Below are 121,621 nucleotides of genomic sequence, written 5' to 3'. Positions count from 1 at the left end.
TTGAAAACCATTACCGTACCGAAAAAGTATGGTACGGTACCGTATCATTACCAATGGTATAAATTTTTTTGCACAACTTTGATATAGTACGGTTGGTATGATAATTTGACAAAAAATTCCACCCTTAGTGGCGATGGTGCTTGTCGCCGAAGTTCGCCGCGAACTCACTTGAGAAGCTCGCCCAGGAAGTGGGTTGTGCCAATCCAGTCCCCCACGTGGATTCCTTAAATGAAAAATAGGTGGGTGGGATGGTGGTGGTGAGTCTAGTCTTGGACGTGGGAGGCGGTGGGGTAGTAGGTTGTGATGGTGAAGGAGTGAGGGTTGGGGGGAGACCGATGAATTCGGGAAGAAGGGTGAGGGTAATAGGTTTGTGGAGATGGGTCCTAATTTTTTTTTATAAAACATATTTAAAAAAATTAATCTTCAATTTTTAATATTTAAATATTTTTATTCAATTGGTTTAAGGGGTGAGCCACACTTCAAACCACGTCAACATTTAATAGATAAATTAACAGATGTCTAACATTACAACAAATTCGTAAGATGATGTATGTTATTGTAATTTTAAAAATATAAGATATGAGATTATGATTCGATCTATATTAAAGTATTTTAGTATAATTATCCAAAAAAAATATTATCAATCACTGGACTATGCGCAGTATACTCTGCATTTCTGAAAAGGTATATGAATTGTGAATCATGATTGATGCACTCATCGCACCACTCATTCCTTAGAGACTATGATATGAATTGTGGCTCGCGGATATTGCAATGCCCATCATTTTGTCCTGGGAAAAGATAATAAGCAAAAAATACGACATTCTTGACCAATGAGAAATGGATCGGCCTTTCTTTCGTGTGAATGCACAATAATCATGCAATGGCGGTCCCGTATTATTTTATGATATCTAAACCGACACGTAATCGATCAACCACATTGTCTGTGGTTGTGGGGAGCAAAGATCTTGACTATGGCCAGAAAGAAATGAAAGAATTATATCTGATTACTGTTGTGGAGACTTCTAGCAATGGGTGACTAGAGAGTCTGTCCAAAAGAGTCGTGTCCTTTTTTTGGTCGATCCAAGGAATTGTCTCTGTTGTGGGAAATTACAGTGGCGGAGACGAGGGAGTGTGTCCAAAAAAATCGTGTCTGGTATGGACCGTGGAGGTGTTGCGTACTGCGTTTTGACAAGAAGGTGGAACCGTGGAACATGGGAGCTAAGTGTTTCTCGTACACGTCAAAACTTTTACCAAAAAATATGAACAAGTTCGGGTATAATTATTAGGTTTGGAGTTGGAAAAGTCTCTGTCTAATCACACTCCCTATCATGCACCTTATCATGCACTTAGATTCTTACAAAAAAAAAAAAAAAAAAAACAAACCGACTTCACTTTATATTTATGATTCTTCTTGGTGAATTTTTATATTTTAATAAGTGTAAAAAAAAAATTTGTAAAAGATACTAGGTAGATCAATTTTTAAACAAAATTAACAAATCATGTGATGTGTTACCAATAAAAAATAAGCACATTAATCAGTACTTAAGTATAATCTAATCATCAATAACCAATTCATATGGTTTACAAAATATGGTTTAAATAAATGGTCTCACCACTTTTCCCCACTCTCTTAGTGTAGATAATATCGTTTGTTAAAAAATAAAAAAAATAAAAATAAAAACGGTCTCGCCACTTAGTACTACGGTCTAGTGATATTCCTCTTCACTTGTAAAAGAGAGGTTATATATTTGATTCTTGTCAAATGCGAATTTGAAACATGTTATTATGGTTAGTCCATTGTGAGGCTTAACCCACTTCCCCATCTCTAGCATTTCATTTTGATAAATATTAATCTGAAAAGTGTTCTAGTATGTATAATGACATAAATGGACATGGTATTAGGGGTTTGATGATAGCGTTGGTGGTAGAAGTGGTGGTCATAGCAACAAAAATAATGGAGGTATGGTGATGGTGCCAATACTAAGGCATGGTGGCTACAAATTTACAGTCATAGGTTGTTGTAGAGCATAACGGTGATGTTGACGGTAGTGACAATAGTGAGGGTATGGTGTGGTGCCAACGTGGCTTATGGTGGTTGGAGGTGTAGAGGTAGCATTGATGTGGGGCAGAGACAACAAAGTTGTGGTGGTAAGGGTGGTGGTTGTAGTGGTAGGTGATTATGCTCACTTTGTTTTCTAAGGGAGAAAATGCGTGCAAAAGGATAACAACGTCCGGTTCTTCAAAAAAAAAAAAGGATAACAACGTCATTTTAAAAAACATTAGGGTATGTACATGATTTGAAAATATTTATTAAAGGTTTTAAGCTCTACTTTTTATGAAAGAAACATAGTTGTTGTTTGGAGGCTATCATTTTAAAATAAGTTTGCTATTTTATTTTTCCGTATGCTTTTATCAGTTTATGTCTTAACTTTAAAGCAATTTTTTGGTTTAAAAAAAAAATACCAAACAAGACCTAAGAGTGTTTTATTTTTTATTTATTTTTTATTATTATCAACAAGACCTAAGAGTGTTGATTGTACTAATTATTGAAGAAAAGCACTGTTGTATGGCTGAAGTAGAGACAGAACTCTCCCATTATTGAATACGCGCAGTTAACACCGAGTGGGAATTTACTGGAGCATTACGTGGCATATTGTTCTGTCTGTTTTACCAAGTCTTTCATTGCTCATTTGCTACCTATATATACATCAGAAGTTTACTCACACTAAGTACACAGAGTGGTCGAGTTTACTCAAGCTAAGCTCATAGGCTCATAGCTGCATCTTAATTATTTTTTGAAGATTGCCACTACTCGATCGAGCAGTGAGTTTAGTTATATTGATTTGTTTCATTATTTCTTAATAATCGACGTAATATCACATTGGATAATTGATTACATTTGCAGATTGAACATGGCAGCTGCGATTGTTCCTAGTGTAATTGCTAATCTTAAAGTTCTTAGTCACGATAATTATGAAGATTGGAGTTTCCGGTTTAAAACCTACTTGTTGGCTGAAGATCTTTGGGAGGTTGTGGAAGGGACCTCTGAACCTCCTAGACGAGAAGATGGAGAAGCTGAATTCATGGTCTGGAGGAAGAATAATGCCAAGGTTTTACATGCAATCCAGAGTTGTTGCGGGGATGATACTTATTTTTTTATCCGGGGCATTAGCAGGGCCAAAGACGCCTGGGATGCTTTGGCTGAAAAGTTGAAGCCGGCCGATCAAGCCTTGGAAAACACAGGTACGTGTAGAACATACTACATGTCTCCTTTCTATGTTCATTCCAATATAAATATCAAGATCGAGTTTACTTCTTCTAATTAAGTCACCGTGTGTGATCGATACAGAGGGTGTGCCTTTGATACCACATGAAGAATTGAATACCGGTCTGACGCGGAATGAGGGTACGTAAGCAGTATTATCTGATCTCTACTGCAGCATGCATGAACCTTTATTGTTTTGTTTCTCTATTATTTTCAACATTACATATAATTCATCCTCAAATTATTGGCGTTTAGTTAACAATCCATAAAATATTACTTGACAGATCATTATAACACTAACGGCGACTTCAATGAGTTCCCCCACCATCAACCCTTCATTGATGCTGTTGCAAAAGGTGATTGTGATTCTGCAAAGAAGTATCTTACTCTGCATCGTGAGGCAATCAGAGAAAGAGGTTCATTGTCAGGCTCAACGGCTCTTCACATGGCAGTTTCAATGGAAAACGAATATATGGCGAAAGAATTAGTGGAGTGGATGACGGAGGAAGACTTGGAAATAGAAGATGCTAATGGTGTCACAGCTTTAGCTTTGGCTACGCTAATAGCACCCGAAGTGGCTAGATGCATAATCGAAAAGAACAAGAGATTACTTTGCATACCATGCAATCCCCTTAAAATGATCCCACTGATCAAGGCTTGTCACGGCGGCCATTGGGAATTGGCTCGCTATCTCTATTCAGTTACTCCATTGGAAGCTTTGACGTCGACCCAAGACAACTGTCGGACTAGCGCTGACCTTATTTCCCACTGTTTTAGCTCCAAAGAACTCGGTACTTAAATGTTTCAAATACAATATTCGTACACACACATTTTCTGACACACACTCATATTAACGTTGACTGCATCAGTACACGTTAGACCCACCTGTACTTCAGATTGTATTATTTTTAGGGATGTGTTATCCATGCATCTTATTTTACTTCTCACATACCTTTTGATAATTTTTGTCCGTTGATTTTCTTTAATTCATCCGACCTGATGACCGAAAATTAAAAAGGTGTGTGAGAAATAAAATAGGGTGTGTGGATATCAAACCCCTATTTTTATGTATTTAAATAGCATTTTCCCTCAGAAATATTGATTACTTACTTTTTGCCATGTATGTAATTCTTCTTATTTTTCTTTTTACCTATTGTAGATATTGCATTGGATTTAATTCAGCGTTGCCCAAACTTGGCATTTGCTACAAACTCTACTGGGAAATCACCTTTGCAGGAATTGGCTTGTATGCCATCTCTCTTTTCAAGTGGAACGCATCTCGGGTTCTGGCAACAATGGATCTATAACAGTTAGTAATTACACTTTATTCTATATAAATTTTATACTTTATTAATATCCATGTCCCTCTAGTCAAGTGGGCACCTGCCAGGTTTTCAATAAGATATTTCCTAAATAGTAATGCTAGGTAGACTAAATTTATAGACTACATTTGCAAACCAATGATATGTCATCAATAGGAAGTAAACATGTTAATTAACAAATGATTACTTACATTTGCAAACCAAATGATGTGTCACAAAAAAAAAAAAAAAAAGTAAACATGTTAATTAACACTTAAATAAGAGTAATGTTAGAGAGACTAAATTTGTAAGCATAATTTGCAAACTAAATGATGTCACACCGATAAAATTGAGCATGTTTATCAACCTTAAGTAATAATCTAAGCATCAACTTTTATGTCATTTAGTTTACAAAATTTTGTTTACAAATTTCGAACAAAATTTAGTCTACAAATTTGATCTCCCTAGTATTACACTTTCCTAAATGTTATACATGCAAGGATACCTGCACACAATTCACGCGATTTGATTTTTCTGAAACCTCATTTTTTTTATATATATTTTTTATACTTAATATGAAAAAAAAATAAAACATAAGAAAATTCATTTTATGTCTAATGGAAATTTCTATCTCCGATACCCAAGTTAGAAGACTTTGAGAGCAACTAACATTCAGAAGAGAATTCTGAATAAAGTTTGTGATCAATGAGTTTCCTTGTATGACTTGGCTATTTATAGGGGAAGAGGTCCATCAATTGTCTACTAGTATGCCATAGCGGGCTAGGCAAGTCAACGAGTCTCCCTTTACCTGCCGGCTGAGACACCTATAGGTTGTAAATCCCAAGGGCCACAAGTGCTCAACATCACCCCATTTGTGTTGGCCATGTGTTTAGTTTAAAAATTTGTCATAAGTAAAGGGGCACGTAATGATGTGAAGTAAAAAGTTTACATTAGTGAAATGAGAATCTTGTAAGGACTTATAAAGGACTGAACTACTCTCCATATTGACAATTTAATTTATAATAGAACCTTTAACTTCCTTAAGGAAAAGGATCCTCACCGGATCCTTTTCATGGGGATCCTAGGAATCTCGTGATAGTGATTATTCATTGTACATCGTGCGGTTAGGAATCATTTCAAAATTTAAAATTTAAAATTAAATATAAATAGTACCTAACGAAAACTGACCGCACAATGTACGATGAATGATTACGATCACGAAATTCTTAAGATTCCAAAAAAAAAAAAAAAATATCCGGCAAGGTCCTTTTTCCTTCCGTAAGGGGTGAGGTGCGAGGGTTTTGCAACCATGTCCCTCGAAGAAAAACAAAAATGTCGACAAGATTTGGGCCTGGGCCTGGGAAAATTTTTAGGTGTGACGGGAACACCATGACACGTGGTGTTCCCTCACACATTAGGATTTGACATCTTGAATATCTTTCAATTTTATATTTCAATAAATATAAAAAACTAAATCCTAATGTGTGAGGGAACACCACGTGTCATGGTGTTCCCGTCACTTGGAAAAATCTCTCCTGGGCCTGATAGTTGTGGGTTTTTGCTGTCTTTAGAAGGTTGACTTGTTTAACCCATTAGTGTCGAGATGGTGGATTCTCACGATGGCGAAGATGTCCCCGTTAAATTGAGCTTATAGTCCACCTGGCACTCTATGGTTCGGGCGTAACTAATTTATGTTTCCACACTATGCATTCTTTCACTAGTTTAAATTAAGAAATATTAAAACATCGTGCCAAACCTAAACGGCTCTTATGTTTGTCTTCACCAATAAGTCCACTCTTTGCTATGTTAATCATTTATTTTGTGTATGCACCTAAACTTCTCTTTTCGCAGACAAAAATATTTATTGGGTTTTTGAACTTTAATCCTTAAAGAAGATTAAAATTTAATAAAAATTCAGTGTTGGATTATATATTCATTTTAGTCCTTTAATGTATACTTAATTCGAGTTCATGTTATATTTTTGTTTTAATATTTAATAGATATCTTATTTAATGTCTCCACATTAAATTTTAAATTTATTATTATACACATTTTAAATTTATCATTATACACATTTTAATTCTTTAATTTTGTTTAACTTCCTCTAATTAGTGTACCTAAACGTCTGTATCATAATTTATTTTACTGAACTATTTTAATTTATTTTACTGAACTAATGTATGAAAATGTATGTACCTGAATATATTGTAATGAATTAGTGGCATATAAGAAAATATGCAAAAACATAAGTGTCCCGAAAAGTCCATACCTAAACATATTATACTAGTGTACCGAAATGTCTGTACCTAAACATATTATACCAAACTAGTGTACCTAAATGTTCATACCTAAACATGTTATACTATACTAGTGTACCGAAATATCTGTACCTAAATATTTTGTAATGAATTAGTGGCCCATAAGAAAATATGCAAAAACATAAGTGTATTGAAAAGTCTACCAAAATATTTTCTTTATTATATGATACTTACCATAAATTGGTTATGAAAATGTCACAAACAAAGCTAATTGATTTGATTTCAAATGATATTAAAATTTACAATATTTTACATGAAATGTAATTCTGGACACCATAAAATTATAAAATAAAATAAATAAAAAAAGACATTGAATGCATTTGGTGGCATTAAATAGAATCTAAGGACTAAAATCAATTTTTAATATTGGACAAGACATTTTTCTAAACTTCTTCTTATTTAAGGATTAAAATATAATTTTTAAATATTTATACAGAAAAAGAAAAGGTTCATGCTTCCAGACTCTCGACCAAAACAAAAAGTTCTATGCATTGATTGGAGTCGTGTTTATTTCCTTGATAGGTATAAACATACCACATGCTTGTGGGATCCGTGATGTTCGCATGGATGTTCAAAAACAAGCCAATGATCCGGTTAATGATCAAAGGGGTCGCATAATTCTCTCAGGTATGTAATATCCTCAGGTGCATCTTTTACTTTGTTATGGATCATACCTAATTAACAAATGCTTTGAATATCTAATGCAACATTTTTGTATTCGCAATGTAGTAATGCCTTTTCTGCGAGGGCTTGTCTCAACTCTCCGTAAACTTTTCGGTAATGCTTCATGTCATCTTTTCTTTCAATTTTTAGTCCAACATTTATCCACTGACCGGTTAGAACTTCTTCCAGTCATTCTTCTTGATACTTAATGATTAATTATTTTTCTATGTCCACCTAGGAATCGATCACATATACAAATTGAAACAGATCCATGTCCAATCCCTTGAAGTTTTACAAGGCATATGCAAAATGACAGAAGGTTTAAGCCTGAAACAAATGCAAGGAAGTTCCGTACACACAGCACTCTTCAAAGCTGTTGAACATGGGAATGATGAGTTTCTTCGTCAGCTGTTTACTGCAAATACCCTAGCTTTAGGGATATATGACGAAAATGCAAAGAGCATGTTTCAGTTTTCCATTGAATGCCGCCAAGAAAAAGTCTATAACTTTTTCCATGAATTTACCCGAATCATGAATGTTCGTACTGAATCCAGAGTAGATAAGTTCAACAATACTTTACTACATTCAGCAGCGAGGTTATCCCCACCCGCACAGCTTAAACAAATCCCATGTGCAGCAATGCAAATGCAGAGAGAACTACAATGGTTCAAGGTTAGAATTTCTTCTTATATATTTTATGTTTCTAATCAAGAAATCAAATTTCACTATACTGTTAAACAATTTTCAAGTTCGACTCTCATAAATAGCGAGTTTCATGTGTAATTATGACTGACTCAATATGTGAACCCACCACCAATACCTTTATAAAAATAAAAAAGGATTACAAGATTAAGTGACTACTAAAATGTGGCCTCAAAGCACCACCTCTCTTCTTAGGATGTGACCTAAAAGAAATAACTAAAATTTTACAAGCAATATCACCATTCTAAGTTAGACTGAATAGATAAGGGTTTGAATTTAAGACGTAATGGGTTTAAAAAAGAGACGTTAGTACCAAAGCAATCCACAAGGTCCACTATAAATAGGTTTTACTGTATAAAATGCTAGTCACATGGTAAATTGGTAAATTACTTGATTATTTGGAGGACATACCAAATAAAACCTGATTATTTGTGACAGCAATTTGCACTCTCAAACAGGAAACAACCAAAATAAAAATGAAATTTTGATTACTGTTTAAGAACTCAGAATGTTAGGTTATTTGAAATTAGATTTGAGCATATATATTCATGGTCAAGGAGCGGATATTCAAGGGTTTGTACAAAAAATATTAATTACTTGGGATTAGATTTGAGCGTCTTTGAAGAAAATAAATTATTTGAGTTTCTTCTATTCGCTGAAATGCAGGACGTGGAGAAAATTGTACCTGCCAAGTTTCTTGAAGTTGTAAACTATACAGATGGCATGACCGCCCGTGATCTATTTACTAAGAACCACAAGGAATTGGCAACCGAATGTGAAAGGTCAATGAAAGCAACAGCAACTTCTTGTACGGTTGTAGGTGCTCTTATTGTTACAATCATGTTTATCGCAGTATTCTCAGTTCCTGGTGGAATCAAGGCAGGCTATCCCGTGTTCTTAAATAAAAGGATCTTTATGGTCTTCATAGTTGCTGATGTCTTTTCACTCTTTTCTTCCACAACTTCAGTGGTGACATTCTTAGGAATCCTCAACTCGCGTTATGCTGAAGAGGATTTCCTTAAATCATTGCCAACGAAGATGGTTATAGGCCTTTTCACCCTCTTCTCCTCTATCGTTACTATGATGATCGCGTTTTCTTCTACCCTTTTCCTTATGCTGGATTCAAAAAAGTGGATAGTGGTTCCAATCATTTTACTTGCTAGTGTTCCGGTTGTCTCCTTCGTATGGATGCAATTTTTCCTCCTTGTTGAGATCTTCATTTCTACTTACGGAGGTGGAATATTTGCGGTCAACAAAAAAGGCAAACCTTGGTCATTCGGTTCTCTTAAACTGTTCTAGTTATTTTGTGTTGATATTTGTTTTGGTCACTTTTGAGGAAGTTTTTAGGAGTTGCTTAAAGAATAATGATAAATAAGTTATGTACACTCTTTCTGTTTTTGAGCCTAAAGAATGTATAATTAACGTACGTGTTCCAGATTTATTAACAATCTCCAACTTCAATATCTGTATTGGCACGAACTTCAATTTTTGTTAATGGGCGAAATCCTGCCCATATCTTATGAAATTAAATACGATAAGGACATTGTTGACAAAATCCTTTGCAGAATACTAGGGATGAATTGAATGACTGAATGGTGCAATGGGAATCCCTATTTATAAACTGTTTGCGTCAAAGCGTTTGTTTGTAGATAAATTTTTCTACGTGACTGGAACAAACATCTTAACATAACAGGTTGTGTTCTTCACTAATAATTTGCCTACACCTGCATTCTTATTGCATATCAATTTAACACAATCAACTTTTATAAAAGTAAAATTAAAATAAACAAGTTCTCAATTCCAAGTCGCCACCACAACCCTTCTCCCCCATTTTTCGACTCCCCTCTCGGAGACCTGAACCGTTCACCCCACCCACCCCTCATTTCCTCCACCCCACCCCACCCCTCCCTCATTTCCTCTCACGTCTCTCTCTCTCCATTTCTCCTTTGTTCTCACTGTTTCTTCCTCTTATTTGTGACCCTCCTCTCTTATGGATAAGGCACAAGGAATGCCGACAAACCCAGAGGATCTTAAATCGGAGGTCATCAACGGAAAATCTGAGGTGTCACCAGTTCCTTGGAGATGAGAGGAGAAAAAAATAGAGGAAGACAGAGAAGAGATGGAGTGTCGTTGGTGAAATCACAGGACGGCGATGAAGATATGTGGTTTCTGGTATGATGGGTGGTCGGCGTGAAAAGGTGGTCAACCACGTCAGCTAGTGTTCCAGTTACCTGGAAAAATTTCTCCCGTTTGTAAAGGTCGTGATTGATAAACACTCGAACATTGCATTGTTTCATGTTGCAACGATGAAAAATACCAATCTAGTTCACTGCTAAATGCTTTTGGGGCTTCTTGAGTGAGAAGAAATCTAGCTTTGGTGTTGTCTGATAAACCATATCAACCGTACAAGTCGAAAACTGTGCCAAGTCAGCAAATCCCAGCTCCCGCCATTCAAACAGATTGCCACAGTTCAAATATCAGTCAAAGGATATCTGAACAATCCTAGCTTATCTACATCTCTTTGTAATCTGTTCAGTTCTAGCTTATCTATATCTCTTTGTAATATATTCAATTGTTTTGGTAAATCTGAAATACTTGTAATCTGTAACAAACAGTTTCATGTAATCTCTATAAATATGAAGTCATTGACTCACTCAAAAATAACTGAGTTGAGCTTATGCAATTCAGATTTTCATACCCTAGTTTAGTTTCTTTCATGGTATCTCAGAGCTAAAGTCATACGACAATCTTTGATCCAATTTTATTTTTTTTTTCTCTCCTCACTCACATGGCAACCCAATCTCCTCTCCCTGTTCTACCCAATGCCTCCCATTTTCTTACGATCAAATTAGATCGTACAAAATATCCCCTTTGGCATGCCCATATGTTACCCTTACTTCGAAGCCGAAATCTTGTTTCCTTTGTAGATGGAACAAGCAAATGCTCGTCTGCATTCCTGAAAGATGATGCTGGCAACGTCACCGACTTGGTGAATCCTGAATTTGACACCTGGTTATAACAGGATGCCATGGTAATGTCATGGATCAACTCGTCCGTTCATCCTACTGTACTAGCAGCCTTGATTGGGAAGACTAGTTCCCATTCTTCTTGGACCACTCTTCGTGAGAGATATGCCTCTCAATCCACCGGTCGTCTTCTCCAGCTTCGTAGTGAGTTAATGAATACTCACAGAGGTGATTCTTCCATTTCTGATTTTTTGGATAAAATAAATTATCCTGCCGATACATTGTCACTCTTTGGTGCTCCTATATCCGATTCGGATTTAGTTGCTGTTATCCTTAACAATGTTGGCCCAGCATATGAAAGTATAGTTTCCTCCGCTCAAGCTCGTGAGGAAGCCATCAGCTATGGTGCACTTGAAGCCCTTCTCCTAGATGTTGAACGCCGGCAGAAGATGCACTGCTCTATTGTTGTAGAAACTGGACCCACAGCTCTTGCTGCCACTCGAGGTGGTCATGGTGGTAGCCACGGCAATCGTGGTCGTGGAACGTTCTCTTCCTCTTCTCGTGGAGGATGTGGCTCCTCATCAACTATGAGAAATCAGTACAGGCCTGCCAATCCCAATCATCATCCTGGAGCTCAGTTCCGTGCTGTCCATGATGGTGTTCTTAGTGCTCTTCCTTCTTCTGGACGCATACACTGCCAAATTTGTCGCCGTCCGGGTCATTCTGCGATTGACTGCTACAATCGCTTAAACATGGCGTATGAATGCCATGTTTTCGCACCCAAACTCCAAGCCTTTGCTGCTGCTGCACCATTGTCTTCTGCCTCATCTCCTGCAGTTCAAAATTGGCTACTTGACTCCGGCGCCAATGCGCACATCACGAATGACCCTGGACAAGTTAGTAATCCATGGCCTTACAATGGCACAGATCATGTCAACGGAGTCGTGGGTGGAACAGGTTTGGATATCACTCATATTGGTTCCTCTTGCATTCACACACCACACCATACATTTAACCTTCCCAATACCTTACTTTGCCCAAATGCTTCTACTAATGTCATTTCAATCCATCAGTTTACCAATGATAACAACTGCTCCCTAACACTTTACCCTACCTCTTATCATGTCTAGGATCTTCACACGGGGAAGACCCTTTTCCACGACCGGAGTAGGAATGGTTTCTACCCTTTTTCAAATGTCTCATCAAATAACAGTGGCGTCCATGCATTTGTAGGAAGTAGAGTGTCAAATACTATGTGGCACTCTCGATTAGGGTATCCATCATCCAATGTTTTAAAGTTTTTAATTAATCGAAATAAATTACCACTTAGTGGTAATGTAACTCCTGACTTTTGCCACTCCTGTCCCCTAGGTAAAAGCCATAAGTTACCATTTAGTTTGTCTACTTCTGTTTCCTCTTTTCCATTAGAAATTATTCACTCTGATGTATGGACTTCTCCCACTTATTCAATGAATGGTTTTAAGTATTACGTTGTATTCATTGATGATTTTTCTCGTTACTCTTGGCTATTTTCTTTAAAATTAAAATCGGATGTGTTTGCTACATTTGTGTCATTTAAAAAGCTTGTTGAAAATATGTTTAACAAAACCATCAAATCGTTTCAATCTGATGGAGGCGGAGAATTTGTAAACATTCATTTCAAACAATTTTTTGCTAATCATGGGATTAATCATCGTCTTACATGTCCTCATCACCCTGAGCAAAATGGCATTTCCGAAAGAAAACATCGTCATTTAGTTGAAACTGGGTTAACATTACTTGTTCATGCCTGTCCTCACCTTCTTTTGGGATGAGGCGTTTCACATTGCCACTTATCTAATTAATTGGCTACCAACCAAAGTTTTAGGTGATGAGAGTCATTTTCAAAAATTGTTTTCAAAGCCTCCTCAATATGATTTTTTTAAAGTTTTTGGTTGTGCTTGTTTTCCATATCTTCGACCCTATAACACAACCAAACTTGAATTTCGATCCAAAAAATGTGTTTTCTTAGGTTATTCCTTAAACCAACAAGGATATCGGTGTTTAGATTTGTCTACAGGTCGCATTTTTCTTTCTCGCCATGTTATTTTTGATGAGAAGTGTTTTCCATTTAAAGAAACCACTCCTACTACGGCTACAACTTCCTCATCCGTTTCCCATATCCTACATTTTGATTCATACCCTTCATCCATTCACCCTTATCCTCCACCGACTCCACCGCCTCACTCCAATCCTACTCATATTAACACTCCTTAAACCACCCCACCTGTCCCATCTCAACAAACCCCACCTCAGCCATCATCTAGCCCCTATCTTAGAACTCTTACATGTGAATGCAAGTTTACCAACTACTTCTATTGGTCATCAAATGATCACTCGAGCAAATGATGGCATAAGGAAACCCAATCCTAAATATAGTTTTCACACTGTTTTAGCTAACGATATTATTGAGCCGACTTGTTTTTCCTAGGCCAATAAGTCTCCTGAATGGAGAATAACTATGGCGGACGAGTTCAATGCCTTGCAACGTACCAGAACATGGACTCTCGTTCCCGTTCAACCATCAATGAATGTACTGCCGAATAAATGGGTCTATCGCATTAAAAGAAAATCTGATGGTTCCATTGAGCGATATAAAGCTCGTCTTGTTGCCAATGGATTTCATCAACAAGAAGGTATTGATTACAGTGAAACATTTAGTCCTGTTGTGACTCATGCCACCATTCGTATGATATTGTCCATTGCTTTACACTATCAATGGCCCATTCGACAACTTGATGTCCACAATGCATTCCTTTATGGCATACTAGCTGAGGAAGTTTATATGCGTCAACCTTCAGGTTTTGTTGATCCTCAATTTCCTTCTCATGTTTGCCATTTACGCAAGTCATTATATGGCTTGAAACAAGCACCTTGTGCCTGGTTTCAGTGTTTTTCCCATCATCTTGAAGACTTGGGATTCATTGCTTATGTTGCCGACTCTTCCTTTTTCACATTCTTCAACGGGAAAACTGTGGTCTACTTATTAATTTACATGGATGATATTCTTATTACAGGAAATGATACTTCACAAATTTCCACTCTGATTGCACAACTCGGCAATATGTTCTCTATGAAGGTTCTCAGTCCTCTAAGTTATTTTCTGGGGATGGAAATAAAGCGTACCTATTAGGCCATGTACTTATCTCAGTCCAAATATATTCTTAATCTTCTCACGAGGACAAATATGGCTGATGCAAAGCCACTGACTACTCCCGCTGCTCCTGGACGTAAACTCAGCTTATATGAGGGTGAACCTCTTTCTGATGGCATTACATTCAGAAGTGTGGTAGGTGTTTTACAGTACTTGCTTTTCACACGTCCCGACATCGCCTTTGCCGTAAATCAGGTATGCCAAGACATGCATTCTCCCACTACCAGTCACTGGGCAGCAGTGAAGCGAATTCTTCGCTATTTAAAAGGCACTCATGATCATGCTCTAGTCTACACACCCAGTTCCTTGGTGCTCACGACTTTTGCCGATGCTGACTATGCGGGTGATCCTGATGATCGCCGATCCATAGGTGGTTATTGTATTTTTTTTGGGGGATAATCTTATTTCATAGAGCTCCAAGAAGCAACGAGGTGTATCTAGGTCTAGCACAGAGGCCGAATATCGTCAGTTAGCATACACAGCAGCCACTTTATCATGGTTTCGACAACTTTTTCGCGACCTTCACTTATCTGTTGCACCTCCACGTCTATGGTGTGATAACATAAGTGCCCTATCAGTTGTTTCCAATCCAGTCTATCAAGCACGCATGAGACATATTCAAGTAGATTATCATTATGTTCGTGAAAAGGTTGTTCGGAAGGAAGTTGATGTCGGATATGTGGCTACTACAAATCAACTTGCTGACTTGTTAACCAAAGGCCTTTCATCGTCTCGTTTCTCATATCTTCTCTCCAAGTTTCCCGTTCGTCAGTGCCCGTTAAGCTTGCGGGGGAGTGATAAACCATATCAATCGTACAAGTCGAAAATTGTGCCAAGTCAGCAAATCCCAGCTCCCACCATTCAAACAGATTGCCACAGTTCAAATATCAGTCAAAGGATATATGAACAATCCTAGCTTATCTACATCTCTTTGTAATCTGTTCAGTTCTAGCTTATCTATATCTCTTTGTAATATATTCAGTTGTTTTGGTAAATCTGAAATACTTGTAATCTGTTACAAACAGTTTCATGTAATCTCTATAAATATGAAGTCATTGACTCACTCAAAAATAACTGAGTTGAGCTTATGCAATTCAGATTTTCATACCCTAGTTTAGTTTCTTTCATTGTCTTTGTGAGAATAATCTAACTTGTAGAAGCCGATGAAGAAACCATATACGATCTTCAAAGTTGTCCTCCTTTATGTCAGATTCTCAACGTCAGCTGATAATAAATTATAGTCAAACCATGAGCGTTATTTTTCTGTGAAAGCAAAGGTCTGTCACTTTATACGGACAACTAATACATATGATTCTTCTATTAGAATCTTTTTATAGATTCTATAATGGTCTCATTGTCAAATTCTATGTGATAGAAACCAATTCATACATTAAGAGCGTGTTTACTTAACAGGAATGAAAATTGAATTTGAACAACTACACCCCTTTCTCGATCTGATTTCTTGTTTAAACTAAAATATGCACTTTTCTGATTTATCACGTAAAAGTAAATGACACCGCTGAAATTATAAGATAAAGAGATCACGAATGATCACTCTTGAAGAATTCTAGGACTCTAGAGATTTGATAGAAACTCTTGATTTTCAATTGAATAATATGATAAGATTACCCAAAGGGCAAGATGACCTATTTATAATTTGGGGTAATTTCTATTTTACTATCCTCAAGTTTTTCAAAAATCTCACTTTACTACGCTTGCTTCTCACTTTCATACCTAAAGTTTAATTTTCGTACCAGTTTCATGCTTAAGTTAGGATTCTGTCAAATGACTTTGTTAAGTGATGATGTTGTATACCTTTGACCCATTAAATTTGCCCCGTTGATGACTTAGGTTGAATCTTCCAATCAAAAATCGACACATGGCACTTAATAAAATTGTTTGTTGACTAGATATTTAATCCAAAATAAAATGTATTTTCATAAACAGACAAATAAAAAAGCAAACCCACCCCCAAAAAAAAAAACGTGACAACCTACACTCTCCCATCCAGACCGATTACCACCCCCTCTTCTCTCCCTTTCTCTTCCTCTTCTGCCTTCCTCCTCTCGATGAAGCACCGATCGTGGCAACTGATCCAGACGGGAACTAAGTTCTCTGACTTCGGCCCATTCACAACTAGACCTGAGATCACAAACTTTGACCCGGACCCGGTTGCTAGTACATTGCTGGCTTTGGATCGACGCCATACTGAGAGAATGAAGGGGACGAGAGAGAAAAGTGAGAGCTAAAATAAAGGAAAACTATTTATGTCCACGTTTAAAAATTTTAAATGCCTCTCAAGTTGAAGAAAGGAGTAATAGTTGAGGAAGTAAAACAACAGTTTATTCTTATTGGAATGGATCGTTTACTAAATCTTATCATTTATCTTAAAGTTTCAAACAATGAAAGTTTTAGGTATCCCTCAAGGGATCAACTCCATCGAATGTTTGAATTAACTCTCATAAAAGGTATCTATGTATCTGAAATACAAATTCGTGTCACAATATAAGTGGATATTTTTTTTTTAATTTTTTTTTTCTTCAATTTATGATGACACATAATGTATCAACTCTGTTTCGCTCAAAAATCTAAAACCCGCCAAGAGTCTTCAAATGTTTGGGACCTTCTTCAAATTGGGCATGCACAGGGCCTCTTGTAATTCACAAAGAATAAATAGAGATAAGTTAGGCCTTTCCTACGAATTCGAAATGGGTCGAAGCCCACCTTCATTTCCACCAAAAAAACAAAAAATACAGGCAAAACTCTGCAAGTCCAGGACTCCAAGCTCCGTTACCTCGATTCATCTCTCTCCTTCTCTCCAAAGACGGGGACCGCCAGTGCCCCGGCAAGCTGTGGCCGCACTGCTTCCACCTCTGATTCTCTCCCTCTCTCTCTATGGTACGTAAAAAGGTACAAACTTTTCGTTAACTTCCCCACAATCCACAATTTTACGGTTTTACTAACTGATCTGTGCTATCTTCTTCTCATTTCTCCGATCATCCTCCATCTAAATCATTGTTTTCTGCTCTTAATTGACTAAAGATTCCAACTTTTCTGTCGCAGTATTTGTTTTGGTTAGTTTCCAGAAAGAAAATGCTTGAATTTGATATTGTATGAGCTTGGTTATCCCAAAGGGTGTGTCCTTTTTGCTTCCATTTTTGTATATGAGCTGAATATTTTGGTTTTTGGAATCCTAGGGCAACGGCTCAGAGCCGAACACGAATTGCGGCTTCTAGCCCGTTGGAAATACATTACTAGGATCAAGGTACGTATTTTAATTGCAATCTTCAACAACGTATAAATTATATTTGAACTTTTGTATTGCAATCCTTGAATTCAATAGCTTTTTTAATGTAGTGTTCCGTTCGAAATTAGAAATGAGGAGTTCAGTTTCATTGCTGCGAAAATTAGTATGTCATTTGGCTCTTTCTCAGTAATGGCGACGTTTGTTTTTCTTTCGTTTAATCCAGGTATTTAGGTTTGCTTAAAAATTAGTCTGCTTAGTTATTAGTTATTAGTTTTCCGGCTATGATGGATGGGAACAAGCGAAACTTTTTCAAGAAACGCCCTAACATCCAGTTTAAAAGAAAAGGGGGTAACAACAACTATAAGAAGGGAAAGTGGAATGATTCTGGCCGTGAGCAACCTCCAGAGGATTACCAATCGCTCGACACTGTGTATCGTATTCTCTGCCCTTCTAAAAAGATCGGTGGTGTTATTGGGAAGGGTGGCAACATAGTCAAAGCCCTTAGAGAAGAGACCCGGGCAAAGATTTCGGTTTCTGATTCTGTTCTTGGCTCAGATGAGAGAGTAATTATTATCTATAGCTCTCCAACAAAAATTTCAAGCAAACAAAATAACAATGAAGATTCAGATCAGGGAAATGAAATGGAGCCGCATTGTGCTGCCCAGAATGCTCTGTTGAAAGTTCATGCCAGGATTGTAGAGGAAGATCTCTTTGGTGGAGTTACATTTGATGATGACAACGAGAACAGTGTTGTCACGACAAGACTTCTAGTTCCAAACAATACGGTAGGGTGTGTTCTTGGAAAGCGTGGAGATGTTATTCAAAGATTGCGAAGTGAGACGGGTGCAAGTATCCGTGTCCTTCCTGCAGATCAGCTTCCAACGTGTGCTATGGAAACTGATGAATTGGTGCAGGTACTCTTTCTATTCTTGCGCTCCTTGCATATTCTCTATCATTGGAAATAATGTTCCAAAAGAAAATTTTGTATGGTGTAGAGGGCATTAGAACAGAGCAAAGCTTATAACGCCGTTTGAGCTCATCTGTTGATTAAAGTTATTTTTTTTCAAACTTATTTTTGTGTTAGAAATGATTTTTTGTTGCGTTTATCTTAACATGTGTTCCTAGCTGCCTATGTTATTATTGGGAAATTTCTTGGTGCTCAAATATGTACCCTAAATAAGTCAAATGTATACAATTGGTGGTCCAGTTGTCCACATGTGCAGTCACTTTGTGTCAGTGAAGTCTGCTGCTGGAAACTTGTGGGTGTATTGAGATTTTTCATGTCTTCTTTTTACATTTGTAAAAATATATGATTTTGTAGGTTGGTCACTTTCAATCTCCAAACACGCTTATATGAAACGTACATGAAAAGTTCTTTGTTACTTTTTTTTTTGGTGCCTGTATTAACTTTCAACAAAAGTGACAGATATCTGGAAAACCAAATGTGACAAAGAGGGCACTTTACGAAGTGTCTACTCTACTTCATCAGAATCCTAGGAAGGATAAGCCTCCTTCAGGCTTTCCTATGCCTATTGGTGGTCAGGGCTTTCATCCCCCTGGAGCCCCAACGAGTAATGCCCTTTCACCCAGAAATCCAATGTTGTCTAATCGAGCTCCTTCCCACACTATGCCGCCAATGCCATGGACAGGAGGATATGAAAACCGTTCTTCTGGATTTGCCCGAGGTGGTTTTAATGGGGTTTCTCCTGAACATGGGGGTGAAGCTCTAGCTCTAGCTGAGTTTTCTATGAAAATTTTGTGTTCAACTGGGAAAATTGGTGGGGTTATTGGCAAGGGCGGTTTTAATGTAAAACAGTTACAACTGGAAACAGGAGCCACTATTCATGTTCAGGATGCATCAATGGATTCAGAAGAATGTGTAATTCACGTCTCTGCTTTTGAGGTATGCCATTTTGTGATACACGACCATTTTCCTGTCTTTAACTTCTTTTCATATTGGCTTAGAAGTGTTATTTGCATGGACAACGTACTGTGCACCAACTGTTTGCTGGTGCCTGTGGATCAACAATATGCTAGCAGTCGATCACCTTGCTCATACTTTTTCAGGCTTTGTGGAATCCCAGATCACAGACCATTGAGGCAATTCTTGAGCTTCAGAATGTAACAAGTGAATTCTCTGATAAAGGCATAATCGCTACCAGGCTTCTTGTACCATCAAGTAAAGTTGGCTGCCTCCTTGGACAAGGAGGTCAAGTTATAAATGAGATGAGAAGGAGAACCCAGGCTGATATCCGTGTTTACTCGAAGGATGATAGGCCTGCATGTGCAACTGAAGATGAAGAGCTTGTGCAGGTAATGCAGTGGCATCACATTTTCTTCTTCTTATGTACTTCCACTTTTACTTTGCAATTATTTACTAATCCCTATTCCTTTGGTCATTAAGATTTCTGGGAACTTGGGTACCGCTAAAGATGCTTTGGCTGAGATTACATCAAGGCTGAGAGTGAGAACTCTGCGAGATACAAATGCTGGAGCAGAACCTGCTCCTGTTGGCCCTACGCACAGATTTGGTCTTGCAGGCCACTTACCTGGTGGGGGACCACTGCCAACACCTAGTGCAGTTGGAGCTGGAAGCTCTGGTGGATATGATCCTCTGAAGGTACCACCCTCAGTTTTTGAATTTTCTATAACTTAATGAGCTTTAATTGGACAAGGACATAAATTGACTTTTTACCATTTATGCTCAAGTTTGCGGTTAGCTGTGTAGTTATTGGGAGTCTTAAACATTTCAGTGTTATCAAAACATTGTTAAAACATTTTAGGGGAGTTACTTTTAGTTTGGTAACTTTGGTTTATCTTGGTTGGGAGGAGTATTGATTTGATTGCCTTCGTTTTGCAGTTAGTTTTTAGTTGGATCATTTTCATTAGATTGACAACTTTTTGTCTTCTGTACCTATTTTTGTGTCGAGTTTATTATTAACTGAAGGGTCACAAATTACACAAGAGTTTCAATAATTTAGAACTGCAATTGAAATTACACTATGAGCATCAGAGTCGATATCTTGATTATTATTGCAATTCCCATCATATGATAATCATGTTAAAAGTAATGCATGCTCAAAGCACTGGTTGTGGCAGAACTGGTGAAAGGAGGTATTTTGTTGATGACAAGAAATGGTTCTCATAAAGTGAAGCTTGCAGCAATGAGTAATTGAGTATCTCCAAATGAGATTAACTGATATTTACCATTTTGCCCTCAAATTTATTACAGAAAACGTTTTTCTTCCTCGTATGAGTATTAGATACATTACAAAATGTTCTAGATGCATCTGGTTGCTTTTTAGATAGAATTCTAGCAAATTAAGAGGATATATGATCTGCTTAGACATAACAGTACATGCGATCCATAGCTTACATATGAAAATGCCCATTTATTGCACCAGAATTCTTATCAAGACTGTAATACAATAGTAAAGTAAATCTAGATAAGCGGAAAAGACATGTCTGAATGATTACTAAAAATTCCTTGTTCTACTCTTGAAGGTTAGTAGCCATCAATATCAACCACAGAGTCATCGAATTCCTCCAACTGCTTCTGGGTATGGAAGTATTCATACTTATGCACAAAGTAATGCTCATATTTTATCACCCTGATTTTTGTGCTTGTTTTATGTTGTTCCAGTTATCCAAGGGTCAACTATGCTATGGAGGGTAAGATCCCAACGAATGCAGTCGATTTTCCTGGAACAGTAGGGCGCAGCTTTTCCACTATTAGGGAGGTATATTTTCAGAACCTTTGGGAGTGAAGGATAAGAGAAATGGCAGTATACCAACATGTTTGACAAAGAAAATTATACATCTAGCCTTTTGAAATTTTGTCCTTTGGCGTGTTCTTGACAGGACCTTTAGAAGTAGAAGTACAATGGTCTAGTGCGCATTTTGGCATGCCTTGCAATAAAACCTTTGAAACCGTTTTTAGTTATGCATATGGACTATGTTGTGATTGTTTCACCAAGAACTGGTGTCTTATATGTTTGATTTATATTATTTCAATTGTCAACTTCCGCTGAAACATGCCAAGGCACTTTAAAACTTTGGTGCTCAGTGAGCCTCAAAAATAGCGCCTTAGTGTGCCTTAGGCAAATCAGCTACATGGCAGTTAGCTTTAGTATCGTAGCATTAATAAAATTGGGAAGCATTTTGGTTTGAGCAATTCTTTTAATTTTCTTGTGTTCGATATATTTCTTCCTTTTTTTCCCCACAACTTAAGATGACAGTTGAGGAGAAGGGAAGTTTCTAATGTGGAATAGTGGAAGAAAGGGATTTATCCCTTGACGGCATATTTTGAATTCTTATATTAATAAGCATAATTTGAATTTTGAATGCTCATCGTATCGAGCAGACTTTGATCTTTTGTTGTAAACCGTTCTTAAGGCAATATGATTGCTAATTTCTTTAATTGCTATTCAGGTTGGCATATCAAGAGCGCAGCTCAAAGACTCCCAAGGTGGTGGCTTTGAACGTTCTGTTGAGATTGGCGGTTCTGATCACTTGAATGCAGCACAGAATATCCTTCGCCCATTCTTGGCTTCTGTTGATCAAAATGTGAGTTCTCAATCTGGTTCCTACCGCAGTGTAAATGCTCCACAAGGCTCCTACCACAAGATGATTCCTCAGCAAAGCCCCTACCAAATCAATTCTCAACAAAGCCCCTACCAACTCAATCCTCATCACAGCTCATACCGAATCAATCCTCAGCATAGCCCCTATCAAGTCAATGCTCCGCACAGCCCCTTCCGAACAAATGCTCAGGAAAGCCCCTATCAATTGAGCTCTCAACAAGGATCATACCCCAACACGAATGCTCCTCAAGGCGCCTACCACAACTATAATTCGCAACAAGGTGCCTACCAATACCATTACCGGCTCTAGTTTGGGAATTTTTGTATCATAATTTATATTATGCTTCTAGATAATTGTTGGCGTTACAAACCGATGGTAATTAGCAAACACATCAATTGTCGAATTCCATTACTCTCTGTGACTCAAAAAACAAGTTCTGTTATGTGCACCAGGGAATTGTAAACGTAAACATCTTTACTAACAGGAATGTAATAGAGTTTCTAATGGACGTGATTGATTATTCGTGAATTTTCCCTTCTTCGTTTCTTTACTTTCTTTTACCATTTCTTCTCCGTCCTGAAGAGATATCTTTTAAACCAACAAGAAAAAAAATTACTGTGGTAATTGCAAAGCAACTACATTGGTTGGGGAGGATTTAGTCAGTGAAAAACCCGCTAACGATAACAAAATGTAATGATATGATGCTTTTTCTTGGCACACTGATGGGCCTTAACATCCATTTGAAAAGAAAAACCACTTCCTTAACCATTGATCATCATCCCAAAAATTGTGTCATTTTTTTCCCATTAACAATCATAGCCTTTTTCTAGATTTCAGATCCAAGGCTAAACTGAATTAGCAAACATATACCATTTTTACGACGAAATGTACTTCTCCTGACATTTGGATCGGGCCAAGTGAATGAACAAGAAGCATGGCTCATGTTGCTCTCTTATGAGACGATGATGGTGATGGTGATCGTGAAGGAAATCAAAAGTTGAAAAATACTTAACGAAATGTTTAACAGAATTGTGATTGAAGGATCACATTGATTTGCAACACCTATTTTCAGGGACTATATTGATTGATTTTCAATTTCAGGGACCATCTTAACGGTGTGGGTTTAGGGTCGAGTTTTTTTATAATCTGATTCACAAATCACAAGAAAAACTTGAGTAGAGGTGTTTGATAATTAACGTCATCTATCTCTCACAAAAACATCAAATTCCATATTTTGATCTCATTTGACTGTATGCTTTTTTTTTTTCCTTAAAAAATAGAACAATTGGTGGCAAGCCACAGTTATCCGACGGTATGCTTATTTCACTCAGTACAAAAGTTGTCATAATCCAACAGTCTTCCCAAAAATTAGGCACTTGCATATCCAAATGCCACCAGCAGTGAATAACTACATGCCAAATTGTCAAAGTTTATCGACAAGTTCCATCAAATGAGGCAACTTTCAACTTCCATTACTACTGCATTACAAGCATGGGTGTGTAGCACTTGTTCCAATCTAGGGTTGACCTTTTGATAATTAGTGATCTTCTATCTGGTACAAAAAGGTACAAACTTCCCATTACGTGTTGCAACTTGATGAGAGTTTTCATTCCACACGTGCGTAAGTAATCAAGTGCCCAACTAGATAACCCTAGTACCTCAAGAGCCCCACGACAAGAAGTAGCTAAGAGAGTTTGCACAAGATGGTGTAATTTCTCAGCCTCAAAAGTGCTCTTTCAACTTGGCCACTTAGTAGAGGAATTTGTGCATTGTGGTGAGTCCTATTGACTAGTTTTTGGTGTTTGTCTTGTCACCTTCATCCATTCACATGAAATCCCAAACGCTTTTCTTCATGTTATCCCTATATGGTTAATTGGCTTCGTTGAGTCATTGATATCTATGAACACTAACATCACCGCATCACCATCATATGTTGATTGAACGAACACACGAGCAAGTTTGTGTTCTTGCGTCATGAGATCTAAATTGTCTTTTCTCAAATCCGTGGGCAAAGTTTCTCCTTCTCCGGCGGGGTTTAAGGTGCTGTCTGGTAGGTAGGACTAGACAGAACATGGACATATAAAATGAACTACTTATCATGTTTTATGTTTGATAAACAAAACAATGGTGGTTAATTAAACTTGACAATTGTCCAACATATTGCATCTCCAAAAAAAAAAAAGGTATTCTATAAGATGAAACAAAGACGATCAGTCCTAAGTTATGGCTGATTTTCGCATGGATCAGATTGAAAACAAAATTTCCAATTTCCATTCCCAATACTTTCGAATAGCATTTTCCAAATTCAAAATTTTGAAATGATAGTTTTCTCATAATTTTGAAACATATTTCAGCATTCCTAAATTTTACAAGTTTTCGATATTCTCGAACATTTTTGTATATACAATTTAATGTTCTTTCTTAGTACTTGGTATATATTAGGGTATCTAAATAAAAAAATTTAGTATAATAGTATGTTTATATTGTTTATAGCATAGATACATATAAGACAAAATAAAATAAGGAGCTTTATATATAGAGATAAAAACTTTCACTATATTTCAAGGAACTCCACTAGTTTTTAAACATGTCAAGGAAAAACAAAAACATAAAAACAACTAAAGCCCATCTTAAAAACATGGAACTAATATTTTAAAATACCAACCATACCCCTAAGGCTTTAGGAACCCAACCCTCACAGCTCCAAACAAAATTAATATGTACCATAAACTCTACTCATCCTAGAATCAGCTCAACCCGTCATCGACCATTTTTGCATAATTAGTTCAATCTGTCTTCGACAATTTAGGCAGATAAATTCAACCCATCTTCGATTTTTTTTTTTTTGCAGAATCAGTTCAATCAATCATCGACCATTTTTGCAAAATCAGTTCAACCCGTTCTCAACCACTTTTGCAGAATCAGTTCAACCTGTTCTCGACCATTTTTGCAAAATCAATTCGTCTCGTCGTCGACCATTTTTGCAAAATCAGTTCATCCCGTCATTGATCATTTTTGCAAAATCAGTTCATCCCCTCCTTAACCATTTTGATAATACACAAGAAAATAATAACAAAAAACAAATATTATCTTGAAAAGTTTTTAAAAAAAAAATTCAACCATTTTGATCACAATTGTCAACCACGGAGGAATCAAATTATCAGAAAAGGTTCTTTTAAATTGTGACTATAAAACCATACCATTTATTGGATCTCTCAACAATGTATATTGGCTGAATAGTGACCCAAACGAAGAGAAATTATTCTAGATTCCGAGGTCATTAGGTGACCTGGAGTCCACCAACATAACTTAACACCTATTCATTTTTAACACCAACCGACCGCTTAAAGGGAGAAAAAAAAAAAAAAAAAACATTTTGGGGTTTGTGTTCCACTAGTCTCTCCTTCTCCGAGAAACTGAAAGAACAAAAAAGATTTTTGCATTTGCATTATTCAAATCTATTTGATTTCAGAATTATGTCGTCTCTTTCAAGTCATATTTCTGTTGGGCATGACTAAAGAAAAGAAGCACAAGGTACCAAATTCATATTTCAATATGAAGACTAGAGTTTCGGATGGGTGTTCATGGTGGGGGGGCATGATGCGGTTGTTGGGTGGAGGGCATCAATATCAAATGGGTGATCTTGGGAGTAGCAGTGGAGGACGTTTTGATGCAGGTGGTGGTGATTTTTACCTTTTTATTTTCCTGGATAAGGGAGAGAGGAAGGAGAGATAGTGGGATAAACCCCAATATGTTTTATTTTACAATTCTTTAAACGGTAGGTTGTGTGAAAAATGAACATTGTCATGTTATAGGGGTGAAATTCCAGGTCAGCTAATGAGCCGGGTGAATTTGAACCAATATTTCTTTAAAGAAGAGAGAGAATGGAGCAATAAAAGAAGATATAAAAGTGTGGAAAAAAAACTTTTTTACTATAAAAAATAATTTTGTAACATACACTCTAGATAAAAAAAACAGACAATGATGTCATATTTCACATGTATTAAATTTTGTCTATCCTTGTAATGTTTAAAAAGGGTTGTCTCAATATATAATTAAGTATTAAAATATACTCTATGTGTAATTTTTCTAATAAAATAATATAGGTGTATGATTAAATATAAAAACTATGAGAACATGTCCAAAACTAACAATAAACGTGATAAAATCTAAATATTCCTTAAAATATACATAATTTTAGTAAACAACCATAAAATGTTGGAACATTTAATTATCAGGATAAGTCAGGCAAATTCCAAAAAGATTTGGTTCAACCGGAATTCTCAAAATCTCTATATGTATTTAATTTTCATCAAATTTTTTTTTTTTTAAAGTATTTAGATTCGGAGTAGAACTTTGGTCTAATGGTATTCCTCTTCACTTAAAAGTGAGAAGTCTTAGGTTCGAATCTCGTGGATGGCAAATTCGATACCAAATTAGATTACCTATTGTGTAACTTAGCCGAACTCTCCTCTCCTTACTGTAGAAATATTGATGTACCAAAAAAAAATAATAATAAAATGATAATTTTCAATTCAATTTGCACCTCTTCTGGTAATTACAAGTTCCTGCTTTTCTTTGAATTACCATCATTTATAATTTTATCTGAACAATATGGTCTCATCAGTTCATGGCATAAGACTAAAGACTTGACCAAGCTGAGAATCCAACTATATATGCCGTAAGTCGACCGAACTTTTGTTTTAGTATGAATCATGACCAGCTAGGAAACCTACAAGCCTAGGAATACAAAGGTAATAGCATGCACACAGTATTTCATTTAGGCAAGTGGTCCGGCAAACTTTTTGCACACTGCATTTTTTTAGTATGTGTACGTTGCGAGACAATGCTCCATCACGAACATTCATTTTATAAGATAGGGTTCTCGTGTTAATTTTCATGCACTATGTCTCTGTCCCATATAAGAGTGCTTGGGTTCGCTCTTGCTGGCACATGAATAGTTAGGGTTTTGACTTTACATTGACATCGGTCACTTGAAAATTATTACATACCACAAATATATAAAACTTCACTTCACTTGTAACAATTTTGTTTTGTTATATGATCAATTTGTATTGTAAGAGATTTATTTCTCTGTTATAAGTTATTGTTATGTGCATAAAATTGGCATTGTATGCAAGAATCTCTCTTGCCCGGTTACATATAACTATTTTTCTTAGTGCTATGCTTGGTGATCACAATTGACACGTGTTTCCTTATTAATGTGAGTGTCTTAAAATGAAGTAGAATTCTCTCCCATGTTAATCTCCTCCCCTTCCCTTTCATCTTCTCTCACTTTCATTTTTGTGTCTCTCTCTATATAAAAAGTTCAACAAAAGATGTTGACGTGGTTTAGTTGTGACTGTTCAAATAGGAGATGAAGAATGTTGAGGTTCCACCATAAAACTAATTGGCAATATTGGGGATAGCCCAACCTCTTATAAGCCCTTGCAAGGTTCCTCATTTTACCAATGTGACACTCTTTTACCTCACATTCTCACACGCCCCTTCACGTGTAGTGAATTTTCAAGCCTAACACGTAGACAACACGAACGAGATAACATGGAGCACGTGTGGCCATTGGAATTCACATGTGGGCTAACTTACTCTGATACCATGAAGAAAGTTGAGGTTCCATCATAAGACCAATTGACAATATGGGAGCAGCCCAACCTCTTATAAGCCCTTGCAAGATTTCTCCTTTTATAAATATGAGACTCTTTTACCTTACATCCTCACAGAGGAAAGAGGAGGGAAATTAGAAGAGGAGAGTTTCGTACTCCCAATAGAATACTGTTAGCCTATCCAAAAATTAAAGAAAAAACAAGTGTTTAGAACATTCACTTGCACATGAGTGTGCTGGGCGGCGGCAAATTTTCACGTAGTTTCCACAGAAATTCAAATGGTGAGCTGAATTTTTCAGCTAGTTTTCAAAAATTCCCTATATGTATGTGCAATTTTTTCATTACCCTTAAGTAGTGATATTGATTAGCGTTGGAAGAGTGTGATTCAATTTATGGACCATATAAATTTTAAAATTTAAACTTATTTAACAAGAATTAGTATAGTGAGTATTACCACCTTTAACTACCAATTAAGAATGGTGAGAAAAAATATTCTCATATTTTTATTCCTAAAAATTGATGAGTCATATGCCTCGCACTTAGATAATTAGAGGAATTGGATCCTCTCCTAAGCAGGAGATCAGGATCCTCCTGATCTACTAACACGGACAGTTGAATTTTGATCCAACAGCTACAATTATTATAACTTTTAGAAAGACTTCCTGTTTGTAACCGTTAGATCAAAATCCAACGATCAATTTTAATGGGTCAGAATGATCCTAATCGCCTGCTCAGGAGAGGATCCAATTCCATAATTAGATATGGCTTGCTTGTGTATTATAAAATAAGGCAGCCATTGCAAAGATCAACCCAAAACATTCCCAAATCCAAAGATGATCTTGACTTCTTCAAAAACAAAATCTTGCTAATGCAGCAGATTGGTCGGTGAGATTTGGGTTGGATCTTCTCTTGCATCCCAGTCAAACAAGATAATTAGTAAGGATTTAGGTTTTGCTTTGTATAAAATTATTGAATCTGTTTGGCATCATTATCTTTTGATTTAGGTTTACATCGATATTTCAAAGTTGGTCAATGGTATATAATTGAAAAATTGAAAGGTGAACAGTTAAGGTTGATCTCCAGAAGCTGACTAATGTCATGACTTGTGAGGTGGCTTCCCTTCCAAGAATAGTAACATATACCTACTACCTAGAAGGATTTGCAGTAAAACATCCCATCATTCTTTTTAGGTAGTTAAAGGCATCTCTAGCCTCCTTTTTTTTTTTTTTTTTTTTTTTTTTTTTTGTGTGTGTGTGTGTGTGTGTGAAAACAGGGTCCTCTAGGTGGATTTCAAATGAGGATTGAGAGCATTGTCAGTAGAATCCTACATTTTTTTTAATCAAGAGAGATTATATTCGCACATCTCAATTTACTTTTTTTATATTTTTTTAATTTTTTAATATTTTTTACATACCACTAACACTTGATAAAAAAATATTAAAAAAAATTAAAAAGATGTAGAAGAAGTAATTTTGAGTGTGTGAATATAATCTCCCTTGATTAATGGGGGAAAAACCGTAAATGTAATGTTTCCCCACCGTCTCTGAATTAGGGGAAAAGTATGGTTAGGAAGTAGAACTAGAACTCTGACCTAGGAAAATAAAATAAAAGAGCTAGAACTAAAACTACCAATTATTTTTTGTTAAAAAAAAAATTACTAATTATTTTGTTCGAAGATGTTTCGTAATTTACAGGGCCAGCCTTAAGAATTTGGAAGCCTTAGGCGGGTTTTCGAAGTGGGGCTCTATAGTTTTCTAACCCCCTAACCCCCGGCCTTTTGTATAGTGATATGTATAAAAAAAAAAAATAATAAGAATTAACTACATACATGAAAAAGTCTAGTTTTACATCAAATATCATTAAAAATTAATATCAAATGAAAATAGATATACAAACATTACTTAAATATTACACGTCTCGCGTTTTTAGACGCAAATGTACTAAGTTTACAGTCAAGAGTATATGATAAAGAGAGTAAATAACTATAAAACTTGATGATCAATAGAGTAAAAAACAACAAAACTTGATTGATAAATATAATAAGTTCAACAATGCCATGGTTGTTTTTAAAATCAACATTACACTAATGAATATTAGAATCATCCAGTTGAATAATAAATTATTGAAAAAAAATTCACAGTTTTGGTTACCTCAAATTACAATCGTAAAGAACACGTAAGAGTTGATTTAAACATTTAATAAAATGGAGAAATCGGAAAGTAAAAAGAAAAAGAGGATTGCAAAGGGACTTGGGTTTTGTAACTTTATATGTTGAAGAGGAAGGCAAAAGATTGTACATGATTTTTTTTTTTTTTTTTTTTTTTTTTGTTTTTGTTATTTTTTTCAACTCCTTGATTAGGCTATTAATTTCAATTTGAAAAAATAAAAAAGAAACTAATGCTAAAAAACGCAACTGCAAGTATCAAATTTAAACCCACCAAGGAAAAACAGAAGGCAAATTTCCACTACGCCTACAACACAACTATGATGCTTTTGACTTATAATATGTTTATATTACATGTGTATATTATATAAAAAAATTTGGGGGCCCCACGAGATTGGGGGCCTTTGCAACCGCTTTACCCGGCTATCCTCAGGGTGGATCCTGATAATTTACCTTTGTATTGTCATTTGAGGATAGATTATCTTATTGTGTGGGACTATTTTTCCTTCGACCGGATTGAAATTCATGGTAAGGTTTTATCGAAGCCCATTGTGCATATTATCCTCAGTTTGTACGTGTTCTGATTTGTTTAATGAATATCGTACCTTTCTTAAAATAAAATAAAAAAACTACTAATTATTTTAGAAAATTCTCGAGAGTCTAATTATTATTGTCCAAAGTAAACAGAAATATCACTTAGACAAAACTTATTCATTTTCGCCCAATATAATAGTGTGATATTTCATTCACTTTAAACAGTACCTCTAGGCCATATTCAAATCTTTGTTAGGGTTTCTACCATGCACTAGAATTACAAAACTCAACACCGCAAAAAAAATTCCCAGACTAAATGCTCATATACCCTTTAGGGATATCAATGAAGAAAATGAATGTATAAGTTTTAGGTCCTACCACTTTTGAGCCCAAATGTGAGAAGTTATGTATGAGAATTTGAGTATTGATTTGGAGATGGCTTTAGCTCACCATAAATTTGGTGAACTGAGCTTCAACAGAGATATTCATTTCATCCCCTAGTTATTTGATGGATATATCACTTCATCATAAAGCATAGAATATTTGCCAATTTTTTGTACAAGACAGAAACACTGCCGCTTATGTTTCTAATTAATTTTTTATTTTAAAGAGGACCAGTTGGTGGCTTAGCCATGACAATCTACTCTTTCAGAAGCCTGAAAGACTTACAAAGGTATTTCAACCTCCCTCTTATCACCATTGTGCAATATGTCACAAAAACAATTGTTGAATATGGCTACTTGCCAAGGTGCTATATGTCAAATGCAGCAATATTGTCAAGAGTAAAGGTATATAAATATATAGTATTGTCACAAAAACAAAAACAAATAGTATTAATAAGACAATTGTGACATCCCACATCGTCCAGGAGAGTGATCCTTATATGTATATTCCCATCTCTACCTAGCACGAGAGCTTTTGGGAGCTCACTGGCTTCGGGTTCCATCGGAACTCCGAAGTTAAGCGAGAAGGGGGCTAGAGCAATCTCATGATGGGTGACCCACTGGGAAGTTGCTCGTGAGTTCCCAAAAACAAAACCGTGAGGGAATGGTAAGCTCAAAGCGGACAATATCGTGCTACGGTGGTGGAGCGGGCTCGGGAAGTGATCCGTCCCGGGCCGAGATGTGACAACAATGGTAATACAATTAAAATGGTAGCACGAGGCTTCAAATTATAATCACTAAAATTATGAATGTAATCGTGGTCAGCCACTTAAATTTGTATCATATCAGAAAGGACAAATTGATCGATATGAACCAAAGCCAGATTTACCTTTAAGACAAACCAAATAATGCTTTGGAAATTACTTATTTAGACTACATTGGTGTATTATATAATGTGATAAACGATGCATATATACTACTAATATCTAATAAGATAAATTTATGATTTGACATGATATGTATCACTTGTCACATCATGTAATATACTAATGTAATATAAAAATATGATTTTCTTATATTTTTCAAAACAAAATGTCAGATATGTAATAATTTTTAAATTGAGAAGCACTACTTCATTATAAAATTATAAAATATTCATTAATTATCATGTAATTGAGTAGTTATGCATAATATGTGAGGCCAGGAGAGTTGTGGTAGGGAAGAAGAAGGTGGTGGGAGTGGGGGTGATATTAATGTTGGCGCATATAATTTGACATCCAATGCCTTTGTTTATGTATTCTTTAATCATTAGCAAAAGCTCAATCACCATGTATTGAAGAGATATCAACCCTATAATCTAATTTTGACTCTGTCTTGAAGTCACAAAGCTCGTTAATTAATTTATGGAAAGGGACCCCAGTTTGGACATATCACGACACTACTTTATAGGAGAGAAGAAGATCACTACTTTTGAGCCACCCACCCAGACCCACTCGTGCAAGGAGAAAAGAAAGGAATAAAAAGGTTTATATCTAATCATTGTATATCATCGGATAATCTCTTTTATATTTTTTTTGTGTGCGTGCTCCCAGAAAGTTGATGTGATTACGGGGATGGCTGTAATATACAATAGTGTATCGTACAAGGTTCGTTCTTCAGTTGTGTCCTAAATTGCACATTAGCTAAATAATAGTGTATTTGGTTTTTATATGAGTATTGTTGATTAAAACAACAAGAACAAATTACAAGCTGAAGTTCTTTTCGAAGACAATTTGATTTTAACTCCGTTTAAATCTAACTCTTTCTTAATTCAATATTCCTTTCGTGATCACAGATGGGCAAATAACCCATAATTAACACGAGGTCGCCACCAACTAAAAAAGAAAATGCCATACACTGCATGATATTGACGTTTGTTCAATTCAACTGGTTAGCGTTGATCTTCAAAACCCTTGCGCATCCCATTCTCATGTTAATATAAGCAGTATGTGAACACTGGATCCTGTTCACATGAGGGGACTGCCGACTAATTTAGTTGAATTATTTTTGTAAAATGTTTAGCTTGCATATGCATGGAATTAAAAATTAATTAGATTTCTTATTTTACACGCTTGGAGTGGCGGTGGTCAACTTCCCAAAACTTTAGATTTCCCTAATCGTCATATGTAATCATTTCGTACAATTTTTTTCAGGAACCGCCAAGCTGCTCATCCTTTTCTATATATGTTCTGCTGCTTTTACTTCAACATATTCAAAAGTTTCTTAATCTTATGGATAAAGAATGCCTGCCGTCTATTCTTCATAATCTTGTCCAGCTTGAAACGATAAAGATGTGATTTAATTCTTAATTTGATAAACAATATGGATAACTTAAATTTTATGTAGTGATGATATGCATATTTTAGCTCTACAAATCCCTGTCGGATCAAAAGACAAAGATTTTGTGATTTTAATTAGTTTCAAATTTGATTCTCTTGACAATAATATTGTTAGTGACATATATTAGGGTTTAAAGAACCTTCGCCAAATATGTGAAACAGAAGGGCTGAGTACGTGGTTGTAGTTGACATAAAAGCTAGCGCGCGGCATCTCAGATATACTAAGGTCAGCCTCCAATCATACCCAATTCTATATTATTTTTCCTAAGGAGATTGTCTGCATGATATGCTTGCAACTTAATTTGTATATTGTACTATAGTCTATATGTAGGAAAATGCTTTACAGTTCAATTTTACTGATCAATGTAAGCTCCCTTGTGTGGAAAAGTTGAAGGAAAAATGAGTTGGGGGTGGTGCATTCATTCTGGAATGTGGAAATTTCTAATCTAGGAAGTTTATTCATTATTTTATAGGTAGTTTTGCTTGAGTATATAAAAAAAATTTATTTTGTAGAATACTATGATATATTTACACCACAGGATGAGAGATTTAAGTTTAAGTAGCACAATAGGTCAGTTATAATAATTTGGTGTTGAACTAGCCATATTCGAGAGTTAAACTTAAGGTCTCTCACTTACAAGTAAAAAAGAATATCACTAAACCATATTATTATAAGTGGCAAATAACGATATGAGAAGAAATCGTTAAAATGAATTGATTTCAAATAATTTATCGCCAGTCATCTAAATATTTTATTATTATTACAAGCGATATCTTAAACTAATTTACATTAAGCGATATCCTATACCTGAATGTCAGATTTGTTCTCGAAAGGGTCACACTGATGTGGCTTGTTTGTACAAGAATGAAACCAATAATCAGCCAGTTCAAGAGTGTCAGATTAGTGGAAAAAAAGGTTATATAGCTATCAATTGCAAGCATAGAGGCAATTATTCATACCAAGGGAATCAACCTTCTCCATCTCCTTCTGCTAACTATGCATATTAAGGATTTCAGTAATTTCCTCAGTCTTAACCACCAGTGTTTGCACCTCCTAATAAATACGTTGTTCAAACAAATGGTGCCATATTATCTACTCAAACAAATTTTCCTGCAATGAATGCTCAAACTTCAAATGAATTTGCTGAAGGAGATTCTTGGTGGACACAGGGGCATCTCATAACATGAGCCCTGATGTCACATTGCTTACAAGAGCAACTCCATATGAAGGGTCCGAGAAAATAGTTGTTGGATGGTGAAAGTTTGACAGTTAAACATATTGGAAATGAAACTTTACATACTGCATCTCATTCTTTATTTCTTAAGAATATTTTGCAGGTTCCTATGTTGATTGTTAATATGTTATCTGTGAAGCAATTATGCAAAGACAATCATAGCTGGTTTATATGTGATGAAGAACAATTCTTTGTGCAGGACAAAGCAACATGGGTGATTCTTCATCAAGAAAATACTAGCAATAATGAATTGTTCAAGGTTCTTGTACATATTTTTCCTACATTGCTGAATAAGGGTGGTATGTCTTCTACTTTCTTGGGGCATGCAGTGAAGAGTTCACTATGGTATCAAAGGCTCGGACATCATGCAAATGAGGTCTTGACTACTATGTTTAGGGATTATAAGATTTCTTGTATTTCAGATGATCATGTAAAAGTGTGTACACATTGTTTAAATGGAAAGATGAGTAGGATTCGTTTTCCTGATTGATTAGATAGGGTTATTGTAACATCCCACATCGCACAGGGGAATGATCCTTAAATGTATATTCCAATCCTTACCTAGCACGAGGCCTTTTGGGAGCTCACTGGCTTCGGGTTCCATAGGAACTCCGAAGTTAAGCGAGAAGGGGGCTAGAGCAATCCCATGATGGGTGACCCACTGGGAAGTTGCTCGTGAGTTCCCAAAAACAAAACGGTGAGGGAATGGTAAGCCCAAAGCGGACAATATCATGCTACGGTGGTGGAGCGGGCCTGGGAAGTGATCCGCCCCGGGCCGGGATGTGACAAATTGGTATCAGAGCCAATCCCTGGCCGGAAATGTGCCGACGAGGACGTCGGGCCCCTAAGGGGGGTGGATTGTGACATCCCACATCGCCCAGGGGAGTGATCCTTATATGTATATTCTCATCCCTACCTAGCACGAGGCCTTTTGGGAGCTCACTGGCTTCGGGTTCCGTAGGAACTCCGAAGTTAAGCGAGAGGGGGGCTAGAGCAATCCCATGATGGGTGACCCACTGGGAAGTTGCTTGTGAGTTCCCAAAAATAAAACCGTGAGGGAATGGTAAGCCCAAAGCGGACAATATCGTGCTACGGTAGTGGAGTCGGGCCCGGGGAAGTGATCCGCCCTGGGCCGGGATGTGACAATTTGGTATTAGAGCCTTACCTTAGTCGCATGTGTGCTGACGAGGACGTCGGGCCCCTAAGGGGGGTGGATTGTAACATCCCACATCGCACAGGGGAATGATCCTTAAATGTATATTCCAATCCTTACCTAGCACGAGGCCTTTTGGGAGCTCACTGGCTTCGGGTTCCATAGGAACTCCGAAGTTAAGCGAGAAGGGGGCTAGAGCAATCCCATGATGGGTGACCCACTGGGAAGTTGCTCGTGAGTTCCCAAAAACAAAACCGTGAGGGAATGGTAAGCCCAAAGCGGACAATATCGTGCTACGGTGGTTGAGCGGGCCCGGGAAGTGATCCGCCCCGAGCCGGGATGTGACAGTTGAGGTTCATTTTTATAAGACTTATATGGATGTGTGGGGGCCTTCATGAACTATCTCTCTTGAAGGTTTTAGATATTATGTGTCTTTTATAAATGAAGCCATTAGATTTGTATGGATTTACCCTATGTTCAATAAAGTTGAAGCGTTTGGTACTTTTCTCAAATTTTGTGCATATGTTCAGAATCAATTTCATACTTGAATCAAGATTTTACAATCTAATGGTGGTGGAGAGTTTATGAGTAATGCATATTAGAATTATTTTGCAAGTAATGGAGTTTTGCACTTTGTTTCATGCCCTTACACTCCATAACAGAATGGGTTGGCAGAACCAAAACACATGCACTTAAATGAGACTGCAATCACTTTGTTGTCTGTTGCCAAATTACCATAGAAATTCTGGTATGCTGTGTTTTTAATTAATATGATGCCTTGCAAAACACTCAAGATGGATTATCCTTTTTGGAGAGTTTTTGGTAAGAAACTTAATCTTTCTTCTATCAAGATCTTTGGATCTGCCATTTTTCCATATCTCAGGGCATACAAAGTTAACAAACTACAAACCAGGTCTATGCAATGTAGTTTTCTAGGTTACTCTCATGGCATAAAGGTGCTCTAATGTTTTGACAAATAAGATCCTTGTGTCTCGCAATGTGATTCATGATGAAAGTTGTTTTCCATATATGGATTTAGTTAGAACATCAAATTCCTCTCAGTCATGTTCAAGTATCAATATAAAGTCAAGATCAATTATTGTGCAGTTTTCTTCTTCTGTTCAATATCCAGTATCTCCAACATCAACTTCACATTTATTTGGTCTTGTTCAAAATATATCCATCAATGCTAGCTCTTCAATCTCTAATACAACTAAATTTAATTGTTCTAATTCTTGTAGTGTACAAGAATCAGAAATCCCAGTTCTTAATGACAGATCAGATGTTGCAATGTTGCCTGCAATGTTACGTGTTCTTCAATCTGATTAGTTAGTAGTAATATTGCCTTCATTATCCTCATCTTCTACACAGTCATCAATGGTTCCTCTTGTGTTCTCTGGTATTCAGACAAGATTGAGAACTGGCACTATATCAAGACAAGATTGTATTGCTTTCACTACAACTTTTCCAGAAATTCAGTCTTTAACTTTAACTGATGATAGTCATTTCTCATGGGGAGCTTTACTTTTCTAGCTAATATAATTGATTCATCTGAGCCTTCTACATTCAAGCAAGCTTCTCAGATTCCTCATTGACAGGTTGCCATGCAAAAAGAAATTGATACATCATAAGCTCAAGGTATTTGGGCTTTTGTTCCTCCTCCTATTGATAAAAATGTCATTAGCAATAAATGGGTATATAAAATCAAAAGAAATTTCAGATGGTTCCGTATCTAGATACAAAGCTAGATTAGTTGCTCAGGGCTTTAGTCAGGAGAAATGATTGGACTGTACTAAAACTTTTGGTCTAATGGTAACGCATACTATAGTCAGATTGGTTCTAGCTCTTGCTGCCATACATCATTGGGATTTAAGACAATTGGATGTGAAAAACACTTTTTGCATGAAGAATTATAGGAAGAGGTTTACATGAAGCAACCTTAGGGATTTGTCAATTCTAGTTATCCATCTCATGTTCGCAAACTAGTTAAATCTCTTTACAGTTTAAAACAAGCTTCAAGAGCTTGGAATGATAAGTTCACAATCTATCTGATAACTATTGGTTTTGAAGCTTTTCTCTCGGATTCCAGCTTGTTTGTCAAAAAAAAAGATGATCATGTAGTTATATTGTTGTTGTACGTATATGATATCATCATCACTAGTTCCAATTTTACAGTGATTCAATATGTGATTAATACTCTGAGTATAGTTTTTGATCTTAAGGATATGGGCACATTGGCTTATTTTCTTGGACTTCAGGTTTCTTAAAATCCAATGGTGACATATTTGTGAATTAGTCCAAATATGTAAAAGATCTTCTTCATAAGGCTGCTATAGATGACTGCAAATCATGTTCTACTCCATGCAAGCCACATAATCAAGTTCTTACTACTGAAAGTACATTGTTGAATGATACCATTTTATATCGCAGTCTTGTAAGAGGCATTCAATACCTCACTTTTACTCGACCCGATATAGCATTTGCAGTTAACACAATATGTCAGTATATGAGTGCTCCTACTGATGTACATTTTGGAATGGTCAAAAGGATCCTGCGATTTTTACAAAGGACAACTTAATGTGGTTTGACTTTTACTGCAGCCTCAACTTTATCTCTTACTGCATATAGTGACAGATTAGGCAGCTGACTTGAACACACGAAGATCTATCACGGGCTATGTGGTACTCTTGGGAGATAATCTGATTTCTTGGCAGTCCAAGAAACAAGCTTCTGTTTCCAGGAGTTCTACAGAAGCAGAATATCGAGTCTTAGCTCATACCACAGCTGACATCTCTTGGATTCGACTGTTACTCAAAGATCTTCATGAAGTTTTAGGGTCACCTCCACTTATTCATTGTGATAACCAATCTGCCGTAGCTTTGAGCTTGATTCCTGTTCAACACACTCGGATTAAGCATTTGAAAACTGATGTACATTTTGTTCGTGAATGAGTTCAAAAGGGTGACTTAGTTGTGCAGTACATCCCAACTCAAGATCAAGTGGATGATGTTCTTACTAAGGGTTTACATGGACTTGATTTTCTTAAGCATTGTTTCAATCATAAGCTTGGTTATCCTAGCTAAGATTGAAGGGGGGAAGGGTATTGGATATGTATATCATATCAATATTTGCCACATCAGTAGTATTGCCACATCAGTTGTGGCTTATGTCCTAAGCTACCTATACTGAATGTTAGTGTATAAATACAATTTCTATACTGAATGTTAGTGTATAAATACAATTTCTCTCTTGTTTGTAAAGGATAAGGTCGGTTGTAATAACTGTTTTTCCTCTAGTGAAATACAATTCAGTTTCCTTTCTTCTCTCTTAAGATTTCTTTGAATTCTTGATTCCTACTGTGAATGTTAATTAATACAAAGAACAACTGTATTGATGAAAAATTACTTGAGAAAGTTACTTTTGTTAGAAAACTATTCTTGTGTGAAGGGAATTAAAGGTAAAATCTAATTGATTATGGATCAAATACATGAATTTAATTTTACCAAAAAAAATGCATGAATTTAATTCTGAAACTGTAAGAAATATTGGTTAAAAAACTTTCGAGATTGGGATGGAGAGCATCACGGTTTCTTAATGAAGTCATATTTAAATGAGATTTTGAGGGATTTTAATTCTTTTAATGAATATAGAGGTATTCGATTAGGATTTTAAGTTATTCTCTAAAATTAAAAGTGTATTCAATCAGAATTTTAAGATAGTTAATTAAAATCCTTAGAAATTCGAGTGTATTCAATTAGGATTTCAAAGCAGTTCATAACATTCCGGATGTAATCAATTGGAAATTGATTTTAAATAATTTGAAAAAGTGAAGGAATTCGAGGGAATTTGAGAGATTTCATAGTGTATTTTAAGCATTCACAAATCTCACGTTTCCCCATAAGATTTTGAGGGAATTGAATCAAAATTTTACATGAAATCTCTACAAATCAATTAAATTCTATAAAATATAAATATATAAATCTATTAAAATATCTCAAATTCTAATACACTCTTCTAAAAATGTGGCATTGGAATTTCTCGTATGCAGTGTATTAGACAGTGACAGAGGAGAAATAAATAAATGGTTGTTGGAAACCAAACAAACAGTGAGAAAAAAATTGCGTAGTGGGATGCGCAGAAGAATCATAGATTGGTGCAAGGAGTTGATGGGATAGCTGCCAAGGCACTCTACATTGGACAGTCTTCTTACTTTCGGTACCTTTTCGTACATTTTGATTTATGTGATTACGGTTAAGCCATGTTAATATTTTATATTACTATTTATTTTTGTCTTATTATCTTTATAAAAAAAAAAAACAATATAAAATATGACTTAACCGTGATCACACAAAACAGAAGAGTACGGAAGAGCACCGGAAATGGGAGGGCAGACAATCTTTGTCCCTGTATATTTCCCTTAAATGAAGTCTCTAAAAGGAAGATCCTGACCTACCCCCCTGTCAAATACATGTTGGCTTATTTAATTAATCTTGGAAGATAAGCACATTGTTAAATCAATCTGATAGAATGAAAAGAATCAATCGTTCATTCATTTATAGAAGGAAACCCTTTTTAACTCAAAGCTTTGTGTGTTTCGATTTGCTTTGGTTATATCGTTAATTGTTTCTTTGCGTATCCCCTCATTATATAATTGCAAGTTTAGACTTTCAAATAACTCTAGGATTGTTAATCTGCACCCACCATCAAATTAAATAAGAATGCAGTAAGTTCATAGTTTAATAATATAACATATATGCATCAAAGATGATTTAATAAGAGAATATATGCATCAAAGATGGCTTAGAGAGAATAATCATTGTGATACATTTTTATTGACATTTACTTGTTTGGTTAATCCGCTCAAACATCATATCAATCCCATTCTCTTCACTATTTATAACTCAAGAAACGAAAATTAGAAAGATAAAGTTGACCAAAATTCCATCTCAAGCTCCCTAGCTCCTCAAACGACAAACGCTAATCCCAAAATCAGTATGCTAATTTGAAGGGTCTATGGGGGTCAAGCATACTTGAACACCATACTTGGGTTTGATGGTGAGGACAACAACTGGAGCGTGACGATAATTAGGCGAAACAGTAAAGCTAAATTGCGAAATTAACATCGCTAATATGATTTTAGCTTCCATCATAGCGAAAGATTGACCAATACAATTTCTTGGACCGGTAGCAAATGGAATGAACCTCCCGGGTGTGAAGGACTTAGAAGCAAATCTTTCAGGGTTGAACTCATTTGCATCTTTACCCCATAACTCTTCACTGTGGTGAATAGCCAACACTGGAATCCATATCGATAGCCCCTTTGGAATATGTAAGTCACCAAGTTTGATGTCCTCAAAAGCCATTCGAGGTAGAACAGTTGCTGGTGGATACAGCCTCAGTGATTCATTTATTACCCTATTTAACTGCAAAGAATCAAAGAAAAAAATAATGTGACCAATAAGCTCAGACTAAAACTCTAGGAAAATGGCTCGGAAAAGAACGAATACGGATCCTCGCTAAATCCTCTTTGTAAGGATCTCGGAAATCTGTGAATCGTGTTCGTTTATCATACATCGTACGGTTAGAAATCATTTGAAATATTTTTATTTAAAATTATACACAAACAATACCTGACAAAAACTGACCGTATGATGTATGATGAACATACACGATTCATAGATCCTTACCAAAAGGATCCGAAAAGGATCCTGTTGGGAAAAGAACGCATAAATTTAAGATATAATAATAGGCGTGACCTAGCTAGCTTGGTAAGGCTTGTTAAAGTTTTTTTTTATTACTAGACATGCAAGACATTGCCACTGCCAAGCCTTTGGACCTGCTTTTGACTAATTCGATCTCTATTACCGGCTAATCTCCTTTTAAAAAACTTCAATTTGGTGTTCTGGTTTTTTTTTTTTTTTTTTTTATTTTATTTTATAATTTTTTAATTTTTAATTTTTTTAAATTAGGCTTTTGGTAATTAAGTAGAACCACAAAACTAAGATGGTGTGCCACGGACTACGGATAGGAGTAATGCCAACATGAAGAGTTTAAAATGTAGTAAAATTGTTTATACTACTAACTTAATTGGGTGCTAGTTTGGACACATTATTTAGTTGTTTGCATTCAAAATTAAATATTTTATTAGGAAGTGTAGTACACTGAAAATTTATTAAAATTGCTAGTCAATTAGTTTAATACAACTTAGTAAAATCCAAACTTAGGTTTACAGGTATCTGTGAAGTTTTAGCCTTTAAGACCATGCCAAAAAATCTATATTTGTTTAAAAAAATTTGGAAGCATTTCTTAGTGGCTCTAATATCTTGTCCCTTCTCACTGAACTTTTTAGTAATTTCATGGCCCAAATGCCCACGATACCAAACCACCAAAACAACTAAAAGCTAATTACAATAATTTTAAAGATACAGAGTAAGCTTGCTTACCAAAGTGAGCTTGGAAAGATGATCAACAGATGGTGTTCCACCATTGCACACTTGCTTCACCTCAGCCCTAACCTTTTCTTGCCAAGAGGGATTGCTGGCTAGTAACATGACAGTCCAAGTGAGTAAAAGGGCAGTTGTTTCATGTCCTGCAAAGAAGAATGTCTTGCATTCATCCATGATTAGTTGCAAGTTTAAGCTGAAACCATCCCCTCTTTTTTTTTGCATCTCATTGAGCAACATCCCCAGCAAATCATTTCCATAAGAACTACTCCGACCGATCTCAACACAGTCCCTTCGGCTCTGGATTATCTCCATCAGCAGCCTCTCCACCTCCATTTTCAGAGATTTTATTTCTCTGTTGTATTTACTTGGGAAAAACCTGAATTAAAAAATTTCAGCATCTGAAATAAATTAGTATGACCTAAAAAAATAATTTGCACATATGTCATGATTTTGAAGCCGTTCAACAACTTACTCTTGAAAGTGATTTACAATTGACAAAAAAAAAAAACTATGATAACTTATAAAACAAATAGAAACAAACCTAATAAAATACAAAGAGATGCTTAGTGGAAAAACATGGACTCTGCTAAAGAAATTAAGAATAAGAAAGTGTGACCACGTAAAAGAAGTATATTGGCTCTTTTTATTATTTATAGGAGTTTCAATTAAATATTTCTGGTACTGTTCACTTTTAACGAAAATGATATTTTTACTCTAAAAAATCACTTTTGGTACCATTCACTTACAACACATTTTTGTTCTTTTGATTAAAACTCGAAATTTTCAAACCATTTCATTAGTTTTCCTTTATTTATGAAAACATAAACGAATCCAATTAAATATCCTCCCTAAAATGCACCTCAAATATTTCTGTATACTACTTACCGGCTTCCGGGAAGGCACAAGTGCCTGCTTGCTTGGGCGCATAGATGCTGCAGAACAGTGAGCAGTCGAAATATCTGCTTCCCTTTCTCGTAGCTGCTATCGAACTCTGTCCTCGAAATTATGTCGGCTGTGAGCCTTGTCATGTATTCTCCAATCTCAAACTCCCTTTTCCCTGAAGTCTCTATCTCATTTTTCAGCGATTGGAGCATCTCTTTAGTGCATTCCACCATGTACCCCGCATAGCTCTAATGAAAATCGCACCAAAATTAATCAAAATCACAATTATTATTGAATCATGATAATTCAATTCAAGAAATTGTTATTAGCACGTAAAATAGTCATTATGCATTTTTATTTTCTTTTTTGTTTTTTGCTAGATAGAACTGTATAATGACTTTTTTTGAAATACTAATAACATATACCGCACCATTATTCTAAAAATTTACAGAAACATTAAGAATCATCGTATTCATACCTTGAGTCTATCTCCTGTGAATGCCGGTGCAACGATGTGGCGCTGATGGTACCAATCTTCGCCGTTGGCCATCAGTAATCCGCGGCCGATGAAATGCTTGGAGCCTTGCTGTTGAAGCCATGACTTGCCGGAGATGGTGCTGTACTTGGACAGAAGCTCCTTGATCAATTCTGTCTCCGACAAGCACATCCGGGGTTCAATTCCATTCCAATATATGAATCTTTTTCCTAAAACCCAACAAAGTTACCAGAAAAAACACATAAGCTTTATATAGTGATCGATGTGGTGATCAAATTGAAAGATTTTGCGAACCATATTGTTTGGACCATGCCACATAATGGGGCAGGAGGCGACCGACGATGTCGTGGTCGATTGTGTGCATGTCGTGAGAGGTTGATTTCGCGACGAGGGTGGCCATGTCCAAGATGTTGCCGTTGAGAGGGCGGGGTTTAGGGCCTCGCACTCCTTGTTTTTCCATGGTTCTCTTGATGCGTCTTGGGGTTAGGAAGTAGCATGAGAGAGTGTCGTAAGCAACTCTTAGTAATAAGCCAAGAAATATGATCAGCAGAGTTGTTAGGAGCACCGCAGCCATGGTGGTGATCAAACAAAACAAGGAGAAGAAAAACAGAGGATTTTTTTTTGTTGCAAATTTCTGACGTCCCACACTCAAACAAAAGAGTGAGGGAGTGTGTGATGTTTTAATGTGAAGGTAGCCGCGACAACCCAATTTATAATGGCCAAGAGGAAGGCCTGTCAGCAATTTTTAATTAGGAAATATGTGTACTGTAACGCTAGCTTTTCTTTTTATTTTATTAATATATATAAAATAAAATAAAAAGGCGAAAATATTCATAAAATAAGAAGGAAATTGGGTGAAATATTCTTTGGTTGGTTGGAGCAAGGGGGAATTGTAGTGCTTGCATTTTAATTTTTAACCATATATCTTGTTAAAATCGAATCCTTAGTTTTACTAAAACTGGAAAGTGGAATTTGTTCGGGATTCAATTTAACGCCAGGGAAGAACATGCATGTCAATTGTCAAACACATGTGGGGGTTACTCGTTCGGTAGTTGTCCTGGGTTGACCTTTTTTTCCCAGTGATTTTCCAGGGACTGGGGAATTGAGGTTTTCCACAGTGCAGATGTACCAAAATGTGAGTGTCGATATGCGGTCGCTCGATTGACACTCACATTTTGCAAAGTTCACCAAGTGACTAACTAGGCAATCCAACCAAACTATCCAACCAAAAATAAATATATAAAATACCGAACTAATATAGTAAATCTGTTCAAGAAAATGCCATATATGCATTATCTAGAGAAATTCGTCACCATATATAACTTTCCTTCAATATTTACTACTATAATTGACGAGCGTATAAGCAACAATTAGGAAAGTAATCTATCATAAATTCTTTGTAATTAATTTGAATTGGTGGCATACAAATCTAATCTGGCATGAATGCTTCTTTCCTTTTAATTTTTTTCCCAAAAGACGAAACTGTGCATCGAACTTTTGATTCAATCAAATACAAATACATTGTATCGAAAAAAGAAAAAAAAAAAACAATCCAATGATAGGATCAGGCTAAATGTTTCATGAATGTTGATCGAATTCAATAATAGGAAATTAAGGAAAGTTCGAAATTATTACAATAATTTAGGAAATTAGAAAGTTTTGAACCCGAGACGAGTGGGTAAAAACCCAACAAACCTAACTTATAAACAAAAAAGTTGTTCAATCAAACAGAAAACAACAAGCTCGGTGTAATACATGATATAATTTTAAGCATAACATCTTATCGATGTAAAAAAGTTTGAAAAATTATACGGATTCACTTTTCTAGATAAAAGTGTTCATATACCCAACACATGACACGCATTTTCATTTGTAAAATTCTTATAAAGCACGACTTTCTATTAGCAGCACACAGCATTTATTTTTAATTATAAAAAAATGTTTTTTTTTTAATATTTTGGCTTGATGGAAGCACACAGAAATGTTTGGATTAAAATTTGTACATTGTGACAAGCATTGCTTTATTCTGTTGTCATGGACAACCCATAACCCTTGTTTTACAGTTTTACTAATCACATCAAATTTCTATTTCATGCATCGATCGATCTAACTTTTTCTCTCCTTTTCTTTCTGTTGGCCTAAAAATGCAAAAAGAAGTTGTGTATACAACTTGTTTTGTAAAACCAAAACAGAAATTAAAAAACAACCACACTTTAGAAGTTTCAAAAGAACAAGTTTCTTAAACATTTGTGATTTGAGAGGTAGGTCTATATTCCCACGCATGCCCAGCGGAGGCCATGCGGACCCTAGAAAGGCCTTAATATAAAGAGACATTTGTCGACTTCTTCTCTTCTGAGCTTGTTTCTCCTCTTCTGAACTTATAAGAAGTTTTTAATTTTCTCCTAAATTTTAATTGTAGTCGATTACCTCTCTAAACTTTTATAATTAGTCAATTTTCCTTATGACGTTAGATTTTGAAATTTTCCATTCAGTTTCCTATCCATTTTGGGTACATGGCAAATGTTTAAGGGTAATAAATAATTTTAGGTCCCTAATGTGGACAATAGATTGCTTTTTTTATTTTTTCCTTCTTTCTTCTCTTCTGCTAGTTGACTCCATACGCTTTCTGTTTGAATTAGTCATGAGAGTCCAATTAGCAACTGCAAAGTAATGACTTTGCACCCAATTTACCAAAACAAAATTACTTTTGCTCTCATACAGTTGACATGTGTTGTCCACGTGACCAAAATTGATGGAAAGTTAAGAGGAAAATTTTCAAAATCTAATATCATGGGGGAAAATTGGCTATTTGTAAAAGTTTAGGGAGAAGAACCGGTTAAAATTAAAGCTTAAGAAATAGATTGATAGCTCTATACGGAGAGCAAATTGACAAGTAGGTCTAATATAAAAGGAATTCATGTTTCATAGGTAGGTGGGTGCTACTGGGTAGCTAATTGTATTAATTCCAATTATTTTCTCTAGAAGTTGAAAATAAAAAATGAGATGTAATATCTTTTTAATTATAGAAGGGAATCCTACCGTCAAATTCATCCAATGAGTGACGGGATCTCCAATCTCCATTTTCCCTCCCACAATCTGCCAGGTTTTGTTCCCCAATCCCTGCATACACTCACAGACTCACTTGCCTTCTGTACAAGTAAATGGGATTTCTAATGTCTTGATGCATTTAACAAACTAGTACTACATTTTAATAGTATTTTTATTTACTTGTAAGTGAGAGATTTCTAATTTAACTCACATAAATGACAATTACCTTTATAATATTTGTGTTACGTTTGCTACTTAATTGGGTGGAAATTAAACGATCAACCTATATATTACATATACACATATATTATATAGCTAAGGTTTATGCACAACATTATAGCAAGAGATGAGCATGGTCAGTTCTTAGCTGCTCGGGTTGTCCGTTTTGACAATGTGTGCTCTCCGGCACATGCGGAGGCTCTGGCAGCTAGGGAGGGCTTGGCGATGATTGTTGAAAGGGGCTTGTCCAACATCATTTTATAGTGTGATTCTCTTCAGATTACGACTGCATTGCAGGGACATTCAGCCGATAGGTCTTTCATCGGGCTTGTTATTGAGGATGCCAAAGCTTTCATGTCGGCAATCACTGGAGTTGTTCCAGCCCCTATTCGTCATCAGGCCAACGAAATGGCCCATCGTCTTGCAAGATTTTCCCTTCGCAGTGATGGTTCTCGATCTTGGTTCGAGGAACCTCCGGATTTTTTGGCGGACTTACTTGTAATTGAATGTTTGGGTTGATTTGTGTTTGGGTGCTCTGTCCCTCTTTGTGCTTAATTGCTGTAACCTCAAACTTTTTTTGTTTTTAAATTTTATCGTTCCTCTTCAAAAAGTTAGACGAATTCGAAAAAGGTGACACGATACAAATAAAAAGCACAAATTTCATTTCATAACAGGATTTATCACATGATTCTTTCATTTGATTTACTCAGTTTAATATATACACATCGAGTTTTGATGCAATACCTTCCCATGTCATATTTGGTTTAAGTACTGCTAATGATAACTTAATCTAAAATATATGTGAAATCCAAGTGTGACTAGGGGTTTTCGGCCATTGCGTTCTTCAATAGACTACCTTGACTTGGTGGACCTTTTGAGTCAATTTTAATTCCAAAGGTGACTACTAAAAGAAAGTTAAAATAAAAAATAAATCCAAAGAAGATGCTGCTCTGACTATAGTGTGAGTGTGATGTGGAATTTATCATCCCCTGCATGCCGAAAAAAACCAAGAGCAAGTTGTCAGGTGGGATCAAAGTTAAAGTATCGAATGAGGGCTAATTCTTTCGTTAATCTTTGCTTAAAACGTACGATTAATCGAGTTCATGGTGCATGGATCAAGATTAATAATGCATAATCTGTATATCTCTCCTGCAACTTGTGATTCGTGAACCAACTTTTACATAAATATATGCGTATGTAAGCTTTTGTATATGCAGGTAGATTATATACATGAATTTCATCATATTGCATTGTATGCTTTGCATCAGTTAATAACATTATCATTATTTGCCTCGTGCAGGTGCAGTGCTTCTTCCTAATTCCTTATTGGCTTGCACATGCCCTTCCACCATCGTACACAGCAGCTTTCTTCTCATACTCTTCTCCTTGCTCTTGTAGATGGTGTCTCCAGGCTGCAGGTCGAAAATAATTCGAAAGGTGTTACAAATTCTGCATTATAATATACAGAACCGGTGCAGTTGTAAATATTGTCCATGCGTCATCAATATTTATAGATACTAAACCTGATAATCACAAAAATATGGATATATATGACTAATTACACGAATCACATGTCGTATATTTTTGGTACTTGTTTGTGATTGTTTGAGACTCCTCGACTGTAAGCGAACATGAATATCACACGTTCATGTCACAATCAACATTATCAATGATTCAAATTGACAGTCTGAATAATATTCACAATAATGCATAGACATGCATAACACATGCAGATTGATGATGGATGAAGTATGAACACTAAGTAAAGTTTAATTAACGTGCACAGCCACCAGTGTAAGTATTCGATCAGCTTTGGTCGTTGACATTAGTGTGTTCTAAGCATGCACACCGAATCTTCTAATCTGTTTAATTAGATATCTCCCCGATACCCAAGTGGGGTTGAAGGAACCCAACCGAAAGTAAACAAGTTTAGATATTTTAGGTATCTCGATTAAGAATTGATCAAATTAAACTAGTACACAGACATCTGCATTAAAAAGTTGATCAAGACCTGCTAAAAGAGGTAGTTAGCTTAATTAACAGTTTTCCAAGAATCTTTGGATATGTTCCATCAATTTGCAGTACCCTTATCGGACGTTAATGATTGGTTCGTCGGTGCATAATACAAATCCAAATGTTTAATTACTGTTTAAACTAAGATTAAAAATTGTCATCGTTAGCGGAAAGGAATTGCAGAATCATAATCTGATCATGATTAAATTACCATTACTTTAAGAATTTAATTATGAAAAGGATGATAGAGATTAGAGAGGAATTGTTGACTGTATGAGTCAAAAAGTATGGGAAGGGAGAAAATATACAGGTTAGGAAAGCAAGAAAAATGGAACATATTCTTATGGGGCAGGTTGCCCTTACAATTAAGGCCATGAGCCACAAAAGATATAGAGCTTATGAAGTGGAGAACAAAACCATGACATTTGAATTCCGTACATCAAGTGGTTAGTATAGATGCTTTCTACGGTCATATTTGTGTAACTTTGATGTAGTATAACATGTCTTGTCTGAAATTGCCAATTCCTAATTTTGGCAACAAAATTCACTAAAATTTTAGAACCTTCCATTAAGTGTGTAAAAATGCAATATTTTCCATGATCTACCTTTCCATTTTTAAGGTCCATTTGCAACATAAAAAGATGGAGAGTTGGTTCATCAAGAACTGGATATATTGTATACAATAAGCCCACCAAAAAGTTCCAGCTTGAGTCAATTAGAGAGCCCATCACTTGTACACGAATGTGTTTAAGAGATCATTTTAGCTCCACTCGGCTCAAAACTCTACCTATGCAAACACATTTTCTTTTGTGTTTTTAATAAGTTACCTACGTATATCAATCTATGATTTGCAGGCAATGAGAAATGAATCCTAGACCGTACGCACTAAGTAGCCAAGTAGTGTCCAGTCCGAGTATCGATCTCAACGTCTTCATTTCTGTCACATAGTAACAGTTGAAATTTTGGCTAAATTAAAGAAGGGGGAGGCTAGATTAAAACTTTAAAAGGATCACAAGCATTTGGAATTGTATAGGGAAATGATAAACAAACTCTCTTGTCCTCCAACATACCCTTGTTTCATCGTGTTGGTTGTTTGGCAATAAGTGAAAAAGGCTGTGTGAAAAACTAAAACGGATGTGTGAAAATCAGCTCTCATAAGTTAACGAGAATTCGGGCTAATATATGAGCATGTATTGCAGATCAGGAGGCAGAGGAAGTAGGAGCCATGAAACCACAAACAAATTTCGAACTAAACTGACCGAATCCAACAAGAAATTTAAGAACTCGAACTTACCCATCTTAAGAGAATTCCTTTATACCTAACGCTGCAGCAACGAAAGAGCGAGTACGAAGACATAGATATTTGGCCAATTCACTGATCACTTTTGCATCAATGGCATTGATAAAGCTCGAGGATAAAAGTAATAAATACATAAACGTGCTGCAAATTTTTTGTTTCTTGCTTAGGCACGGCCTCAAATGGAATATCCAAGCTCCATACTCAACCTGGCAAGTACAATTGATATGTGAAACAGCATCTTAGAGTTTAATCCGAACGGTCAAAACAGTGATGACCTTAAGCACCTGCTTGACCGTTCCTAGTTTGCTGCTGCAACTCTTCATCAGCATTTCTGATAACTTGGTCCCAGCCACTCCCAGCACTTGTGTCCAAAAAATCAAACGGCACGGCTGTCTTCAGACCTGGCCTAACAGATAACTGACTCTCTACAATTCTGAATTCAACACCATCCCCTCGAATCTGATCCAATTCCTCCCATGTAAACATTAGAGGTAGCGTAAATGCACCCCATGGGTTGAAATCCACAACCTTAATGCGATCATCCTGTGTCACATATACATCAAAGGTGTAATTTTCTGATTCAAATCTGGACATCAAATTATCCACGAAAAAGTCTTCGATCAACGCTTGAAGGCTGTGTTTCTTTTCAAGCAGAGCAGGATAACAAGTAGTGACCTCACGTTGTGAAATTCCAACTAAATTATGATTTCGTACAAAGCAACGGAACTCCATCTCTGGCTTGAGGGACTGGTACCATTTCCGTAGCGCAAGGAAGAAACTCTTAGGCCTTGTTGAGGTTTTGTCACTGCAGGAATCATATGCGTGACACAGATCATGGACCAATGAGTCAGATGATCGTAGCAAGAGCGCAATCTCACTGAACGAAGAGCACTTGAGGCTCCCAGTTGTGCTGATCCAAGCCGAGTCTTTTGGTGCACTCCAGTTTAGCTTAGGGAACACAGAACCTCCAAGGGACTTAATCGATTCCTTGACCTCCAACTCAAGTTCGGGGAAAGAGGGTGGCATAGAAGGCTGCTCGGACTCATCACCAGACCCTTCTGATACTTGATAGTCGTCTTCCTCCTCCGGATTATGAATTCTGTTGGGGAATGCATCGTCATTTGAGATCGAAACAGGGAGAAGGAAGGGCCCTGAATCGTCGAGAAGGTATTGGACAAAGGATTCCGGAAGTTCATGAATTCGGGTTTTGATAGACAAAGATTTAAACTTTGGGTACCATTCCTGTATCTGGCATCGATTCACTTCTTCCTCCTCCATTTTTTTTGCTCAGTGTATATGTATACAGATCAAACACTTCCTGTAGTACAAATTATCATAAAAATTCTCTCTTTTAATATAAAAAATATATATATCGAAGATCGAAAGAAAAAAAGGGTTTTTATGAAAAATTATTACAACTCCATCCAATGAACATCAACTAAATCAAAACCCCGATGAAGAAACATCATCAGTAATACAATTCAGCATCAAAAATTAAACATTCTTTCACCAGTCAAACGTTTCCTGCATGAAATCAGTTACAGAGACAACAACTACGGCAAACATTAAACACTGTAACAAATCCAAAACATAGGACACTTGAAACACAATCAACAAACAAACAAAAATCGAGGGTGTTTCAGAAGATTTAAGCTGAGTAAGTTAAATGGCAGTCCTAGATTTCTATCAGTTCCTCAGGTGGTGGAAGGGAAGACAAGACAACATGCGAGGTTGCGAACTAATTTAATGATTTCAAGTTCGAAACTTTGTCGGTGCGCAATCGAAAAAGTGATGAGAAAAATCAAAGCAGAGAGAATATGTGTACCTGAATTGAGTTCAGAGGCTACAACCTTGAGCTAACGTTGCAGGAAGAGTCGAGAAATGCGAAAGCTTTGGTTTTTTTCTTTTCGAGGACGCTTGTTACTTTAATTCCTAGGTTTTGTGTTGATGGGCTGGGCCTCCGTTACGAGAGCTAGTCAAAGGAACAACGGACTTAAGGAAGCCGACTCTCGTTCTTTGGACCAACCTATGACCAACAAAAAAAATGGATTCATCACTCTTTTTCACAAATACCAGGAGAAAGGGTTACGAAAGACATTATTGCCTTCGTGTTACTGGAGTATAGTTCTGTCATTTTCGGAGAGTGTGCAGACAACCACCATTTCCCCTTTGCACAATATTCGCAAAGTAGCTCCCGAATCAAAGTGTGAATGTCCCTTAAAGGTGTCATATGCTCGTTTTGATCGAGAAGGGATGCTTCAACCATCAAACATAGTATGCCTGACTCGGATTTGCAAGAATGGCTATGTAGGTAAAGGGATCAGCGCTATGATCACTTTGAGTTTTGCTTGAAATGTGTATGCTTACGTACTAGTTGCTATTTGGCCGTAGATCGAGTTCTGGGTTCTTCCCTTGCATCAGATCTCAGGTTCTCTATTTCGTCGATGAGTTGTTAATTTAGCGGACTTATTTAGAAACCTCATTAATATCGATTAGTATAATTTAGAATATCATTCTGGTAACTAAATAAGAAAATTATCATGCTTTTCATTAAAAGCACTTAAAGTCATTTCTAATCACCCAACTCGTAAAAATTTTGCAAATGTGGATTAGAATTTAGACTCGTTTCTTGGGATTTGCTTCTTTAAGGGGGTGTTTGTTTGCCCTCGCTAACTCTCACTATATTGGACTGGACTAAGGGTTAGTCTAGTCCCTTGTTTGTTACCCACTGTGACTAACATTAATGCCACTAACCTTCACTCGCCTCGACTAACCATGGGATTAGCCGGTCTTAGCGAACCCCCTCAAAAATCATGGGATTGCTATTCCCGTTTCTAGAACTGCATACGATGTCTGCAAGCATGATTCTAGGCAACTCTGTTTGCCCACCCATGCCTGGATCTAAAACCCAATCCCACCCACAACCTAAATCTCAAAATCCAGCCACCAAAGTTCAAAAAAAAAAAAAAAAACAAATAAAATAAAGCAAGACAATAACAATAACAATTTCAGTAGAATAATTCTTCGTTATTCCCGAAACTTCCCAGAAATTTCCCCAATAATTTTCTTTTTCCCAGATAATTTTCTTTTTCAGAGAAAAATGGATAAAGAATGGGAGAGAGTAACTTTGGGGATAAAAAGAGATGGAGAGACGGAAAGGGAGGAGAGAGTAGCTTTGCGACGGTTTTGCAAGAAAAATGGTTTTGAAGTTTTCTGTAGAAAAAATGGATTTGAACTTTGAAACATTTTGAAGGAAAAAAGATGGGAGGAAATGAAATAATGGGCGAAGAAACCAAAGAGGAGGAAAGTACTCTCTAGAGAGAGGTAGAACCATAGAAGAGTGTCTAGAATTTTTAGAAGGAAAAGGTTGAATTCATAATAAGATATTATTAGATATATATTAAATATTATAATATTATAATTTATTAATTATTCTGTTTTTTTGGCCAACACTGAATGCTTCACTAACTGAGTTTGGCTTAGTCTAATCTAAGTCAGTTCAACTTAGTCCCCGAAGTTAGTCCAGTCTGAGATAATCCGGTACAATAAACACACCCTAAGAGGATTACAAAAGTTGAATCCTCCTACATATTGATTAGTGTATATATGTATGTATATTTTTTTTTGGATAGTATTGATTAGTATAATTCAGAATATCATTTTGTAAATGTTTTTATTTTCTTCAGAAAAAAAAAAGGAAAAAATATACCAAATCCAAATCTTCCCTTACTTCTTCCCGAAGCCAAAAACTCGTATCCTCTCCAAACTATACCATCTCTCAATCCTCAGTCCCTCAATCCCCACCGATAGATAACACATACGGTATACGTGGCATATTTTCATTGGCCATAAAATTACAACACGAGAAATCACCAGTTTACTGGATCGGACCTCCTCCATTCTGTAGCGCTACTTTGTTACCAAGAGAACAAAGACTACTGCTTTTCGTCATCACACTGACTTCGTGCTCTTTCTCTCGTTTCTCTCTTCTCTCTCTCTGGAAATTGTGACCGGCGCCAACCGGAGATCGGAGTCTCGCCGGAGAATCGGAACTCTACGAATTGGCCCGAATCGTGCAAGTCGGAGAAAACGATGAAGGTTTTTGTCAAGACTTTGAAGGGCACAAACTTCGAGATCGAAGTGAAACTCGAGGAGACGGTATAAAACATGCATATACGTATCTTAAATTATTTTAACCATCTGCGACTGAAAATTCAATTGATTTGGTGCTTAATTCGTGATGTTAATCGCTTCAGTTTTGGGTAATTAGGGTTTTGGGGCGAATGCTAATTAGGGCTTTTTGCGCCCCGGTATTGTTGGAGTTCAGATTCTTTGATTGTTCGCTGTTTTAGTTTGCATAATTGTAGAATTTGGTTGAAGTTTTAGTGAATTTATTGTTCAATTGTGCAAATTATTTAGCTTTGGCGTTAGTGTTATAGTCAAACATTGAGATTATTGCAGAATTTTTCAGCTTTGATCACTCGGAGAGGTTCATGTTAATTGGATTATGGTTGCACCTCCATGGGCGTTTAGTTTTCTAGTTAATTTGGACTCAATCTGTAATCTTTTATCCTATTTGCGTTGATTCGAATTCATGGTCTATAGTGAATTGGTAATCTGAATCCTAGATAGAATCGGAAGAATGATCGAACCGATTAATTTCAAGTGCCTGTTTCGTTACGTGGTGCACTTCATTTGCACTTACACTAAGCAACTCGTGCACTTACTTTTGGTTCCTCAACAACTTTTTTTGTATCCCATTTTACGATTTTCAGTTCATTGTGGTAATTATTGTGTTAATTGTTTCTCCCAGGTTGCCGATGTCAAGACAATTATAGAGACGGCACAGGGTGCAGATGTGTACCCTGCCCCACAACAGATGCTTATTCATCAGGGGAAAGTTCTTAAGGATGACACAACTCTAGAACAAAATAATGTTGCTGAAAATAGTTTTATCGTGATAATGTTAACCAAGGTGAGTTTGCTTTTCTTACTGTTGTTGGGATTACTTAAGAAACGACTGGGTTGTAATTATTTTTACAGGATTTGTAATTGCAAGATGTGAAACTGTGCTCATATTTACTATTTTATTCAATCTTTAAAAGAAAGAATTTCTAAGTGGGCTTGATAATCTTAAAGAAAATATTAAAGCGTGAAGTTGGTTTATGCGATAGCCATTAATTATCCCTTTTTGATTGGTTTATGTTGTTTTGTATTATGAGTTGTCTTTTGTTTCTATTAATCGTATTACTATAATCTTGTAGCAAGGTGGTGTTTTTAATAAACTTACATGCTGACACTTGCAATTTTAATGAAACTACAGATCCTAATTACTTAATTATGTTCTAATTATCAATTGCAGCCTAAGGCCTCACCAGCCGGAGCCTCCAGTAAGCAAGGTGCAGCCACAAGTCAGGTAAATCAGCTCAGGTTCTGTATTTAGTATTATTGTTTTGGAATGACCATTTTTCACATTGGTAGTGCATGTGATTTTGGTAATCTTTTTATTAGACCACATGGATAGAAAAAATCTTTTTTTTCCTTAATAATCCGAAGGAAGCAGATCTTTATTTCTTTGTCTTGGAAAAGGTTTTTTGTGAATATGGGCAGAATGATGTATGGGGGATTCTTGTTGGGGAATTGTACTCATGAAGTTGCATATACTTTGTGGGTGAATTGTGGTCGTATAGATGTTCATTATATAGTTCCTCATTCCTGCCAAGAACCTTATTATGAGGTATACAATAAAAAAATTATCAGTATTATATTTAATTTTTGGAGGTCCATCTTATGTTGTCTACTATTTTGCAGGCCCAACCTGCTGGTACTGCTCCTACCTCTGCCGCACCACCCCCAGCAGCTCCAGCTCCAGCTCCTGCACCAGTTGTGGCGGAGTGCGTATACTGTCACACCTATTTTTTCTTTTGAATCACTCATCTAAAATTGTTTGGATGGAAGACTTATAACTGTTAGCTTTCTGGTATTTCCTTAGCATGCGAAACAACATTTTTTCAGTCTGATCAGTGCAATATGAAGTATACTATCATTTCAATTTAGTGAAAACCACATATTTTTGTCATATTATATAGTTTTACCAAAGTAGAGGACGAATTTCAATATTCAATTGCTACCTAAATTTTTATAGTAATTTTGACTTGCTTATGGTTTTGAGTGTACAATATACTTTTATCCGTTGCTTATCGTTTTCTTTTTCAATTTTAAATTGTTTTATTTATCATTTAAATAATTTTTGTGTTACCAATAAATGGCTCGTTTGTAAGTGTGTTAATTTTCATTTATGGCCTCTAGTTAAGAAGTATTCTGAGTTATATATAATTTAATTTGTTTTAACTCATTAAGGCCGTCTTGATTGTTCACTGTTCAACCTGAATTTCATCTTTTATATTTGATAATTTTATTACATTCTTTGGTCCAGACCACAGCCCGCCGCTCAAACTGCTGCTGTTGTAGCTCCTACTGATTCAAGATCAGATGTGTATGGCCAAGCTGCATCAAACCTAGTTGCAGGAACTACTTTAGAGTCTACCGTTCAGCAGATTCTAGATATGGGTGGAGGAAGTTGGGATCGGGAAACCGTTGTCCGTGCTTTACGGGCTGCTTTTAACAACCCTGAAAGGGCTGTTGAGTACCTATATTCTGTGAGTACTCAACTTTGATATTTTGATTCTTTTGTTTTGATGTTAGTTGGGCAATGTAGATAGAAGAAGTTTGATTACTGAAAATGAGGAAGAAAACATATGTTAATTTTGATTAATTGGGAGGTAATGCCTCTGTTTTTCTACCTAACACCTGTGTCATTTAGCAGTAGAGAAATTATTTCTCTCTGTTTTGTTGACCATTAAGCTTTCTGTTGATAAACACCTTGTACGTTGTGATATTCTCTTTTATAACAATGGTGCTCAATGGTGTTGGGTATGATCCATTCCCTCGCACAACTACATAGACCATTGAAATTGGCGGGTGATTTGAGTTGGATTATAGTCTATCTCCTGTTCAAAAGAAGATCCAAAATGAAAATAAGACAGATTATTGATTGATGTCCGTCAGATGTTAGTGCCTTATATTGTAATTTTTTTTAGTACATATTTGTTGTCATGACCTTGTGTAAAATTCGAAAATGAAAACTTTTACTTTGTTGGTCTTCTACTCCTCGTCAGCTAATTGTTTTGATTCCATATAAAGTATTCCTACATGCATAGGAAGCATGTTTGGATGTTACTGTCGGATTAACACAGAAACTGATATTGATACACATGTCAGGGCATTCCTGAGCAAGCTGAAGCCCCACCAGCGGCCCAAGTTCCTGCTGGTGAACAGGCAGCAAATCCTCCGGCCGCAAATCCTCCAGCGCAGGCTCCACAACCAGTAGCACCTACTGGTGGGCCCAATGCAAACCCACTTGATCTTTTTCCACAGGTAGAGGCTGTTAATTAGTAATCTATGTACCTCTTTATATCCTATACTGTCCAAGTGAATAACTGTTCTTGTTGAATCAGGGCCTTCCCAACATGGGTGCAAATGCCGGTGCGGGCAATTTGGATTTCCTACGCAATAGTCCCCAGGTATGTATATTGCATCTTTTTTATTTGTGAATCCGCTTATTGTTTATATGCATGATTGAGAAAGGTATCTGAGCTTCCAACTCATTATTTCAGTTCCAAGCCTTGCGAGCTATGGTGCAAGCCAACCCCCAAATTCTACAGGTATTATTTTGTTCTCCTTTAATTTTCTCACTTTGGCCAAGCTTGTCGCTTTTAATTATAATTTGAGGACTCACGATGGTTTATCCTGCTGCAGCCTATGCTTCAAGAGTTGGGGAAACAAAATCCACATCTAATGCAGCTCATTCAAGCTCATCAAGCTGACTTCTTACGCTTGATTAATGAACCCGTTGAAGGGGGTGAAGGGTTAGAAAATCTGCCCTACTTGTCCATTGAAGCAATTAAAAAAATCTTTGTTGATAATTAAAATACACAGGGTTCTAAGTTATTGAACTCTGTATGTTTCAGGAACCTTTTGGAGCAGTTGGGTGCAGCAGTGCCGCAGGCTGTGACCGTCACCCCTGAAGAGCGAGAGGCCATTGAACGCGTAAGTATTATTTCTCTGCACATGTGACAAGTGCATTTGTTCCACTTGGTATGTGTGAAATATCATTGTTTAGGTCATGATTGACAATCCAAAACTTTTTCTTGCAGCTAGAAGCTATGGGTTTCGATCGGGCGCTAGTGCTGGAGGTATACTTTGCATGCAACAAGAACGAGGAGCTGGCGGCCAACTATCTTCTCGATCACATGCACGAGTTTGAGGAATGATGATGGCAACTGGGTTTTCTTTGGTCTATCTTTTCAGTGTCTCAACTCTTTGCCATGTTGGTTTAAGTTTAGTAGGGTTTCTTATACTCTTATTCAGCTACTTGTCTTACATCTCCCAGCAGACGGTGTCGATCCCCCTTTTTATGTTTTGGATGGCATAATTTCTCTGTTTCTAAATATTGGTTACCATATTCTATACAGAATTTTTCTCTTGCAAAACAGTGGGTGATTTCGGTTTTATATTTTCGTGCCTAACCCGTATGATTTTCGTAATTCGTATTCATGTTTTAAGTACTCGGAAGATGCCTATGCAGAAGTAGCTGCGAAATATGTTATCGGTGTGTAGCTTATGCATCTTTAACTGAGATGGCTCAAGAGTGTTCAAGTAAATGGACGCGAGCATCCATCTCGACTCCTTCAGCTCAGAACCAAAAGATCTCTTTGCAATGCACTTTGCCGAAAGGATCTCCGGCAGAACCGTAGCTTGGGATCGATTGATGCATGCCAACGCATTGAACTGCACGATTCAGTCGCAAACACGAAAACAATTTCGACTGAAACAATGTGATCGGAAGATAACAGTCGTATCATCCGAGGATACAGTCCATATTTAATTCAAATTTAACAAAATGTGGTTCAGAAATAACCAAAATGTGCTACAAAAGAGAATTGCTAAGTATAACACAAAGCAGCTCAAAACTCATAATTTTTTTTTACATGAAATCTTACGCCAAGTTTCCGCCACTCTGCTGCCACAGATTGATGATATCGGTAGCCTGATTGAGAAGGATAATCATCTGCTTCTGAGAAATCCAAGGTTTGCTCTCAAGCAAGACCTTGAGCTCCTCCCACGCATCTTTCCTCGGCCAGAAGTAATAGGGGCTAAGAGGGATGGAGCCGTGACCAGGTATCATCTGGTCGAGTGCAATGCCGATGTTCTTTTCCATCCAAATGAACTTCAATACGAGCCTCGGTTTCTCAAATGGCTTCACAACCACTCCCAGCTTCTACATCATCCAAAAACCGAAACACAAGTTTAACTACATGACCATTTGGAAATTGCAGATGTATGAAACCAAACGGAAACCAATGGAAAGAATGTGACAAGCAGGTTGGGACTGTCTCTCTAGTAAGCACTTCAGTTCATAAGCACTTCTGCTGGAGACTCTTAGGCTGGGTTTCGTACTGGGTGATTCTGAAAAATGCTAGGAGCTATTTTTGTGTTTGGAAAACATTCTGCTTCAGTTTTTTTTTCACAGTTATAGGCTGTGAAAAAAAACCAAAAATAAGAAGCTGCAAAACCCAGCTTTGAAAAACCGGTTTTTTTTCACATCTGTTTTACATAAAAGTTACCAAACACTATAATATTGCTTTTTTCTTTTTCAAAAGCACTTTTACAAAAAAGTTTACCAAACACTCTGCTGCTTTATTTCACAGTTGCTTATTCTCACAACAGAGAAGCAGTTTTTTCAAAACACATCAATACTAAACCAACCCTTAGATTAGAAGGGTTTTTAGTCATCAGAAAACGCTTTTAGCCCTCTTAGAACAATCCATAACTACAGCTTCATGCTTATAAATGTTGATAAACACAATTATGTTAAACCAAAAAAGAAAATTACAATGTTACAGAGTTGAGTTTCCACTTTCTAGCCTATGGCTACATTTTCTAAGCAACCAAACGGAACCCAGTAAAAAAGCAGAACAATTCTCAATTACAAAACAAGACATACAACGAACACACCAACTCAACAGAGATACTGAGGATAAGAAAAAAACAAACCTCTTTTTCCGGGGCGGTGTCGGCGGCCTCGTCATCGGTGGCCGTTTCTTCAGCGACCAGAGACTCTGCGGCGGCGGAGAGCCTTACGTTTCTTGCGGCGAGGGTAAGTCCGAGCCTCAGTTCCGGCAGCGAGTGAGAAACAGAGAAAGAAGAAGCCTTCGGCTTGAAATTCAATGCTCTTTGATTAACACTGTTGACAAAAAGAAGCTTCTGCTGCGGCAGCTTCAGCCACAACGCGGCGGCGTTTAGGTTCGCCTGGCACTCGATTCCCATTCCCAAAGATAACATCTTCTTCTTCTTCTTCTTCTTTCTTCTGTTAATGTTCTTATCTTCCGCTTTGAGTGGGGACTCAGAGACGGACAGAGATATCTGTTCATGTGAAGAGATATCAGTTTCTCTCCTGCCTTGTTTGTTTCTGCTTCTTGGGCTGGTTAGGTAACTCAGGCCCAAGGTTGAAGGGCCTAGAGTAAATCTATCTGGATAGCCCAATCAAAACCCGGCCCAAGATGAAAGAGAACTCGGTGATAGATAGTTCGATTGGGAGGGGAATTTGAACTTGAGTACAAGAGGGCGGACGCACGGTTTCAGTCCCCCGACATAGTGATACCATGTTTTATTCACAAGTCATTTAGTAGTGATCATCCGCCATCTCTGTGTGTTTTCTGTTTACACGTGATTACGTCGACTGTTATTACTATATATATCATACACATCTCAGTACAATCACCCAGTTAACATTTTGTACAGTTAACTAGAGTAATCCCCTCGACAACTGTTAATGTTAATAAAAAGCACTATTAACCAAACATATCTCACTGTTAATATCAAGTGCAATAACGCGTTCACCCCGAATAAGATGGCAAGGAGGAAGTGAGAAGTGAAAGGCAGAGAGTTTTTCTCAATACAGTACAATATGAGGAGAGAGTAATTCAAATCTTTCTCCTTGAATAGATATTATCTCTACTACTACGACTACTACTAGCAAATCTCCGCGACCATACTCAAATTCAAACCATTAAGTTTCGTGAAAAATTCAATCATTGGTTCTCACCGGAAGATTCAAAAGTCATGATTCCAGCGACGCTCAACTCCACGCTTCAACATGGTATCTGCCAGCCTTTTCCAGTTCTCTAAGCCATCTCGCTGCCGATTCCTGTGGAAGCTCACTTTCTTTGGAAACAATCTCCTCAAAGGCTAATAATACATCTGCTGGCATTTTTGTAGAAGAACCTGCAACGTAAATAGCCGCCCCCTCCATCAGCAGCTTCCACACCTTCTCGCTATGTTCCCTCATCTTATCCTGCACGTAGACCTTCTGTGGCTGGTCTCTTGAGAAGGCAACATAAAAGCCCCCGCCCTTTGCTTCTGAAAGTACCCCACCATCTTGCGAATTGGATAACCAAAAATCTTTGTACAAAAAATCATTGTCCTCGTTTCTGCATCCAAAGAAGAACAGCACTGGAGCAGTTGATTCGGTCAAACTTTGTATGGCTCTTTCCTCCACAAATCCACGAAAAGGCGCACAGCCGGTTCCAGGTCCAATGAGAATCAGAGGAAGTGATGGTCGTGGGGAAGGAAGGGAACCTTTCTGAAACCACACTGGAACATAAACACCTGCTTATCACAAAAGAACAAAAATCAAGGACTTGAAATGGTAATTCTAATCATTTGCATTGTTAAGAATATGCTTTACATGTACAGCATATGACATACCTTGCTCAGGATCAAGCTTGGATAGCCAATTTGAGCAGAGACCTGCTCGAATTCTTTTGAACGGCGTTGTCCATGATAATACATTAACTGTTAAGTGAACTTGATTGAGGTGGGCGGACGGGGACGAAGAGATGGAGAAAGCCCTTGTTTTCAAAGGAGGAACCAACTGTACCAGCCATTCAAATGGCATTTGAACAGAGGGGAAATCCTCTAAAACCTCCAGCACAGTCCTTCGTTCCCTCTGATTGTATTGGTATAGATCATCTCTTCCTTCAGGTGAGATAAAATACTGAAGTCTTTCTTTTTCATGTTCAGCGGTTGCAAACATACTCATGACCTGAAACATATTCAAGGAAGATCAACTGAAGGCACTAACATGTGTATAAACAGGAAGTGGGTACTTTTTATCAGAAATTTGCTAATAGAAATCCATTAGTTACATGCTAGATTCTTGCCTCAAAGAAATAGCGTCGAGGAGAAGCGGATGCAACATCCATTGTCAATTCAACAAAAGTTTTTAGTTTGATGGGGATACAAGTATCAAGGAGTTGATTCTCCATTTCTGAAGGATGAACCTGAAATCAACGGTGCCAAAAGTATTTAAGAACAAAAAGTGAGACGATGGAGAATTGTATAAACAATCCTTCAACGTGTTTCCTTTCTCTTGTAAACAGATTTCTAAAAATTGTTTTCTAAGTATAAGTACATCAATCAAAAGAAAAAAAAAGTTCCAACAAAGTTCAATAGTTTATTTAGTAAAAATTTTAAGGTAGCACGGTTCAAAATTTCGACCAATATACAAATGAAAATACTCACTGTGATGAATGATTCAGGGTCCAAATTACAACGACGTATGAAAACATCCACTGCAGCAGGATTTTGACTGGGGAGAACCTCAAGGACGTCACCAACTTCATAGGGAATAGGCTGGCATATCAAATGAAACTTTTCACTTTGAAACAAACAGAATAATATGCTATACATTGGTTGAAACAAAAATAAATGGTAACAAGCACATAGGAGGCAACTTACAGATGTAACAAATTCAAATTCGAAGTGATGCACCTCTTTGTCTTTAAAACCTGATTTAGTCAGTGGTTCATTTTTTACCTACAAGACAAAAGTTTAACTGAGCTAAGGAATGCATGAAACAAAAACATCACGAACTTAAATTAACAGGTCCTTCTGAATTTAGAAATACCAGATTTTTCGACACACAGTAATATTAGCATTCTAACATTACCAATTTAAGAATGCAGTCAGGCTTGTCAAGAGAAAACTTCACAGGAGACATTCTGCGTGCCCTTTCAATCTGCAGCACAACGTGATTCAAGTCTGAGAAAACCCCAGAGGCATGACTTAATCAGACACTACATACAAAATCTATGCAAGGATGAGCTCAACGGAAATGACATACACATCTGGAATCAAACATTCCTTATTTAACATTAAATTTATTTGGGTTTAAAGGGGGAAAGGCAGGGAAATAAAGAGGATTGTGAAATGCCATTTAATAGAATCTGAAAACTTATCAGTCTGTAAAATGCCTACTGCTTTTGGAAACAAGATTTCTAACTATTGGTCCGTAAAATGATATATGCAAATACACGATTATAGAAAGAAGGGAACTATAAACAGCCAAATTACCTGATTTAGATGAATTTGTGAATCCACCTTGTCAATGTCGTGATATAGAATCCGAACCTTTGGTTTCGCCATAAAATTTTCATATGGAATAAAAAAGTCGGGGCCATTGGGGAAGTAGTTGGGATCGATTTTATTCAACATATTCCACAATGATGCCATCCAAGGATCCAGAGCAGCCTCATAACTGTTAACGGTAAAAGAAAATACATCATACCAGTTTCTACATATAGCAAGATTTCATTAACTAATTTTGAAAATAAAAAATAATAATAAAGAAAAGAATCAAAATCGAACCCTGACGGGTGCTGATCGTCTCCCAAACCTCTTTGGACAATCGGGGTTGCCCCAAGGTCCAAAAGTCTCCTATCAAGCTTCTTTGCCACAAACTGCAAACCACAACTCGAACGCCACAAGCATATAAATTCCATATAAATTAACGGGTCAAAAAGCAACATTTTATACTCATCAAGCATACAACAGGCTGCAACAAACAATCGTGCACAAGATAAAGAAATGGCACAAAACAATATACATTGAATTTCTGGTAACCGGAATCACCCAATCCGAAAACAGCGTAACGGAGTCCCTCCAGCCATTGCCTACTCAGATTTTTCTGCAGAAGATCTTTCCAAAACCCCTGCATACGCATAAAGATGCAATCTTTTTCACATATTTAACCTTTATCACATTACCCACATGGGAGAATTACAGTAAATAAACAAGTTAACTGAATTGCTAAGAAAAAGCAAAAGCTTTTTACCTTCATGGGATCAGGAGTATCTCCCTGGCCAGTGGTTGAAACAACAAAAATTACAGTGCCCTCTTGAACTAAGCATCTCTAAGTAAAACAGAAAAATTAGAAATTATTCTTCAGGTAATGCAATTATTGTTCAGAAGAAGAACAAAATTGAATGCAAGGGAGGACTACTTACGGCGTCGTATTGGTCGAGGGAGAGAAGGTGGACGGGGCAGCCTCTGCGCTCGGCTTCGCGGCCCACTCGCTCGGCGACGTCTAAAGCGTTTCCGGTTTGGGTGGCGTAGAGTATCAGTAGTTTCTTCCTCGCCCTCTCCTCCTCCATCTCTCTCCAAAGCTAACGAAGCTGCTGTGGTCCTGTGGATGGACGAGAGAGCATCTCAGATTGTGTCGTCGTCTGTGCGGGAGTGAGAATGGAACGGTGTCGTATGTGCTTGGTTAAGTAGGTTCATATATGAATTTGGGTATAGTTAAAAAGTAATGCTTAAGAGTTAATATTTAAAAGTTAAATTTAACTACCATAGTTTAGTGGTCTTCATCTTCATTAGTAAATGAAAGATTTTAAGTTCGATTCTTACTAAAAGCGAATTTAAATCATATTTTTGCTAACTCATTGTGAGACGAAGCTCACCTAGATAATTTTTTTTTTTGTCAAATAGATAATATTTTTTGTTAAAAAAAGGTTAAACTTGACTTTTTTTTTAATATAAATGAATATTATGGGAATCGAACTTCAAATCTTTTTTTTTTATTTACAAGAAACGATAGAGTGATATTTCATTAATCATCACAAACAAATACAAGAGTGTCATTGGGTACATAGCTCCAGTGACCAATAAATTGATCTGGAGTGAATTTGCACAAGTAGACAAATAAAAGTAAACCCCTTAGTAGGCTACCACAAGCACAAACACACAATCGCCAAGCGCACAACTGCCGCCAGTATAAATCTGTCATAATAAACGATGGACGCAACAGAGAAACACAAGCATCTACATTGGTCATCGCTGAATAGCAAGGCCACATAAAGTCATCGTGGTAGAGCAAGACAACATCAAGTCATTGTTGACAGACGAGACTACATAACTCATAGCACAAAATCGAAGACCAATCTGGCCAATACAACAGCGCCACCACAGTGCTCACAAGGCAACCTGAAACACAACTACACTACCCCGAGAAGGGATCCGCTGGTCAACTCAACACAGTGGGGGAGGAGGCACTCATGCCAAGGCCACCTACAAATTCACCAGACTAGTGAGAATCCGACATCCACACATCGAACACCATAATAGCTAGCCGTAACAGGCAGCAAATTCGCCAGGTCCGAGACGCACTAGCCGAGTTGCCAGATCAAGGTGGGCCGCACAAGTCGAGATGTACAAGCCGAGCCGCCAAATCTGAGTGCACATGTCAGTGCAGCCACAAAAACCAGGCGAAGAAGGTGACATCACCGTAGAAACAAGCTAACGATGGTGGATCCAACCCACCTGCAGCCACAAATCCAACCCCACACCAAGAAATCGAGCGCCAAATCAAAGAAGAAATCTTGAAAGGGCATGACCCGAATCTGGGTATAAGACTTATCCATGGGAAGCTGCTTACAAAATGGTGAGAGAGAAGCACGGGAGGGGAGAGGAGGTAAGTAAAGGCCGAGAAGGAGTGGTCGGCGTGAGGTCAGGGGGAGTGGCCGCCAACAACTATTTGATCTCCTTCATGAAGCGCACCATTAACCAATACAACACCAATTGTTGTCCCAAGGCCTTCTGTAACCTTAACCATTTTACTGCTGAAAGTGAGTTTCTCAACCATAGTTTTCTGCGTCCACTGAAGCAATAATAATAGCAAATCTGGAATCCCTTCACCGCTAACGGCACTTGTAGCGAGCTTCATATTGAACTTATTTTGTACATCCTTAGATTGTTTCTTCATTGCTTTCACAATGGGTGCATTGCGGCAGGTTCTTCCACCCGTAGAGTCTGTCCACCTTATTCGATGCAACAATGAATTCCGTATTCCGCATTTTAAAAAGATTGAGTGACTCTATTGTCCAAGGCTCTGAGCCATGCATAATGTCAACAACCAGCATAGCGATATCACATAAACCTGAACCCCGTGCCCGGAGGTGTCAATGACCAAAAGACCAAGGACCTTCATCTTCGCATCAGCTTTCGGTTCCTCGGTCCTCTCACCGATGTTCCCATCAGAAAATATGTTGCTCCAATCTGTTATGATTAATACCTCCAGCCTCACCTTCCTGAACATTTGTGCCTCGGATACAATCCAGCAACTTAGTTTTGCCAGTATCAACATGGTCCATAATGCAGCAAATAGGAGAACAAAGGTTATCTCCACTCTTCTTTTTTGCAAGGTTTCTCCTTTCATCATTGTAGGATTCTTTTACCTTCACATCCTCACAGGCCCCTCACGTATGGTGAATTTTCAAGCTAAACACATGAACAACACGAATTGAGTGATGTAGAGCATGCGTGACCATTGGCCTTCACACGTAGGCCAATCTGCTCTCATATCATAAGAAAGTTGAGGTTCCACTATAAAATCGATTGACAATATGATGAGTAGACAAACTTACGTATAAGTCAATAGAAGATCAATCCTCCAATCAATGTGGGATTCATTATCAACACTTTTTACTTATGTCATCAACATAAATATCAAGTAGTTTTTTACTTATTCTCACCATACTGAGATTTTGATTTTATTGGTTGATAAGGAACGGTTGTTTTCTTTATATCACGTGATGGATGGGTACTGTACTTATTGTGGCTCGACAGTGCCTTCTACTGCCTTCCTTTTGTATGCCTGTATGGCTTAGTTTTGTTATTCTCTGCTTGCTGGGTTATATATATATTTTTTCTACTAGAGGTAACATTGTTGAACTTTTCCCCTTTTTGGGATTGCTTCAATCAATTCATTTTATCGACCAAAAAATAGAGCTCATAGAAAGAGTTTGTCTTAGAAACAAACTCAAAATAGAAATTCACCAAAAAAGAAAACTAAAAAAAATATAAATTGAAGTTGGAATTTTCTTTAATGATCAAAGAAAATACATTATTAACCAAGGAAAAATCACATTCGTAATTGGCCAAATACTGATAGAAAGCATATACATTGGATTCTCTTTACAAGTTTCTTAATAAGTAGCAAATCCAAACTTAAGTAAAGATAACATTGGAATTCAACAACTTTTTATATGGTTTCTTATCAAATATTCCCCGTCCAAAAGTAGAAATGAATAATGCAACAAGCAACGGAAATTGCATCCAGATGAAGGAGGCAACTGGAACGCTGGCAAGCAAAATGATTGGAATAACAGTCGATGATTTCCCGTCAAGTATAATGTAAAGGGCACAAGAAAAGACAATCATCATGGTGGCGATAGATAAGAAGAGGGTGAAAAGGCCTATTATCATTTTTGTGGGCAATGATTTGCGGAAATCATCTTCAGAATAACGTGATGTGAGAATGCCTAAAAACATGATAACCGAAGTTGTTGAAGAAAAGAGCGAGATTGCATCTGAAACTATAAATGTTGTGAATACCTTTTTAGTTAAGAATTTAGGAAGGCCTGTATTTTCATCATTTCCACCTGGAACTGTGAATGCTGCAGCAAACATTATGGTGACAATAAGAGCACCTACAACTGTACAAGAAGTTGATGTTTCCTTCATTGACTTTTCTGCCTCTTTTCCCATTTCTTTGTGATTCTCCATAAATACTTCTCGTGGTGTCATATTATCTCGGTTTACAGATTCCCGATCCCTTGGATATGCATGGCTCTCCACCTCCTGCATTGTTGGCGACAAAAGATATTTAGGGAAGTGACTATGAAATCCTTATCTCTTCATATTAATCCTTGAACATTTGGTCTTTGAGACACCACATAACCCTAAATCACTAGTTAAGTTACATAGGATGATAGTATAGTACGTAATACATAATAATGTTTTTCTTTTTAATTTCAATATTTTCCTATCATGCTTGTGCACGTAGACAAGCTTTAACTTTTTTTTTTTTTTTTTTTTTTTTTTTTTCTGAGTAATTCTGCATTCTCTGTTTTTTCTTTGAAATTGAATAAATAAAATAACAAAATAAGGGAGGGGAATAGGAGAAAATGAGAGTAAAACTATAGCCACAAAAATATGTATAAACGACATATAGACAAAATATATAATTCATAAATATAGGCACATATGTATATAGAGGTAGATAGACAGATAAATAGTCACCTGAAACCACTGTAGTTCTCTTTGCATTTGCAAAGCTGCACCTCGAATGTGATCAATCTGTGACAATGGGGTAATACTTGCCACTGTGTGTAGCATATTATTGCCAAAGTAATTTCTCCACCCTACTATGTCTTGTATTAGACCGTGGCCAACATTGTTATCTTGTTCATGTAACAACTCATAAAGGACATATATAAGATTATAAACTTTGTGGCGACGACATTCAGCGGCAATTTGGAACAAGCTTTGATAGTTTTTGCTCGTAATGTAACTTACAGGTATAGGAAATGACTCATCATTTAATTCATTTCTACAGAAATGAGTAATATACTCCACATGCCCTCGTTCTGCTGCAACGCACAGTGCTACCTTAAAGGCTTTAGTTTCATCTGTATTTTTTGTGGCTTTACACATGAGGGGTAGAAACTGTTGGACCCGCTCATGCATCAATTTCATCTCATATATATGATTGATTCCTAAGTTCATTCAAGAAAAAAATTTATAAAACTACAATTAGTTTAAAATAATTTTAATTTTAATAAAATAATCATAAAAAAAAATCAATTAACGATATGAATGCATGACCTACCCAAAAGTTTTTGAAGATTCGTCACTAGTCGTCGGAACAAACCCATTACTGCATTACAAGTCCAATTAGACACATACATATACCTACCAAATATATGTACACACGCACGCGCACACTATTATTGAGAGAATATATATTACAACTACAAAACAAGGAAACAGAGGATTGTTCTTTGCTTAATACACACAAGAGTAAGCCACATCTCTTTTCGAGGAGGATTCCTCAAGCCAAAACGGTACGCCAAATTAGATTTGATGGTCCCAAGGAGTGCAATTGTGGAAGTTTGAACCCAAGTTAACAGGTTTGGCGTTCTAAACCTTTGTTCATTTTCCACGGTGACCAACCCCTTGGGGTTTTCATGTTCAAGATTTACTTTTGAAGAATTATGTTTACTTCTTCTTCTTCTTCTTTTTTTTTTTTTTTTTTTTTTTTTTTCCTAAATTAGATTGACTATATTCAGTTTCCCTTCCTTTTAATGCCGAGATCGATATCATGTCCCCTCGTCCTCTTGGTTTTTTAAAGAAACTACAGGCATAATGAATTGGCCTCCTGCTGGTTTCCAATTATCAAAAGAAAAACACATGTTTATATGACTATCTTAACGAACATGTTTGGAAATTTTGTGTTATAGTAAGGGTAATGTTAGGAATATTAAATTTCTCAATTAAATTTTGTAAACTAAATGATGTGGATGTTAATGATTGAATTATTATTTAAGTAGTGATTAACATGTTTACTTCATATTGATGACACATCATTTGATTTCCAAATTTGATTTAAAATTTTGATCTCTATAATATTTAATTGTGTTTTATATATTGTTTTATTACAATACGTTGTCAAGTTGTTAAGTTTTGTTGCACGACCGGGCCAACTTAGAATAGTAAATGGCTCAATCAAAACAGCTTGAGCTTGGCATCAAGCTTGAATTTTTTAAGCTCACTCTAGCTCAGCTCGAATCACAAGAAAGTCAAGCCTGGCTTGAGCTCTAAAAAAGTTAAATAAATCAAGCTTGAGCAGCGTGACATTTCGTTTTGGTCGACTTATTTATAACCCTAAGTAGGAATTATGGAATGAAGATGTTCATATATTTTTGTAGTAGCACTATGGAACAAATTACCATGGCATTAACAAAAGCCAAATTGCATTGCAGACATGTAAAATACCTGAGGAATTGAGATGCCATTGATTCTCATTTTGGTTTGACAGAGGGCTTTGATTCTTTTTTTTGTTTGAGAGATGCCTTTGATCACTCTGGTCACTTTCCTTAATGGGAAGAAGAGGTTTTATGCGTATACCTATCAAGATAAGAATACAAGCCCAACCATTAATTCAAAGAAATATTCTTATGAAGCAAGATTTGTATGTTAACTACGTATTCATGCGTTACTTCTAACTGAATAATTACGTAACTTGAGAATGTTAATTGTTATCAAACCGTTGATTCATTTAATACGTATGAATGAATAAACAATTTTCAATTTGATTGTTGTTTTGTGGAGATGACTTTCAGATAATTATTAAAAATATGAACGACTTCGATTGTAACATTTCTATGATAAAAATCATTATTTACAATAACAAAAAAAAAAAAAAAAATCAATATTTACAATTGGGTGAATAAGGAAGTGCACCCACAAGTTTACATGAAAATTATTCGCAATAGAATTACCCTTATCTTTATGGTAGCAAAGTAAAGACACGAATTTCAAATTTCATTAGGCTCTCCAAATTTTGGAGTCAAAAGTCATATTTGATTTTAGGTGTAACCCTAGATTTAAAAGCGGGACTCTACCTTAAGAAGATGCAAAATTGTATTTCAATCAAGTTGGAATTTGAGTAATAATTGTAAGGGATAACTACATTTTACATCCTCAAAGTTTGATGTGATTTTTTAATGAGCCATAAGGTTTCAATTTTCTCACATTACACCCTAAAATTTTAAAATTGTATCAATTTACACATTTTGTATAATTGAATGTCTAATTATTCATTAAATTGATGAGTTTTTTAGTCAATGTGGTGTAAATGTTAATTAGATATCAATTCAATTATGGGTTTCATGCTCCCCATATCATCAAATTTAACAAAGATTCAAATAACTCGTTAGACAAAAGGTGTAAATTACTACGATTTCAAAACTTAGGAGCAATGTGAGAAAATTGAAACCTCGTGATCCATTTTGGAAAGGGTTTTTAATGGTATTTGAAATTGAACTAACTCGTCGTTGTGGTCATAAATTTCAAAATTGATCAATGTCGTCCTTAAAATTGAGTGTCACGCATCAATTTGGTCATTCTGTTAGAATTATGTCACTTATTACGTTAGTGTGTTGACATGGCACATATATGTGGTCTACAAGTCTAATAAATAGTGCCACATGGATTATACAAAACAATTCATTCTTTTAAATGAGAAAAAAAAAATTTCGACAACCGAGCCAACAACCAACAGTGGAGACCAAATGGGTGTAACCTCTATGTAGCCTCAATCATTGACTGACATGTGCTTATAAACTTAACTTTTATTAACTTCATTGTCATAAACTTAATATGTGTCAAACAATGAGTGAGGCTACAAAGAGGCCACATTTATTTTGGTTGCAGAAGATTTGATCTTGAATCCAGCAAAAACCACACAAGATTTTGAACTAGTAATGGTGTTCAAGGAGAAAGAAAAAAGAAGAATTGGGATACCGATGTGTAATCCTAATCACTGGACCAATTTTACATAAGTGGACTATTCCTAATCACAAAATTGAACTTATATCAAGTTTTTTCATTTAGAAAAATTGCAGTTACTCAAAATATGATGAGAAAATAAAAAAGCAATATTTTAATTTGTACTAACCATAATAGATCAAATTTTCCCATAAACTGAGTCGGCTTCCACTTAAAAATGTTGAACGATTACTGGCCAATGTTGCTAAGGGAATATCCCCGTTGTAGTCCATGTTGTAGTCTTTAACCACAGCCAATTGCGGGTAACGTTGAATCAAATCCCACACAATATCTGTATATAATAGAAGTGTGAAAAAAAAAAAAAAAAAAAAAGAACACTGTAAGAAAAAAAATTTGTAACACAAAAAAAGAAAAAAAAAAAAAAAAAATTCACACAGGAAAAGATTGACATTAATAATTGGCCATGTTTGAAACTTGACCAAAATTGTACCAAATCTTCTGCGACGAAAACCGAGAGAAATAAGTTCAGCACCATCGACAACTCTTAGTGTTTCACGAGTGAAGGAATAGAGATAGCGAGCCATTCTTTCCCCTTTTTCCTCCCTCTCAGCGTGGATAACTAGAGGGTTCTGGGTGTCATCATCAGGTAAATTTGTAAGTAAATTGTGGTTCTTTGAAATCATGCGTTTGGCTACTTCAACCATTTCTGGATATTCTCTCACTAAATGAAACAAAGCTGTATAACCATGTCTGTCTTGTATTTCCAGGTCATCCTTTTCCATTAAGTCCACCAACTCTTCTATATTGCGCACGCTGCACTTGCTTAACCTTTTGACTGCGAAGTGAAGGGCCGTACCGTAAAAAATTCTTGCACTTCGTACCTGGCGATGTTGGCGAAGAAACTTGATCGCTTTATCCCAATCTTTAGACTCCACATATTTGACGAAAGTTTCATGGATATTGTTGGCATTGCTCTCATCATGTCCTGCCATGTTTGGCAATTGCTAACTTTCCCATACTTGAATGAAAATAATTAAATACAATTTTAAAACAAATGGGAAATTCTGCGGCAGATGAACTAAAAGAAAATGGATTAATAAAGCTGTTAGTAGCAGTCCTGCATTTCTACCTAATGGACAAAACCAAATCATTCAAAATACGGGAAGAGAAAAAGTTATATAACTTATATAACAGAGATTCTAATTATAATATCACTGAAGTATTTTGTGATAAACTAGGTGCTTGATGAAGTAAAAGACACTACCAGTGTTGATAGTGGTGAGCCATGTTAGGCTTAAACTTTCTATCATTAAATAGATGTCTTAATTTGTTAGGATCAAGGTATATGCATATATACCTCCAGTGTGCCCTTCTTCCATTTTCAACTCTGGCCTAGCATCACGATCAGTCGGAGTCGGATACGCTTGAAGAATTGTCCTCTTATCTGAGAATGAAAATCTTGATGTTTAGATGATGGATGCCATTCAATTCCTATTTTTCGATTTTTTTCAATTCCTTTTTTTCCTTTTCGTCTCTTCGTCCAAATTCCTATGTTTAAAAATAGTACTGAAGAAATCATTGTTGTGCGTACTGTGATACACCACACTTTTCGAGTGCATATATATATATTAATTATGTAACACATTAAATTATGAGAATACTTAATCCATAATAATTACAAAATATTCCTCCTCAAATCAGAATAGATCACCTCCAATGTACAACCATTGTCGTATGTTTATTAGCTTTTCTATTTTCCTTGGATTTTTTATGCATGTAAGAATGTGAAGATAAAAGAGTTCTAAAAAGGAGAAATCTTGCAAGGGATCATAAGAGATTGATCTACTTCTCATATTGTCAATTGATTTCACAGTAAAGTCTCAACTTTCTTCAATATATATGTACGTACCTATTTCACCTGATGATTGATTATATCGATTATATCCAAGTTTAAAATTTTCAGACAAAATATCCCATGCGTCTTTGGCCGAGTCTAGGTCCTTTATAAGTTTATACGTATCATCCCCGCAAGAATTCTTGATTGCATATAAGGCTTTGACATCCTTCTTCCTCAAAGCCTCGTTTTCAAAGTCATAGGTGTCTTCGACAACGTCCCAAAGATCTTCGGCCATCAAGTAGCTCTCAATCCGAGAACTCCAACTTTCATAGTTTTTACGGTTAAGAAGTGTATGAACAATTGGAGCTGTCATGTTCAATCTGTCCATTCATTCAACGAGATTTTATGTTAGTCGAGCATATGTGGAAGGAAGAAAGGGAAAAAAAGCAAATATTTCTTAATTTTAAATAAGAAGCCCTACAAGAACTAGTGACAAACACCACCATTTCTATATATCGGTGTACAAAGAAATGGTAGAAGCCTCATATATTCAATTAACCTCGGTCTAGTCTGTGAGTTGAATATTTCACAATTCAATATCGGTCAAATTATGACCATGTGGATTAAAAAGATTTAAATAATAAAAAATAGTTTTGTATAATTATAAACTTGAAAATTAGAAAAATAAAAGAAAAAGAAAAAATCATCTTCTTTCTTCCCGTCCCACCCGAGCAACCACTACAGACCCCACTCCACCCCGTCGCACATGTAACGCAACCATACAGACCCAAGCTGCTTTGCAATCCCCTCCGTCTCCATTTTCTTTTCATCGATCGACGAAGGGTTTCCAGTCACCACCTCCATCGAGGCCGCAAAAATCACCATCTGACCGACACGACAAGATCTCAAAGAACGGCACGTTGTGAAGAACGACAACGTTTCCTCCTTCGTCTTCTCATCACCGCGGCTAGGTCCAAGCCGTACGATGGGTCTGTTCTTCTATGGTAGTCGTGACGGGTTGAGCTGGAGAGGCTGAGCTGATGGGTCCATTTCAAATCATCTTTTTATTTTGAATCATCTTTACATTTAGCAATATTTTATTAAATTTGTGGAATCCAAATATGTGTCAGGATTGCGCATAACAAAATTTTTGATAAAATTATTACAGACGAACCACATTGATTTGAGGCATTCATTTTCAAGATTTACATTAATCAATTTTCCATTTTAAGGATCATATGTGATAAAAATTCATTACAAAAACTTGTAGATAATACATGTTAATTATACAAACTTGAAATAATAAAAACTAACACTGATTAAACTCTATTTTTATCTCTGACCAGATCGATTAGTAAATTACCTTTTTCATTTTTTTCGTTCTGGCACACCATAAAAGTTAACAATGCATAAATATCACAAATAAACATCATAAATTACTTACAAGAGCAACAAAAATGAAGTTTTTAATAAGCATAAAGAAAAACGAAAATGAAGATGGAGAAAAGGAGAATAGTAATACCAGTCTGTGCATCCTCCTCCCTACAAAACCTTGTTGCACTCAACACTCATCACTGCAGAACAACAATCCATCATATGAATTATCAAAAAATTGCATGCAACGACAATTATTAACAACAAAAAACAAAAATTCAAATCTCTAACACATGAAGGCCCATGCAAGATCTGAAAATATACAATTCAGATCTCAAATAGTATGAACTCAAACCGAAAAGAAAAAAAAAATCAGATCTAAGGCGGTTTGGAAAAACCCAAATCTGATCTGAAGCAAAGAGGAAGAGAGAGACAGAGAGAGAGAGAGGGATTGTTGGTGATGCGTAGGTGGTGTTGGTGATGGTAGGTTTTTGTATCTGCGGGAGATAGAGAGAGACTTGGTGAAGAGCCTTCGCGAGGAAGAGAGGGAGTAAGAGAGAAAAGGGTGACGGAGTGTGAGAGAGAAGACTGTTTTGTTTGAGAGAAAATGTTTGGTGTGGGGCAAATTACAGAAAAGAAAAAGAACATAAAAAGCCTTTGAAGATATCTGAAAGATAAAGCACAAGAACAAGAAAATATTTGTATAGGAAACAGGAAAAGTTAGCACCAAGGCACAACCTCGAATACCTTTTGTTAACGACACTGTTCTTCGGTGTCCGAGTTTCAAAGCCCGCCGATGGTGTACTTCGGTCTCTGCAGTGTGTAAAAAATGGTGTCCTATAGCTACTTAGCTAGAATTCTAGTAGTGAAGCTTTGGTCTTTCGTCTTTCTTCTACATGCACGCCCTTCCTCTTTTCAGTTCCCACTGCCCAACCTATTCACCACCGCCAGAATTCTCACCGGCGAAAAAAAGAATGCAAAATAGGTTTCTGAATAAACTGCCAACCATGACCTACTAGCCGACCAATCTTTCAGTTCAACAATTATAGGGAGTGATCTTGTTCATGTGCATTTGAAAATGTGTACAATTAAATACATGCATAATAGCTGTCGAAAGGAAAAATACGTAAGAAAAAAATAGAAAACTGTAACTCAAACTGCTCAATCACCTCTAAAATGGAAAGTCTGCTTATCTGAAAGAATGATCAAAGTTTCGAATTTCAATTCAGGGCTTTTCCTAAAACGTGCTAATGCTTGTGGGTTGATATCAAGTTTTCTATTCTACGTCTATAATAAAATATCAACAATTAAAAGAGGCTTGGTACCAAGAAAGATACAAAAGTAGTACAAAATTAAACGCTTTGTACAATGTCCTATTTGATAACCGTTCTGGTTTTTTTTTTTTTTTTTTAATTTTTTTTTATAAATAAACACAATAGTTGAGAATTAAAAACAAAATATTTATCAAACGGCTTCTTATCAAACCTAAAACAAAATGATTATATATCCAATGGTCTCTAATATCAAATTGAAGGTATTCGGAAAAGTAATTCCCATTGAAAAGTAAAAATAACGATATAGACACGTAAATTTCGATGAAATGAAAATGAAATAAAATGAGAAAAATAAAAAGAAATTTAATCAACCTACGAAGACAAGTAAAAATAGCATTTTTACAAAAGAAAATGACTAAAGTATAATCAACCTTCGATGTGCTCTCATTTTTTTGGCCAACTTGTAAGACAAGTAAGATTCATATCTTTTCTCATCTCTTTTACAAATTTTAGAAAAAATTATATTCCACATGAAATCAATGATAGATTTTATACATATACAGCCTTCTTCGATGCATTTGCTAGTGGAGCCTTCTTTGCTTTTCGCATAATGCATACTGTTTAATTCTCTTCTTTTGAAGAATACACTTTCGTCAACTTTGCCTCATTGATAACAATCATAAAGTAATATGAAAACAGTGCGAGCTGTTCTTTTGCGGCAAGGAACGAAAAGACAGTTACAAAACATTAGTGCGAAGGTGTTATATATTTTTCAATTAATTAATGGCAACACTATCATGATTCATGAAAGTTCTTACAGATTTAAATAGATAAACGGAACCCCATTAGCAATCAAATTCAAGAATTTTGGCTTCTGGGAAGTTGCTAGAGAAAAGTCATAATCTTTAGTTAAGAGAGAACAAGGATTTTAATGGAGGATGATCGGAGAAGTAAGAGAATCAATGTTGCACAAATCAAATTACCATATCAGAGCTCAGGAGAGGTAGAGAACCAGATGTAGAACCAGTTTGGTTGCTGCTTGCTCGGGCGACTTGTAGAAAAAGGTATGTAGGCTAAAAAAATATATTTGTTATTGATACGTGAATGTGGAAAAATGGAAGAGAATGCTTTTTTTCTCATTATGTTTCTCTACAAGATTACAAGGATATATATACATGATACAAATGTGTAGGTAGGACAAGGTAGCCGTCCTAGTGTGTAGGTAGGACAAGGTAGGACGGCTGTAGGACGGCTTGACGGCTGTAGGACGGCTTATTCTTCCAATAATAATATTATATACAATTACACAAGGACTCCAACCATATTCCTTATTTGTCTAACACTCCCCCTCAAGTTGGAGAGTGGATGTCAAGAACTCCCAACTTGCGTAACATACCCGAAAACTTTTCTTTCCCAAGAGGTTTGGTAAACAAGTCTGCCAACTGTTGTGCCGTACCCACATGCTTGGTCTCTATTGTGCCATCTACAATCTTATCTCGTATAAAGTGACAATCCATCTCAATGTGACGAGTTCGTTCATGAAAAACAAGATTGGCAGCTATATGTAACGCTGCTTGATTATCACAAAATAAAATGGAAGGACGATCCAAAGGAATGTTCAAATCCTTCAATAAAAAACGAAGCCAAACTATCTCGCAACAAGCACCTGCCATGGCCCTATATTCCGCCTCTGCTGAAGAGAGCGAAACGGTTTTCTGTCGTTTCGTCTGCCAAGAAATCAAAGAACCGCCCAAGAATACACAATACCCAGTAGTCGAACGGCGAGTGATAGGGCAACCTGCCCAATCAGAATCACAAAACGCAGTTAACTTGGTCTGGTTGTCATAACGAAATAATAAACCTTGACCTGGAGTAGCCTTCAAATAACGAACAATACGAAGCGCAGCATCCATATGAGATATCCTTGGCTCGTGCATAAAACGGCTTAGAACATGCACAGAATAGGTGATATCCGGCCGAGTGATAGTGAGATATATTAACCGACCTACTAATCGTCGATACTTTTCAGGATCCTTGAGAAGTTCTCCTTTATCAGATAATTTTGTGTCATCCATAGGAAAAGCAATGGGTCGTGCTCCCAAAAAACCATAGTCCTTGAGAATCTCTAATGCATACTTGCGTTGAGAAATATAAATCCCTTGTTTGGAACGAGAAACCTCAATACCCAAAAAATATTTTAAATCACCAAGGTCTTTTATCCGAAAATGATCACGGAGAAAAGACTTCAGAGAATTAATGACACTAGCATCATTGCCTGTAATCACAATATCATCCACATAAATGAGCAAAGCTGTGAAAGAAATACCAGACTTTTTAGTGAACAATGAATAGTCAGCTTTGGATTGTTGAAAACCGGCAGAAATGATGGCACTAGTGAATTTGGCAAACCATTGGCGAGAAGCCTGCTTAAGACCATAAAGTGACTTGTGAAGGCGACACACAAGATTCTCCCCCTGTCGCCGAAGACCAGGAGGAGGAGACATATAGATTTCTTCATGTAAGTCACCATGTAAGAAAGCATTATTAACATCAAGCTGATGAAGAGACCAAGACTGACTAGCAGCAAGAGCAAGAAGACAATGCACCGTAATCATCTTAGCAGTAGGAGAAAAAGTGTCATGATAATCAATACCTTCAGCCTGAGTGAAGCCTTTAGCAACCAAACGAGCTTTGTAGCGGTCAATAGAGCCGTCGGAATTGTGCTTGAGTTTGTACACCCACTTACAACCAATGGGAATTTTACCAGGGGGCAAGGAAGTTAAAGTCCAAGTACCATTAGCATGTAAAGCTTGAAGCTCCTCAGTCATAGCACGTTGCCAATTGGGGTCGGTGGCAGCCTCGGCAAAGGAGGAAGGCTCCACAGTCCGACTGACAGAGTTAATGTAAGAAAAATGCCTAGGAGAGTAACGGTGATAAGGGAGAAAATTACAAAGTGGATATCGCGTACCTTGTGTAGAACCGGGTTGCGAAGTCGAAGATGGGTGGGATGGCAGAATCACCTGCGAGCAAACGTAGTCTTTTAAATAGGATGGAGGTTTATGGGCACGGGAAGAGGTGCGGGGAAGGGGAGGATTGGTAGGTAGTGGGGGGGGGGGGGGTAGGGATGTCCGTGGGTAAAAGGGTGAAAGGTAAGGAAGTAGCGGGGGGGAAGGAGGGGATGCCGAGAGGGCAGGGGCATGGGGAGGAACGTGTAATGAGGCAGCAAGGGAATCTGTGGGAGGCGTGGAAGGGGAGGAAGGTGGAGGAGGGTGAGGCGTCGGGGCAGGAAGGGGTGGGTTATATGTAAAGTCCAGAGGGGGTGGGATGGGTAGGGTAGGCGAAGAGGATGGGATAGGAGGGTGAGAAACGACATAAGGGAAAGTAGTTTCGTGAAAGATGACGTCTCAACTAGTGAAAATGCGGTGATTGTCGAGATCGTAAAGGGTATAGGCCTTTTGTCCATGAGGATAACCGAGAAAAATGCAACGATGAGCCCGAGGGGAAAATTTGGTGGTGGGAGTGACAGAGGTGGCATATGCCAGACAACCAAAGACGCGGAAGTGGTCATAAGATGGGGTTTTCGAAAAGAGAACCTCAAATGGGGATTTATGATGGAGAAGACGGGTAGGGAGACGATTGATGAGATAAGTAGCGGTAAGAACACATTCCCCCCAAAACTTGATAGGAAGATGGGATTGAAAACGAAGGGCGCGAGCGGTTTCAAGAAGATAACGATGTTTTCTTTCAACAACGCCATTTTGTTGGGGGGTATAAACACAAGAAGTTTGTAAAAGCACCCCATGATCAGAGAAAAAACTACGAAGAGATAAAAATTCACCACCATTGTCAGTACGAATGCATTGGATGGTAGTGCGGAATTCGGTAGTGACATAAGCAAAAAAATCCTTAATTAATTGTTGAGTGTCGGATTTATGTTTCATGAGGAAAACCCACGTAAAGCGAGAAAAATCATCCACAATGGTTAAGAAATAATGAGCACCAGAAAGAGAAGATTGACGATTCGGGCCCCAAATATCACAATGAATTAAAGCAAAAGGGAAAGTTGATGAAATTGAACTCAAAAGAAAAGGTTGACGAGTTTGTTTTGCCAACGGACAAACATCACAAATATGACTAGAATCAAAAGTACAATTAAGAGAGCTAGATGCTAAAGCTTGCAAACGAGTGGAGGAGGGGTGACCAAGACGCCTATGCCAGAGGGAGGAGGGGATGGTAATGATGTTGCAGAGAGGTTGACGGGTGGGGAGAGAAGAGGTAAGGGCCACAAGGTAATACAGATCGCCACGTCGCTTACCCACTCCAATCATCGTCTTCGAAACCAAGTCCTGCAAAACACACCAAGAAGGAAAGAAGGTTATGGAACATGATAATCCATCTGTAAGTTTACCAACCGATAAAAGGTCCACTCGGAAATTAGGGACACATAAAACATCCTTCAAAGTAACTGATGAATTTAAAGGAAGAGTGCCGGTAAAAGTAATGGGAGCGGAAGCACCACCAGGCAAAGAAACAGGCGGCAAATGTGAAGGAGAACGATTAACCAAACATGAAGCGGAAGAAGTAATATGATCCGTAGCACCACTGTCAAGAATCCATTGACCATGACGAGAGGTGACAGGTAACAAACCTTGGGCAAAATCAGTAGTGAGCACGGCATTGGCCTGAGGAGGGGTGGTGGTGTCACGTAGAGCAGCTAGAACACAAGAGTGCTGCTCGGCAAAGAGGTCAGGCATGGCAAGCTGCAAGTCATGCAAAGTGGGTTGGGCCCCGTGCACTTGGTGGGTCGCTGGAGTAGAAGAGGATGCGGGGGCCTGGGTGCCTTGCACGTGATGGGCCTGGGTGAAATTATGGGGCCGGGAAACAGAAAACCGTGGCTGCCGGGGAGGACTGGAAGGTGCATGGCTGCGGGAAGAACTGGAAGCAGTGGCACGGCGCGGTGGTCGCCACGGTTGGCCATGGAGGGGATGTCCAACGGGATAGCCATGAAGTTTATGGCAGGTGTCTCGGGTATGATAATCAAAATTGCAGTAGGTGCAGTGGAGGGGAGGACGAGCAGAGGAGGGACGGGAGACGAACAGCCATGGCAACAGGTTGATCGACAGAGCGGAGGACGCCCAGGGAGCGTTGTTTTTCAGCTTGAGACACCGAGGAACATGCCTGACGAACAGTGGGAAGGGGATTCATTAAAAGAATCTGGTCACGAACAGCAGCAAAGGATTCGTTGAGGCCCATTAAAAATTGCATGAGTTGTTGACGGTCATGCTTGGCATTGCAAGAGCACGTGCAACCATCATTATAAGAAGCAAGCTCATCCAGAGAGCTTTCAGGCGAGTAAAATAGGCGGAGATAGAAGAAGAACCTTGAGAAATTGTAGCAAGTTCCTGGTTGAGTTGGAAGATGCATGGAGCATTACTCTGAGAGAAGCGTTCGCGAAGATCATCCCATACAGCTTGGACAGAGGTGGAAAAAAGCACAGATTCTTGAAGGTCAGGTTCCAAGGAATGCAGAAGCCAAGAGAGAATCATGTCATTGCAACGACGCCAAGCCGCGTGAGCATCAGGGTCGTCGGAGGAAGAAGGTTCTTGGATATCGCCAGTGATGAAACCAAGTTTATTCTTGGCACTCAAGGAAAGCTGCATGCCACGGGCCCAGGATGTGTAGTTATCACCATTCAACTTCTTGGATACAAGGACAAGATTCGGGTGGTCGGAATGATGAAGGGAAAAAACACCATCGGAAGAAGAAGAGTCAGCCATGGGAACGGCAGAGAAAGCCTGTTGTTTGGACTGAATTGTGCATTGGACTTGTTCGAGGCCCGATCCGTTCATTTTAATGTAAACACGAATGGATTTTTAATTTTAAAGCATAAATAAACAGCGCGCGAGCTCAACTCATTCAAAAAAGTGCTTAAATGTGGCTTTGGGGTCAGTGAACAACCTTTTACACTGAGTGATCACTCAGGCGGTTTTTACTGAGGAAAGCTACTTTATGGTGGCATTCTGGTGTTTTTGGGAAGGATGAAAGCGCAAGTTACGGGATAATATCTTTTTTCACTGCAGTCGCATCATCAACTTGGTTCAAGAGGGATTAATGAGGTGATCACTCAGACGGTTGTTGTGCATACTTTGATACGCCACTCTTTCAATTGCATATTAAATATGTCACACGTCAAATTATGAGAATACTGTAATCCATTATAATTACAAAAATATTCCACCTAAAATCAGAATAACCAACAAGGTACAACCATTGCCCCATATATATATGTTTATCAACTTTTCTTTTTTTTCCTTCAACCATTGTTGTAAAAGGTTTTGTTACTCTTAGTCTTACACTGTCAATTAATTTTATAATGATAGTTTAACTTTCTTCATTATGTAAGTATGTACTTTTTTTAATTAATGATCGATTATGTCGTGGTTTCAAAGTTTTAAACAAAGTATCCCATGCTTGTTTGACTGTGGTTTTGTCATTTATAAATTTACCCGTTTCATCCCTGAAAGAACTCTACATTGCATATAAGTCCCCTTGACATCCTTCTTCCTCCAAGTCTAATGGACAGTTTCACTACCATCTCTTGTAGGAGGTTTATAAGTGCCTTCGACAATGTCTTAAAGGTCTTCGGTCAACAAGTAGGTCTTAACCCGAGAACTCCAACTATCATAATTTTTACGATTAAGAACTGTATGAACAATTGTAGCTGTCATATTTAATTTGTCCATTTATTCAAGGAGATTTGTTGTTAATGGAGCATATGTGGAAAAACAAAGAAGCAAATATTTCTTAAATTTAAATAAGAAGCTTTGGTTTTTGGTCTTTCTTCTACATGCGCGTCCTTCCTCTTTTCAGTTCCCACTGCCCAACCTCTTCACCACCGCCAGGATTCTCACCGGCGAAAAACAGAATGCACGAATATAGTGACCTACTAGCCTACCAATCTTTCAGGACCCCATTTGATCTCTATATGCAATGAACCAGTTCAACTAGGTACTGCAGAGTGCAGACCAAAGCTTTTCAGCTTATGGGTTTCTAAAGACAGCGTGCAGAGGCAGAGCCCACTAACAAAATAATAACTAATAAATTTCCACACTACGAAGCACAGAGACGTGTATGTATGAGTTTCTAATGGCATCGATAAGATATGATGGGAGACACCGATTAACGAAAACTCAGATACCAAGAATATGGATACGACACTGATTTTACTAAGCCAAGAACAAGAGAAGAAATCATAGTACGTTTGTTTATCTTCCGAATTTTTAACTTCCAACTCAACTCGATCACCTTTTACCTGATTTTCAACTAAGGGTAACCAAAGGGGAAGCAACAAGATCCAAGAACGAAAATAAACCAAAGTCCTGATCTAACAAGGAAGAACCTGCAATCCAAAATATTTAACAATTTTGAAAATATAAGCCTCCTAAATCATTACAAGTTTTCGAAGATGAAAAGAAAATGAAATCAAATGAGAAAAATGGAGAGAAATTTAAAGAAACTTGGGAAGAATCTCATTCTGATGTGAAATGAGAAAATTGAACAATTACGAAAACAAGTAAGAATCATATTTTTCACAAAAGAAAAAGACCAAAGTATAATCTCACCTTGACGAGTTGTCCATTTTTTTTTTTTTGGGTCTACTTGTTAGAAAAGTAAGACTCTATCTTTTCTCTTCTTACAAATTATAGAGAGAATTATATTCTATGTATTGGTTGTCATATATGTACAAACTTCTCGGATACATTTGATTGTGGAGCTTCTTTGCTTTCCCTATCATGTATATGGTTTAATTTTATTCCTCTGAGGAAGACACACTTTCATCAATTGTGCTTGATTAATAACAGATGAGAAACTTGAACAACTACAAAGACAAGTAAGAATTGCATTTTCACAAAAGAAAAAGAACAAAGTATAATCTAACATTTGATGTGCTGTCTTTTTTTTTGGGTCTACTTGTAAGACAAGTAAGACCATATCTTTTCTCTTTTACAAATTCTAGGGAAAATTATATTCCACGTGAAATCGGTAGTAGATGTTACATATGTACATCCTGCTTGGGTACATTTGATTGTGGAGCTTTCTTTGCTTTCCCCATAACCTATGCTGTTTGATTTTCTTCTTCCGAGGAAGACACATTTTCACCAACTTTGCCTGATTGATAATACAAGAAAAACTTGAAACAACGTACTACGAAGACGAGTAAAAATCTTATTCTCACCAAAGAAAAAGTCCAAAGTATAATCTCACCTTTGTTGTGTTGTCTTTCTCTTTTTTTTTTTTTTTTTTTTTTTTTTTTGGTCTACTTGTAGGACAAGTAAGACTCATACCTTTTCTCTTTTTAATAGTTCTAGAGAAAATAATATTCCACGTGAAATAGCTAGTAGATGCGAATCATGTGATATGTATAGCTTTCTTGGATACATTTGATAGTGGAGCCTTCTTTGCTTTCCCCATCATGCATACGGGTTTGATTTTTTTTCTTCGGAGGAAGACACATTTTCATAAACCGTGCTTGATTGATAACAGATGAGAAACTTGAACAACTACGAAGACAAGAATCATTCTCACAAAAGAAAAAGACCAAACTATTATGATGTGCTGCCTTTCTTTTTTCTTGATCTACTCGTAAGACATGCAAGACTTGTATCTTTTCTCATTCTCCAAATTTTAGAGAAAATTATATTCCACGTAAAATTGGTTGTAGATGTTATATATGTACAGCTTTCTAGTTTCTTGAACACATTTATAGTGGAGCCTTATTTACTTTCCCCATCAGGTACACGGTTTGATTTTCTTCATCTGAGAAAAACACACTTTCATCAACTGATGGATAGCAATCATGAAGCGCGAAAAGACATTCATACAATAATGGGATTAGTTACAAACTTACAAAACATTAGTGCAAAGATGTTATATCTTTTTCGAGTAATTAATGGCAACACTATCATGATTCATGAGAGTTCTTACGGATTTAATTTAGATAAAGAGAACCCTATTAGCAATCAAATTCAAGCATTTTGGATTCTGGGAAGTTGCTAGAGAAAAGTCATAATCTTTAGATAAGAGAAAACACTGATTTCAATGGAGGATGATCGGAGAAGTGAGAGGATCAATATTGCACAGATCAGCAAGTAAGATTATGGGTTTCTTGGGAAGTGGGAGAAAAAGGTTTTACGTAATAGATCAGAGCGCAGGAGAGGGAGTGAACCAGATGCAGAAACAGTGTGGTTGCTGCTTGCTCGGGCGACTGCAGTTGCCTGTTGTTTGGACTAAAATTATGCAAGGTCCAATCCATTCATTCTCAACTGTCAAGCACTAATAGGTACCTTAATTTTAAAGAATAAAGGAGCAGTGCACAAGCTCAGTTCATTAAAAAAAAGTTCGATTTACTTATTGCTCAATTTGTTGACAAGAAGTTCGATTTAGCGTAAGTTAACTATCTAACAATAAAATTATACAAATCAATATGTTGGTCTAAATTAACAATGGTACTCCTGAAAAACAATAAAAACAATAACAGAGAATAAAGTCCTACTCAAGGCCCCCAAGGACACTTTTAAATTGAAACAAAGTTCACACTCAGCGAAGGGAGAATTGTAGCATCCAACACCTATCTTCGAGGGGGAGGAGAGAGATGAACTGGGCGCAGTGGGGCTTTGCCTGATTTTGTTTTTTTTTTTTTTTTAGTGGAAAATATTAATTTTGGTTTTCAATTAGGCCACGACCCTATTTCGTGCGTGTTAAATTTTGGTTTTCAATCAGTGCCAAATAAAACCCCACTGGCCGGTGGTGATGACTTGTCCATTTGATAATTTTGTCCAACCCTTTCTTGCTGCAGGCTTACCTTTCTTAAAGCTGGGATTCTGTTTCATGTCTTTTTCCGCTTCCATGCACATACATTAAGTTGTGGGAATACCAAATTAGGCAATTCTTGAAAGGGAAATAATTTTCGCTGACCTTTTTTTTTTTCCTTTCGTTATGTACATTTATGTTTATTTTTGTCGAGTAAATCTCATTTGATTTACAAAATGTAAACACAAGTGTGCGAAAAGCACTTACATGCTCAAAAAGTCCAAGCCTTGTATAAGTTTGATGCAGTTTTTATCATTAAAGAGAGAAAATTTTAGGTAACTAGTAAAAAGAAACAGGTCTGAACTACACATAGTGAATTACTTAATGGCTGATGTCTTTCTCTTCAACATACTATTTTTCGAGTTCTGACTCTCTCATCTCATTAGTGTATCTTAGAACATCAATATTTGCTTGTAATGAAAACAAGCTTGAGTTACAACTTTACAAGTTGAAATATATTGTAGTGAAAATATAAAATTATTAAGAACAAATTTGGATGACATTGCAATTCCCGTTCGAAGTTCCAGCTTGTACAATTCTAATGTTACCACGGTTTAGATTGGAAAATAATAATAATAATAAAAAATAATAATAATAATAATTCAAACCTAGAGTAGTACTCTTTCCAAAAGATGCCATGCCCCCAAGCACAGCACCTACGACAGATTCACTCAAAGTCTGGGGCAATGTCTTTAAACTGCCTCTCACTCCACCAAGCTCTTGCAATTAAAGTATAACTCTCGTATACTTAATACCTGCGGCCGCTGCAGCCGCAATACGGCGGCCTTTAGGTTGTTATCTTCGGCTTTGAGTGGAGACTCAGAGATATCTGTTCATCTGGAGACTGAGAGATTAAAGTGCCAGTTTCTCTCCTGCCTTGTTTGTTTCTGGTTCTTGGGAATGGTTAGGTAACCCAGGCCCAAGATTGAAAGGCCTCGTTAAATGCAGCTTGATAGCCCAATCAAAACCCGATCCAAGATGGAATAAATCTCGGTGTTCGTTCTATTGGGCAGGGAATTTGAACACGGATATAAGAGGACGGACTCACGGTTTTAGCTACCTGGCATAACTCACATTTATAGTGGAACCATGTTTTATTCACAAGTCATTTAGTAGTGATACCCCATCACCCCTATATGTTTTCTATTTACACGGGATTAGGTCAACTCTTATTACTATACATACATCATACACGTATCAGTAAAATCACTCAATTAACATTTTGTGCAATATCATGGCACTAGTTAGTTAACTAGTGTAATCCCCTCGACAACCGTTAATGTTAATAAAAAATAGTTTATTACCCAAAAATCTCTCACTTTTAAACTGTTAATATCGAGCGCAATAACATGTCCATCCAAATAAGATGGAAAGGAGGAGAGAAATGAAGGGCAAAGAGTATATCTCAATATGGTCAATATGAACACAAAATAACAAAACATTAAAATCAATTTCTGACACCCTAATGCAAAGGGAATGTTAATAAAAACTTAAACCAGCCGGCCTGTCATATCTTTTTCTTTGTATAGATACTCTCTACTACTACTACTACTACTACTACTACTACTACTACTAGCAAATCTCCGCTACCATATTCAAAGTCAAACCATGAAGTTTCTTGAAATATTTGGTCTTTGGTTCTCACCAGAAGATTCCAAGGTCACGATTCCAGCAATGCTCAACTCCATGCTTCAACATAGTATCTGCCAGCCTTTTCCAATTCTCTAACCCATCTCACTGCCGATTCCTGTGGAAGCTCACTTTCTTTGTAAATAATCTCCTCAAAGGCTAATAATACATCTGCTGGCATTTTTGTAGAAGAACCTGCAATGTAAATAGCAACCCCCTCCATCAGCAATTTCCACAACTTCTGGCTGTGTTCCCGCATCTTATCCTGCACATAGACTTCTGTGACTGGTCTCTTGGAAGGCAACAAAAAGCCCCCGCCCTTTGCTTCTGAAAGTACCCCACCATCTTGTGAATTGGATAACCAAAAATCTTTGTCCTCGTTTCTGCATCCAAAGAAGAATATCACTGGACCAGTTGATTCGGTCAAGCTTTGTATAGCTCTTTCCTCCACAAATCCACGAAAAGGCACACAGCCAGTTCCAGGTCCAATGAGAATGAGAGGAAGTGATGGTCGTGGGGGAGGAAGGGAACCTTTCTGAAACCACACTGGAACGTAAACACCTGCTTATTACAGAAGAACAAAAATCAAGGACATGAAACGGTAATTCGTATAATTTGCATTGTTTAATAATATGATTTACATGTACAGCATATGACGTACGTTGTTCAGGATCAAGCTTGGATAGCCAATTTGAACAGAGACCTGCTCGAATTGTTTTGAACAGTGTTGTCCATGATACTAAATTAACTGTTAAGTGAACTTGATTGAGGTGGGCAGAAGGGGACGAAGAGATGGAGAAAGCCCTCCTTTTCAAAGGAGGAACCAACCGTATCAGCCATTCAAATGGCAATTGAACAGAGGGGAAATCCCCTAAAGCCTCCAGAACAGTCCGTTGTTCCCTCTGATTGTATTGGTACAGATCATCTCTTCCTTCTGGTGACACAAAATACTTAAGTCTTTCTTTTTCATGTTCAGCGGATGCAAACATACTCATGACCTGAAAAATATTCAAGGAAGATCAATTGAAGGGCATTAGCATGTGTATATACATGCTATATTCTTGCCTCGAAGAAATAGCATCGAGGAGAAGCTGATGCAACATCCATTGTCAATTCAACAAAAGTATTTAATTTGATGGGGATACAAGTATCAGGAAGCTGATTCTCCATTTCTGAAGGATGAACCCGAAATCAACAGTGCCAAAAGTAAGAATAAAAAATGAGAAAAAGAAGAACTATATAAATAATCCTTCAACGTGTTTCCCTTTTCCTTTCTCTTGTAAACAGATTTCAAAAAAAATGTTTTTGAAGTATAAGTAAATTATGTCAAAAGAAAAAAAAAATTCAACAAGATTCAATATTTTATTTTAGTAAAAATTTTAAGGTAGCACCACTCAACATTTCAACCAATATACAAAAGAAAATACTCACTGTGATGAATGATTCAGGGTCCAAATTACAACTAAGTATGAAAGCATCCACTGCAGCAGGATTTTGACTGGGGAGAACCTCAAGTACGTCACCAACTTCATATGGAATAGGCTGGCATATCAAATGAAACAATTCACTTTGAAACAAACGGTAACAATACATTGGTTGAAACAAAAATAAACGGTAACAAGCACATAGTAGGCAACTTACAGATGAAACAAATTCAAATTCGAAGTGATGCACTTTGTTGTCTTTACAACCTGATTTAGTCAGTGGTTCATTTTTTACCTACAAGACAAAAGTTTAACCGAGCTGGGGAATGCATGAAACAAAAACATCACCAACTTAGATTAACAGGTTCTTCTGCATTTAGAAATACCAGAATTTTCTACACACGATAACATAGCATTCTAACATTACCAATTTAAGAATGCAGTCAGGCCTGTCAAGAGAAAACTTCAAAGGAGACATTCTGCATGCCCTTTCAATCTGCAATGCCCTGTGATTCAAGTCTGAGAAAACCCCAGAGGCATGACTTAATTAGACACTGCATATAAACTGTATGCAAGGATGAGCTCAACAGAAATGACATACACATATGGTATCAAACATTCCTTGTTTAACATTAAATTTATTTGGGTTTAAAGGGGGAAAGGCAAGGAAATAAAAAGGATTGTGACATGCCATTTAATAGAATCTGAAAACCTATCGGTCGTAAAATGCCTACTGCTTTTGGAAACATGCTTTCTAACTATTGGTCCGTAAAATGATATTTGCAAATACACGATTATAGAAAGAGGGGAACTATGAACAGCCAAATTACCCGATTTAGATGAAACTTGTGAATCCACCTTGTCAATGTCGTGATATAGAATCTGAACCTTTGGTTTCGCCATAAAATTTTCATATGGAATAAAAAAGTCTGGGCCATTGGGGAAGTAGTTGGGATCGATTTTATTCAACATATTCCACAATGATGCCATCCACGGATCCAGAGCAGGGTACCTGTTAACGGTAAAAGAAAATACATCGTCCCAGTTTCTACATATAGCAAGATTCATTAACTAATTTTGAAATTAAAAAAAAAAAAAAAAGAACCAAAATCGTACCCTGACGGGTGCTGATTGTCTCCCAAACCTCTTTGGACAATCGGGTTGCCCCAAGGTCCAAAAGTCTCCTATCAAGCTTCTTTGCTACAAACTGCAAACCACAACTCGAACGTCACAAGCATATAAATTAACGGGTCAAAAAGCAACACTTTATACTCATCAAGCATACAACAGGCTGCAACAAACAATCGTGCACAAGATAAAGAAATGGCACAAAACAATATACATTGAATTTCTGGTAACCGGAATCACCCAATCCGAAAACAGCGTAACGGAGTCCCTCCAGCCATTGCCTACTCAGATTTTTCTGCAGAAGATCTTTCCAAAACCCCTGCATACACATAAGGATGCAATCTTTTTCACATATTTAACCTTTATCAAATTACCCACAAGGGAGAATTACAATAAATAAACAAGTTAACTGAATTGCTATGAAAAAGCAAAAGCTTTTTACCTTCATGGGATCAGGAGTATATCCCTGGCCAGTGGTTGAAACAACAAAAATTACAGTGCCCTCTTGAGCTAAGAATCTCTGAGTAAAACAGAAAAATTAGAAAATTATTCTTCAGGTAATGCAATTATTGTTTTAATCAGAAGAAGAAGAAAATTGAATGCAAGAGAGGGCTGCTTCCGGCGTCGTATTGGTCGAGGGAGAGAAGGTGGACGGGGCAGCCTCTGCGCTCGGCTTCGGGGCTCACTCGCTCGGCGACGTCTAAAGCGTTTCCGGTTTGGGTGGCGTAGAGTATCAGTAGTTTCTTCCTCACTCTCTCCTCCTCCAACTCTCTCTCTCGAAGTCCAAAGCTAACGAAGCTGCTCTGTGTACCGAGTAAGAATGGAACGGTGTCGTATGTGCTTGGGTTAAGTTAGTCTCAATTTTAATGCACTTGCAAAACCACAACAAATCACCTAGTGAAATAATGCAGACAACAGTTTCCTAAAAAAAATAAAAATAGGACGTTTTGAGTTCAATCTGATTGATTGTAGCCACAAATAGAGTGCAACTCTCAACTAACCACATCAAAGCTCGGAAGAGTGGTTCGCCACCAATTGTCCTTTTTTTTTTTTTTTTTTTTTTTTTGTTTAAATTGTACTCAGAAAGTTAGGTTTATATATGAATTTGGGTATATAACTCTATAGTTAAATACAATTTGAAGACAAAAGGGAAATTCTACGGCGGATGAATTAAAAGAGAATGGATTATTAATAAAGCTGCAATTAGCAGTCCTGCATTTCTACATAATGGACAAAAGCAAAATAATTAAAAATACGGGAAGAGAAAAAGATTATGTGATTTATATAAGAGAGATTCTATCATATTAAAATTATTGAGTTATTTTGTGATAAAACTCTACACTTAGTAATATGTGCTTAATAAAGTTAAAGACAGTATCGATGATGTTAGTGGTAAGCTATATTGAGCCTAAAATGTATATCATTAAATAGAATTATATACAAGTCTTAATTTGTTAGGATCAAGGCATGTACATACATACATATATATATACCTCCAATGCGCCCTTCTTCCATTGCCAACTCTGGAGCATCACGATCAGCCGGAGTCGGAGTCGTCGTATACGCTTCATCAATTGTCCTCGTATCTGAAACTGAAAATCTTTATGTTTCGATGATAGATGCCATTCCACCTCCTAATTTTCCTTTTCTTCTCCCTTCGTACAAAGTTTTATATGTAAATATAGTTATTGTTGTGCGCACACTTTGATACGCCACACTTTCGAGTAGATATTAATTATGTAACACATCAAATTAATTATGAGAATACTTTAATCCATAAAAATTCATTCTCTTTTATCAGCTTTTCTTTTGGGAAGTGTTATTGGCACTCCAAAAATCTCATTCTACACTCCTTACAAGTATATTTTTCTTTCCAAATATAGAAAGTTTGGAATGTAGAATGAGATTTTTGGAGTGCCAATAACAACTCCCTTTCTTTTTTCTTCAACTTTTCATGTATATAAGAATGTGAAAATAAAAGAGTTCAACATTGGTGAAAGGAGAAACCTTGCAAGATCTTATAAGAGATTGAGCTACTCCCCACATTGTCAATTGGTTTTATGATGTAATTTCAACTTTCTTCAGTATGTACCTATTTCATCCGATGGTTGCGGCTTATATTGATTATCTGATGTTCGTGCTTTATATAGTTCCGAAACTACATACAAAGTATCCCATGCTTGTTTGGCCTTGGATTTGTCCTTTATAAATATATATGTATCGTCCTCTCAAGGATTCTGTCACATTCCGGCCCGGGCGGGACCACTTCCCGGGCTCCACTCCACCGTAGCACGATATTGTCCGCTTTGGGCCCCCAGCACACCCTCACGGTTTTGTTTTTGGGAACTCACACGAGAACTTCCCGATGGGTCACCCATCCTGGGAGTGCTCTCGCGCGCTACTCGCTTAATTTCGGAGTTCCTACGGAACCCGAAGCCAATGAGCTCCTAAAAGGCCTCGTGCTAGGTAGGGATAGGAATATACATTTAAGGATCACTCCCCTGGGCGATGTGGGATGTTACAATCCACCCTCCTTAGGGGCCCGACGTCCTCGTCGGCACATCACGGCTAAGGTTAGGCTCTGATACCATATTATCACATCCCAACCCGGACGGGACCACTTCCCGGGCCCCATTCCACCGTAGCACGATATTGTCCGCTTTGGGCCCCCAGCATACCCTCACGGGCCAGGGTTAGGCTCTGATACCATATTGTCACATCCCAACCCGGGGGAACCACTTCCCGGGCCTGCTCCACCACCATAGCACGATATTATCCGCTTTAGGCTCCCAGCACACCCTCACGGTTTTGTTTTTGGGAACTCACACGAGAACTTCCCGATGGGTCATCCATACTGGGAGTGCTCTCGCGCGCTACTCGCTTAACTTCGGAGTTCCTACGGAACCCGAAGCCAGTGAGCTCCCAAAAGGCCTCGTGCTAGGTAGGGATGAGAATATACATTTAAGGATCACTCCCCTGGGCGATGTGGGATGTTACAGATTCTGGATTGCACATAAGGCTTTGTCATTCTTCTTCCTCCAAGCCTCATGGTCAGTTTCACCATCTTCTCTTATAGGAGGTTTATAGGTACCTTCGACAATGTCCCAAAGATTTTCGGCCGCCAAGTATTTCTTAATCCGAGAAGTCCAAATGTCATAGTTTTTGCAGTTAAGAAGTGTAGGAACAACTTTAGCTACCATGCTCAATCTGTCCATTTATTCAACGAGATTTTATGTTAATCAAGCATATGTGAAAGAAAAAAAAATTATTCTCGCCAGCGAAAAATAGAATGCAACGATAAATTTTTAGATTAATAAAGTGCCCAACATCACCAACTAGCCTACCAATATTTCATAACCAGTTCAAGTAACTACTGTAGATCAAAGATTTTCAGCTTATGAGTTTCTAAAGACAGCCTGCAGAGGCAGAGCTGAAGGGAAAAAATATATTCAAACTGAAAAATAAAGCTCACTAACAAAATAATAACAAATAAATTTCAACACTGTTAAGCACGGAAACGTTTATATATACATCAATAAGATATGATGGGAGACGCGGATTCACGAAAACACAAATATTCAGGATATGGATACGACACTGATTTTAGTAAGCTAAGAACAAGAGAAGAAATCATAGTATGTGTGTTTATATTTCGAATTTTTAACTTGCAACTCAACTGGATCACCTTTTACCTGATTTTCAACAAAGGGTAACCAAAGGGGAAGCAACAAGATCCAAGAACGAAAACAAACCCAAGTTCCGATCTGACATGGTAGAACCTGCAATCCAAGATATCAACAAATTGGAAAGTGTAAGTCCCCAAAATGATTGCAAGATTTGGAAGATGAAATGAAAATGAAATCAAATGAGAAAAATGGAGAGAAATTTAAAGAGACTTCGAAGAATCTCATTCCGACGTGGGATGAGAAATTTGAACAATTACGAAGACAAGTAAGAATCGCATTTTCACAAAAGAAAAAAGACCAAGGTATAATCTCACCTTTTGATGTGGTCTTTTTTTTTTTTTTTTTTTTTTTTTTTGTCTTGTCTACTTGTAAGACAAGTAAGACTCAATTTGTTCTCTTTTTACAAATTCTAGAGGAAATTTTATTCCACATGAAATTTGTGGTAGATGTTAAATATGTACAACCTTCTTGGATACAGTTGATAGTGGAGCCTTTTTTGCTTTCCCTATCATGTATACGGTTTAATTTTTTTTCATCTGAGAAAGACACACTTTCATCAGTCGTACCTAATTGATAACAAATGAGAAAATTGAACAACTATGAAGGCAAGTAAAAATCGCATTTTCACAAAAGAAAAAGACCAAAGTATAATCTAACATTTGATGTGCTCTCTTTTTTTTTGGTGTACTTGTAAGACAAGTAAAACTCGTATCTTTTCACTTTTACAAATTCTAGAGAAAATCATATCCCACTTAAAATCGGTGGTAGATGTCATACATGAATAGTCTTCTTGGATACATTCAATAGTGGAACCTTCTTTGCTTTCCCCATAATGTATATTGTTTGATTTTCTTCTTTTTGTGAGGAAAACACACTTTCATCAACCTTGCTTGATTGATAATTGATGAAAAACTTAAAAGAACTACGAAGACAAGTAAGAATCTCATTCTCACAAAAGAAGAAGACCAAAATATAATCTCACATTTGATGCGTTTGTCTTTTTTTTTTTTTGATCTATTTATAAGACAATAATGAACGATGATCGGAGATGTGGATGACTTGACGTATGTACAGCCTTCTTGGATGCATTTAATAGTGGAACCTTATTTGCATTCCCCATCAGATATAAAGTTTGATTTTCTTCTTCTGAGGAAAACACACTTTCATCAACCATGCCCGATTGATAACAATCATAAAGTAATATGAAAACAGTGCGAGCTGTTCTTTTCCCACAAGGAACGAAAATGCATTTACACAATGATGGAATTAGTTACAAAACATTAGTGCAAAGATGTTATACATATTTCAATTAATTAATGGCAACACTATCATGAAAGTTCTTACAGATTTAATTTAGATAAAGATTACCTATGCGTAATCAAATTCAAGCATTTTGGATTCTGGAAAGTTGCTAGAGAAAAGTCATAATATTTAGTGAAGAGAAAACAATGATTTTAATGGAGGATGATCGGAGAAGTGAGATCAACACAAACAAAGAGCAGTAAAAGCAAGATACATGGTAATTAAGTACATGTAGTTAACCAAAGATTCAAGTGAAGTTACTTATCAGTTAACCCTTGTTCTACTTCTCAGTCTGCCAACTGACATGCCTTCTATACCTTTGGGGTCGAAATCCTACTTCAGTGGCCAAATGTTTCGTTGCGAAAACTGTTTTTTCTTGTAGTGCTGCTTCTCTTGCTCACCAACTTCCCTGAAATACCGCGGCACACTAGTAGACTTCTGTAACTTTCCCATGTCAAAGAGATTTCTCTGGCCTGCATCTGCTTCAATTAAATTACCATACTTACGAAGAGGATTCAAGCTTACCGTATAACTGAAGATGTCGAGTGGATAACATTGCAATTCCCGTTCAAAGTTCCAGCTTGTACAATTCTAATGTTACCACGGTTTAGATCGAAAAAGAAGACAATACGTTCAAATTTAGAGTAGTAGTACACTAGTGCTCTTTGAAAAATATGCCATGCTCCCAAACACCTACGACAGATTAACTCAAAGTACGGTAAGTACCCACGAAACAAAGAAGAGTTTGATTTTTAGAGTGTTAGGTACATTGAAATATTTGAGAATTGAAGAGAAAATGGAGAAGAAAGAGTAACTGAGAAAGCTGAACTAGAGAGAAATATGAGACTTGTATATTGACTTAAAAGAATTAAGATTACACACTCAGTTTTTATACTAGAAAGCCTAATAACTCTAACCAACTACTAACAAACTTGCTAACTGTATTGCTAACTTGTACCCTTAATATAGAGTCTCCTGCGAGTGGTAGTAACGGGTCGAATCCCATACCATACCACTCATACTTAAGCTCTTCATCATATACTTTACACGGCGGCGGAATATTTAGAGTCTCCTGTAAGAGGATTGAATAAAAGGGTTGAAGGTCCTAATGATCCTCACTTTTAAAAACAAAGCAAACCGCAAGAAGAAGACACTAGGTCATATCCTGCTCGATCGAACACAAGACAAAATTTCGAAGGCGAATTCATTATCATCACTTCGAATTCGATTCTCCTTGCGTTCACGTGTTCATAACATCAAGTACTATAAGAATACATTAAAATACTAGGTCATAAGTGTCACGACACGAGGTTAACGAAAGTCAACATTCTCACCTCTAGAGGCATTTTGGTCATTTTACCTTTTTAGTATTAAAATATCATAAAATCAGAAACGGGTCCTAACACTATTCTTGAACCTTGGTTCCAAAGAAGAAGAGACTTTCTCTCTCCATTTCCCACTTGACCAACTCCCAATGTTTTTTTTTTAATTGTTGTCCAATCAAGTTGCGCCACTTAGCATTTTAATTAATAAGGGGATGGTGTATTACTCAACCCATATGTTTAACACAATTATTTAAAAAAAAATCATTATACATATACGACTTTTGAATACTATTTCGTAAAGAACAACGCACTCGTAATCTGAATAATATTTTGTAAAGCACAACGTACTCAGAATCACTTGAACCTTCATCTCATACCATCAAATTCACTAAAATGCTAAAGCAAAAATTCAAATATTTTTGTATGCTATATGTTAAATAATAAAGCTATGCTCAATGCAAGTATAATTTTTTATGTGTAAATAAGCATTTATCATATGATATATAATAAATTTACTTAAATTTCCCTAGTCTACCTAGACCCAATCTAGGCACATAGGAGTTAGGCCTTAACCCGCCACTCGACTAGCGCCTATCGCATCATGATTAGGACCACTTGATGTTAGAATCCACCGACGTAAAACTCTTTTGCCTTTACATCCTCACACGCCTCTCACGTGTGGCAAATTTTCAAGCAAAAAACGTGGATAACAGAAAATTGGACAGCGCGAAGCACGTGTGGCCGTTGGGCTTCACACGCGAGCCAAAATGTTATAATATCATGAAGAAAGTTGAGGTTCTATCATAAGCATGAGAAGTAGTCTTACTAACTTATAGGCTCATACAATGTCACTCCTCCCATTAATGTGGGATTCATTCTAAAACACTTTTTACTTTTGTCGTCAAGGTAGATATCATGTAGTTTTTTCTCATTCTCACTATCCTAAGATTTTGATTGTTATGGTTGTTTTCCTTATATCAGGCGATGGATTACCATGTCCTCTCGTATTTTAATTGTTATGGCTCGGCAGTGCCTTTACTGCCCTCCTTTTGTATATGCATATATGGCTTAGTTTTGTTAGCCTCTACTTGCTGGGTTTTTTTTTTTTTCCTGCTTGAGAAAACATAGTTGTACTTTCCCCCCATTTGGGGCTGCTTCAATGAATTCATTTTATTGACCAAAAAATAGAGCCTATTGCGAAAGCTTGTTTTAGTAACTAACTCAAAATAGTAATTCACTAAAAAAGAAAACAAAAATATAAATTGAAGTTGGAATTTCTTTTAAGGTCGAAGAACATACATTATTAACCAAAGAAAAACACATACATAATTGGCCAAATAGAACGCGCGTACATCATATTCTCCTTACAAGTTTCTTACAAAGTAGCAAACCCAAACCTAACGAAAGATAACATAGGACTTCAAAACAAATTTTTCTGCTTCCTATCAAATATTCCTTGTCCAAAAGTAGAAATGAATAACTCAACAAACAACGGAAATTGCATCCAGATGAAAGAGGCAACTGGAACACTAGCAAGCAAAATGCTTGGAATAACAATCGTTGATTTCCTGTCAAGCATAATGCAAAGGGTGCAAGAAAAGACGATCATCATGGTAACGATAGACAAAAAGAGAGCAAAAAGGCCTATTATCATTTTTGTGGGCAAGGATTTGAGAAAATCATCTTCAAAATAACGTGACGTGAGAATGCCGAGAAACATGATAACTGAAGTTGTTGAAGAAAAAAGCGAGATTGCATCTGAAACTATAAATATGTTTTTAGTTATGAATGTAGGAAGACCTGTCTTTTCATCATTTCCACCAGGAACTGTGAATGCTGCAGCAAACATCATGGTGATAATGAGAGAACCCACGACTGTACAAGAAGTTGCTATTTCCTTCATTGACTTTTCTGCCTCTTTCCCCATTGCTTTGTGGCTCTCCGTAAATACTTCTCGCGGTGTCATATAATCATCGTTTATAGATTCACAATCATTGGGATCTGTAACACTCTCCACCTCCTACATTTTCGGCGACAAAGATTTTTAGGGAAGTAACTAGAATTTTTTTTTTTTTTTTTTTTTTGGGAGTATAAAGAACATTTGGTATTTGAGGCACCACATAACCCCAAATCATTAATTAAGCTACATAAGATGATAGTTTAGTATGCAGTTACATGATTATTTCTAAACGAAGTAAATTATGCATTCTCTTTCTTTCTTTTATATTTGAATAAATAAAATAACAAAATAAGGAAGGGGAGTGGAAGAAAATGAGAGTAAATATATAGTCACAAAAATATGTATAAACTACATATTTCATAAATATAAGCATAGATAGATACCTTGAACCATTGTAGTTCTCTTTGCATTTGCAAAGCTGCACCTCGAATGTGATCAATTTGTGAGAATGAGGTAATACTTGCTACGGTATGTAGCATATTATTGCGATAGTAATCTGTCCGCCCCATTATGCTCTGTGGTCGATCGGATCGATTTGGGCCATATTGATCTCGAAGCAACTCATAGAAGACATATATAAGATTATAAACTTTGTGGTGACGACATTCAGCGGCAATTTGGAACAAGCTCTGATGTTTTTCGTTCTCAATTTGCTCTACATGTATAGGATATGACTCATCATTTAACTCATTTATGCAGAAATGAGTAATATACTCCACATGCCCTCGTTCTACTGCAATACGCAGTGCTGCTTGTAAGGGTACAATTTCACCTCTAGTTTTTTTGGCTTTACACATGAGAGGTAGAAACTGCTGGACCCGTTCATGCATCAATTTCATCTCATATACACGATTGATTCCTAAGTTCATTCAAGAAAACAAATATAAAATTACAATAATTTTAAAATAATATTGACTGCTAATAAAACAATAAAGGAAAAATCAATTAACCATATGAATGTGTGGCCTACCCAAAAGTTTTTGGAGATTCGTCAGTAGCCCTCGGTATAAACCCATTACTGCATTACAAGTCCAATTTGATGGCCAACAAATATTGGTTATTAGATACATACATATACCTACCAAAAACACACACAAGAGGAAGCCACTTCTCTTTTTAGGGAGGAATCTTCCACAATCATCAAGGGCCAAATCTTTAATTTCAAAACATTTAATTTAACATAAATGGGTCATTCTTCGTACTATGTTGGGTTTTTTTTCGTACTCACCTATGTGTATTACTTTGTTCTCTTTTCTTATAAAAATGTTACACTTATCACATTTTTATTTCACATTTGTACCACCTCTTCAATAAAAACCACTTATATTAGTGGTGCCTACCTCTATTGAAGAAGTGGTACAAGTCTACCACATACGTCAAAAAAGCAAAGGTACTGGGTTGTAAACAATGGAGCACATGTGTGAACGTATAATTCATATAAAAAGTGGAACAAAGATGTGAATATATTGCATCAATAGGAATAGATTGTATAACTGTTCAAACAGTTTGAGAATGTATTGGGCTTGGCTCATGTTCGCTGGTCATAGCTTGGCTCATGAGAAAATTAAGTTATGCTTATATGCGTTCGATAAGAAACAAGTCAAGCTTGAACAATGGTATGTTCGACTTATAAGAGCTCATATTTTTTACAAGACAACTTGAATTGGGTTCTATTAAAAAAGTTTGTATATCTCCACCATACATTAATTATGGTCTAGTTCCCCTTCCTATAAACCCCTAATACCATATGAGGCGGCATTGTACTTTTAGCCCTCATGTCAAATGTACGCCAAATCAGAACTGCTGGCACAAGAAGTGCATTTATGGGAGTTCAAGCTTGGGTTAGCCGATTGGGCGTTCTAAACCTTTGTTCAGTTTCCACTTGACCAACCCCTGGGGGTTAACATGTTCGAGATTTTACTTTTGAAGATTTATGCTTGCTTTTTTCTTTTCTAAATTAGATTGACTATTTTCAGTTTCACTTCTTTTTAATGCAGAGATCGATATCATGTCCCCTCGTCTTCTTGAGTTTTTAAAGAAACTACAGGCGTGCTGATTTGGCCTCTTACTGGTCTCCAATAATCAAAAGAAAAACACGTTTATATGACTATCTCAAAGTATATGTTTGGAAATCTTGTGTTATTCCCTTGTGTTGGAAACTATTATTGGCATTTTAAAAATCTCATTTGGCACTTCTCACAAGTGTATTTTTCTTTCTAAATATAGAAAGTTTGGAGTGCAAATGAAAATTTTAGAATGTCAATAACAATTCTCGTTGTGTTTATAGATTATTTTATTAAAATGCATTGTCAAGTTGCGAATTTTTGTTACAAGACTGGGCCAACTTAGAATAGTAAATGTTTCAAACCAGCTTGAACTTGTTATCAAGCTTGAGTTTTTTAAGCGCACTCTAGCTCAGCTCGAACAAGAAGAAAGTCTAACTCTAACTTGAGCTCTAAAAAGTTAAATAAACCAATCTCGAGCAGTTTAATATTTGTTTGGCTTGACTTATTTATAACCCTAAGTAGGAAATATGTAATGAGATGTTCATATATTTTTGTAGTCGCATTATCGAACAATTTACTATGGCATTAACAAAAACCAAATTGCATTGCAGACAAGTAAAATACCTGAGAAAAAGAGATGCCTTCGATTCTCTTTTTGGTTTGAGATAGGCCTTAGCTCACTCTGGTCACTTTCGGATGTGGGAGGAAGAGGTTTTATGCGTATACCTATCAAGGTAAGAACACAAGCTCAATCTGAATTCAAAAAAATATTCTTCTGAAGCAAGATTTGTATGTAATTACGTACTCATGCATTACTTCTAATTGAATACTTAAGTAACATGAGTTGTTAATTGTTATCAAATTGTTAATTCGTTTTATATATATGAATGACTAAACAATTTTTAAATTTGGTTGATGCTTTATGGATATGACCCTTCGATAATGACTAAAAACATGAACAAAATATTTCTATGATGAAAATCATCATTTACAATGACAACAAAAAAAAAAAATATATATATATATATATATATTTACAATTGGGTGAATAAGGAAGTGCATCCATAAATGTACATAAGTACCATTCGCAATAGGTTTATGAAATTGGTGCTCTATTTGGACCCAGTGTTGCACCATAGGTTTATGAAATTTAAGTCGTTGGATAGCTCCGAGACAAACTAGGTTTAATAACACTGGTGTCAGTAGAATTAACTTGGTTTAAGAGTCTTGATAGGTTGGTTAACAGCAAGTTCTCCTCTTTCAACGAGTTATCTATCATAAAGTCTCGGTTTAGGAGTCTTGACAATTTGGTTAATAGCAAGTTCGCCTCTTTCAACTAGTTATCTATCCTAAGTTTCAGTTGGTAATGAGTCTTTGATTCTTTAGCCGGAAAATGTCACTTCATTGGCTTCCTCGGTGAAGTGGAGTATTTTACATAAGTGGACTATTCCTAATAGTGAATCATAAAATTGAACTTATATCATGTTTTTTCTTTTAGAATATTGCAGTTACGTAAAATATGACGATAAAATAAAGGGCAATATTGTAATTTGGACTAACCGTAATAGATCAATTTTTCCCATAAGTTGAGCCGGCATCCACTTAAGAATGCTAAACGGTTACTGGCCAATGTTGCTAAGGGAAGGTTCCCTATGAAGTCGCTAGTCCCGGCCAATTGTGGATAATATTGAATCAACTCCCACGCAATATCTATATATAATAGAAGTGTGAAGAAAAGAATATTGTAAGTATGCAGAAAAAAATTGTAACCAAAAAAAAAAAAAAAAAAATCACTCGGGAAATTATTGACATTAATAATCGGTCATGTTTGAAAGTCGACCATTATATATTGCAAGTATGCAGAGAAAAATTGTACCAAATCTCCTGAAATGAAAACCGAGAGAAATAAGGTGAGCGCCATCTGTAACGCTTAGTGTTTTGCGTGGAGTGAGGGAATAGAGATAGCGAGCCATTCTTTCCCCTTCTTCCTGCCACTCAGCGCGGACAACCAGAGACTGCGGATTACCCTCTGGTAAAATGGTAAGTAATTTGTCGTTTTTTGCAATCATGCGTTTGGCTACTTCAACCCTTTCTGGACGTTCTTCTACTAAATAATAAAGAGCTGTATAATCCTTAGAGTCTTGTATTTCCAAGTCTTCCCTTTCCATTAACTCCACCAACTGTTCTATATTCGACACGCTACACTTGTTAAACGGCTGGACTGCCTTGTGAAGAGCTGTGCCGTTAGATGAAGTTCTTGCACTTCCCAGCCCGGGATGTTCGCGAAGAAACTTGATCGCATTATCCCAATCTTTAGACTCCACATATTTGATGAAAGTTTTACAGATATTGTTGGCATTGCTCTCACCATGTCCTGCCATGTTTGTCAATTACTAACTTTCCCATACTTGAATGAAAATAATTAAATATAATTTGAAGACAAATGGGAAATTTTACGGTAGATGAAGTAAAAGAGAATGGATAAATAAAGCTGTTAGTAGCAGTCCTATATTTCCACCTAATGGACAAACCAGAATAATTAAAAATACGGGAACGGAAAAGGTTATATGATCTGTATAAGAGAGATTGTACCTCTAATCATCGATAGTGTCTTCAACTTAATTAAGCACCTATTGCTAGGTGTGGTGTTGGGCCTAAGTTGATATCATTAAATAAAAATTATATACAAGTCTTAATTTGTTAGGATCAAGGTATATACACATATACCTCCAGTGCGCCCTTCTTCCATTGCCATCCCTATAGTGCGCTCTTCTTCCATTGCTTGACTAATTGGCCTCGAATCTGACAATGAAAATCTTGATGTTTAGATGATAGATGTCATTCAATTCCTAACAAATTCCTATGCGTAAAAATAGTACAAATTCCTATGCATGCAAATCTTCTTCCTACATTCGTGAAATGTGAAATCTTGTAAGGGCTTATAAGAGGTTGGGCTACTCCTTATTTTGCTAACTGATTTTACGGTAGAACCTTAACTTTATTCAGTGTGTACATACCTATTGTAACTGGTTGTCGACTATATCGATCATATCCTGGTCTCGAAGGTTTTAACAACTCCCATGCTTTATCGGCCCTGGTTTCGTCCTTTATATATTTAAACATTTCATCCCCGCAAGAAATCTGGATTGCATGTAAGGCACTGTCATTCATCGACCTCCGATCCCCTAACTGGTCATGGGTGCCTTCGACAACTCCCCAAAGACCCTTGGCCACCAAGTAGCTCTTAACCCGAGAACTCCAACTGTCATAGTTTCTACAATTAAGAACTGCAGGAACAATTGTAGCTGCCATGCTCAATCTGTACATTTATTCAACGAGATTTTATGTTAATGGAGTATAAGTGGAAAGAAAAAACAAGAAGCAAATATTGTTGGGGAAAAACTCAGATTACTCAATTCTAACACAAGTGTTGGAGAGACAATACAAGTAAACAAATTACTTGTATTTCACAAACAAAATATTACAACACAAACTATCAAAGACACTCTTGAGAAGCTATGACACTCACTCACTTTCTAGAGACAAACTCTAGAGCACTCACACTCTTACAAGACTATTTTTTCTTCTCACTCTCGCTTGCTTGCTTACAAGCTTGCTTGTTGATTTGTTGATACAAATGGTGTGGATGCCTTCTCCTTTTATAGGCATGGATGGAACCTTGGAGAAGCATGGACACACCATGCTAGAGATATCTAGATAATTCCACTAACTTCCTAAGCTAGAATTATCTACTTGCATGTTGGTGGAAACCTCACCATTCTTCTAGACTCTTCCACCAACTTAAGAAACAACATTTTAGTCATTTCTACAAAGTACTACTTTAACTTGGATAATCTAGCTAACCAACCTTAGTGAATGTTCTAGAATTCTTTATTCTAGATTTGTGTAGGTCCTTTAATGAGATGGGGTTGATTTCTTTAACAAATATTTCTTAATTTAAAATCAGAAACTATGGTCTTTCGTCTTTCTTCTACATGCACGTCCTTCCTCTTTTCAGTTCCAACAGCTCAACCTCTTCACCACCGCCAGAATTCTCACCGGCGAAAAACAGAATGCAAAAATAGGTTAAAGAATAAAGTATCCAACATAACCTACTAGCCTACCAATCTTTCAGAACCCCATTTTTTTCTCTATATGCAATGAACCAGTTCAACTAACTACTGTAGACCAAAGATTTTCAGCTTTCTAAAGACAGCGTGCAAAGCTGAAGGGGAATAAAATAAATGACCTAACTTAAACGCTTTGCACGAGTCTTAGTTGATAACCATTTTGGTTTTAAAAAAATAAATAAAAACAAAAGCTGAGAATCAAATCGCTTCCTACCAAACATAACAAGATCCAAGAACGAAAACAAACCAAAGTCTAGATCTGACAAGGAAGAACCTGCAATCCAAAATATCAACGATTTTGAAAATATAAGCCTCCAAAATGATTACAAGATTTGAAAGATGAAAAGCAAATCAAATCAAATGAGAAAATTGGAGAGAAATTTAAAGAGACTAGGAAGAATCTCATTCTGACGTGAGATGAGATACTTGGACAATTACAAAGACAAGTAAGAATCGCATTTTCACAAAAGAAAATAACCAAAGTATAATCCCACCTTTGATGTGTTGTCTTTCTTCTTCCTTTTTTTTGGTCTACTAGTAAGACAAGTAAGACTCTATCTTTTCTCCTTCTACAAAATCTAGAGAAAATTATATTCCACGTGAAATTGGTGGTAGATATTATATATGTACAACCTTCTTGGATACGTTGATAGTGGTGCCTTCTTTGCTTTCCCCATCATGTATATGGTTTAATTTTCTTCTTTTGAGAAAGACACACGTTCATCAATCGTGCAAAATTGATAATCGATGAGAGACTTGAACAACTATGAAGACAAGTAAGAGTCTCATTCTTACAAAAGAAAAAAGAAAAAACAAAGTATAAACTCACCTTTGATGTGTTGTCTTTTTTTTCTTTGGTCTACTTGTAAGACAAGTGAGACCATATCATTTCTCTTTTTACAAATTTTAGAGAAAATTATATTTCACGTGAAATTGGTGGTAAATGTTACGTATATACAACCTTCTTGGATACATTTGATAGTGGAGCCTTCTTAGCTTTCCCATCATGTATACGGTTTGATTTTCTTCTCTTGAGGAAGACACTTTCATCAACTGTGCCTGATTGATAACAAATGAGAAAGTTTAACAACTGCGAGGACAAGTAAGAATCACATTCTCACAAAAGAAAAGATCAAAGTATAATCTCACATTTGATGTGTTGTCTTGCTTTTCTTGGTTTACTTGCATGTCTTGTAAGACTCCTATCTTTTCTCCTTTTGCAAATTTCAAAGAAAATTATATTCCACATGAAACCGGTAGTACATGTGATACAACCTTCTTAGATACATTTGATAGTGGAGTTATTTGTTATATATTTTCAGGCGTGCCACTGTGGGCTCAAACCAACAGAAAGATTGTATGATGTTATTGTTTTTTTTTTTTATAACAAACAATATTATTATCTATACTAAGGGAGAGGGGGTGGGTTTAACCTCACAAGTATGATGTTATTGTTAGATTATAGACTTGCGCCACGAGTAGGCTGAGCTTCTAATTAAGAGATTGTGCCATAGAGGTAAAATTTATGCTAAGTTCTTTTTTGTGCCTTGTTAAGCTAAAGACTTTATATTTTCTTTGGGTATGCAAAGTGATAATCACAAATTGATCGACTTTGGTTCAACTCGGTCTGCAATTCTCATATAGATGTAAGAACTTAATGTGTGACAAGTTACAAGAAAAGGAAAGACAGAAAGCAAATAAAGTTAAATGCTTATCAAATGTTTAATCTCTTTTAAAATATTTCAAAATTCCAAGTGAATACACTCATCCAAACGCACTAATAACCTATCATCATAAGCAAGAGCAGGCCGGACGAGACGGTTTTCAGAGGCTAAACGGTAATTCACCGAGATGATGATGAACCTCCTAATGACCCTGACTTTTAAAAACAAAGGAAACCGCAAGAAGAACACATAAGATCATATCCTGCTCGAACACAAGGCAAACTTTGTAGGAGAATTCATTATCATCACTGCTCACGATGAGCCAACGGTTATATCATGTTTCAACGTTGGGAAGGTCATTAATCTGAAGCAATCTTTAGAGTGGGTCAGAACCACAACTTGAGGATCTCCATCATTGCTAGTAGCAGCATTTTGTACATGCATGGCAGCAAAAGACGGTCACCTGACTAGGGGAGCTCCATCAGCTGTTTTATGCACTTGCTCGTGCTGCACTCTCTCATTCTCTTGGTCCTCGGCGCCTCCATAGTCCTACGCCAAAACGAAACACAATCAGGAATCAAAACTAGACTAGATTTAACAAAACGAGAGAGAGAGAGGGAGAGAGAGAGAGAGATGAAATTTGCAAGAATCGATAAGGCGACGCTAATAGTAGGATTAGGAGTTGATACAGTATAACTTTCGTAAACTTTAATTGCTTTAGCTACGAACTCATTCGAATGGTTCATGATTCCCAAAAAACCACCAACGTTTGGTTGCTATAGCTAAGAATTTTAGTCTCGGTATTCATGGTTTTTGAAAATGAAAAACCCCGAAACTCGTCAAATTACACTTTCGTTATGGCTAGATTTTACAATTAGTCACGTGCTTCTCAATTGTTCTAGGATTGTAGCAATTAAGTTCATTCTGGAAGGTATAAAAATGTTACAAGTTCATTTCTTAATGTGAAAGAGCACATACTTGATGATTGTAGATTGCATTAAAAAATGGACAAACAAATTGTGTTTTCTTGCTGTTATTGAATTGGCTGTAGTATACGAGGGCAAAGAAAGTGAACGTCTGCCGAAAACAGAAGGAAAATTCGTGTCTAAGATGGATCATTTTATATCTTTTGCAGCGAGTAGTGACGATTTTCAGCCTTTAGGGACCAAAATATGCCGCTCAATCAGCAAGAAGGCTTTAAACGACGATAAATTTCGTGGCCAGCCGCTACTAAAGAGATCTGTCACAGCGACTAAAAACTCGCCGCTAAAAGTTTTAAAGGAGATGCCAAACAAGCGTTTTTTTTTTTTCCTACACAGTCGGAATTTGGAAATCTCCACCGGTATGAACAAGAACGCTGTTTCTTAAAACATTCATATTTATGAATTTTACATTGAACCTTTCACTTTTGAGTAAATTTCGGGTTTCTGCAAAAAATTGTGAAGATATCTTACATGCCAAATATAGTATAAAAGAACACTCCTCAGAACGCAGGTAAACAGATTGCTGCCATGGAAATTCAAGTTTCAGTCCCCTGATGTCTTCCGCGGCCACTGCATCGAAAACATTGATGTATGAGATGGAACTCCATGAAAGTAAGGATCAAAATTATAATAAGAGAATCCACTACAATATATATTTGAACTTTCCTTTCCAATTGTATTATAATTTAATTTTACTCTCGATTGTTTTTTTCTTATAACAATCTAATGATAGCATACTTAACGAGGGGGTTTTCTGACCTTTGGCATGACATTTCCACTGGCTTATGATCCATTGCTAGTTCCAGCTGAAAAGAACAAAAAGGACATCAGTATATCATCAATGTGTTGGTCAACTACCATGTTCCTTATAAGATCGCCTCCACGAGAAAGACGACAAATTAAACCTGCTAATGAAAATCAAGAGAACGTAAAAACAAACCAAAATTGAAAATCTTTACTAGAAAGCAAAGGCATGGCCTGCGATTTGAAATTCAGATCATAAAAGGCATTTGCAACAAATAAAACAACCATGACAATCAAAAAGTGAAGTCCAAAAGTGGCAAAACTACAGCAAAGTGCGCAGGGTTAGTTATCTCTGAAAGAACTCAGTAACCCGTTATAGCACCGCAAAAGCAAATCCATTTTATAGGGCAGCTGATCGGCTCCAGCAACTCCCAAACAAAACCTGGATAAGCACCAAGGAAAGAACCCAAATGAATGAATTCACTGGTCCCACAACTCATGGAACATATAAAAACAACATCCACCAGTAGATTCTAAAGCACATACATCCCTTCAAACTGAAGAATCGCACCACGTTCGCATCTTTTGGACAGCTTCATAAGGGCAGAGACAATATTGAACATGCGAGCATAAGCACATAATGTCCCTCGCACCAGGGGAAATGACAAACAAAAGAAAAGAAAAAAGATCAAAAGCGGGACTGAAAATTGTGCAAAGCAAGACAACAAATCATAACTATGTACATAGTAAAATCCAACATGTATCTGACTATTCCAAGTAAAAATAAAACGAGTTCCAAATAACAATCGTTAACCGTAATTAGATTACTAAGATTTCATTTAGAGATTAACAGGGCAGGTTCTCGTACAAGTTGGATATGAAAGATTAGCAGGATAGATAGGACATTTGGAAAGACAAATATTCTATTAACCAGAACAATTCAATATAGAAACTCATTAGGTGATTGCGAAACAATAAACAAAGAACTGAGAGTCAGGTTGAGTTCAGCATAAGCAGATAAAATTATGCATAAAGTAAGTTGGAATCAAGTTCTCACTTATATAACTTGATATCTGCGTTGCTGAGCGCCGCCGGGAAGTGATAATGACTGATTCATGATTTCTTCCAACTTGCGTTTTAGTTCTGATTTACCTCTCTTGACAGATTGTTCAGTAGGACCCTCAATAAACAGGTAAAGCTTGCGATCTCCTGGCCCTGGAACCTTGCCTGGTGGGAAATGTTGACCCCTAATAGTAATGGCAGCTCCAGTCAACTCTGATATAGGGCCCAAAGTTTCCTTGTGGGTAACCTTCCATCGAGCATTCTGGGGAATATCATTTATTTCCAACTCTGCTTCATAGTGCTCGGGCATTGCATCAGCTTGAATCTTTGCTAGGTTATGCTGCAAATTCATGGCAGCTGCAATTGCTGCTGCTCGAGCTGCCCCTTCATGTCCAACAAGATTCAGACCCATCCCAGGAAAAACAGCTGCTGTTCCTAGCAACGTTGCACCACCAAGGACACTGGGAAGAGAAACAGGTAATCCACCATTAGGAAGCAGTTGGGCAGCAGAGACAGGGGTCTGAACTGAAGCCGTGCCACCAATAGAGGCAGCAGCAATAGCTGATATTTGAGCAAGGGCAGCCTGCTGTGAAATGTCACCCCCAGCCTTTCTGACACCATCATCTTCATCTTCTGAATCTGACTTGTCATCCTCAAAACCATATTCTTTGGCCTGTGCTTTCTTTGCTGCTTTCCTTGCTTCATCTTCCTCTTCATTAAATTTATAACCACTGCCCCCGTAACCAGTCCCATGGGCCTGCTCAAGTCCCTGCTTTATTTTTGCCATGAAACCATCAGCAAGAGATTTAAGATCATCTGGAACAGCTTGCTCAGAGAGTTCCAATGCTTTGACAAGATCTGGCGCATACTTAGCATCTTCCTCAGAGATGAACGTTATAGCACAACCTTTCTTGCCAGCTCGGCCTGTACGACCAACACGGTGAACATAGTCCTCGTAGTGATCTGGAGTATCAAAGTTGATCACCAGCTCAACCCCTTTAACATCTAACCCTCTAGAAGCAAGACTAGTTGCAATCAACAAATTACACACATCGCTCTTAAAATCAGATATGGTGGATTCACGATCTGTTTGATCTTTGTTCCCATGAAGCGAGAGACAAGGATATCCATGCCTAAGCAGATCCCTAAGCACAGTGTCACACGTTGCATGTGCTTTGGCAAACACCAGAATTTTTCCTCTCTCATACCATTCCCCAAGTATCTCTAATAATCTAACAAACCTTTCATTTTCGGACCTCACTTCAACAAATTGTGTAATGTCCTTGTTTACAACACTCTTACCACCAACCTGTATATGCACAGGTTTGTTTAAGACTTTACGTGCTAAGACTTCAACCTGGTGAGGGAACGTGGCAGAAAACAATAGAGTCTGATGATCTGGCCGAATATTCTGAACAATTCGATTGATTTGAGGTTCAAAACCCAAGTCAAACATTCGATCAGCTTCATCCACAACCAAGTAAGTTACTCTCTGTAGATTTGTTATCCTCCCTCCGTTTGTACAAAGTATGTCAATCATCCTACCGGGGGTACAGACGACAATTGCAGCACCCCGCTTCAACTCCCCAATCTGTTGGGCAATACCAGAACCTCCATATACAGGCACACACCTGAGACCCAGTGTCTTGGCAAACTTGTTTATAACACTGTGAATCTGCTGAACAAGCTCCCTCGTTGGTGCCATTATAAGGCCAATAGGCCCATCTCCAGCTACCACAGGTGGCTGATCCTTGATATGCCTCAGCATTGGCAGCACATATGCAAGGGTTTTGCCTGAGCCAGTTTTTGCAATGCCAATGCAGTCTCGTCCACTCATAATTATAGGCACTGCCTGAGCCTGAATTGGCATTGGCTTTTCATAGTCGAGCTTCTTTATCATTTCCAAGATTTTATTTGTAAGTCCAGTTTGGTGCCAGGTCTTAATGGGCTTTGGGACATCCTTACCATGTATCTTCAATTCCAATTGTTTTCGGTATGCACCCACATCTTCTGGGGTCATTTTTGAGACCTCCTTCACCTCAATGTAGAAATTTTTCCTGAATGGTTCATAATCTATCTTTGAGTGATCCACTAGAGAAAGTTTATCCACTTTTGTCTTTGTCACCCTTTTTGTGAACTCATCATCGTCTTCGTCTTCTAAGGGATCGCCATCATTCTCAAAGTCCCCATAATCCGAATCAGAATCCTCCCCAGGAATTATTCTGCCCAAAGATTTGTTTGAACCTTTTTCACCAGCAACTACTGGTTGATCTGCAGCATTGGCCAGCTTCTCAACTTGAGGCAGCACTGTAGAATTCATAAAAGCATCTAATGGATCAATTTCATCATCCTGCAAAGCAGGTGCAGCTGTTTCATTCTCAGAATGAACCTCCATGACGGCTCCATCCTCTTTGTCAGTGAGATAGGCTTCTCCGTCAACGTCCATACCTGCCTCTTCTTCATCATCAGATTCTCCCTCAAGTGTCCAGGTCTTTTTAGACTTGTGTTTATCAACATCCCCTTCCACGTGCTTCTCTCCCTCAGCTTCTTTCTCCTTTCTTCTTAACTCCTGCCACTCCTGAACTCTCCTCCTCCGCTTTTCCATTTCCTCATCTAATTTCCTCTGCTCATCCTCTAAATCCTCCTCCACCACCTCAGAGATCGGATTCTTCTCTTTCCTAACTGAATCATCATCATCACTCTTCTTTACAGGGCTCTCAACTCGACCATCCCTATGTCTATCTGACCTGCTGTTACTCCTTTCCCTCACTCTCTCCACATTCTCCTTGTCATCTTTCCTACGCCGTTTCCTATCACTTTCCCTAACATCCTCCTCCTCCTCCTCCTCCTCCTCATCTACATCATCACTCCGCACCCTTCTCTTTCGATCTCTGTCCCTTTCCTTCTCTCTAGCCCTCTCTCTTTTCCCCCTCTCTTTGTCTTTCTCCCTCTCCATCTCTTTATCTCTAGTCCTCCTATGACTACCGCTCTCCCTATCTCCTCGATGCCGCTTCTCTACCTCATACCTCTCGTCCTCAGAATCACAAAACTTGTCTCTCGTGGAACGACTAGAATCACAATCTCTCTCATCTCTATCTAACTTGTCTCTCGCGGAACGACTAGAATCACCATCTCTCTTAAAATCTCTATCTTTTCCCCTATGTCTCCTCTCTCCATTCTTCTCCTTTTCGCCATCTCGATGACCGCTAATCCTTTTCGATTCTCGCTCCTTCCTAGGTTTATGTTTGACCCCCTCTACCATTGCTTCCAGTTCCTTGTATAACAACAACAACACTTCTCTGCAATTGAGTCAACAAAACCCACAAAAAATAACTCAATTTTCCGACTTTGTACAATTCAGACCAACCTAATCGACGGGAAACCAATTCAGACCGGGAAACCAATTCAGATCGGGACCCAATTCAAACAAGGAAGACACTAAAAGCAGACCCTAAATGCAAACCGAATTCGAGAAAACAGATTCGTATAATATTTTTCAAAATTTAAGAAAACTCGATGCAGAAAAGATTGATTACCTGGTTGATACAGAAAAGCTCGCGAAAGGGGGAAGTCGCAGAGTTAGGGCAGACTGATTTCTTTGCCTCCAATTAATTGAATTTGATCAAAATTGGGCTAATGATCCGTCGGTCGGTTATTTTGTTGGGTTTCTTAATTGGGCCGGTTTTGGATAAAAACATGTTGATGGACTCACTGTCCTATTTCCTCAAAGTTCCTCTTTTTTTAGTTTTATTTTTATCAACTCTTATGAGCCTCATTTTCAGGTAATTATTTTCAGTTTTTAAATTTAAAAATAAAAATAAAAAAACTGAAAAACTACTTTCTTAAGTTTTCAAAATTTGGCATTAAGTTTTCGCTTTTTGGTTTTCAACTTTCATGTTAGTAGTTGTCACATCCCGGCCCGGGGCGGATCACTTCTCAGGCCCGCTCCACCACCGTAGCACGATATTGTCTGCTTTGGGCTTACCATTCCCTCACGTTTTTGTTTTTGGGAACTCACGAGCAACTTCCCAGTGGGTCACCCATCATGGGATTGCTCTAGCCCCCTTCTCGCTTAACTTCGGAGTTCCTACGGAACCCGAAGCCAGTGAGCTCCCAAAAGGCCTCATGCTAAGTAGGGATTGAAATATACATTTAAGGATCACTCTCCTGGGCGATGTGAGATGTTACAATCCACCCCCCTTAGGGGCCCGACGTCCTCGTCGGCACACACGCGGCCAGGGTTAGGCTCTGATACCAATTTGTCACATCCCGGCCCGGGGCGGATCACTTCCCGGCCCCGCTCCACCACCGTAGCACGATATTGTCCGCTTTGGGCTTACCATTCCCTCACGGTTTTATTTTTGAGAACTCACGAGCAACTTCCCAGTGGGTCACCTATCATGGGATTGTTCTAGCCCCCTTCTCGCTTAACTTCGGAGTTCCTACGGAACCCGAAGCCAGTGAGCTCCCAAAAGGCCTCGTGCTAAGTAGGGATTGAAATATACATTTAAGGATCACTCCCCTGGGCGATGTGGGATGTTACAGTAGTTACCAAACAAAATTTCAATTTTTAGTTTTCAAATAACTAAAATTGAAAACGAAATGGTTACCTAATGACTCATTAGTTTCTTATGTAAAGTTGGTAACCATCGTAGAAAGGAGAATTTGAACTTGGACTTCTTTTTTTATACAATGATTCTACATTTAAAGGGATCAAGTTAGACCACACAATGAGTGGTCAACCACTTATTAGGCATCGAACTCAATATAAGTATAATACGTTATCGCTATTCATGTGAGTTGAACTTTGAGACCTCTCACTTATAAGTGAACATGAATATCACTATGCCGTATTACTAGTTAATAAGCAAACTTCTTTTAACATTGAGAATAAATTACCCAAATGGAGCAAATCAATAAATTAAAAAAATGTTTATATGGTAAATTAAACAAGACATATCACAAATGTAGGAAAACAGTTTATTTGAATAAATTATTGCACTTTAATCAGATGATAAGCGAAAAACTAGTTTTTTGTGTTCATTGCGGAAAATTTTTCCATCTTACAAACTATTAAATGCTACGAGAATTTGATCGATTGGATTAGTTAGGAGTTTGCTTTTATTATCGAGACCATCCAATGCTTGTAGCATTTAACGCTACATAGCACCAAAAGTAGAAGCCCTTGCGACAATGCTTGATAAACTGTTATGAAACATTAGATTCTAAAACTCCAGAATATAGAAGGAAAGACCAATGTTTATCATAATTAAACAAAGATAGATAATATACTTAGCTTGTACAAGAAAATTGAAAGGCTGGCGTGCTCGTTGTGAAAGAATTGAAGTTTTTCCCCTACTTTTTATGCGCGAAGTGTGAGATTTAACAATGTATTTTGTTTGACAATGTTGTGACATCCCACATCGCCCAGGGGAGTGATCCTTATATGTATATTCTCATCCCTACTTAGCACGAGGCCTTTTGAGAGCTCACTGGCTTCGGGTTCCATGGGAACTCCGAAATTAAGCGAGAAGGGGGCTAGAGCAATCCCATGATGGGTGACTCACTGGGAAGTTGCTCGTGAGTTCCCAAAAACAAAATCGTGAGGGCGTGGTCAGGGCCCAAAGCGGACAATATCGTGCTATGGTGGTGGAGCCGGCCCGAGAAGTGGTCCCGCCCGGGCCGGGATGTGACAATTTGGTATCAGAGCCTAACCCTGGCCGCATGTGTGCCGACGAGGACGTCAGGCCCCTAAGGGGGGTGGATTGTGACATCCCACATCGCCCAAGGGAGTGATCCTTATATGTATATTCCCATCCCTACTTAGCACGAGGCATTTTGGGAGCTCACTGGTTTCGGGTTCCATGGGAACTCCGAAGTTAAGCGAGAAGGGGGCTAGAGCAATCCCATGATGAGTGACCCACTGGGAAGTTGCTCGTGAGTTCCCAAAAACAAAACCGTGAGGGAATGGTAAGCCCAAAGCGGACAATATCGTGCTACGGTAGTGGAGCGGGCCCGAAAAGTGATCCGTCCCGGACCGGGATGTGACAATGTAATGTTCTTATCTATCTTCTAAACTACTTTAATTTAAAGAGAAGTAGATTCCAATAGGATGCAATGAGCAGGCACACTGACCAGACTAACTGGTCTAATTCAAGTCTTCCTCAAATTAATAATTAATACCAAGCAGTGAAAAGATAATGAAATTGGAGTCAACATAGAGATCTCGAGAGAGTACATGTTTGCCAATTGAAAATTGAAAAATTTGCATCTGAGATTTCACAATGCTCTTGCAAACTAAAAAGAAATACAAGAAATAGTAGTTGTATAAACTAATTCAATGAATTGAAGAGTTTAACACTGGCAAGGTGTAAATACTATTACTGCATGCACTGAAACAAAAAGAACAAAAGTTAATTCTCAAGCAAACCGTTCAACTTCACCATCTCGGGTTTGTTTTTAGTTCGGACTGCTAGGTTGTCGTGCTTTTTATTTATTAGATTGACGATCGAAAATAGTATTTTCTTAATTCAATCGTGATCGTTCATTTTGTATACTACTCAGTAGTCTGAATTATTAAAGAATAATTGTACCATGTCATCTCTAGTTACTATAAACTTGGACTGAACCATCCCAAATTTCCAACAATCTTGTTCACGGTTAGGTGATTTTGAAGCATCATGAATTTCAATATATCTTCCGAATTTCCGACCATCTAAGTAGAAGACGCGGCTTGGGTACTATATCCAAAAAGATGGGAAAGGTCAAACACGTTTTCAATTCCTCCTAACCCTACGAAATGAACGCTATCGCTCCCAACCCTTCGGAATTACTCACTGGAAATGGCAAGGAACAACCTCGGCTTGTTACAAACAATATTTGGTTTCCAAAACTCTGTACCACGAGAAAGTTGCCACCATTCTTCGACTCAATCTTGTAAATTAAAAAATCACAAGTCTTTGAACAAGTTTGCATATCGTACACGAATGGATCCTTCATCTGATGGATCAACTAGACTTCATTGTTGGTTGTTGATTCTGTCAAATATGACTTGTCCTCGAACTCGAACAAGGGACTACGACGTGAACGAAATTCATAGTATGATGACCGGTAGTCCCGTGGTTCTTCGTTGTCATAAACCAACTTCAATTCCAACTCATCATCATCATCTCCAAACTGTGATGTGCGAGTTATAATGCGTCCACTCTTAATCTCATCATTTTTAGGCGTATAGAATGCCACAAGACGAAAAGAATAGGGATGAAGGAGAATCCTTTTTACAATCCAACATCTGATAGATTCTCCAACTTTTTTTCTCCTGGCCTGCACAAACCAATCTCCATAGAAGAAAAAATTGCTGCTACTGTACATTCTGATATATTTGAACTGGATAAGGCAATTTCACGAAGAAAGCAGTTGCCTTTTGGATAAGAATCAATACGATACTTATGGCTTTTGGATAAGAATCAAAGGTTGTGGAAAGATGAAATTTCTCTCAAGGAAGGAAGTTTGTGTTTGGCTCTTGAAATAGGGTTTAGTAAAAATACTTCATAGTTATTTTCCTCGGCCATAATCAACCAACCTTTAGGGCCGGGAACTAAGAAACCGCCCTTCATTTCGCTTAGGCAACCCTAACTTGATAAGTTTATGCTCATATGGGCTGGAGAACTCCTAGGACTTGTTTGGTACTCTATTTGAATCCAACTTTTTAAATTCAAAAACAATTTTCAAGTTTTAGGCCTTAAAACTTATTTGGTAAGACTATTTTCAAAAACTGAACTCAAGACTAACTCAAAAATATAGTTTATTCTTTAAAAACATAAAAAAAAAAAAAAAAAGTTTTTAGAGTTTTTAAACTTAAACTCACATCTTTCTTTGTCTTCCTTCTCTCCTCTCATTCCAAATCTATCTCTCTATCTTTTCTTCTTTCTCTCTCCACTTTTTTTTTTTTTGACCTTTTTCGTCTCTCTTCCAATCCACTATCTTCATTCTTGATTCTTTCTCTCACTCTTCTTCCTCTCTATCTCTTCCGATCCTCTCTCTTTTTTCTCTTCCCTTCAATCATCTCTTACTTTCTTTCCTCCTCTCTTCTCTTTCTCCTTCTCATGTGACCTCTCTTTTTAAATCTTTTTGTCTAGTTTAAGTTGTAAGATTTAAAATTTTTAAATCCCAAACCAATCAAGTTTTTGAGTCTTACAGAAAATTGTTTTCAAGAAATGTTAATAATAAAAAATTTCAAATAGGATACCAAACAACCATTAAGTATTCGGGACTTCGTTGGGTGAGTACTAACCAGGGCAATTGCGGAGCAGTCTATGGATGTCTCTTTGCATAGCAATCGAACTCCAATACTTGCAGAGGTTAAGCGAATCCGATCACGCAAGTTGAGGCACGATATTCTCCATGATATCCAAAGGTGTTGTCTGCCAACGCCTATCATTTATCATTTGGTTGATGTCCTTATCCGCAAACCCATCCGCAACTAGCCATAGCCATGCTAATCAATCCCCCCAGTCCAAAAACAATTCCGAAAAAAAAAAATTTCAAACAACAGAATACGGATAATAAAAGCACGAATTACCTTCAACCTCGTTGCCATTCTTTGGGGGGTCCCAGCCATCACCTTCCTTGACGAGCTTCTTCTTCTTCAACCTATGGCTATCACTCTCCCTATCTCCTCGACGACGCTTCTCTGCATCGTACCCTTCGTCCTCAGAATAATCATAAATCCAAGAGGATTCTCAATCCTTCCTAGGTTTATGTTTAGCCCCCTTTACCATTGGAGCTCCTCCTACTATAACCTATAATCCTCTGCAATTTACGTAACACACAACAAATCACTCCTTTTTCTGACTTAAATACAACTCAGACGAACTCAAAACAAAAGGAGACAATTCAGACAAGGAAACACTAAAAACACACAACCCTAAATCCCAGTTCAATCAGATGTAAAACGACTTCGAATATATTTTTCTAAATTTAGATCTTATTCCATTCGTAGAGATTGATTACCTGATATATTGATACTGAAAAGATGATCACGACAGGGGGGAACACAGAGATTTAGGGCACAGATTGATTACTTTTGTCTCCAAATAATTGAATTTTGGGGCTTTTAGATCCAGGTCCAAAAACATAGATGGTTTTTAAAAGTGAGTCCAATTACCTAATTATATGTATTTTTTTTTAATGCTCATTTTATATTTTTTTAAAAATATTAAAAATCAATTAAAATCTTCTAATATTATGAATTTTCAACCCCAAAAAATTTAATTAATATCTTATAACAAAAAAAATAATATATTGACGTAAATCTATCTGCAAATCATTCTACCCTAACTCAAGTAACAAATATATGAATGTATATCATACCTATAAGTAAGATATGAAACTTAACTAAAAGGTAGAAAACAAACATAATATATCTACAAGCAAGACACATGAATCTTACTTGATTATAAAAAAGCATCTATCATATAGGTAGATAAATATAATTAACCTGTGATATAGGTTGATTATAAAAATAAAAAATAAAATCTCTAAATGGGGTTTAAAAAAGGGTTAAAGAACAAGAAAGAACAAAAAAATTAAATAATCAAAGAGATAATTAGGAAGAAATTTGATTTTTATAATAAATCTTATCATTTAAGAGATAATTATTGACAATAGAATAATAAGATTTAAGGAATTGAACTTATTTTAATAAATTGGATTATTCCTACTATTGGCTCAAAAAATTGGACCTGTATAAAGTTTTCCCTTGAATTTTATGGTCGGTTATTTTGTTGGGTTTAATAATTTGGGCCTATTTTGGATAAAACAATATTTTAGGGACCGTTAATAAATTTGCAAATAATACATGTGTGATCCGCCAAAACCCATCATTAACAAAACCATTGGATCCACCAAAACATTTTGACACTAAACCTTTCCGCTAATTACTTTTAGTCTCACTTTTGTTTAAGAAATAACAATTTAATCGATATATATGACAAAAATATTATTTTCTTGCATCCGAAGTCAAGAGTATGTAATATAAAAACAAAAGAATCAAGAGACCAATGTTTATTATAATTAAGCATATATAGAAGATAATACATATGTTTTTGTATATGAGAAGAAAATTATGTAATACATTAATTAACAAGTTTCAATAATAAGTTACTTTCAGCATAATATACAAACAATACCCTAATAAAATATCAAACTAGAAAAAGAAATCCATGAAATAGCTATTATTGCTTGATCATGAAGGCCTTGATGTGAGATATCAATTCTTGTGTCCGTGAATAAGAGAGCTGAGAGTTTTGCAGAACTTGGAATGCATGGCCAACTCCTTTGTACAGTACAGTTTCCACCCTTGTCCCAATGCTACTCAATGCGTTGCACAACTCAAAATTCCTATCCTTCAATATATCCAATTCTGATACGCATACCATCATGCTTGGGAGCCTTAAATCGCGCAATTTGGCCACGCCGGCGTTCACTAGAGGGTTGCACCACGGATGGTCTCTGCTGGCCCCTAACGGAAGAGACAGCCGCCAATATGTGTCTGAACTTGACAGACTTAGGGCGGAGTATGGTGGCTGAGTTGCACATTTTTCGGACCAAGTTCGAGCCTCTCCTCCGAAAAAGGGTTGGATCAAGACGGTGCCTTTGAGACTCAATGGCCTTAAAATGGAGGGGTCACATGAACCTACCTGTGTGGTGACATTGTAGGCTATGTTAGCCCCTGCACTATCACCACCTATGAACAAGCTGGACAAGTTGCACTTACTTAACCACCATTTTTGCTCAGTAGACTCACTCAGAGCTTGTTGTTTTACCCACATAAGGGTTTTGAATCCGTCATCATAAGCAGCAGGGAGACGGCTTTCAGGGGCTAAACGGTAATTCACAGAGATGATGACACAACTTGCTTGTGAAGCAAGTTTGGCTAGGAACTCATGGTAACAGCTCCAAGAAGCAGATCCAACACAAAATCCGCCGCCATGGAAGTAGACAATCACGGGGAGGTTTCCCGGGTGGCTTGGAACATAAATGCGTGCCCACAAATTGGTAAATTTGTCAATGACAACGTCTTTGGCCGTAACACCAGGTGGTAGAGCTAGAGTGCTGGGGACACTTGGGATCATCAGAGGCCTTTCGACGTATCCGTCTTTGTGAACTCGGATGAGGCCTTCGATTTCTTCGAGTATAACTCCATGTTGGTTAGGGTTTTTAGTTGCTTGAAGGTTAAGCCTTGGATCAAGAGATATGGCTGCCATATTTCTTCTAAATTTCATAAGATGTTTGTGGATCAGGGGATGTGAATGTGGTTTACTTCGGCACGTACAAGGTCCTTATATAGAAAATGAGAAAGCATCACTCATCTGAAAGAATTAAAGTTTCCCTAAGAATTAAAGTTTCCCTTCTTTTTATCTGAAAAGTGGGATTTTAACTCAGCATATGCTAGTTGTCATGCAGATTATTCTCATCCAATCTGAGCTAGAATTAGTCAGCTCTCAAAATTAAAAATTTCTTATTTTGTTTTACATAGAGGGAGATTTAAAGTTGTTTGTAAAGACCAACACACTATTGTGATTAACTGGTCCAACTCACATTGATGATTGATGTCAAAGATAAAGAAACTGGAGTCAACGGATGAAACTTCTCACCAAGGTAACGATATTTTAAGACAATGAAATTGCCTTCTACTTTATGCTGTCCAATTATTCTGTTAGCATTTTCTTTTTTGTTGATTTTATTAAAGCGTTAAGTTATCATCACTTCCCTCACCAAATTTTCTTTTTCATTGATTTTATTAAAGCGTTAAGTTATCTAAAAACTGAAATAAAAGGTCAACTAATAATCAGCCATGTTGATACCTGAAAGTGGTTTGCAAGAGTAGGATGACAAGTGACGATTGAGTCGGACAATTCATCAAAACATGGAATTTTTTAGTGTACCCGAAACATAAAATATGCATTAGAATTCTTGGAAAAAGGATAAAAACACGCACTAAAACTAACCCTTTTCCTGGAAATCTCTGGTTGTTTGGTAATGGAAAGTTGCCTTGCTTCATATTTTTTTGGGAACTTTAACGAAAAGCATCCGTTACTGTTCACTTTAACGAAAAATCATATTTTTACACTAAAAAGTCAATCCTGATACTATTCATTTTACTCTTTATTTTGTCATTATCATTAAAACTCAAAATTTTCAAACATTTTTCATTAATGTTTTTTTTTTCTTCTAGAATATGAATATTCTTAAAATTCAACCCACATGCAAATGGCCAGTCAATTTTATTCTTCAAATATCTTATCATCTTCTCATCACTTGCTTTCTGACTCTTTAGTCTTTATGCTCAACTT

The 121,621-nt window shown here is 37.1% G+C and overlaps 11 protein-coding genes and 2 pseudogenes across 27 annotated transcripts; 3 read left to right on the top strand and 10 right to left on the bottom strand.

The window, feature by feature from the left end:
* Positions 1-2,539: 2,539 nt before the first annotated feature.
* LOC137739178 (uncharacterized) lies at positions 2,540-9,807 on the top strand. The gene is made up of 9 exons (XM_068478712.2): positions 2,540-2,826; positions 2,909-3,246; positions 3,353-3,409; positions 3,553-4,059; positions 4,428-4,577; positions 7,410-7,514; positions 7,617-7,664; positions 7,789-8,222; positions 8,919-9,807. The coding sequence occupies exons 2-9, from the start codon at positions 2,916-2,918 to the stop codon at positions 9,549-9,551; spliced, it is 2,265 nt and encodes a 754-aa protein (XP_068334813.2). The 5' UTR covers positions 2,540-2,826; positions 2,909-2,915; the 3' UTR covers positions 9,552-9,807.
* A 7,303-nt stretch (positions 9,808-17,110) lies between these two features.
* LOC137739592 (KH domain-containing protein At4g18375) lies at positions 17,111-22,770 on the top strand. Of its 4 annotated transcripts, none has more exons than XM_088700255.1 (9): positions 17,111-17,309; positions 17,609-17,676; positions 17,882-18,572; positions 19,085-19,561; positions 19,726-19,971; positions 20,063-20,278; positions 21,163-21,218; positions 21,302-21,398; positions 22,090-22,770. In XM_088700255.1, exons 3-9 carry the CDS (start codon positions 17,940-17,942, stop codon positions 22,549-22,551), a joined length of 2,187 nt encoding a protein of 728 aa, XP_088556381.1. In that variant the 5' UTR covers positions 17,111-17,309; positions 17,609-17,676; positions 17,882-17,939; the 3' UTR covers positions 22,552-22,770. The 4 variants fall into 4 exon arrangements, with proteins under 4 accessions (XP_088556381.1, XP_068335315.2, XP_088556380.1 ...); XM_068479214.2 differs by having other exon boundaries at positions 17,111-17,321; XM_088700254.1 differs by having other exon boundaries at positions 17,111-17,321; positions 17,769-18,572.
* Positions 22,771-40,478: 17,708 nt separating this feature from the next.
* On the bottom strand, positions 40,479-44,297 carry LOC137738829 (cytokinin hydroxylase-like). Its single transcript, XM_068478302.2, has 5 exons — positions 43,832-44,297; positions 43,520-43,746; positions 43,045-43,289; positions 42,157-42,535; positions 40,479-41,136 (listed from the first exon to the last, which is right to left on the bottom strand). Exons 1-5 carry the CDS (start codon positions 44,109-44,111, stop codon positions 40,711-40,713), a joined length of 1,557 nt encoding a protein of 518 aa, XP_068334403.2. The 5' UTR covers positions 44,112-44,297; the 3' UTR covers positions 40,479-40,710.
* A 5,882-nt stretch (positions 44,298-50,179) lies between these two features.
* Positions 50,180-52,169, bottom strand: LOC137739869 (uncharacterized). The gene is made up of 2 exons (XM_068479598.2): positions 51,943-52,169; positions 50,180-51,435 (listed from the first exon to the last, which is right to left on the bottom strand). Exon 2 carries the CDS (start codon positions 51,393-51,395, stop codon positions 50,394-50,396), a length of 1,002 nt encoding a protein of 333 aa, XP_068335699.2. The 5' UTR covers positions 51,396-51,435; positions 51,943-52,169; the 3' UTR covers positions 50,180-50,393.
* Positions 52,170-53,938: 1,769 nt separating this feature from the next.
* LOC137740223 (ubiquitin receptor RAD23d) lies at positions 53,939-58,669 on the top strand. The gene is made up of 11 exons (XM_068480066.2): positions 53,939-54,275; positions 54,931-55,092; positions 55,480-55,533; positions 55,929-56,011; positions 56,554-56,776; positions 57,399-57,554; positions 57,635-57,700; positions 57,794-57,841; positions 57,936-58,045; positions 58,148-58,226; positions 58,334-58,669. The coding sequence occupies exons 1-11, from the start codon at positions 54,210-54,212 to the stop codon at positions 58,448-58,450; spliced, it is 1,164 nt and encodes a 387-aa protein (XP_068336167.2). The 5' UTR covers positions 53,939-54,209; the 3' UTR covers positions 58,451-58,669.
* A 352-nt stretch (positions 58,670-59,021) lies between these two features.
* On the bottom strand, positions 59,022-60,609 carry LOC137740225 (small ribosomal subunit protein cS23). Its single transcript, XM_068480068.2, has 2 exons — positions 60,234-60,609; positions 59,022-59,457 (listed from the first exon to the last, which is right to left on the bottom strand). Exons 1-2 carry the CDS (start codon positions 60,519-60,521, stop codon positions 59,176-59,178), a joined length of 570 nt encoding a protein of 189 aa, XP_068336169.2. The 5' UTR covers positions 60,522-60,609; the 3' UTR covers positions 59,022-59,175.
* A 421-nt stretch (positions 60,610-61,030) lies between these two features.
* Positions 61,031-64,819, bottom strand: LOC137740222 (Flavodoxin family protein). 2 transcript variants are annotated; one of them, XM_068480064.2, is made up of 11 exons: positions 64,526-64,819; positions 64,354-64,431; positions 64,126-64,230; positions 63,888-63,979; positions 63,594-63,777; positions 63,190-63,258; positions 62,979-63,056; positions 62,763-62,873; positions 62,402-62,521; positions 61,947-62,283; positions 61,031-61,847 (listed from the first exon to the last, which is right to left on the bottom strand). In XM_068480064.2, exons 1-11 carry the CDS (start codon positions 64,670-64,672, stop codon positions 61,318-61,320), a joined length of 1,851 nt encoding a protein of 616 aa, XP_068336165.2. In that variant the 5' UTR covers positions 64,673-64,819; the 3' UTR covers positions 61,031-61,317. The 2 variants fall into 2 exon arrangements, with proteins under 2 accessions (XP_068336165.2, XP_088556179.1); XM_088700053.1 differs by having other exon boundaries at positions 63,190-63,286; positions 63,598-63,777; positions 64,526-64,778.
* A 2,573-nt stretch (positions 64,820-67,392) lies between these two features.
* LOC137740224 (uncharacterized) lies at positions 67,393-75,693 on the bottom strand. 3 transcript variants are annotated; one of them, XM_088700050.1, is made up of 10 exons: positions 75,227-75,693; positions 74,492-74,782; positions 73,777-74,084; positions 73,225-73,311; positions 72,358-72,852; positions 72,037-72,198; positions 70,353-70,484; positions 69,187-69,234; positions 68,598-69,073; positions 67,393-68,156 (listed from the first exon to the last, which is right to left on the bottom strand). In XM_088700050.1, the coding sequence occupies exons 2-10, from the start codon at positions 74,587-74,589 to the stop codon at positions 67,524-67,526; spliced, it is 2,439 nt and encodes an 812-aa protein (XP_088556176.1). In that variant the 5' UTR covers positions 74,590-74,782; positions 75,227-75,693; the 3' UTR covers positions 67,393-67,523. The 3 variants fall into 3 exon arrangements, with proteins under 3 accessions (XP_088556176.1, XP_088556177.1, XP_088556178.1); XM_088700052.1 differs by lacking the exon at positions 67,393-68,156 and having other exon boundaries at positions 68,603-68,758; positions 68,874-69,073; XM_088700051.1 differs by lacking the exon at positions 74,492-74,782.
* Positions 75,694-87,607: 11,914 nt separating this feature from the next.
* Positions 87,608-92,241, bottom strand: LOC137740227 (NADPH-dependent diflavin oxidoreductase 1-like; annotated as a pseudogene). The gene is made up of 11 exons (XR_015966591.1): positions 91,897-92,241; positions 91,024-91,206; positions 90,846-90,923; positions 90,618-90,722; positions 90,392-90,482; positions 90,106-90,287; positions 89,703-89,794; positions 89,493-89,570; positions 89,283-89,393; positions 88,513-88,849; positions 87,608-88,412 (listed from the first exon to the last, which is right to left on the bottom strand). The product of XR_015966591.1 is annotated as an NADPH-dependent diflavin oxidoreductase 1-like (transcript).
* Positions 92,242-97,968: 5,727 nt separating this feature from the next.
* Positions 97,969-105,174, bottom strand: LOC148694074 (uncharacterized). 9 transcript variants are annotated; one of them, XM_088699493.1, is made up of 9 exons: positions 105,087-105,174; positions 103,700-104,001; positions 103,410-103,484; positions 102,559-103,056; positions 102,243-102,392; positions 101,307-101,408; positions 99,647-99,754; positions 99,060-99,535; positions 97,969-98,736 (listed from the first exon to the last, which is right to left on the bottom strand). In XM_088699493.1, the coding sequence occupies exons 2-9, from the start codon at positions 103,992-103,994 to the stop codon at positions 98,137-98,139; spliced, it is 2,304 nt and encodes a 767-aa protein (XP_088555619.1). In that variant the 5' UTR covers positions 103,995-104,001; positions 105,087-105,174; the 3' UTR covers positions 97,969-98,136. The 9 variants fall into 9 exon arrangements, with proteins under 9 accessions (XP_088555619.1, XP_088555621.1, XP_088555617.1 ...); XM_088699495.1 differs by having other exon boundaries at positions 99,647-99,694; positions 105,060-105,165; XM_088699491.1 differs by having other exon boundaries at positions 105,060-105,154.
* Positions 105,175-107,836: 2,662 nt separating this feature from the next.
* On the bottom strand, positions 107,837-112,929 carry LOC137739813 (DEAD-box ATP-dependent RNA helicase 42). Of its 2 annotated transcripts, none has more exons than XR_015966739.1 (4): positions 112,802-112,929; positions 108,750-112,564; positions 108,219-108,645; positions 107,837-108,029 (listed from the first exon to the last, which is right to left on the bottom strand). XR_015966739.1 is itself a non-coding variant. In XM_068479529.2 (4 exons), exon 2 carries the CDS (start codon positions 112,525-112,527, stop codon positions 109,261-109,263), a length of 3,267 nt encoding a protein of 1,088 aa, XP_068335630.2. In that variant the 5' UTR covers positions 112,528-112,564; positions 112,802-112,929; the 3' UTR covers positions 107,837-108,029; positions 108,219-108,265. The 2 variants fall into 2 exon arrangements, 1 of the variants encoding a protein (XP_068335630.2); XM_068479529.2 differs by having other exon boundaries at positions 108,219-108,265; positions 109,261-112,564.
* A 2,716-nt stretch (positions 112,930-115,645) lies between these two features.
* Positions 115,646-117,705, bottom strand: LOC137739407 (uncharacterized; annotated as a pseudogene).
* Positions 117,706-119,321: 1,616 nt separating this feature from the next.
* On the bottom strand, positions 119,322-120,565 carry LOC137738867 (putative carboxylesterase 17). Its single transcript, XM_068478338.2, has one exon. The coding sequence runs from the start codon at positions 120,548-120,550 to the stop codon at positions 119,501-119,503; it is 1,050 nt and encodes a 349-aa protein (XP_068334439.2). The 5' UTR covers positions 120,551-120,565; the 3' UTR covers positions 119,322-119,500.
* Between the last annotated feature and the right edge of the window lie 1,056 nt (positions 120,566-121,621).

This window comes from Pyrus communis, chromosome 9 (genome assembly GCF_041283825.1).
Source record: "Pyrus communis isolate YQ-2024b chromosome 9, ASM4128382v1, whole genome shotgun sequence".
NCBI lineage: Eukaryota > Viridiplantae > Streptophyta > Magnoliopsida > Rosales > Rosaceae > Pyrus > Pyrus communis.
Note: the sequence above shows the minus strand (reverse complement) of the source record. Positions and strands in the feature narration are given on the sequence as shown.

What these genes read in the sequence shown, in the direction of transcription:
- LOC137739178 (XM_068478712.2), top strand. Translation starts at nt 2,916, where the DNA reads ATGGCAGCTGCGATTGTTCCTAGTGTAATTGCTAATCTTAAAGTTCTT. An exon ending in TCAAGCCTTGGAAAACACAG is followed by an intron (nt 3,247 to 3,352) that starts GTACGTGTAGAA and finishes TGATCGATACAG; the next exon opens with AGGGTGTGCCTTTGATACCA. An exon ending in CGGTCTGACGCGGAATGAGG is followed by an intron (nt 3,410 to 3,552) that starts GTACGTAAGCAG and finishes ATTACTTGACAG; the next exon opens with ATCATTATAACACTAACGGC.
- LOC137739592 (XM_088700255.1), top strand. Translation starts at nt 17,940, where the DNA reads ATGATGGATGGGAACAAGCGAAACTTTTTCAAGAAACGCCCTAACATC. An exon ending in TTCACGTCTCTGCTTTTGAG is followed by an intron (nt 19,562 to 19,725) that starts GTATGCCATTTT and finishes ATACTTTTTCAG; the next exon opens with GCTTTGTGGAATCCCAGATC. An exon ending in GTGGATATGATCCTCTGAAG is followed by an intron (nt 20,279 to 21,162) that starts GTACCACCCTCA and finishes CTACTCTTGAAG; the next exon opens with GTTAGTAGCCATCAATATCA.
- LOC137738829 (XM_068478302.2), bottom strand. Translation starts at nt 44,111, where the DNA reads ATGGCTGCGGTGCTCCTAACAACTCTGCTGATCATATTTCTTGGCTTA. An exon ending in GGCATGGTCCAAACAATATG is followed by an intron (nt 43,747 to 43,831) that starts GTTCGCAAAATC and finishes GTTGGGTTTTAG; the next exon opens with GAAAAAGATTCATATATTGG. An exon ending in TTGTGCCTTCCCGGAAGCCG is followed by an intron (nt 42,536 to 43,044) that starts GTAAGTAGTATA and finishes TTTTTAATTCAG; the next exon opens with GTTTTTCCCAAGTAAATACA.
- LOC137739869 (XM_068479598.2), bottom strand. Translation starts at nt 51,395, where the DNA reads ATGGAGGAGGAAGAAGTGAATCGATGCCAGATACAGGAATGGTACCCA.
- LOC137740223 (XM_068480066.2), top strand. Translation starts at nt 54,210, where the DNA reads ATGAAGGTTTTTGTCAAGACTTTGAAGGGCACAAACTTCGAGATCGAA. An exon ending in CTGTTGAGTACCTATATTCT is followed by an intron (nt 56,777 to 57,398) that starts GTGAGTACTCAA and finishes TACACATGTCAG; the next exon opens with GGCATTCCTGAGCAAGCTGA. An exon ending in CCAACCCCCAAATTCTACAG is followed by an intron (nt 57,842 to 57,935) that starts GTATTATTTTGT and finishes ATCCTGCTGCAG; the next exon opens with CCTATGCTTCAAGAGTTGGG.
- LOC137740225 (XM_068480068.2), bottom strand. Translation starts at nt 60,521, where the DNA reads ATGTTATCTTTGGGAATGGGAATCGAGTGCCAGGCGAACCTAAACGCC. An exon ending in ACACCGCCCCGGAAAAAGAG is followed by an intron (nt 59,458 to 60,233) that starts GTTTGTTTTTTT and finishes TGGATGATGTAG; the next exon opens with AAGCTGGGAGTGGTTGTGAA.
- LOC137740222 (XM_088700053.1), bottom strand. Translation starts at nt 64,672, where the DNA reads ATGGAGGAGGAGAGGGCGAGGAAGAAACTACTGATACTCTACGCCACC. An exon ending in CCGGTTACCAGAAATTCAAT is followed by an intron (nt 63,980 to 64,125) that starts GTATATTGTTTT and finishes TGTGGTTTGCAG; the next exon opens with TTTGTGGCAAAGAAGCTTGA. An exon ending in CTGACTGCATTCTTAAATTG is followed by an intron (nt 63,057 to 63,189) that starts GTAATGTTAGAA and finishes TTTGTCTTGTAG; the next exon opens with GTAAAAAATGAACCACTGAC.
- LOC137740224 (XM_088700050.1), bottom strand. Translation starts at nt 74,589, where the DNA reads ATGGTGATTTTTGCGGCCTCGATGGAGGTGGTGACTGGAAACCCTTCG. An exon ending in ATGGCATCTCAATTCCTCAG is followed by an intron (nt 69,235 to 70,352) that starts GTATTTTACATG and finishes CTTGTAATGCAG; the next exon opens with TAATGGGTTTGTTCCGACGA. An exon ending in GAATCTTCAAAAACTTTTGG is followed by an intron (nt 69,074 to 69,186) that starts GTAGGTCATGCA and finishes GAATGAACTTAG; the next exon opens with GAATCAATCATATATATGAG.
- LOC148694074 (XM_088699490.1), bottom strand. Translation starts at nt 104,009, where the DNA reads ATGTACAGATTGAGCATGGCAGCTACAATTGTTCCTGCAGTTCTTAAT. An exon ending in TCGACAACCAGTTACAATAG is followed by an intron (nt 103,485 to 103,699) that starts GTATGTACACAC and finishes TTTCATTGTCAG; the next exon opens with ATTCGAGGCCAATTAGTCAA. An exon ending in GAATCTCCAAAAACTTTTGG is followed by an intron (nt 99,536 to 99,646) that starts GTAGGCCACACA and finishes GAATGAACTTAG; the next exon opens with GAATCAATCGTGTATATGAG.
- LOC137739813 (XM_068479529.2), bottom strand. Translation starts at nt 112,527, where the DNA reads ATGGTAGAGGGGGTCAAACATAAACCTAGGAAGGAGCGAGAATCGAAA.
- LOC137738867 (XM_068478338.2), bottom strand. Translation starts at nt 120,550, where the DNA reads ATGAAATTTAGAAGAAATATGGCAGCCATATCTCTTGATCCAAGGCTT.